The sequence below is a fragment of the Chelonia mydas genome, chromosome 23, assembly GCF_015237465.2.
Source record: "Chelonia mydas isolate rCheMyd1 chromosome 23, rCheMyd1.pri.v2, whole genome shotgun sequence".
NCBI classification, from domain to species: Eukaryota; Metazoa; Chordata; order Testudines; family Cheloniidae; genus Chelonia; species Chelonia mydas.
This window is the reverse complement of record NC_051263.2, coordinates 1,688,053-1,809,948: the sequence shown is the minus strand read 5'-3', so window position 1 is coordinate 1,809,948 and position 121,896 is coordinate 1,688,053. Positions and strand designations below refer to the sequence as shown.

The following is a 121,896-nucleotide window of genomic DNA, read 5'->3' as shown; positions in this document are numbered from 1 at the left end:
CACTAAGCCTGGGTAATGAAAACAGATGCATCAATTTCACATTAGTTTATAAAAAAGCCAAGGAGATAGAGCTAATCAATTTCTCGCTCTTTGGGAAACACAGCCAGAGAACGTGCCTTCTTGAAAAACAAACTTTCTTTGAAAAAGCTTTTTTCTGAAACTCTCTCTGGATATACCTCTGAGTGACATTAAGGTTTTGTGAAAAGCTGTTTTTAAAAGACACTTCTCATGCATAAGTCAGCTGAAGTGTTCCTCTGATTGAAGTTTAGACGGTTTAAGCAGCAGCTAGTATGCAAGAACTGTGGCAGACAGATAATGGGATCCATTACTAATAATCTGCCTGCTATTTTCCATGAAGTAGAGGCTTCGGATGGCACTTGTTAATCAGATTTTTTTTTTTAAACCCCAGGGGATTTATGAAAGGGGGGAAAAGAAAAACACCAAGACATTAAAGTTCAATATTCACTCTTTCTCCAAATACAAAAAGCTGTTACAATTCAACTCAAAACAAAGCATGTGCAAAGTTACAGAAACTTAGACATTGTATAAAAAGTTACACATTTAAGATGGTTTCTTTTATTTCTCACCCGGATTGAGCAAAGAAATTGTTATCTTGATGAAATATTAACAGCTGCTGACCCACGGTAAAAAGTTACATAAAATCTAAAAAAAAAGCATAATTACCATAAAACAGCCATCTCCCCTCCCTCTTTTTTTTTTATTTTAAAAACGTTTTGCAGAATAGATGAATAAAACACCTCCAGGAAAGACTGACACTGAACTGCAGTAAAGTCTTGAAAGCTTGGAAGTTCTCACTAGCACAATTGTGTAGCGTAGGGGAGAAGGGAGAAGGCTATCAGGGGCCACAGCTGGCCCTTTGCTACTGGAGATTTTAGACAAGGAGAGTCCTGGCCTGGGAGTACAGTACCTGGAACAGGGGAGCTGGTTAAGATCCTACCATTTTCAGAGTCAAAAAAATAGAAAGGAGATGGTATTAAACACATGGAAAGAAATAATGCAACTTTCTTAGGGGTAGGAAGAAGGGAGCATGCCATTGTCTGTCGAGAGTGTACAAGGAAACGCATTCATCGTCAAAACTACAGAGAGAAAACAAGGGGCGGGGGTTCCACTTCCCTTGCCTGTTTCCAAAGCTGACCAGGAACCGCTCTGATGGAGCCACGGCGGTTTCCCGAGTGGTTGCAGGCTGCTCCCAGAGAAAGACGCAGGGGTGTGATCTCCTTAGCTCCTGCTGGCCTTCACTGAGCACTGGAGCCTCCCTGGGAGCTGCCCGAATAGCTCCCGTAGTCATAGCTGCCGTAATACGGAGGCCATTGGCTCTGGTTCTGATAGTACTGGTTCCACTGCTGGGCGTACTGGGGGAGACGACAGAGTTAGCCCTGGGCAGCGTGCTGGCGAGGCAGGCAGCCCCTAGAATCACCAGACCCCTTTAACACCAGGCCGCGTTTGTTCTGGGGATTTACCCATTTCAGACACCCGGGCAAACCCGCAAGACCAGGGTTTTCACGACTCTACCTAGTCAGGGCGTGGCCCAGCGGTCAAGAGACTTGCCACTGGCCTGTTGGGTGACCGTCGGCAACTTCTTACCTCTGCTAGCCATGGGGACAGCCATGCTAGCCAGACTGACTTCCTTCGGCCAGTGCTCTGAGATCTGCTATGTGCTGGAGGAGAGCTGTTCTTATTCTCCTGCTGCGCGCACTACGCAACGTGACTGACTCCCCAGGGGCAAGCGGGTAGTGGAGCGTTTTGAAAGGGACTTTCTACATATCTGAGTTGCTGTCTTTATATGGGAGAGGCAGGTTGGAGACGTGTGCCCGGCACTGGGAGGGGAAGGTTTGATCCTTGGTCCTGGGGGAGTTTGTTCCCCAGGCTGGGAACGCACCAAGAACACTCTGTCTTCTGCACCGAAGGGCTCACCCTGATGGCAGAGCCCCGCACTGCGCCCGAGGAGGGGGTGTCGCTGACCGACCTCTTCATCCTGGAGCTTCAGGCTCTGAGATGCCCTGTGCCCAGGAGAGGTGCTGCTGCACATCTGGCACCCGCAGCACCGGACCACTGGCCTTTTGGACTGGCATTCCCCTGGGGCACGCATATGGCTCTAAGCACCTAGCACAATGGGGCCCAGATGGCCCTGGCCTGCAACACTCAATTTCACAGCAATTAACACTTCGTGCAGACTGGCCATACTGCTGTAAGGTGGGATTTGTAGGGGTGCTGCTTAACCCTGCCTAGGAGTGGGGTAAATTCCCTTGAGCCTACAGCGAGCATTGGCCGCGGTACAAGTGAAGACAAGGCCTCAGGACTAAGCCCTCTGGGGCAGAGACCCTTGGGTTTGGATTATCTTCTGTAAAGTACCATTACGCACGCTCTCTAAACGACTAGCCAGAGCATCAGGGCATCTCACATGGATCCTCAGGCACCAGGAAGGAGTGTGGGAAGCCAACAGATCAGTATTCAAACTGATTTCTATAATCAGCATCAAAGACTGAATTCAAGCCGAGGACAACTACAGCTGGAAGTCACCTGCCTGATCTCTCCCAGGGACACCGCAAACATTTCACTAACCCTCAGCTCCTCCGCTAACAGCAAGGAGGCAAAGGGGAGTTCTGCGACTGGCCCAAGCTCACAGCAAATCAGCCAGAGCCAGGGTGAAGCATGGAAACTTCCTTCCCCCAGTCCTATGCACGGGCCCCTCCTCCATCCCTACAAGCATCAATTCATCCTGCGGCCAGATACACCCTTAGCTTACCCTCCGGCCAGGTGACCGCTTGCCCGAGAGCCTGTCTCCCGCCTACCTGTTGGTATTGGTTGTAGTTCTGCTGATTGTAGGTCTGGGGTGTTGGCGGTGGAGGCTGGGTGTAGCTTTGGCTATAACCACTGTAGCTTCCATAGCTGTAGCTGGGAGTGTACCCTCCTCCTTGGGTGTAGCTTGCCTGGGTGTAGGGCTGGGGGTAACTTGGCTGTAAATGAAAGGGACAGGACTGTTACTGTGCTGCGTGGTTCACTGGCAACCATTCCCAGGTGCTCTCCATGCGGCCCAACAGCCGCACCCTGCAGGGAACGGGTCAACGGCGGAGCTGCCCTGGGGTGAACAGGCATGAAACATTCCCCCCGGGTGGGGTCGGACAGACCTTGATGGGTTCTCTGACCTGCTGCTGTTGACTGTAGCTGCTGGGGGTGCTGCTGGTGGTGGGGGGCGTGCTGCTGGGAGGCTTGTAGCTACTTTGGTTGCGAGCGGGGCTGTAGCTGCTCTGTGGCTGGGTGTTCCGGCTGTAGCTGCCCCGGGGGCTGGAGTTGTTGTCTCTGGTGCCGCTTGTCCAGCGATTCTGGGTGTAGCTGCCCCGGTTGAAGCCTAGCAGAGAAAGCAAGGGCTGTCATCAGGCATCACCCCTACACCCAAGAGGAACAAATCTCATTGATAAACCCTTGTGGCTGTTTATGCGACTGGGCCCAGCACCTGAAAACCACCCTGCACGGCAGCTCTTCAAAGACAGCGCAGCCCACTCTCCCCAAGAAGTGAGGATTAGCCCCCCTCGCACCTACTGGCTTTGATAAGGACCCCTGCCATTGGGCTGGGGGCTGCACAGACACCCACTGAGACTGTCCCCCCTGCATTGTACTGGGGGTTGCAAAGATCCTGGCCGAGCCTGCCTCCCCCTCCATGGGGCCAGGGGCTGCACAGACAGACATTCCCTGCGCCAAAGAGTTCACAGTCTCACTAGACAAGGGGTGGGTGGAAGGATCAGCACCCCTCACTGCACAGATGGGGCATGAGCCCCGCAGGCACCTGGGAGACCCCACCCTCCGAGAGTAGCCTGGGGGCGCGCAGGCACTCTGCGGCAGGGGTGGGAACCAAACTCAGCTCTGCAGCCCTGCGCTGATAGCCCAGGACCAGCCTCAGACCGCAGCATTGGCCCAGATCCGTGCTCAGATCCCCCCCCCCCGCCAACAGCTCGGACCCTGGGCTCTGAAACAGCTGAGACTCTACCTCCTCCTCCTCCTCCGCCACTTCCTCCGCTGCCCCCTCCCCCGCTGCCCCGGAAGCCGCCTCCGCTGCCCCCTCGGTTCTGGAAGCCGCCGCGACTGCCTCCCTGTGGGCCGCCCCCGCTGCCTCCGCGGCTGTCGAAGCGCTGGAAGCCGCCGCGGCCCCGGAAGCCGCCCCCGCCGCCCCGGCTGTCGAAGCGTTTCTCCGGCGGGGGCCCAGCTTTCTTGCCCTCCTCGTTGTACTGCTTCACCAGCGTGTCTGCCTCCCCCCGCTGCAGCTCGATGTAGATCACCGCATCCAGGAAGTCGCCAGCCTCCGGCAGCGTGAAGTTGGCTGGATGGCGGGCCCGGCGAGAGGGCAAAGGGGAGAAAACAAGAGACGTGAGCAAGCTGGCAGCAGCCTGGCAGGGGGACAAAGGCTGCTGCGCACGGGAGCCCAGCCTTGTGCCACAGCGTCGGACCACCACAAAGGAGGCAAGAGATCGGAAGGCAAAAGTGAACAGGAAGGAAAGAGACACCAGAAACCACACAAAAAAAAATGTATGCATGATGTCATCCCCTCCCCAGCCAATGGCGGGGGGACGGGGGACCACACACTCCAGTCTCCACTGCATCCAAGTACCAGTCACCTCTCCTGCCCCCTGGTGTCCAGCTGCGAGAAATGCAGCCACAGAGGAACCAGGCGGTCACTTTCATCTGGACAGAATCATGATCTCGCTGTGAAAAAGCAGCCAACAATGCAGAGGGAAAGGGTTTCCTGTTGCTGGGGGGAAGAGGAAAGAAACAACCCCTCAGCCCTGCTCTGATTATTGGTTTCCGGGAGGATAACGTGAAAGATACGTAACATTTTCCCCCCTGGAAAAAAGGCAGCGTGGGTTTATAGCATCTCTTGTTAAGGGCAGCGGAGAAGCACAGGGGAGAACAGATGGAAGACGACCACAGTGAGACGAAAGGAAGGGAGGACAAAAGATCAATCTCAGGGTCAGCATTTGAAACCAAAAATAAATCTTTCCAGCTCTTAAAGAACACAACAGGGTTTTGGCCGCGTGTGGTTTGTGGGTCGGTTGGTTTGTTTCTAGGATCCTACCTTTCATTTCTAACACTGCATGATCTGGGACATCCTTCCCCTCCTCATCAGTGCGCTTTATTGTTCGATCTTTTAAATCCTCATCCGTGGGACAAATTACAATAGCCTTGCGTTGAAAACCTTCAAAAGGACGCATTTTTCGTCTCTGGGCAGATCCATAAACATTTGTCTAGCAATGGTGACAAAGAAGAGGCAAAAACCGTTCATTATTTGGCGTTCTCTTTTTCAACAGAGCATTGTGGCCTGCAATGGTGAAAGAAGACATGGTGCCCCCGCCCCGTGCGTTTTAGATGGTTGTGAAGAACCCTGGACGGCTAACCTACCTTTTAAAGCGAAGAAGCCGGGGGAGGGGGGAGATGGACCTAGAACGCCCATATTTGGTACTTTTTGCAATTCAAATGAGATCTTTCATTGCTTTCTCCCCCCAAGAAAGACTGATGAAGACGAGGGTATGTCTTTGCTTTCTTTACAAATAAGCGAGTGATTAAGTGGGAAGCTGGACAGGCTGAATGCAGACCTGCACGCTGAAAGGAATGTTTGTGTGTGACTACTGGGAATTCAGTGTTAATGTTCAAGCACCTGAGAGGCATGGTTGCTAACGCAGGATTGAAAGCTGCATCCGAGATCTAGGTGTGACTTTGACATCAACAAATTAAGCAAGTCGCGGCCCTTGTGTGCCTCAGTTTCTCCATCTAAACTGGGGTTAACCTCTGTATCACAAGGCTGGCTCGGAGTATTCAACTGATTTTAAATCTTTTTAGGGATTAAAAATCTTATTTTAGGGCAGGAGGAGCTGGCAAGGCCTCAGCTGGGGGACTGTCCAGTACTTTTGAGCAGCTTTAAGAAAGACGTGGACGATCTGGAGAAAGTCCAGGGGAGAACAAAAATAAGAGGTTTAGAAAATATGACTTAGGAGGAAAGGCTGAAAGAATTGGGCATGTTTTGTCTAAAGAGAAGGCAGGGCCGGGGGGGGGGGGGGGGGGGGGGGGGGGGGGCGCAGAGGGGGTATGGGACATGACAGTCTTCAAACAGGTCACAGGTTGTTATAAAGACGACATCGGCGATCATTCATACTCCATGCCCATCGAGGATGGGACAAGAGGTGTAATTGGCTTAATTTGTAGCAAGGGAGATTCAGGTTAGATATTAGGGAAGACTTTCTAACTCGAAGGATAATTTAGTCCTGGAATAGCTGACCCAGGGAGGTTGTGGAATCCCCATCACGGGAGGTGTTTTAAAGAAGCGGTTAGACAAACATCTGTCAAGGATGGTCTAGGTTTGCTTAATCCTACATCAGCCCAGGAGGGCCAGGGGGAGGAGATGGACCCCTGAGGTCCTTTCCAGCCCAATGTTTCTTTTATTCTAACCTGTAACAGTGCAGATTAGATGCTAGAGACACCCCTTCCCCCGGCTTATTTTCACCAACTGTATTCTCTGCAATGACTGCCAAGGAGTGGTAAAAATTCATGCTCCTGCAGGCTGGCTGTTTTAAGAATGACCAAGAAAGTGAAGGGGAGAAGAGAAGCAGGCGTGATACACAGGAATCAGAGGCTGGTGATGGAGGGAGCTTTGAGCCATCTAAACCAGCACTCACACGGCTAGACTGCACAGCTGCTAGTGTTCTTCCAACTGCATGAGGGTTTCCCAGATGACTCCGATGTTACCACTGTCTTGTGTCGCAGTGGGGTAGATTCATCAAATACCGTCTCTTACATATGCTATTTTAAGGAAGGCTCCTAACCGATGCTCTCTTCACTGGGAGGATGGCCATGACAGCGGGGTTACCACTGGGTATAGGGGCATCTTGAATTCAAAGATGGGATCTAATAACAAACAGGGAAACTGAAGAGGCATGTTTTAACTTTATTCCTATTAAAAACTGACATTTAGGTGGACTTCAATCTATGGGTTTGTTAAGGCAAAATCACGTCACTCTCATTGGTTTAATGAGACTATTCCTTATATGTCTGTCACGAAGCACATTTCCCACCACAACATCTGGATTTGCTTTGAGCCTCAGTTTTATTTCTAATATAAAATGGGATTAACCACCTCCTCTCCTTGGGAATTTCACACACTACATTCACACTCTGGTTGAGGGATGCAATGGTTTTCAACAGACAGATGCCAGCTGTGGTTCCTGCAATGCAAGTATCTATTCAGCTAAAATTCCTCAGGTGATTAAGATCTTCACGACAGGCCAGTGAAACCCAGATATGTGCGTTGCTGAAACACTGATGCTTCCGTTTCCTTCAGCATCTATTGTACATGCTCAACGGTGGTTATGAGCTGGAAATAAAATTTCACGCAAGCGCCAGTCCCACACCGGGCCAAACTGCTCCCAAAGCAGGAGAGAATATCCACAGCTGGAAAAACCACGGCAGCTACTGCCACAGCAGAGAGACAAGGACACAGAACGCTGCTGCAAAAAGGCATTCGCTCACTGCCAGACCAGCATGCGGTCACCAGGCACTCCACAGTAACCACTGCCCAAGCCGAGCATCCAGCAAACCCGTGCACAACCGCTGGCTGCTCAGGCTTCGCCCAGCACGGCCGCCTCCCGCCCTCGGCGGACTAACAGAACTGGGTCCAGCAGCAGCCTAGGCTGCATGTATTAAACAAGGACCAAGTTCTTGGCATCCTTTCAAGGCAGAGTGGCACCTAAAGCTAAGCTCTCACCCCCTGCTGTCAGTTACAGGCAGCTACGTTACTATTCAGCACGCCAGAGGAGGTTCATTCCAGCAAGAGCTTTGGGCCTACTTGATGGCCCAGCAGAAGGGGCAAAGCCTGCCCCTCGATCGAGGGAGGGGCCACAGGACTGGGGATCCAACAAAGGAGTGAGGTCTGAGGTTCCAAAGGGGACCCTGAGCTGCTCTCCCCAGTCCCCAGGAAACGGGCCGATGCCAACAGCGCGGCACGCAGCACTTCCCTCGAACACAACACGGGCTGGGACGATACTGAGCACCTGAGAACCCAGATACCCGGCTTCACTTCCTACCTGGGGATTTGCCCCCGCTGCCCCACGCTCTGCCGGTTACCTTGCAGGCAGGAAGGTGACAGCTGGGAATGGCCCAAGGCCACTCACAAGCACACCATTTTTAAGCCAATCACAGAGACCTATATGCCCTTAAATACGAGCAATGCAGACAAGAATCTCAGTTCTCTGAGGACACAGCTCTGTCCATTAACTGGTTACCTTTCAGGGCCCAGGGCTTCAGGTCTCACTCATGCTTTTGGACAGGGGTCTCAAACACGCAGCCCGCAGTTATTTGCTGCGGCCGCCAAGCTCCCCTCACCCCACCCCACCAAGTTATTTCCTGCGGCTGCCAAGCTCCCCTCCCCTGCCGCCTCCCCTCCCCGCCAGCGCGCCGCGTCCCCGCTCCTCTGCCTACCTCCAGGCGCTTCCCACCAAACAGCTGTTTGGCAGTGTTTAGCGCTTTCCAGGAGGGAGTGGGGAGGAGCGGGGACCCGCGCGCTCAGGGGAGGAGGCAGAGAAGAGGCGGGGATTTGGGGAAGGGGTTGGAATAAGGGCAGGGAGGGGGCGGAGTTCAGGTGGGGAAGAGGCGGGGAAGGAGCGTCAGTGATGCGGCCCTCAGGCCAATGCACTCGTCCTCAATGTGGCCCTCGTGGTGATTTGAGTTTGAGATCCCTGCTTTTGGAGCAGGGTTTTCCAAATGGTCTGGGGATCCTATTCTTCCCACAATGCACCAGATCAAGCCAGGGAACTTGGGTTTCAATGATTTGGGCCAGATCCTCACTTGGTGTAAATCAGCGTAACTCCATCAGCGTCTGTTTTACAGCAGCTGAGGACCTGCCCCTGAATCTTTTACATGGCTACTGCACCGCTCACTGGAATTCCAATGAAATAAACATCAGCAATGCATTCGTCCTCAGAGCGCTAACGCTCCCTTCCCTTAGCTATACCACTGCCCCCCAGCAGGGGACGCACTACGCCAGCACGGCCCAAAGGAGGGCTAGCTCACACTCAAAGCAAAGACGAGGCTTGCATAAGCCAGCCTGTTGGCTTGGCCAGCCAGATTTCTGGCAATCTTTTGGCTGGCTGCAGCTTGTACTGTGCTTCCACCGGCTCTCCTAAGTCGGCACACAGCTGGACGTCTCCCCTAACTTCCACAAGAAGCATGATAATTCAATGGGCCACGTTATTTTCTCAGAGCCAGTCTGGAGCCACACGTAACGGGGCCCTGTGCTAAGCAAGGCAAGGAGCCAACCCACATATATGCAGTGAGGAGCCCACGACACTTTCAGCAAAATACATAACGCCCTTTGGGACTGAAAAGCACAAAATGTCCCAAAACAACATTGCAATTTTGTGGGGGGACCTTTATCAGTTTCAGATCATTGTGGTTGTCGTATATGGCAAACTGATGCAACTCACAGCCATTTAACAAGTATGGAACCTTCAAAAGTTAACAGCCAAGACTTCTCAGCTACAGCTGACATCACGGAAGTTTTACAGAGAGAACACATAGTAAATAGAGATCAGGACAGCTTTCCTGAATCCTCGGTCATTAAAGGTTTTAAAAAAAATATTAAACTCATCTACATGACAGATACACAGTCTGTTTGTAAACGCACTTCTGCAAAGGAGTTTGCCTTAAAGCACAGCAGCTTACAAAAACCCACAGCATCCGCGCATCAACGCATAGCAACAAACTGAAAGACGTTCACATGGACAATCTTTTTGGCTTTCTTCTTCAGATACAAGAAGGTCAGAAACCACCTCTTCAGTTTTACAGTTAAAATAGAACAGTCACTAACACTTCATCTTATTTAAACCTTACAAAAAGCTACAACTCAAGAAAACCCGTAAGAAAACAGACGGACAAGGCCTGAGAAGCATACGTGAAATGCAGAGTTGCCTAAAAAGAGTAAAAGATCTCAGTCCACATCAGAGTTCACAGACTACATTGCTTTAGACTAAACTCCGTGCTGAGATGCCTAAATGTTTTAGAATCAATAGCAGCTGTGGAAAAATATTTTCTCTCTTCATCAAGAAAGCAGCCAGCTGTCTTGGAAACATGCTTAAACCTCTAACACGACATCAACCCCTCGCTGCATTCACCTCTCTATCATGTAAACTGAAATCTCATACTAAAACCAGCAGGAGCTAAATCCAAACCTTCCAGACACCCACACACTCACAACTCTCCAGCCCCAAGAGGGGAAGACACTTCCTCACTCCACATACGATCTATAGTTTGCTTGGCACCCAGATCTCACTTGCAGGCTCAAGGCAAATTTAATCAATATTGTACAAGGAAAGATTACCAGGATTCAGAATTTTAGACGGATGAAGCAAAGAAAGATCTCATTCGTGCACCTTTTAGGCCAAATTGGGTTTCATTAGTTTTTTAAAATCCTCAGACACTTATTCTACATTTCAGGGTTCAGGTTTCAATATACAGAATTGACCAATGAGTGCGGGTCAGTTACACGTATGCCCTAGTTAACAGGGACAGACTAAACCGAGTGCTGCCATCCAATATGGCTAGCGCCGTCTGAATAAAGTGTCTTAATAAAGGGAAGACGCTAAATGCTGTCCACATCTCTGAGACAACCGCATCAGCAGTATGATTAGAGAACAGTGGCGGCCGTAGGAAGACCTGCCTTTAAGCCTTAACCCAAAGCAAGGGTTTGCATTAAGTGTGCTGACAAGGAACCCCAGATGGGCACATAATGAACTTTATGGATCGCTGGGAAAGCTACCAGCTAGATGATAAAGATCCAGAGCTGCTGGACTCTTCAGAACAGGGTTCTTTTGTGAGTTTTTTCAAAGCCTCCTAAGGGAATGAGATGCTCCATTCCCATTAAAGTTAATGGGCTTTGAAAATGCAGCCATGAGGTTTAAGTCTGCATGTGTAACGGGAGGGAAACCTGGTTTCCTATAACCCTGAGCAATGCCAGCCTGGCTGCTACTCACCTGGGCTTACCTGTTCTTCTCAGGACACTGATCCCAACAAAAGACAACAAACTACTCACCGGCGGTACTTACGGATCCCCTGGGCACTCTAGGAAACGTCCAGAGACCAGCACTTACCTTAGCCTATCTTCCTGGACCTGAAAAGCCACTATTTAGTTGCACGGCCACTTACCTGGATACACTTTAAACAGAACAATTTAGTTCCAAAAGCACTCTTAATATTTTGAGCTGTCTGTGGTTAAGCTAAGGGGGCGCTTCCTATTACTCACCACGGAATGTTTTAAACCTCATTTCTCTGGTATGCTCTTTACAGTGGGAGTTTTCCTTCAGTCCCAGACATACAACAGGTGTATATGTATGTGTACATGGATAACACTTCTGCAGAGCACCAGGTACGTTTACAAGGGCCGGCTCCGACAGGTCACGCACACAGGCGGACGCCAGGAGGCGGCTGGGCGAAGGACTCTGTACCTGATCCAGGATGTAGTTGCGTTTCTTCCGGGCGGCGATCTGGATCAGGCGGTTCAGGCACTGTGTCGCTTGCTGGATGAGGACGTCCCAGCGGCCCGCATAGTTGCGCTGGCGGCGAAGTCCCATCACCTTGAAGGAAAAAACGGTACAGATTACAGTGCGGGGTCTGCGTGCTGCAGCAGGTATGGGATCCTCAGCACCTCATGTGGTAGTATGGGAGTGGGGGCTAGTGGTTACAGAAGAGGACTGGACGTCAGGACTCCTGGGTTCCATTCTCTGCTCTGGGAGGGGAGTGCGGTTTACTGGTTAGAGCAGGGGACTGAAGTCAGGACTCCGGGGTTCCATCCCCAGCTCCAGGCGGGGAATAGGGTCTAGCAGTTGAAGCAGGGGGCTGGGAGTCAGGATTTCTTGGGATTATTTTCTGAGTTGTGGCAACAACGCCAGAGAAAGCCAATTACCTTCTGTACATCATTTCCCTCATTTACGTAATGTGGACAATACCCATTTCACTGTGCAGGGCGTATGAGGTCAATTCACGTGTATGAACCACTTAAAGGGTTTGGAATGAAAGGAGCGAATGATCTGCTCTAAGAAAAGGTTGATTTGGGACCAGGAGTAAGAGAGGTGCAGCGCTCCCCTGTCACGTCTAATACAGGAGCGACTGCTTTCCAACTCAGCGACCCCTCTGATCACTGGAGGAGGAGCAACGCACAGAAGTGGGTGACTTTTAGCTACTGACGAGGGCTCATCTCTTACCCTCATCTTATCCATGATGGCGTTTGTTCCCAGAATGTTGTATTTCTTCGCTGGATTGGCAGCCGCATGTTTTATGGCCCATGTGGTCTTGCCAGCAGCAGGTAACCCCACCATCATGAGGATCTGAAACACACACACACACACACAGCATCAGCTATTGCAACAACACTGAGCGCTTCACCCTTTCCACGCATTAATTCCAAGACTTCCTCTGACAGACACTCCCTCTTACATGGGGCAAACAGAGGCAGGGGAGTGACTTTACTCAAGGTCATGCAGGGAGCCGAACCAATGACTTCTGATTCCCAGTTTGGCACCATAACCACAAGGCTACACAACTTTACCCTCCTCCTCTCTGTCCATCCAATTATTTAGTGCGTGCCCATCACCATGGTATCTGAGCTCATCCCCACTTCACAGCTAGGAAAACCCACGCACCAAGAGAGCTGGTCTGGATCAGAACCCCGCGTGCTCAGATACCTACACCACGCTGGAGAATCGTCATTCCTCCAGCTGACCAGAGCTGCGGTGCCTTTAAAACATGGCAATGTTTACTAAAAACCAATATACCTGCTTCTCTCCCTTCTAGCGATGCCACAGAGTTACTCCTGGACGAGACGCACGCTAGCCTGAGGAACTCACTGCCACAAGGGGCCACTGAGTCCAAGGGCTTAGCAGAATTGAGAGCAGGAGTGGAGACTGATATGAAGAATGAGAACAGCAATTTAGACCAGACAGGTGGAAGGAATCCAAAGCCCCCTGCCAGTGGCAAGCTATTCCATAATGGCAGAGTTTCCTGCCCCGAGTTCTGATCTCGCAGATCCTGGCCACTGGAGGCAGGATACTGGGGGTGATGGACCCCCGCTCAGATCTTTGGCCACAGGAAGTGACGGCAGTAAAAAGCCACCGCACGGTGTCCTCCTTCAAACACCCTCTAATCTTCCCCTCTGCCCGGATGCCTACGAGTCACTCAGTGGTTAGGCAGCCGGCGTGCTGTTTGGTGCTGCTTTCATGCTGATGGGAACGGTTTCATTGTTAGCCCCAGGCGCCCCTAGCCTTATGCTCTGACTGTAAGCGCCTCACGGCAGGAAGTGCATGGCTACACAGCACCGAGCGCAATGCAAAACACCCACCTCACACTCTGCTTTACTCTTTGGTCCTATGGTCCCACGGATGCGCTCGGCCAGCGGAACGTGCTGAATGAAGGTGAAGCCTGGGGGGACGGGGAAGTAGGTGTCATCCCGCTGCCCAAAGTTGAACTCGATAGCACAGTTCTTCACCAGAACGTGGGGGAAGAGCGCCTGGCCGCCCAGAGCTTCCTTTCGTGCCCGATAGGCCACGCCCAGCCACTTCCCGTTCTTCATGAAGGACATTTCCACCTCCTCCCCACACTCAAAGTCCTAGTTACAGGGGAAGAGAGTCCGTGTAAATGCAGGGCCAGGGAGGTGGTAAACACACACTAGCGGCACTACCCAAATGTGTGTTAACGTCACAGTCACCCATTGAGACAGCACCCCCAGCGTCACGGGAAAGACCCTGCCGCTGCTGGCTCCACCAAAGCAGCCCCTTCCCCTGGCTCTGAGCCATTTGCAAGCACAGCTCTGGCAAGGTAATTCTCTGGAGGCCCTGCTCCGAGGTCAGCCAGCACAGAGTGAGCAACCGACAGCTCCAGCGTGGAAGCCCAGTGCCCCGGGAGAGGTCGTTACCATACCATGGTCTGAGTAACTGCCACAGGTGCTTTCTGACTCTGCCCCGAACTGAACTAGTCGGTGACCGGACACTCAGGAGGGGAGGAAGATGGGCGTGCGGAGATGTGGATTCCCAGCACTACTTTGCAAGGAAGCCCGACCTATAGCAGGGGGCTCTCCCCTATCACCACCTACGCTAACACCCCTGGGGGTGAAAGCAGCACCTGGCTCAGTGTCATATCTGTCAGGGTCTTGGGGTTTTAAGCTGTTTCTCTTCCCATGGGGCACTTGCAGAGGGGACCGAGGAAGTGGGCTGACTTCACAGTGAAAGTGACTAGACAGAGCGCAGTCAAACGCACAAAGCAAGCAGCCTGGAAGCGGAACGCGAAGCTCCTCCCTCAGCTGCAGCCTCCGGCGTCACAGGTAAGAGGAGCGGACAAAACGCGGCAGACAGAAGCGATGGTTTAAGTTGCGGGTGCCCCTTTGAGCCCACAGAACAAACCAGCACACTGGGTGGTACCAGAAAACGGCACGGCCTTGAGAGGACGGGTTCCTTGTCTAGATGTAACCCACACTGACAGCGTGACTCTAGCTCCCTCTAGCGTCTGGACCACGGGCAGACGTGCAGTAGCAAACTCCTAGAGACCCAGTTCCTTCACTGGTTTTAGCTCCCGAGGGTGTGGAGTCAACCCAGCCACAGCCATGGTTACACAGACATGGTCAGGGAGCCACCCCTTAAGAGTGGCAGCGGCTGAATGACCTGGCTATATCTGGAGCAAACCAAGAGCTGAAGAAAATACCTTTGTGAGCAGTCAGTGAGGTGCTGGCAGAGTACAGCAGAGTACATTATATTTAATAACGCAACTGTAGAGGAGGGAATGGGGTGGGGTAGCTGCGGCTGCTCCAAAAGATTTAACAGAGACTATGGAAATGAAGTGACTGAACACACTTTAAAGAGTGGCACCAATAACTCCGCAGCTCCAACAGGTCACCCAGGGCTGCGGCTGGTGGAATGTATGGCCAGGTCAGTTTCCACGCCAGGACGTGCTGGAAGTGGTGCCTACAGGGGTGGATGGGGGGGCACTGGCAGCACAAGGGGGCATCCCCTGGAAGCAGCGAAAACCGATACTCACAACAAGGCAAGCGATGACGTCATTCTCCGAGAATGTTTCGCCGTAGTTCTCGAATTTGCAGCTGCTGGATTTCTTCCCGGTGCCTCCATAACCATAGGAAAAGGGCTCTTCCCCTGAAGAGAGAGTCCAAGGGGCTCGCTTGGTCATGGCCAATTCAAACATAGAGTTGCACATGCCACTTCCTTAACCGAGGGCTAACAGAAAGGCTACAGGCCCTGCTCTGCCCTCTCACGGTTACTGCCAGCCCTGGCTAGCTGCACATGGCTACAACGTTCCCAGCTTCACAGCCCTGTTTCAGAAGAGAGAGAAGAGTCTCTGGGGCTAGGGCATTTTCAGTGGACAGCCCTCTTGATAAAGGGCTGAGCAAGCCACCCCCTAACAGTGGCAGAATGACCTGGCTACGTCTGGAGCAAACCAAGAGCTGAAGAAAATACCCTCATACGCAGTTAGTGAGGTGTTGGCAGAGTACACCTCCCACCCCATACAGGGACACGAGCACCTGGGTGCAATGGTGATTAGTGACATCAAAGACTTTACATACATTTCAGTGCACCACAGAAGTAACGTGATGTGTCTATTTGGCATCGCACATGAAAAGCCGCGGCAGCTCTTACCTAACTGAGTGCTGCAAGAATCCAGGGACCAGCCAATGCGCACGACGTGAGGATCGGGTTCTGTGGAAGGGAGGTGTTTTACAGAGATTTCTTCATTGATCTGGGGACAGAAAACAAGGTTGAAATGACCTTCACGCTCAGGACAACTGGAGGGTTCACAAAAAACCTTTAAAATGTAAAAGTCAATGCCTGGAGTGGTCTATTCAAGAACCAGGGACAGACACTTCAGAGAAATAAATTACCAGCCTAACAATCCTGTCTCATCTAGAGCCATGAAAGCAAAGGGACACGCAGTAAAATGTGGTCCCAAATTCAGGGTCTGTAAAATTCAGTGTTTCCACAAAGGTTTAAAGACTTCTCAGGGTAACAACTTTTAAGCTATGGGGTCACAGAACCGTTGTGCTAGTAACTCTGTTTTTCCACCCGTGGGTTGCGACCCCCAAGGCACTGAATGTTTTATTACAACCCAAATCTCACCCACACCCTGCACCATGACTTTTCAAGTCAGTGTGTTCTGGGTCACCCCCTTGAAACACACTAAAACATGGAGCTGGAAGGGACCTCAAGAGGACATCTAGTCCAGCCCCACGCCAGTATAACTAGAATCATGGTCACATACGCTTTTATGGTAAATGTAAGGGGGGGCTGTGTGCGAAAACTGACTTAGAATAAAGGGCTGTGGACGTGAAAAGGCTGACAAACACGGTACTAGCACACCAGAGCTGACCAGCAGAACGGAAATGAATGAGAAACTGACAAGGCTATTTGCACAGCCCAAGCTGGGAGAAGCACAAGATGAAATGCTGAATGCTTTTTAAAAACCATGGGCTTGTTACATAACATTGGTGAGGCAATCCGAATCCACCGTAGTGACGCAGTAAGTAACATTTTGCAATTGAATAGGACTGTACTTTTAAAAAAGCTTTATAACCCTCTCAGCACTGGGAGATAGGTTCCTATTAGCCTCATCTGTAAGATGAGGAAAGGGACGCACAAACAGGTGAAGCAACACTCAGTGAGATTAGAACCCAGGTGTCCTAGCTCCTTGTATTCATGATCTCTTCCCCAGATTTCTGTTCAGAAGCTTTAACAGACCACAGCTGAGAGGCGCCGGCAGCCTGGATTACTGGAATAATTCTCTGTGTTACATGAAGCAGCAGTAAGGAACTGGCTAAAGGCATGACTTGAGTTAAGCCGACGTTTGTAAGTTTCCACTTTACTAATTGGAAATTTTCTGCCCAGCTCCAGACTGTGTGACAAACGGGGGGGGGGGGGGGGGGGAACGGAAAACACCACAACAGGACTGTGCTGTGTGTTACTGCTAAGGCTCATGAAATCAGCTACGGAGGGTGACAGGAAATGAGACCTCCCTGTAGGTAACTGGGTGAGGTGTTTTCCTACTGTTTCAATTCACGAATCCCAATGCAGATGCTCTGGCCTGACAGATCGCACACCACAGTCCTGAGTGAGCGTGGTGAGGTATGGGTGCCCTCACAGCTCTTCTGGGGAAGATTCCTGTTTCCTGCTCCAACCAGTTTTAAAGGTTTTTGCTTCCAGCTGTGTGGAGTGGAACTACACAGTGCCCGGAAATGAACAGAGAGCTCTGCTACAGAAGTGGCCTCGTAGCCCGATCAACCAGGGGTCAGACTGGAAAGAGCGCCAAAGCTTTCCCATGTTACAACCACAATCCAAAGGCTGTCCACTTATGACTCAAAACAAGAGGCCAGACCGGACAGGTCTTCAGCCGGCCATCCCTCCCCATGCACCCATGCTATGATCTGCAGTGAAATAGTCAGCACTGACATTCAATGCATCATCACTAGGCATCAGAGTTAACACCAAACCGAAATGAATGAAGACAGTCATCTCTTTAAAGCTAGTTTCAGGCTCTCTGCCCACGCCTGAAGACTGCCCTGCACCGATTTACATTTTAGGCCTGTGAAGTGCTAAGCAACTTACACTTCACACTTTTTTTTGTAACTTTAGAAAAATGAAGCTATAGACTCAGGAGGACAAGATACAGCCACCAGGGAAAGAATCCCAGGTCACCAAGCCATGCAAGCTGACCCAATTGACCTCTGCCTGAGGGATAAGACTAGACTGAAGTTACCAGCCCCACAACAGGAGTGGAGGGATTTCAGTCTGACCATCTTAAAAAGGAAGCCAACTTTGCTGATTATGCCACTTGTAAGGAAAAAAGAGGGCTTGCTGCTTCAGATGAGGAAAAAAAGAGGATTTAATGATCACCATCAGTTAATTGGGCACCTCCATGGAAAAAGGAGACGTGGGTTAAAGGACAGACATTCCTCTCTAGCCGGAAAGAGATGAATGAAATCTGCGTTGTTACTCTACAGTCCCTATCTCTGCTCAGAGGGAAGCTGCGTTCTACGTCTACTACGTAGGCTGCAATGAAAACAGGCATGAAGTGCACACGTGGAGATTACGATTTCATCTTACTCCTTCCCCTTGGTGAAGCTGGATATTCAGACGAGTCGTTAGGAACCTATTTGCTGTTAGTCCTATTCATGGCTAAGCCCTGTTTCCTGCTGGAAATGCTCCCACATCCAGCTCTCTTTCCCCACTGGAAGATCTCTAGCACATGAAATTTGAAAAAAGAAAAGGAGTACTTGTGGCACCTTAGAGACTAACCAATTTATTTGAGCATAAGCTTTCGTGAGCTACAGCTCACTTCATCGGATGCATCCTGTGGAAAATACAGAAGATGTTCTTATACATACAAACCATGAAAAAATGGGTGTTTACCACTACAAAAGGTTTTCTCTCCCCCCACCCTACTCTCCTGCTGGTATGGAAAATACAGAAGATATTCTTATACATACAAACTCTAAGGTGCCACAAGTACTCCTTTTCTTTTTGCGAATACAGACTAACACGGCTGTTACTCTGAAACCTGAAATTTGAAGTTACCATTCACGGTGACTTACACGTTGCTAGTGGCAGCATGCTGCTCTTACCTTCATCTCGTAGCAGACTCGCCCTTGCCTCACTCCGTAGGTAGCTCGGGCGCCTGACCACAAATAAGCAAATCCTTCTATGGTCAGCGGGTAGCCGCTGTATCGGTCCCTGGCTACTTTGAAATGCAGGTCGCAATTATCTAGAGGACAAGGAGGTCTGGTTGTTAACTGGAATCATACGGAGGTGATCAGTGCACTGGATTGGTTAAGAACCGCACACCACCTTCTATGGCTACAGCCTCTCGCACAATGAGGTTTTAGGCCTTACCATAATACAGTAAAAGCCCTATTCTTGGCGTTCCCCCACCCTGACGTGCTTGTCTATCTCATCCACCTGTTACACGTTGTCTTAGCACAAGGAGGAACTTGGGTTATAAATTGTCTCTCCACCTCAGATCCCGTCCGTAAGACAAGGATAACGGAAGGGCCTATCCCTATGTTGCACCCCCTGCCTCACTGGAGTGGTGGGGGGATCAACACACTGCAGAAAGCGAGGCGCTCAGGTACTACCGTGATAGGGGCCAGATAAGGACATGAGAGATGACGACATCTCAAGGGTCCGAAAAATAAACAAGGGAACAGGAAAGATCTTTAGTCAGACTTAAAACCTGTGTTCATTAACACTTTTTAATTAAAACAGGAAAGAATTTAGGGAAGTCCTCAGACTACATGATCACAGTTGTCCCTTCTGGCCTTGGACTCTGAATTCCAATATGTAAGCACTAGAGAGAAAGGCAGTCTGTGTTAAAGGCACAATAGCCCTGCCCCCCAGTGATCGAAAGAGAAAGCTGCCAGTATATCTCTGGGATCCCTTAAGAGTCCTCCAGTCGAACCAGAGAAATCTAGTCTTGCTATCCTGGATAATTTTCAAGCTGAGAAGAGGCAGGAAGGAGACCATCATGTAAAGGTATTTGGGGTGCAGGATGCCACCATTCTTTGCCCCCCGCACTCACATGTATCAATGGCCACTAGTGTCTCATCAAACTCTTCTTCGTCGTCTTCTGCAGGAGGCTGAGGCGATCGGCCCCTAGAGCAAAAGCACAAAGGCACAAACGTTACTCATGTCAACCAGCAGGGCAGAGCTTTGGGGGCAAAGAGCAGCAAGTAAGGTGGGAAGAAAGCCTGGAGGGATTTAAAAACCGTCAGGCTTTCACTGGGACAGATTATGTATGGATTTGCAACCAGAGACTCCTACTAGAAAAGCAAAGGTGAAGAGGCTCTCCAGGAAGGTTTGACAGTAACCCTTCTCCCCACCATTGAAAGCTTCCAGGATTTCATCACAGGATGTTACATTAGGCCCTGCATCTGGTAGAGTTATTGACCCTGTACAAACTGCTTGTAACACACCACCAGATCAGACTGGTGAAACTGACACACCATTGTCAATAACCACACAAGGTGTGGGGAACACAGAACCAGACTTGTTCTTAAAACAAACATGAACTCTGACTAAGACTAGACGGAAAAAATGTCACCGACAATCACTTTGTTAAATACAAGCAGGCGTGGCAGAACTGGATTTTTATTGTTTATCATTTTGACACATAATATATTTGCTTTTAACTTTATTTAAATGTTCACAGTTGAGGGAAATTCTGGAGGGTTAGACAACAGGGGCAGCCGTCAATGATTTTTTAATAACAGCAGACTCTGAGATGCAAAAAATTAAAGCTTTATAAAGTTATACCTTTATTGTCAAAATATACCAAATAAACAACCTGAAATCAAACGAATAAATTCTCAAGCAGCATTTTTCTCACTTTGCCCATCTTGATTATCAATGGACTTTTTTTTTGCTCATTTGTGTGTTTGATGAAATCAATCTTTACCAACTTTGACTGATAAAAATCTAATCCTTCCAAGCCTAAATACAAGGGAGAACCTGCCACAAACAGGAAGAACCAAAAGTTCTAACAGGAGATACCACTTTATAATTCTTATTTCAAGTTAGGTGAGCACTCACTCACATGCAGCATGTGTTATTTTCCCCCTCTCTAGCACTTCCTTTGAGGATGATCTCAAAGCTCTTTAGGGAAGAGATTTCTGAAAAGTTCCTAAGGGATTTAGGAACACAAGCCCCACTGAAAGGCATGGGGAGCTGGGTGCCTAAGTCTCTGGCACTTTTGAAAGTTCTCCCTGTTAAGCATTAATGAAGTTCCATAACACCCGCATGAAGCTATGCCGGATTACAGTTTTATGCATGGGAAACAAAGTTAAGTGACTTGCCCTTGGTTATACAGGAAGTCAGTGGAAGGGTCCTCTCTAAACACCCCATCTCCTGACTCCCAGTTCTGAGATTTAAACATGAGACAATTCTTCCTCTCTGCTACTGCGCAAGATTAAAAGCAACATTTAAAAATAGTCAATTGGAGTGAGGTCCCGGAGCCAGATTACCTTCTGCCATTAACACCCTGCTTAGTGTGGGACATTAGATACCGTGAGACCCACAATCTTTGTGATAACGGCCATGCCAGGTCGCTCACTGTGCTGGAGTATTCATAAGCAATAAAGCCCAAACCCCACTGCAGCAATCCTTAGATCTCATTAGAACACTTTTCATCCCTAGGCCTCAAAGCGCCTTACAGAGGACATCACTATCATTATCCCCATTCTACAAATGAGGAAACTGAGGCACAGGGAGGCACGACTCACCCAAGGACACCCCAGCTCTGCCACTGGATGTCTGGAATAGAACCTAGGTCCCTTGAGTCCCAGTCCAGTGCTCTACCTACTAGGTCAAGCATGAAAGAAGTGAAAGTGAATGCCTGGCCTTTGGCAAAATCCTCGACAGACCCAACAAGCTATGCTCCCAGCTCTTTCTAAACTCAGCTTCTAGGACCCTCCTTAGCCCCTGGCCCAGGAATAAACGTCTTTAACCGCAATAAGCCAGAGACTCATCCAGGTTTCCCTTCGCAAGCTCACCTCTTATCTTCCCGGTGTTCGTAATACCCTCGCCCTCGCTGCTCTTCATAAGGTCTCTTGCGGCCCTGTGGCTGCTGCTGCTGTCTGGGCTGAGATGGATCAGGCGCATTGTAGCCAGAGGGGGACGCATTGTAGCCAGGAGCGGGGGCGTTGTAGCCAGAGCTGGGGGCACCGTAACTAGACGTGTTGTAGCCGGAGGAGGGTGCATTGTAGCTAGGGGCGTTGTAGCCAGAAGCCGGCATGTTATAGCCAGGAGCTGGCATGTTATAGCCAGGAGCTGGTTCTTCTTGCTTCACTTCGGTCTTCATCTCTGCATTCAAAACAGGGAGTGAGATTAAAATATTCCAGTCACCCATGACAAGATAGAGACTCTTCTGCCTTTACCGAGAGCGGCTCAATGTTAACAACCCCCCCACCACTCCCCAGGCTAGTTTTGCTATGATCATTCATCCCTTTCCCCCCCAGTGTGATTAAAAGACATTATAGGACTCCATTTTTTCCCCCTATTCCTAATCGCATGTTCAGGACCAGTCCTTGGCAGCATACTGGTCCCAAATTATTTCTAGCCCTATTAGGCTGCAAAATACTGCAAACTTGGGGGATGGCAGCAAGTAAGCTGGGGGTCAGAGAGATGTCATTTTAAGGGCTGATGTTTTGTGATCTTTTTGGCAGCAATACATTCAGCTGCTGTACCCCGGTGGGAATCAAAATCCCAGCTTCCCCAGGGGAGGCAGAAATTGTTTCTAGCCTTGAACAACCACAAAACGCTGGACCATAAATGCACCACTGATCTATAGCTGAGGGTTTCGGAGAGCTGTCTAAGAACAGGCTATTTCAAGTCTCAGACGCCAGATCAGTGTAGCTTCCATCCCTTGATGCTGCCTTTTTAGTGCTTGTCAGACTGAAACCAGTTCTTTAGTCACACCACACAATGGGGCAATACAACTGCAAACCTGTATCAAAGCCTTACATAGCATGGGGAATGGAGGGGAGGGGAAGAGGACCAAAGAAAGCTTCTTTCTTCTGGTAGGGACCGATCCACCAGCAAAGGAGAGCTCCGGGCACCACAGTGACTTAAAGCAGTAATTACATGCCCATTCGTTATAATCTTAATTTTCAAAGAGTTTTGCTGATAAGGCCGACTTTAAAATGAATGCTACCTGAATGTAAGACCGGACGCTCGTGGTCTAGAGATCTCCTCTCGTACTTGGATTCGTTCTCCTGTTTAATATTGCAGTGCTCAAAGGACTGATAACCCTGGGGGTCACTCTGATGAGTATTGTTGTCGACAGCATCTTCAAATAGAAACAGGCATGCATTAAGGCCGGTACTTACAACATACTGTAACTAGCATATGCAGAGGAAAAGTGAGCTTCAGCACTTTATCAACAGGGAACTGGTCCCTGCAACTTTTGGGAACCTATGCACAGAAGACTAACAGGTCTGGCTCCCAGCACGCTCAGAAAGCTATCATGAAGGCAAAGAAGCCAATCACTTGTTCACTGCAAAAAAGTCATGTGTTTCAGTCACAAAACTTTTCCAGTGGAAACAACCCAGTTTGTACTAAAAACAACAAAACCCTGAAATCCCAGAGTAAGGCGAGTCTCCGAACCAACACTCCAGCAAACAATGACAGACACAACACTTCCCACATGTGCAGTATTGACTTGTGACCCTCATGACAGCGATGTAAGGAGCAGGACTGATAACTTGCTATTTACTTTCCAAGAGCCACAAAATGTGAAAGTGAAAGTGGCAAGGGAGGGAACACCCGCTTCCAGGGGAAATGCAAATCAGCCAATTTTGGTGATCTGCTCAGAGGCCCTCAAACAAATTCAGCAATGATATAGCAAGAGCATCTCGGTGCAGAACCTAAGCAAATCAGTGTCTTCTAGTGAAATATTGCCTGGTGGCTCATTCCCTTTCACAGCATGATGAGGTATCTTAGCAAGTTACATGGAAATACCACATGCCAGCGACCTGTACAAGATGCACCATTATTAAGGATAAAGGTATGCTTCAAAGGGACATTATCAAGCAAACAAGCTGCCCAGGGACACATGCTTCCCAGCACCAGAGATTTAGGGAGCATTCCTGCACATGATTTGAAGTGTCATATAATTAAACGGTAAGACGACTAGCAAGTCCAGACCCATATATACTCCCAATGCAGAATCCCTGAGGGGCAGTTCAGTTTCTGTCTTTTAAACTCAGTCTGTATATTACCCAGACATCTCCACACGTGAACATGTAGCTCCTCCAGCCGTACATTCGCACCATGTAGGAATATTAGGCCAGCAAAAAAGGAGAACGGACTAGACATTATTCTACAGCACCTGCCAACACCAATTCTACAACTGAAGCAGACCCTGACCACCTGGCGAATGGGGGGACGCTGACAGAAGTCTAGAGGAGGTGTCCTCAGGGCGGGCAGGATTCCCATCTGCCAAAATCCATCAACAAGAAAACAAAACGAGGAACTACTCTGGCAAGGAGCTGACCCAGCTGTGGACCAAAACCATGTGCTGCAACAAATAAGCATCCGCAAGTGGCAGAAGGATGCAATATTTCCTCATTAGGGGCGTGGAGGTCTATCGGGTGTATATCTACACACACTTTCTATGCCTCCACCTCAGTACAAGATGGGGAGGGGGGCGGGAAAGATGTGTTAGTTGCATCAGAGCTGGGACTGGTACCCAGGAGTCCTGACTCCTGTCGCCATGGCCCTTGATCTAACCACTAGCCCCACACGCCCTGGGGCTGGGGCCGCACACACACCTGCCCCCCCTCACGACAAGGGGAGCCCGGGGAGAACCTGCGGGTCCCCAACAGCCGCGGTGGAGTTGCCTGGCCCATTGCGGAGCCCGAGCCATGGCCCCGGGCAGCTCTCCGGGCTGCGACCTCAGACAACGTCTCACCAGTGGCCTTGGGGCGCTGATGGTGACGCCCCCCGGCCTGGTCCCCTGGGGACCTTGGTAACCGGCCCCCCGCGTTCCCCCCAGGGCTCCCCACATTCCCCCCCCCGCCCCCCGCATTCCCCCCCCCAGGGCTCCCCGCGTTCCCCCCCCAGCCCCCCGAGTTCCCCCCCCCGGCCCCCCGCGTTCCCCCCCCCCGGCCCCCCGCGTTCCCCCCAGGGCTCCCCGCATTGCCCCCCCGGCCCCCCGCGTTCCCCCCAGGGCTCCCCGCATTGCCCCCCCTGAGCCCCCATGTTACCCCCAGGGCTCCCCGCATTGCCCCCCTGGCCCCCCGCGTTCCCCCCCGGGAGCGGCGCCCCCCACAAGCGGGCCGGGGGGGGGCCGCTGACGCTCGGGCAGCGATGGGGGGGGGGGAAGGGGCGCGACGCTCGGGGGGGGCGGGGCCCGCGAGCCGGGCCGGGCCGGGCCGCGCCAGAGCAGGGCCGGGGGCGCGGCCCCCCTCCCCCCGCGGGGCCCCGCCCCTCACAGTGTCCGTCGGGCGCCGGCTCCCCGCCGCCGCCGCCGGGCCCCCGCCGGGCCCCCTCGGCCTCCAGCGCCGCCTGCAGCCGCTCGGCCAGCTCGGCCTTCAGCCCGCGCGTGTCCAGGCCGCGGCGGCCCAGCTCCTCCTTCAGCTCGTTCACCCGCAGCCGCCGCACGTCCATGGCGCCGCCCGGGCCCCGGCCGCGCTCAGACCCCCGCGCTGGGCCGCGGCTGCCCGGCCGTCGGCTCGGCCCGCTCAAAATGGCCGCCATCGCCCGCCTCCCGGCCCCGCGCCGCGCCGCCGTGCCACGGGGGCGCCGATTGGCCGAGCGCCCCGCGCCGGGATGCAAGGCCGCTGCTGATTGGGCCGCAGCCTCCGCGCGCCCCTGGCCGCCCGTCTCCCGCGCCCGCTGAGCTTGTGAGGGGAGCTCCCATTGGCCAGAGGTGGAGAGGGCGGCGTAACGGGCCTTGCCATTGGCGGGAGGCCGCTTCCCTGGTGAGTCAATCAAACCGAGCCCCGAGGGCGTGAAGGATGGGCTTGATGGACAGCTGACGGGGGAGGGAGACAGACCGCCTGCGGACCAATCACAGTGGCCTCCCCATAATTTCCTGTTGAGCCTCTCGCGGGCTGAGCCCTGGGTTTGTTTGTTTTCTGTGCATTTCCCATTGGCTGAGCCTGAGGGAGAGGGCGTGAGCTTGTCTGCCATTGGCTGAGCCTGGAGGATGTTCTGTCTGCTTGTGCAAGGGATTCTTTTGTTAATGCATTTCCCATTGGCTGAGCCCGGGGTGGGGATGTTGTGGGTGCGTTCCTATTGGCCGAGCCCTGGGGGATTTATTCTTGGTGCATTTGCCATTGGCTGAGCCCTGGGGGATTTATTGTTAGTGCATTTCCCATTGGCTGAGCCCCGGGGGGATTTATTCTTGGTGCATTTCCCATTGGCTGAGCCCCGGGGGGATTTATTGTTAGTGTGTTTCCAATTGGCTGAGCCCTGGGGGATTTATTCTTAGTGTATTTCTCATTGGCTGAGCCCTGGGGGATTAATTCTTGGTGCATTTCCCATTGGCTGAGCCCTGGGGGATTTATTGTTAGTGCATTTCCCATTGGCTGAGCCCCGGGGGGATTTATTGTTAGTGCGTTTCCCATTGGCCGATCAAGGGTGTGTTTGCGTTTGCTCAGGCAACGCAGCCCTGCACGAATCAATGCACCACTCGCCCAGTGGCAGGGCGGCCGGTGGCTTTAACGCTGGGCAGGCGAGGGGCAGGGACCATCCCCCTGTTTCTATCCCTGCCCCGGCCCCGGGCGGGTCGATCGGTTACTGGTCTGAGTGACACCAACAAACGCGGCGACAGACACGGGGGCTGAAGTCAGATGATCACGTTTATTCACTACTGGGAAGTTCTAGGCAAAATCAGGCTCCCATGGGGCCTCAGAAAACTCGAGAGAAATGGAGTCACTAACCCCCAAATCCCGGAGCCGACCTGGTCCTGGCTGTAACGCCAGTGAGGCAATGGGATGAATGTAAAGCCAAGAGAACAAATGACCCGGAAACCCCAAAGCTCTGGTTGTCCGTTCTGGTCCCTTTACCCCAATCCAGCCGCGGGCAGGGGATTTAGGGTAAAGGGGAATCGGGAGCCGAGATCGCAACCCCACCCGCGCTTGCATTGCATGGGGTGGCAGAAACCCGATCGGGGAAGGAGGCAGAGCCCAGGAGCTGGGAGGGGGAATCTCCCTCTCGGCCCTTGAGCAGACTTAGATATAGCCAGGAGGATAAAGAGACAAAAATCACGTTGGCTTTGTTTAGTGACGCAGCGGGAGGTGGGCGAGGAGGAAGCGGGGCAGCGGCTGGGGAAGAGGGCAGGAAGGAGCGAAAGGATCCGGGGAGCAAGGGGCAGGGAAGGGGGGGAAGGCGGTAGGGGGGAAAGGGAAGGGGTGGAGGGGAGCTTGCGGGCGAACGGAACGGGGGGGGAAGGAGGTGGAGGGGGACGGCGGGAACGGAGAGGGCGGGAGGCCCCCTGCGCTGGGCGCTGGCCCTACGGCCGGGCGCTAGGGCCGGAAGAGGACGTTGTACCGAAGCAGGTAGCCATCGCTGTACATGTAGAACTTGTGGTCGCCGGGGTTGTAGCTCAGCGACTGCACGACGTCCGTCACCTTCTCCAGCGGCAGGCTGAGGCGTCTCTCCCTGCCCGTGCGGGTGTCGTAGGCGTAGAAGATCTCCTCGCGGCGGGTGCTGACCGCCCGGGTGGCGTACATCACCCCGCACACCATGAAGGTGTTGGTGGCCGCCGGCTTGTACTGGGAGGTCTGCCAGGTCCTCTCCAGGGCCAGCGAGCCGGGGCCGAGGCGGCCGATGACGATGTCGCCTTCGCTGCGCTCGGTGGTATACAGCACCCAGAGCCCGCTCTCGTCCGCGGCCAGGTCGAGGCCCTGCCAGCTGGTGCCCGCGTAGGAGAAGCGGTTGCTGAAGGTGGCGTCGGGCACCGCCCTGCGGTCCACGGCCCCGCTCTCCAGGTCCAGGCGGCAGAGGTCCCGCGCGTTGTAGCAGTTGTAGTAGAAGGAGCCGTTGTAGAGCACCAGCCCGGCCCCCTGCCCGAAGCCCGGGATGAGCTGGTCCGTGGGGCTCCGGGACAGCAGCAGGTCCTGGTAGGAGCGGTAGAGACGCACCGAGTCCAGCCGCCGGCCGTCCAGGTTCAGGGGGGCCACCCAGTAGCGCTTCTTCCGCCAGGCGCGCAGGGAGGACTCCTTGCCCCAGGCCCCGGCCTTGTAGCTCGCACCCCGCCAGTTCAGCTGCACCACCGAGGGCTTGCTGAGGCGCCAGATCCCCTGGTGGGTGCACGTGCCTGGGGGGTTAGATGGGGATGGGGGGGGTCCAGTGGTTAGAGCAGAGCGGGGCTGGGAGCCAGGACTCCTGGGTTCCGTACTTGGCTCTGGGAGGGCAGTGAGATCTTGTGGCTAGAGTGGGGCTGGGAGCCAGGACTCCTGGGTTCTCTCCCCAGCTGGGGGGGGGGTGGTCTAGTGGTTAGAGCAGAGTGGGGCTGGGAGCCAGGACTCCTGGGTTCTCTCCCCAGCTCTGACAGGAGTGGGATTCAGGCCAACCAGTGGGTGAAAAGATTCAGAGGAAACCAGCCTCCCCCGCTGCCCCGAGCCGTGTCAGAAAGCCCTGGATTCACTGACTTTTTCCCCTGCCTCCCTTTGTCTTCGGCCGCCTGTTTCCGTCTGGCCCCCGGCCCCACAGCGTCTGAGCCCCTCCCAGCCTTCCCTGGACCTACCCTCCCACCCTCCCCGGTGGGCTGGCCAGGGCTGCAAGCCCCACTTCCCAGATGGGAATCTGAGGCAGGGAGCGACGCGGTGCCTTGTAGGTCACACGGGGGGCTCTGGGGCAGCGCCGGGACAGGAGCGAAGTCTCCCTTTAGAGCCCTAACCACAGGGCAACGCTTCCCCTCGAGGGCCCCGGAACCCGCTCCAACGCCAGCCCACGAGAGCCCCCAGAGGGACTCACCGATCGGCGGCTGCCGTCCCACCAGCGGCTTGCCCTTCTGACAGTCCTCCAGGCGCTGCTTGAGCGTGGCCAGCTCCCGCCTCATGGCCACCACCTGGTTCTTGTCGTAGGATTCCAGGGCGCTCACGGTCACCGACATGTTCTGGAGCTGCAAGGAACAGGGCAAGCGTCAGGCCTTCCCCACGGGGCCTGGGCGCCCCTTTCCGGGGGACTCCCTGCACCCCCTCGCTGGATCCCCCGCGAGCCCAAACTCCAGCCCTGCCTGCTGCTGAAGTAGGGAGTCTGCACCCTTATCATCCGGCTCCGGCGGACACCCCCGCTCGAGAGCAACGTCCTCTGGCTGCGGCCGAGCTCGGGGCATGTTTTCCACATGGCCCAAATCCCCACTTGAGCTGGGGGGGAGGGGGAGGGAAATTTTTCTAGGGAAAAAATGCAGATTTGGCAAAACACCAAAATGTTTCGTGAATTTGCACCACTTTCACCAAATTGTTTCGGTCGGAAACCCCCCCCCCCCAACCTTGAAACAATTCCGAGCAAACCGGACTCGTGCTAGTTTGGGGGTCTCAATGGGGCTCTTTGTTTAGAAACATCCTTCGATCTCACGTACCCCACGCCCCATGGCAGAGGTTTAAAAAGGCTCCAAAGCAAAACGAAAGGTTTTCAAACAAAATGTTTCATTGGGCCCCAGATAAATCCCCCCCCCCCCACACACTTTTCGATGCACCAAGCAGCACAAAACCGTTCGTTTTCGGTTCGACGCAAAACAAGTGTTCTTCAGCGAACCCAAATATCCGTTATTTGCACAGCTCAGCCCCCCGGTGCCGTCCCCGGTGCTGTGGTGGCCGGCGTTCCCATCTGGCCCGGGGTTCCCAGGACCGTCCCTTTTCGGAGGTCGCTGTCCCGGGAAATCTGCCCGGGTGCTCAGCCCACGCTGGCCGGTGTGGCGGGCTCCGGGGAGTCCCCGGTTTTCGTACCTGGCCTTGCCGGGATTCCGCACGGGTTTTGGTGTCGCTGCCCTGGCAGCTGAAATATTTTCCCGCCTGAGCCTCGGAAATGAACTCGACCAGCGGGACCACGGGGGAGGGTTGAGCAGAAACGTTTTTATTGCAGTTCGGCTTTTTAGCAGCGAATAACGGGACACTGGGACGGCGCCAGGGGACATGCAGGCAGGGCGGGGGGCGAGGTGGGGCAGAGCTTGCGGGGAAATACAAGGGAGCAGGGGCCGTTTCACTGGGAAGGACGGCTTGGGGCCGCGTTTATCCTTGGCGGAAGGAGGCCAGGCCCCGGCTGGGTGTAGCCCGCGAGAGGCAAGAACTTGGGGCCGGATCGTCCAGCGCGTGGGACTCCTGGGTGAGTTTAGGATTTCAGGGGCACGTTTCCCCGCCCTGCGCCCAGCTTGTGTGCACGATTGCTGCAGTCACGCTGGGCGTGCAAGGGTGCCTGAGAGTCACCAGAGCCGGCCAAGCCTTGGGGCGTGGCCAAAAGATAGGCCACGCCCACCGGGGGGTGGGGCAAAGGGAGAGGCAACTGTCAATCACTGGCACTGATTAACCCTTCATTGACTTCCGGAGCGGGTGTCACAGCCAGACTGGGCGAGCAGGTGACGATGAAGCGTTCCGGGCGCGTCCCAGCCCTTGTGCGGGTGACCACTGGCCTCCAGGTGGGCAATGGGCAGCCTCTGGGTGAGCGAGGATCCCAGTCCCCCTGCCCCATCCGCACCCTTCCGCCCCGGCGGGCGGCTCACTGCAGCTTCCAGCAGGCGAAGGCCCTCCTGTGAGACCTCCTGTCCCAGCGCCGGGGAGCCAGGATGACGTAGTCCTCCTTGGGCTCGCCTCGCCGCTGCGGGGCATCCAGGAGCTCGCACATCCGGGCCTTCTGGGTCCTGCGCAGGAGGTAGATGAGAGGGCAGTTCCAGCGCCGGTCGATCAGGGACTTGCCCCGGACGTTGACGAAGGGCAGGATGTAGTTGGTCGGGCGGCAGAAAGTCACAAACAGCTGAAAGACCAAGATATGGGGCAGGAGTCAAGGTGCCCGGGGCCCCAAAGCCTCCTGGCGAGGGGGCTGCAGGGCGCGGGATTCACCGGCGTCTGGCTGGGCTGCGGGTACGAGAGACGTCTGCGGGTAGGGGGCAGAGCTGGGTCAAAGCAGCGCAGGCCCCAGGGGGCCACGGAGAAGTCTGTGGCCGAGAACCGGAGCCGGGGAGGCTGTCGAAAGGGCGGGAATTGTTTACGAGAATCCTGCCGGCTCCCAAGGGTCCCCCGCCTTCGGACGCAAGGCTCCGGCAAACGGCACCACAAATGCGTTTCTCGTTATCGTTAGCAGCAAGACCTTGTGTGGCCCCTCGCCGGAGAAACGGGACTTCTCCTTCCAAGTGCCGCGGAGTGAACTACGGCCCGTCCTGGTCCCGGCAAAGGTTCCCCACCGCGCTCGAACACGAGAGACTCGCCACAAAGCAGACAGGTGTTTGGAAACGGGCTCGTCCTGTCTGGCGTCCTCCGCGGAGGGGGGCTCCCCAGCTGGCAAGCCCAAATCGTCAGCCAGGCTCTCTGGGCCTGGAGCTGAGCCCGGGTGAGGAATGAATCAGGTATGCCGGAGGTTAACCCTTTATTGTAACTTTGCCTGACTAGAATGTGGGGGTGGAGGGGGAGGAAATTACATTTCTAGCCCTTGCGCTTGCGAGGAAAAGCTTGAAAATGTGACTTGAGCAGAACCAACGTAGGAACGCTGCCTGGGTCTGCCGAGAGCCTGCGCCCGTTGCTGCGGGGAAGCTGCCCCAGCGTGAGTGACGCAGTGACGCTGCCTGGGTCTGCAGAGAGTCTGTGCCCGTCGCTGGGGGGCAGCTGCCCCGAGTGTGAGTGACGCAGCGACGCTTCCTGGGTCTGCTGAGAGCCTGCGCCCGTCGCTGGGGGGAGGGCTGCCCCAAGCGTGAGTGACGCAGCGACCCTGCCTGGGTTAGCCGAGAGCCTGCGCCCATCGCTGGTGGAGGGCTGCCCCGAGTGTGAGTGACGCAGCGACGCTTCCTGGGTCTGCCGAGAGCCTGCGCCCGTCGCTGGGGGGGGGGCTGCCCCAAGCGTGAGTGACGCAGCGACCCTGCCTGGGTTAGCCGAGAGCCTGCGCCCATCGCTGGTGGAGGGCTGCCCCGAGTGTGAGTGACGCAGCGACGCTGCCTGGGTCTGCCGAGAGCCTGCGCCCGTCGCTGCGGGGGCGGCTGCCCCGAGCGTGAGTGACGCAGTGACACTGCCTGGGTCTGCCGAGAGCCTGCGCCCATCGCTGGTGGAGGGCTGCCCCGAGCGTGAGTGACGCAGTGACACTGCCTGGGTCTGCCGAGAGCCTGCGCCCGTCGCTGGTGGAGGGCTGCCCCGAGTGTGAGTGATGCAGCGACGCTGCCTGGGTCTGCCGAGAGCCTGCGCCCGTCGCTGGGGGGGCGGCTGCCCCGAGCGTGAGTGACGCAGTGACACTGCCTGGGTCTGCCGAGAGCCTGCGCCCGTCGCTGGGAGCAGGTGTTGACCCATGTGTGTGCAGGGGACCTCATGGCTCTGTGGGGGCAGGTGGGGGCCCCACACATGGAGGGACAGGCAGGGGCTGAGTCCTCCCTCCTGCGGGCTGGACCCAAACCCAGCTGAAGCCCAGGGAAGGCCGGCCTGGCAGTGAGCCCCATGCCAGCCCCAAGGAGGGTGGGAGTCGGTGTCGAGGGCACTTCATAGTGTCAGCCCCACCCTGCCAGGGGCTGCTCCGGAGTGGGACGGCCCAGGACCCTCTTCTGGGGGTGGGGCTTAGATGGATTATCCCCTGTGGGCGTGGCCTGTGTCGGGAAGGGAAGCAATTGGACGCAGAAGAGGCGTGAGAGTGACACGCGGCCTTCCCAGCTTGCAATTGGCTGGTTCTCCATGCTGCAGGGAACCCCCCCCATGGCCAGCCGGGGGTCTGAGCGCAGGTGGGAATTGGGGGTCGCCCCAAACACCCCCCACAGTCTGTGTCTGATCCAGACGGGATCTGAGCCCCGCCCCGCCGGGGGGCCCTGGCCCTTCCCATCGGGCCCGGGGGTCAGACCCCGGCACCGCGTGACGCTCACCTCCCGGTGCACCACCTCCACCGTGGTGTCGCTCCCGTTGAGGGAGGAGCGGAGGTGGCCCACGAAGGACTCCATCTCGCCGATCTCCTTCCGCAGCTCCTGGAAGGCCAGCTCGGTGGGGGTCCGGTCGCCCACCTCCAGCAGCTGCAGCCGGCGGCTGGCGTTCTGCAGCTTGGCCTCGTACCACGCCAGGCGCTGCCCGTATTCCTGGAGCTGCCGGGGGGAGGAAGCAAAGACCCCGAAGTGGGGAGAGGGTGTCAGACCTCATTTGGTGTAAACCCGTGTTGCTCCCCTGGGTCAGAACCAGCCCTGACCCCATTGCAGTCAGGGGTGACTCCGGATTGACACTGGAGCAGCTGAGATCAGAACCTGGCCCTGACCCCACTGCAGTTGGGGGTGACTCTGGATTCACACCCGTGTTACTCAGCCCAGAAGCCATCCCCATATGTGCAGACCCTGCCCCCCTGAGGCTGGATGTGGGGGGAGCTCCCCACCCATCTCGGTCACACCCAGCAGCTGGGCAGCAGACATCCCTTTTCCTGAAAATTTCACAGTTTGGGGAACAAAGAAACAAACCCCAAATTCCTCTCGAGCTGGGACAGAGTCAGAGGCGAGATTCCCCGGGGAGGGAGTTCGGGGGGAGGGTCCGTTCCCACGCCTGGGTCAGTTTCATTAGCCACATGGACGAAAACCATCCAGCTGCCTCCCCCCAACAGGGCTCCTGGAGCTGTGGGGGGTGGAGGCCTGAGACTGACCAGGGCAGGGACTGAGTCGCGCCCACTGCGGCTGAGTCCGGGCCCCGGCGAGTCCCGGGATGACGTCGTTCGTGGTTCCCTTGGGCTCGGGCCTTGGCGCTGGGAGCCGAGGGCCCCGGGGAGCGGGGAGAGCGGGGACAGGGGTCGCTCAAGGAACATTGGCCTCGTGTTGCGAGTGATTTGCTCGTGGCAAACAGTGGGCTAAAATTGGCCCTCGGGGTGGCCAGGGCCGGGGGCGTCCCCCCACGACGGTGCCGAGAGCCAGGCCAGCAGAGGGCAGCCGTGGCACACGCAGCCTGCGGGCTCCAGCCCAGCCCAGGGGAGCCCCGCCCAGGGCTGAGTGCCCAGCAGCTCCCAGAGGCTGATCGGCCGCTCCCGGGCTCCAGGGCGGCTCCGTGGGGCCCCAGCCTGCCAACCCCCCTTGCGTAGCCTGCCCTGACCAGGGACGGTGGGAACCAGCCCCAGGGCCGGCGCTGCCCTCGCCCAGGGTGGGGAAGGAATTCACAGTCCCCTGATCCCCCCAGCACCCCTCATCCCGCCCCGTCCCCTCCCCGGCCTCACCTTCTTCATCTCCCAGTGCACGCGGAAGGTCAAGTTGCGGGCCGACGTCTCCAGCAGCTCGATCCGCTGCAGGGGGAAGGTGTCGTCGGGCAGGATGACGGTGCAGACGCAGTGACCGCTGGCGTCCATCACGCTGCTCAGATTCTGGACGGCCTGGAAGGGGGGCGAGGGGGGAGCAGGCGGGACCCGTTACGGGAGCGTCACATCTCACGTCCCCCGCAAAGCGCCCCAGGAATGCAGCCACCTCTGGGGAGGAGCGCGTCAGAGGGCGCAGTGGCCAGGGCAGAGGGGCTCGGGGCAGGGGGAGGGGAAACCCAGGGGACGTTTCGTGGCCACGCAGCACTGACAGGGATGGAATCGCCAGCCATCCCGGCAGGATTTCACCCGTGTCCAGGGCGGGCAGGTGATTTCAACCCTGCGGCTGTTCCCCTCCGGGCCGCCCTGGCGAAGTGGCACGTGGGCCGAGGTACTCACGGAGGCAGCCGTCCAGCGCAGGAGCGGGCAGCCCGCCAGGAACAGGGCGAGCGCGATGGTGGCCATGGCCCGGCTGTGTCAGCCCCCGGCGCCCCCAGGCCCTTTATATAGGCAGCGGAAGGTGCCGCGGGCCGGCGCATGACGGAGGGACGGTCCGATAATAGCCGCTCACTAGCCAGGTGACGTGACACTGATCCCTAAATTGGCTGGTTTCAGGTTTGCTCATTCAGCTCGGTGATTGACGGGCTGCCTGTGCCAGCGAGATAGCGGGGCAGGGGGATTAACGGGGGGGGTCTCGTGCCCAAGAAAGAGAGGCCTGAGGCCTGGGTGTGACCTGATGGGAACCTGGGGCGGGGGGGGGGGGCGCTGCAGGGGGTGCTAAGGAGCCAAGGCTGGAGCGGGCGAGCAGGACCTGTGGGTCAGGATTGAGGGGCACCAGTGGAGTTGGGGGGGTGGGGAGCCCCATGCTGGGCTAGCAGGGGCTGCTGGTCGGGAGTGAGGGGCACCGGCAGATCTGGTGGGGGGGAGCAGATCTGGCTGGGGGGAGCCCAGGGCTGGGCTAGCAGGGGCTGCGGGTCGGGAGCGAGGGGCACCAAACCCAGTGCTGATGATGCGGAGGGTGATGGGGGGAATTGCTGTAAATCCCGTTGCGTAACTGGGCCCTGATTAGGGGCCTGGTGCCGGACACCCAGCAGGAACTTGGCACGTTCCCGCCACCCCCGTATCAGTTTGCGGAACAGCCCCCGGAGCGGGGGGGGGGGGGTGTTTGTCCTTCTCTGATGGGCCCCCACCCTCCCAATTGCAAAATGGCTTAATCCCCCCGATAAGGGGAGCGCTGAGCGTGGCACTGGGGAGCCTTTGTTCTCGGCTGGGCCCTGCTCCGTGGCAAACGGAAACCAGCCCCCGCCAGATCAGGGCTCCAGAGCCGGGGGCTCAGCTCCCTGGGGCAAGACAGGCCACGAGCCCCCGGCTCCGAGAGACCTGGCGCTCGGAGACACAGGCTTAGCAGGGGGCTGCGGGTCGGGAGCGAGGGGCACCGGCAGGGCTGGGGGGAGGAACGCCCCCGGGGGGCTGCGGTCGGGAGCGAGGGGCACCGGCAGGGCTGGGGGGAGGAACGCCCCCGGGGGGCTGCGGTCGGGAGCGAGGGGCACCGGCAGGGCTGGGGGGAGGAACGCCCCCGGGGGGCTGCGGGCGGGAGCGAGGGGCACCGGCAGGGCTGGGGGGAGGAACGCCCTGGGGGGCTGCGGTCGGGAGCGAGGGGCACCGGCAGGGCTGGGGGGAGGAACGCCCCTGGGGGGCTGCGGTCGGGAGTGAGGGGCACCACTCAACTGACACCAGAACCACCCCACTTTGCACCAGCCGTGGGCCCGACCCACGCGGCAGAACCGAACCAGCTGTGCTGAGCCCCTCCCCCCTGCTCCCGTGGGGCTGCTGGCACCAGACCCCACAGAGCCCCCAAGTGCTCCCCTCACACTGAAGCTAGGCAGGGGTGGGAGGGGCCTGTGTTTTATAGCCCCAGAAGCTCCTCCCACTCCCAGCATGCTTTGCTAAGAGGATACTCACAGCAGGGCTCCCCCCCTCCCCAGACAGACGGACGGACACACTGGAGCCTGCTCTAGCTCCCCCACCTCGCCCCCCCCCCCCCGTTCGCCCTGGGGGACCAGCCCCCCCATCCTGGGCCCCGTTCGCCCTGCGGGACCAGCCCCCCCGTCCTGGGCCCCGTTCGCCCTGGGGGACCAGCCCCCCCGTCTTGGGCCCCGTTCGTGCTGGGGGACCAGCCCCCCCGTCTTGGGCCCCGTTCGTGCTGGGGGACCAGCCTCCCGTCCTGGGCCCCGTTCGCCCTGGGGGACCAGCCCCCCCATCCTGGGCCCCGTTCGCCCTGCGGGACCAGCCCCCCCGTCCTGGGCCCCGTTCGCCCTGCGGGACCAGCCCCCCCGTCCTGGGCCCCGTTCGCCCTGGGGGACCAGCCCCCTCGCTCTGCGGGGTCGGCTCAGGCTGCAGCCTCTGGCCACTTGCCCAGCGCCGGACGGGCCCGTTAATCCCCCCGCCTGCCGCGTGCAAGGCTGGGGCGGCCCCGACACAGGGGCACAGAGAGACGGGACCTGCCTGGCTCCGGGTGGCAAGTCAGTGACAGAGCCAGACCCCCGCCCCCGCGCTGGGATAGAACCCAGGCGTCCTGGCTCCCAGCCCCCTGCTCTCACCACTAGCCCCCGCTCCCCTGCTGAAGGTCTGAAGCGGAAATGAAAGCCGCTCACTGGGCCGTCTCTTGGAGGAAGCGTTTATTTATAAGCAGGGCTGTGGCCGAACGCTCTCGCCCGGCTCGCGCCCCGACAGGGCAGCGGGTGCGTTACACACCGGAGCAGCCGGTCCATATACAGCGTGTAAACAAAGTATGTACATTTCCGTAAACGTCCCCGGGAACGGCTCCGCTCCGCAGACGGGCCGCGTCCCTCGCCCCGGACCCCGGCCGGGCCGGGTTTGCTGCCGGGCGCTTGGGGGCAGCGCTGGGGCCGACGGTGCCAGGGGTGCACAGGCCGGATGGGCCGGCACACGCGGCGTTTGCATCCGGGGGGCTAACAAAGGCCGAATTCCCTGCAGCCCCCAAGCCGGAGCCGGGCGCCCCGTGGGAGCTGATGGCGGGCGCGGCCCCGGGAAGCTCTTGGCCTCGGTGGGTTTCACGCCAGCCTGACAGCTGATGGTGGGCGCAGGCCGGGCCCGGTATCTGCCATGTCCACACTGCGCCCCTTTTCCGTGGGGAGCCCCACGGCACTCGTGGACCCACAGCAGCACTGACGTGAGCCCCTGGAGGCCCCCCAGCCGGACGGAGCTCACAGGCCGCCCTGGGCCAGCTGGAGCTGCCGGCTGCATCGAGTCCGGGCGGCTCCACGGCACGAGGGATTCGAACCCGGAGCCGGTCGGCAGCGGCTCAGCCTGGAGCGCGCCCGGCCCAGCACGGACAATAGTGCAAAAGTGGCTTTGTCTCGAACCCGGGCCGGGGGGAGATAATTCTCCTGCATCAGCCCCGTGTCCCTGGCCCCGCGCGGGGGTGGCCCGGCCTCGCCCAGGGCTTTGGCCACGGCAAACCCGCCCCGGCCCCGCGGCCCTTCGCTGAGCTCGCCGGCAGGGTTCGCTGCGACCCTGGGCGCCGGCCGGGGTGGGGGCCGTGTCTGCAGAGCTGCCAGCTGGGTCCGAAGCTCCGGAGCGACACAGGACCTGACAGGGGCCCCACGCGAGGCCCCGCCCGGAGGGGAGCCGGGCTCCAGACGCCAGCAGCATCCAGGGGGCGGCTCGGCCCCAGGGCGCTGGGAGCCGGCCCCGCGCCGTGACTCTCTTCCCGCAACGCTCTGCGCACGGCGCCGGCTCCGTCGGACCAGCCCGGGGGAGTCGGTGGCCGGGTTCCCGGTGGCTCCTGCGAGCTCCCGCTGGTGCGGCCGGCGCCGTGGGGCACCCCCTGCTCCATTCCCCGGCGCGGGGTGACCTCAGTCCGGCCCCGAGGGCCTGGTCCTGTCCCAGCGTTGCCCTCTTCCTGGTTGTCCCGGCCTGGTGAGGGGCAGGGGCCCTGCCCCGCCCTATGGCAGTGAAACAGCTGGAGGGGAAATGGGGGGGTTGGGCCGGGGGGGGGGGGGGGGCAGTGGCCCAGCCAGTCCCTTTTCCTGCCCTGCCCAGGCCTGGCAGGCCCCTGCTCACCCCAAGTGTCTCTGTCCCAGCAGGCTGGGGGGCGGGGGGCAATCGGCGCCCCTCTCATGGGGGGCAGCCAGGCCTGGGCTCGGCAGGGAGACTGGCCACGCTCCAGCCCCACCGCATGGCAAAGGGGGCTGGGAGGGAAGGTCTCGCTGTGGGTGGGGAGGAGCTGGGGGACTGGAGTTGGGGAGTGGGGGGGCTGGGTGCAGGTGGGGAGGGGTGGGAGGGATTCGGGAAGATGGTTTGGGGGGCCGGGTTCCCCTGCTGGGGGTGGAAGGGGCGGTGGGAACAGGCGATGTTGGGGGAGGAACTGTTGGGGAATGGAGTTGGGTGGGGGGTCGCGGGCCCAAGATTGGGGGGGTCAGACAGGAGGTGAGGGGTGGGGGCCCATGATCAGTGCGGGGGTCAGACAGGAGATGGGGGGCGGAGGCTCAGGATCAGGGGGTGGGTCAGACAGGAGATGGGGTATGGGGGTCCAGGGTTGGGGGGATCAGACAGGAGATGGGGGCAGCTGTAGAGGGAGGGTCTCCTGCCCACCACCGTAGGCTGTCCAGCCCTGCCAGAGAGACGGGGATCGGGGCCCCCTGGGGATCAGCCCCCCCTCAGGCCCCCTCCTCGGAGGCAGCGCAGGGCGCGGGGGAGGCGGGGGGGTCGCCCGGCCGCCGGCCGCTCTCGGGGGGGGCGGGACACAGCACATAGCGTCCCGCCCCCTCGGCCCGGTGCACCTGGGCCGCCACGGCCCCCTTTGGAAGCAGCTGCCCCTTGGCCGGCTGCTGGGGGCCCAGCCCCCCCACGGCGCCCCGCTCCGCACCCCCGTCCTCCATGTTGACGTAGAGGATCTCCTCGGGGCCCTGGGTGGGGGGGAGACTCAGCAGGGTCTTCTCCAGCTCCCCGTGCAGCTCCTTGAAGCTGGGGCGCTCCTTGGGGTGCAGGGCCCAGCAGCTGCTCATCAGCTGGTACCTGGGGAGAGGGGCAGTGATGAACGGGGGGCTGCCTTCGCCCCACAGCCTATGGGGATGTGCCCCTCTGGGTGGGGCACGGGGGGGCTGGCTATACGGGGGTCCCCTTGCCCGGCACAGAGACGCAGCCACCTGTGGGGTGGGGCACGGGGGGGGCTGGCTATACGGGGGTCCCCTTGCTTGGTGCAGAGATGCAGCCACCTCTGGGGTGGGGCACGGGAGGGGCTGGCTATACGGGGGTCCCCTTGCCCGGCACAGAGACGCAGCCACCTCTGGGGTGAGGCACGGGGGGGGGGGGGGGGGGCTGGTTATACGGGGGTTCCCTCGCCCGGCACAGAGACGCAGCCACCTCTGGGGTGGGGCATGGGGGGGGGTGGACTGGCTATACGGGGGTCCCCTCACCCGGCACAGAGATAGAGCCATCTCTGGGGTGGGGCGCGGGTGGGGGTTATACAGCGATCCCTCGGGGGGGGCTGAGATGCAGCATGCTGGGAACGCCTGGAGGCAAGTCCCTGGGTTGGGGGTGGCCCCGTGGCATGCTGGGAGGTCCTGGGGCACTGGGAGGGTCCCGGGAGACCGCAGGGGGTGGCCCCGTGGCATGCTGGGAGGTCCTGGGGCACTGGGAGGGTCCCGGGGGACTGCAGGGGTGGCCCCGTGGCATGCTGGGAGGTCCTGGGGCACTGGGAGGGTCCCGGGGGGGCCTCAGAGGGTGGCCCCATTGCATGCTGGGAGGTCCTGGGGGGAGCCAGGGGGTTCCGGGGGGCGGGTGCCCTTACAGCGCGTCCAGGCAGTCGAGGGGCTGCTTGAGGCGATGCCCCTGGCGCAGGTAGTCGTAGATCTCGCTGTTCTCCACGCCCGGGTACGGCGTCTGCCCCCGCGTGGCGATCTCCCACATGGTGACCCCGAACGACCACTGCGGGAGGAGAGCATGAGCGCTGGCATGGGCTGCGGCAGGAGGGGTCGGTGGCCGGGCAGGAGGGGTCCGTAGCCACGCCAGGAGGGGTCTGTAGCCACGCCAGGAGGGGTCGGTGGCCGGGCAGGAGGGGTTGGTGGCCGGGCAGGAGGGGTCCGTAGCCACGCCAGGAGGGGTCGGTGGCCTGGTCAGGAGGGGTCGGTGGCCGGGCCAGGAGGGGTCCGTAGCCACGCCAGGAGGGGTCGGTGGCCGGGCAGGAGGGGTTGGTGGCCGGGCAGGAGGGGTTGGTGGCCGGGCAGGAGGGGTCCGTAGCCACGCCAGGAGGGGTCGGTGGCCGGGCAGGAGGGGTCGGTGGCCTGGTCAGGAGGGGTCGGTGGCCTGGTCAGGAGGGGTCCGTAGCCACGCCAGGAGGGGTCGGTGGCCGGGCAGGAGGGGTCGGTGGCCGGGCAGGAGGGGTTGGTGGCCGGGCAGGAGGGGTCGGTGGCTGGGCCAGGAGGGGTCCGTAGCCACGCCAGGAGGGGTCGGTGGCTGGGCGGGTGGGGTTGGTGGCCGGGCAGGAGGGGTCCGTAGCCACGCCAGGAGGGGTCGGTGGCTGGGCAGGAGGGGTTGGTGGCTGGGCAGGAGGGGTCCGTAGCCACGCCAGGAGGAGTCGGTGGCCAGGCAGGAGGGGTCGGTGGCCGGGCAGGAGGGGTCCGTGGCCGGGCAGGAGGGGTCCGTGGCCGGGCAGGAGGGGTCCGTGGCCGGGCCAGGAGGGGTCTGTAGCCACGCCAGGAGGGGTAGGTAGCCGGGCAGGAGGGGTAGGTGGCCGGGCAGGAGGGGTCGGTGCCCGGGCCAGGAGGGGTCGGTGGCCGGGAAGGAGGGGTCGGTGGCCGGGCAGGAGGGGTCGGTGGCCAGGCAGGAGGGGTCGGTGCCCAGGCCAGGAGGGGTCGGTGGCCGGGCAGGAGGGGTCCGTGGCCGGGCCAGGAGGGGTCGGTGGCCGGGCAGGAGGGGTCGGTGGCCGGGCAGGAGGGGTCGGTGGCCAGGCAGGAGGGGTCGGTGCCCAGGCCAGGAGGGGTCGGTGGCCGGGCAGGAGGGGTCCGTGGCCGGGCCAGGAGCGGTAGGTGGCCGGGCAGGAGGGGTCCGTAGCCACGCCAGGAGTGGTCGGTGGCCGGGCAGGAGGGGTCGGTGGCCGGGCAGGAGGGGTCCGTGGCCGGGCCAGGAGGGGTCCGTGGCCGGGCCAGGAGGGGTCGGTGGCCGGGCAGGAGGGGTCGGTGGCCAGGCAGGAGGGGTCGGTGCCCAGGCCAGGAGGCGTCGGTGGCCGGGCAGGAGGGGTCCGTGGCCGGGCCAGGAGCGGTAGGTGGCCGGGCAGGAGGGGTCCGTAGCCACGCCAGGAGGGGTCGGTGGCCGGGCAGGAGGGGTCGGTGGCCGGGCAGGAGGGGTCGGTGGCCAGGCAGGAGGGGTCGGTGCCCAGGGCAGGAGGGGTCGGTGGCCGGGCAGGAGGGGTCCGTGGCCGGGCCAGGAGGGGTCGGTGGCCGGGCAGGAGGGGTCGGTGGCCGGGCAGGAGGGGTCGGTGCCCAGGCCAGGAGGGGTCCGTGGCCGGGCAGGAGGGGTCCGTGGCCGCGCCCCCCCCGGCTCACCACGTCGCTCCTGGTGGTGTAGACGCGGTCGGCCAGGCTCTCGATGGCGATCCACTTGACGGGCATCTTGGCGATGCGGCCCTGGCGGTAATAGTCCCCGCTGTAGATCTTCTTGGACAGGCCGAAGTCGGCCACGCAGACGTTCATGTTCTCGTTCAGCCTGCGGGGAGCACGGGGCCCGGTGAGGGGGGTGCTTGGGGGCCGGGGGAGAAGGGGCTGGCCGGGGGCGGGTGGGAGGGGGAATGGGACCCTGGGGCTGACGGGGTATGAGGGGCAGGCCTGAGGGGGGCTGGGACCCTGAGGGGGCCAGGTCATGAGGGGCAGGCCTGGGGGGGCAGAAGGGGGAAATGGGACCCTGGGGGGGCCGGGGCAGGAGGGGCAGGCCTGGGGGGAGGTAGCAGGGGTGAAATGGGACCCCGGGGGGGGCCGGGGAGGAGGGGCAGGCCTGGGGGAGGTAGGAGGGGTGAAATGGGACCCCGGGGGGGGCTGGGGAGGAGGGGCAGGCCTGGGGGGCAGGAGGGGGAATGGGACCCTGGGGGGGCCGGGGAGGAGGGGCAGGCCTGGGGGGAGGTAGGAGGGGGGAAATGGGACCCTGGGGGGGCCGGGGGAGGAGGGGCAGGCCTGGGGGGAGGTAGCAGGGGTGAAATGGGACCCCGGGGGGGGGCCGGGGAGGAGGGGCAGGCCTGGGGGGAGGTAGGAGGGGGGAAATGGGACCCTGGGGGGGCCGGGGAGGAGTGAGCAGCACTGGGGGGGTGGGGGCGGGCCAGGCTCCCCATGGGGTGCCCCGAGTGCGGAGCCGTCCCTGGGGCGCAGGCCGGGGGGGGGACCCCCCGCGTCTCTCACATGCAGTTGCGGGCGGCCAGGTCCCGGTGGATGAAGTTCCGGCTGCTGAGATAGTCCATCCCGCTGGCGATGTCGGCCATGAACCGCACCAGCGTCTGGGTGGGCAGGTACTGGGGGAGACGAGCCGGTCAGTGCCCGGGCCGGGGGCTCTCCCCGAGCTGGGCCCCTGCCGCATCCCCCCACATGGCCCATGGCGCGGGGGGCTGGGGCGGCGCGTGGGGCTGGGGAGGTGGCGCGTGGGACAGGGAGGCAGCGTGTGGGGCAGGGAGGCCATGCGTGGGGCCGGGGAGGTGGCGCATGGGGCCGGGGCGGCAGCTGGGGCTGGGGATGGGGAGGTGGCTGGGGCCAGGGAGGCGGCACATGGGGCCGGGCGGCGCGTGGGGCCGGGAGGCGGCGCGTGGGGCCGGGCGGCGCATGGGGCGGGGCGGCAGCGCGTGGGCCCGGGGAGGCGTCGCGTGGGGCCGGGAGGCGGCGCGTGGGGCCGGGCAGCGCGTGGGGCGGGGCGGCAGCGCGTGGGCCCGGGGAGGCGTCGCGTGGGGCCGGGAGGTGGCGCGTGGGGCCGGGAGGTGGCGCGTGGGGCCGGGGCAGCGACGCGTGGGGCCGGGGCAGCGACGCGTGGGGCCAGGAGGCATCACGTGGGGCTGGGAGCCATCACGTGGGGCCGGGAGCCATCACGTGGGGCCGGGGAGGTGGCGCGTGGGACAGGGAGGCGGCGCGTGGGACAGGGAGGCCGCGTGTGGGGCAGGGAGGCCATGCGTGGGGCCGGGGAGGTGGTGCGTGGGGCCGGGGTGGCAGCTGGGGATGGGGATGGGGAGGTGGCTGGGGCCAGGGAGGGGGCACATGGGGCCGGGCGGTGCGTGGGGCCGGGAGGTGGCGCATGGGGCCGGGCAGCGCGTGGGGCGGGGCGGCAGCGCGTGGGGCCGGGAGGCGTCTCGTGGGGCTGGGGAGGCGGCGCGTGGGGCCGGGGAGGCGGCGCGTGGGGCCGGGAGGCGGCACATGGGGCCGGGGTGGCGGCGCGTGGCGCCGGGCAGTGCGTGGGGCGGGGCGGCAGCGTGCAGGGCCGGGAGGCGTCGCGTGGGGCCGGGCAGCGCGTGGGGCTGGGAGGCGGCACGTGGGGCCGGGGCGGTGGCGCGTGGGGCCGGGAGGCGTCGTGTGGGGCCGGGCAGCGCGTGAGGCCGGGAGGCGTCGCGTGGGGCCGGGCAGCGCGTGGGGCTAGGAGGCATTGCGTGGGGCCGGGAGGCAGCGCGTGGGGCCGGGCGGTGCGTGGGGCCGGGGCGGCGGCGCGTGGGGCCGGGGCGGCGGCGCGTGGGGCCGGGAGGCGGCGCGTGGGGCCGGGAGGCGGCACATGGGGCCGGGGCGGTGGCGCGTGGGGCTGGGCGGCGCGTGGGGCTGGGCAGCGCGTGGGGCCGGGAGGCGTCGCGTGGGGCCGGGGCGGCGGCGCGTGGGGCCGGGAGGCGTCGCGTGGGGCCGGGAGGCGGCGCGTGGGGCCGGGAGGCGGCGCGTGGGGCCGGGCAGCACGTGGGGCCGGGGCGGCGGCGCGTGGGGCCGGGGCGGCGGCGCGTGGGGCCGGGGGCCCACACTCACCACGGGGCTCTCCCCGAGCCGGGAGTAGAGCAGGAAGCTGTGCAGGTCGCCGTGTTTCATGAAGGGCAGGATGACCACGGGCCAGGGGCAGCTCTCGCTCTCCGTGCTCTGCAGACACACCCCTGCCGAGAGGGAGCGGAGCGGCCGTGAGACCCGCCCCCGGGGGTCCCAGCCCCCCCAGATCCCAGCCCCCTCAAATACCTGCCCCCCTGGATCCCAGACCCCCTGGATCCCAGCTCTCCCGGGATCTCCACCCCCAGACTCCCCCTAGATCCCAGCCCCCGAGATGGGACAGGGCCACCAGGACAGGGTTAGATACCAATCGAAAAGGAAGGAGTGGGGTCTAGTGGTTCCAGCGGGGGAGGGGGCTAGGAGCCAGGACTCCTGGGTTCCGTCCCCAGCTTGGGGAGGGGAGTGGGGTGTAGGGGTTAGAGCCGGACTCCTGGGTTCTGGGAGGTGGGTGAGTCCCTCCCCCGGTTCGGTGGTCCGTTGCTCCGTGTGGCCAGGGGAGCCCCGGCCGAGCTGGGCACCGCATGGGCCCTGAGGGACGAGGGGCAGGCTCTGCTCTGGGGGGCGGCCCGGGGAGACGGGGGACCAGCCTGGGTTGCCCGGGGGGCAGCGGTGGAGGCAGGGCGTGAACCCGGGCCCTGTGCAGCCAAGGCGTGACGCGGCGAGGGAGGGAATCCAGGGCCCAATTCCCCGGGCGCCTGCCCCGAGTTCCCGTCTCTCCCTCCCACATCTGCTTTCCCAGGGAAACCTCCCGCCCCCAGCCCAGCCTGCGCCCCGGGGCCCCAGCCCCCCAGCTTCCTCTCTGCTTTCCCAGGCCATCCGTCCCGCCAGGGCCAGGCTGCAGCCGCTCACCACCCCGGCCTGGCGTATGGGGCACCCCCGTGATGGGCTGGGGGCTGCCAGTGCCATGGGCTCTGCTGTGCCCCCCCCAGGAAGCCCTGCCCCGTTACCCCTGTGGGTGCCATGCCCAGGCGGGGGGCTCTCACCCAGCAGCTTCATGACGTTGGGGTGGTCGAACTCCTTCATGCAGACGGCCTCGCTCAGGAAATCCTCCATCTCGCTGCGGGTGCAGATGGCGACTGCAGGGGACACGGGATGGGGGGTGACGCCAGAGCCGCGGGCACCAGGGCAGAGCCGCAGGGGAGGGGAGGGGACCCTGGGGAGGTGGCGGGGGCAGGAGGGCCCATTAGGGGTGCAACAAGAGGGGGGTTCCGGGGGGAAGGGTCCCAGGGACTCGCCAGACGCCCAGGCGCCTGCCGGACACTTACTCTTCATGGTCTTGACGGCCACCTTGAGGACGCTGTCGTCCTGGTTGAGCTGCCCTTCCATGACGGAGCCGAACTCGCCTGGGGAAGCCGGAGGCAGACGGGCTGTGAGATCCCCGGCAGTGCGGGGGCTGGGACACACAGCACGGCCATTCCCCTGGCAGCCAGCAGGGGGCAGCAGCATGTGCACAGAGACGCACCCCGCAGTGCACACACCCAGCAGTGCACCCCCCCATTCAGCACAACAGGGGGTTGTTACCCCGCAGGTTGTTGAGCTCCCAGGGCCCCCATTGCTCGCAGCGCCCCCTGCTGCAGCAGGGACTAAAATCCCACCACCCCGCAGGCTGCTGACTCTGGGGCCTGAGTCTCAGCGATGCGCGGGCCCCTCCTGAGAATCCCCCCCGCCCCGAGTAGGGGCCACCCGGCTGGTGCAGAGCTGGAAATAAGGGCCCCACTCCAAGCCAGGGGCAAATAGGGGCGTAGCCAGAGCGCACTGTGCTGGGGCTATTCCCTGCCCCCCAGGGCCCATGGGGTGGAGTGCGAGTTAGAGGAGCCCAGAGGCTGCTGTAAGTGACACCGGAGGCCCAGCACATGGGGGTGTCCTGCGGGCTTAGAGCCCCTCGACCCCCAGTGCGGGGCTGGATGCGGAAGCTGGGAGCCAGGCCCGGGGGGGCAGGACAGAACTCGAGGTGCGTGGGCGTCGGCTTGGCTGGGGATGGCGGGTGGCAGGCTCCCAAGGGGACAGGAAGCCGGGGGGGCGGGATGGGAATGGCTTTCCCAGCTGCCTGGCACGACGCCATCAGCCTGGCACGGCCCCTGCACACATGGACGCAGCCTTCCCGTGGCTGATCCTGGCTGCGCCGGGCGGGGCGGCGGGCACCCCTGAACGTGGTGGGACAGGGACCAGCTACATGCCCGCCTGGGGGCCGCAGGGGCCCTGCCTTGGGGGGGGCCTGCACCTCAGTGGGGAAATTGACAGGCAGACCCCCACTTCCACCAGCCCCAGCTGCCCCCCAGATCTCAGTGCCAAGAGCAGGAGGGAAATGTGCCCGGAAAGGGTTAAATCCGCTCCGTGGGGAGGGAGCAGCTTGGGGAAAATCTCCCTGCCAAGCCGGGAGCTGGACGGGGCTGTGGAATCGGGCCGGGGCGGGGACTGGAAACACCGGCAGCGCTGGGCCGCGAGCCAGGGGCTTTTCCAGCCGGGCCCTCGACTTTCCAAAGCCGGAGCTCCCTGGCCACGTCGGCGGCGCGTGGGGAACCTGGCCTGGCCACGGCCCCGCGGCTCCCCGCGCTGGGAACACGCAGCCCCCAGCACCCCGCTGGCCTGGCACCCTGGGCCGCGTGGGGAGGAACCCGCCAACCCCATCAGGGGGTAGCAGATCCCACAATGCATTGCTGCCCTCCAGCATTGGGTGCAAGCCACCTACCTTCACCCAGGGTCTTCCCCAGAGCCACTTTGTGCCGATCCACCATCACGTCCCGCAGCTTCTCCTTCAGGTCCTCACTGATCCCCAGGCTGTTCACTGCGGCGCAAGGGCGGGGACAAGGGGTCAGACTCTGGGGCAGTAAGAGCAGGGCCCAGACCCCGGCCGAGATCAGGCCCCGTCAGGCCGGGCGCTGCCCAGACCCCAGCCGAGATCAGGCCCCGTCGTGCCAGGCGCTGCACAGACCCTGGCCGAGATCAGGCCCCGTCAGGCCGGGCGCTGCCCAGACCCCGGCCGAGATCAGGCCCCGTCAGGCCGGGCGCTGCCCAGACCCCGGCCGAGATCAGGGCCCGTCAGGCCGGGCGCTGCCCAGACCCCGGCTGAGATCAGGCCCCGTCAGGCTGGGCGCTGCCCAGACCCTGGCCGAGATCAGGCCCCGTCGTGCCAGGCGCTGCCCAGACCCCAGCCAAGATCAGGGCCCTGTCACGCCAGGCGCTGCCCAGACCCCAGCCGAGATCAGGCCCCGTCAGGCCGGGCGCTGCCCAGACCCCAGCCGAGATCAGGCCCCGTCACGCCGGGCGCTGCCCAGACCCCAGCCGAGATCAGGGCCCCGTCACGCCGGGCGCTGCCCAGACCCCGACCAAGATCAGGGCCCCGTCACGCCGGGCGCTGCCCAGACCCCAGCCGAGATCAGGGCCCCGTCACGCCGGGCGCTGCCCAGACCCCGACTGAGATCAGGCCCCGTCGCGCCGGCCATTGCCCAGACCCCAGCCGAGATCAGGGCCCCGTCATGCCGGGCGCTGCCCAGACCCCGACCAAGATCAGGGCCCTGCCGTGCCAGGCGCTGCCCAGACCCTGACCGAGATCAGGGCCCTGCCGTGCCAGGCGCTGCCCAGATCCCGACCGAGATCAGGGCCCCGTCGCGCTGGGCGCTGCCCAGACCCCAGCCAAGATCAGGCTCTCAGTCTGATACCGGGGCCGGGAGGGAAAGGAGGCCTGGAGGGGGCCAGGGACTGGCCCAGGGGCAGCGTGCCAGCCAGCAGCAAAACCAGGATGGGAACCCAGGTGTCGGGAGCCGCGTGGGGCCCAGTCTCTGGCCCATGCTCTCTCGGGAGATGTCCTGAGGAGGATGGGGGCAGCTGGGACCAGCCTGGCCGGGGGGCTGGCCATAGGTTGACTGTGAGGTCCTGGAGTTTGGGGGGAGCCGTGGGCGGGGCGGGGCGTGGCGGGCAGGGTACTCACGCGTGGCCTCGGTGGTCCTGCGGCTGTACGACTTGCGGACACGGTAATGTACCACCAGCTCGCCCCGCTCCACGTGGGGCTCAAAGGCCTCCCTGCGTGAGGGGCGACAGCCGGTGAGAGAGACCCCCCAGCCGGCAACATCCGGACACCCAAGCCAGCCAGTCCCTGCGCTGGGGCCAGATTGGGGCCAGCACCCCCTAGAGGGGAAAGGCCCCGTGCCCTATTCCCCACCACCCTGAGCCAGCCAGTCCCCACCCTAGGACTGGATCGGGACCAGCGCCCCTGTGACCAAGCGGGACTGTTCTTAATGTTTCCTCTGAATAGTGTGGGGGTGCCTCAGTTTCCCCTAGGCAGTTCTTAAGTATCTAGGTGGTGGGGTAAGGGTGTATGATCATTGCAGAGCCCTAGAGGGCGGGTGTGTGCAGGGGTCTGGACACAGAGAATGGCCGACACCCTGTTTCCTGGCCACTGATGGCCTGGGCCCTTCCCCCCTGCAAGGTGAGAGCTAAAGGACTGGAGAACAAAGGGATCCGGTGACCTCCTGGCCCGGGAAAGGGACAAAGCCCAGAGGAGGAGGGTGAGTCAGTTTGGGGCTGGCTGGGGACGAGGAGTGAAGGGCAGACGGGGTTGTCTGGCTCCCTGCCCCCCAAAATAAACCCGGCTGAGGGGTCTTGTTCTCTGCACCTACAAGCTCTGTGTTAGACCATGTTCCTGTCGTCTAATAAACCTTCTGTTTCCCTGGCTGGCTGAGAGTCCCGTCTGACTGTGAAGTTGGGGGGCAGGACCCTCTGCCCCCCCGCAGGATCCCGCCTGGGTGGACTCGCTGTGGGAAGCGCAGGGAGGGGCAGAGGAGGCTGAAGGCTCCGAGGTCAGACCCAGGAAGGTGGAGCTGGGGGAGCTGTGTGTCCTGCAGACAGGCTGCTCCCGGAGAGGAGACTCCCCCAGAGTCCTGCCTGGCTTCGTGGGGAGCAGTTCCAGAGCATTGCCTGGGGACCCCGTGACAGCCCCATAGAGGGGAAAGGCCCCCTGCCCCCTTCCCCAGCCACCCACTCCCAGCCCCCGTTCTGCCCCCCGCTCACCCGAACCGCGTCTCTTTCTTGCGCAGCCGGGCCAGGATGAGGACGAAGAAGACGGCGAAGGCCACGGCCAGGCCCACGGCCAGGATCACGGCCCACCAGTGCCACGAGAAGGCGGGGGTCGCGTTCTCCCTCACTGCAGGGCCAAGGGGGAGGGTTAGCTGGGTGGGGGGCGGGCAGCACGGTGCCCCCCGTGGATCTGCCCCAGCCTTGGCCACAGACCCGCCCGGGAACCAGGCTCTCTCTGGGCTCCCCACCCCCCCAGCTCCACCAGACTGAACACCCCCTCCCTGCAGGGGGTGGGGCCGAGTCACTTGAGGGGCTGCCCCCCAGGTGGGGAGAATTGGCCCCTTTCAGGTGCCTCCCCCCAGCGCTGGATCCTCACAGATCCCTGTGAGATCTGACCCCAACGTCCTGCAGGACTGGGGGGGCAGTGCTGTAGAGGGGGCAGAGGGGGCAGGGCAGAGTGGGGGGGGTGGGCAGAGGGGAGGGGGGTTAGGGGGCAGGGCAGAGTGAGGGGGTGGGGGCGGGTAGAGGTTTGGGGGGCTCCTCACCTCGCTGGGTCTGTGGGGCGAGCAGATCTGCAGAGGGGAGAGAGAAGAGAGGCGCTCTTAGCCGTGGGGGGCAGGTTGGGGGGGACAAGTTTAGGGGCTGGTGCAATAAGTCGCCCAACCAGCAGGGCCAGGGGCTTTTGAGCCAGAAATGGGACCTGGATTGGAACCGGCCTTGGTTCTGGGTTTGCGAGAAATCAAAGCCTCTGCTGGTAGCAAGAAACTGCGCCAACACAGAACCACGGGACCCAGATCGGCGCCGGGGGACCCAGTTCAGAACCACGGGATCTGGATCAGAGCCAGGGGACCCAGTTCAGAACCACGGGATCTGGATCAGAGCTGGGGACCCAGTTCAGAACCATGGGACCCGGATCGGTGCCGGGAGACCCAGTTCAGAACCACGGGATCCAGATCGGCGCCGGGGGACCCAGTTCAGAACCACGGGATCTGGATCAGAGCCGGGGGACCCAGTTCAGAACCACGGGATCCAGATCAGAGCCGGGGGACTCAGTTCAGAACCACGGGACCCGGATCGGTGCCAGGAGACCCAGTTCAGAACCATGGGATCCAGATCAGAGCCGGGGGACCCAGTTCAGAACCACGGGATCTGGATCAGAGCCGGGGGACCCAATTCAGAACCACGGGATCCGGATCAGAGCCAGGGGACCCAGTTCAGAACCATGGGACCTGGATTGGTGCCGGGAGACTGAGTTCAGAACCACAGGATCCGGATCAGAGCCGGGGGACCCAGTTCAGAACCACGGGATCCGGATCAGAGCCGGTGGACCCAGTTCAGAACCACGGGATCCGGATCAGAGCCAGGGGACCCAGTTCAGAACCACGGGATCCGGATCAGAGCTGGGGACCCAGTTCAGAACCACGGGATCCAGATCAGAGCCGGGGGACCCAGTTCAGAACCACGGGACCCGGATCGGTGCCGGGAGACCCAGTTCAGAACCACGGGATCTGGATCAGAGCCGGGGGACCCAGTTCAGAACCACGGGATCCAGATCAGAGCCGGGGGACCCAGTTCAGAACCACGGGATCCAGATCAGAGCTGGGGACCCAGTTCAGAACCACGGGATCCGGATCAGAGCCAGGGGACCCAGTTCAGAACCACGGGATCCGGATCAGAGCTGGGGACCCAGTTCAGAACCATGGGACCCAGATCGGCGCCGGGGGACCCAGTTCAGAACCACGGGATCTGGATCAGAGCCGGGGGACCCAGTTCAGAACCATGGGACCGGGATCGGTGCTGTGGGACCCAGTTCAGAACCACGGGACCCAGATCGGCGCCGGGGGACCCAGTTCAGAACCACGGGATCCGGATCAGAGCCAGGGGACCCAGTTCAGAACCATGGGATCTGGATCGGTGCCGGGAGACTGAGTTCAGAACTACAGTACCCGGATTGGACCTGTCCCTGGAAATGGGCTGAGAGCAGGACCTGGACCAGAGCCATCCCTGGGTTCGCGAGCGTCAGCACCACCCCCAGGTTACCCCGTTGGAGAGCCCCACCCCGTGGGCCGGTCCCCCACCCAGCCCAGCCCCCCCGCACTCACAGGACGGGGAGACCATGACGGAGTCGCTCCAGGGCCCGTCCCCGGCGCTGGTGTACGACGCCACCCGCACCGTCAGGTTCTGCACCTCCGAGACCAGCTCCAGGGTCTTCTCGGTGGTCAGCCCCACATCCACCACCACCTGCCAGGGAGCGGGGTTAGCCAGGGCTGGGACACCGGGCTTTCCCCTCTAGAGGGCGCTGGCCCCAGGGATTGGCCGACTTAGGGGGGCAGGGAATGGGGCAGGGGGCCTGTCCCCTCTAGGGGGTGCTGGCTCCCATCTGGCCCCAGGGCAGGGACTGGCTGGCTCGGGGGGCAGGGCATGGGGCCTGTCCCATCTAGGGGGCTCCAGCCCCAATTTGGCCCCAGGGCAGGGACTGGCTGGCTAAAGGGGGCAGGGCATGGGGCAGGGGGCCTGTCCTCTCTAGGGGGCTCCAGCCCAAATCTGGCCCCAGCGTGGGGTTCTGGCTGCGGCAAGGGGGCCGGGATTGTGGTAGGGGCCTAGCTTAGGGGGCGGTGGTGAGCTGGTGGGTTCTCCAACGCTGCATGGCCCTAGCAGGCAGGTCAAGGGCTGGGGGAGCCCCCTGTGCCCCACAGCTGGGGTCCCGGGCCAGGGGCGAGCTCACCTCGGGTGAATCGGGGCTCTGATAGGCCAGCTTGTACCCACGCAGGATCCCGCCCAACGGCCCGTGGGGCTCCAGCCACTGCACTGTGGCGCGGGTGCCGTTCTGGAAGGCCGTGACGTTCTCCGGGGGGCCGTGGGGCGCTGCCGGGGGGCACAGACTCGTCACTCGGAGGCTGCCCCTCTCCAGGCCTATCCCCTGGCGGGGGCAGGGCCCTGCCCTGGAGCAGAACTCCCCCATGCAGCACTGGGCACATGCCGATTCCCCTCCCCCTCATGGGAACAGAGCCCCCCCGGCCCTGCCCCCGTGTCTGTCTTGGCACCGCGCAAAGCCCCGTATCGGAGCAAAACATTCCTCAGCCCAGCCCGCCTCCGCCCCGAGCGTGGAGCGGCCTTGGGGGGCCAGGAGAGCCCCCTGCTCCATCCTGCCCCAGGGGGGACCCAGGAATCCAGGCCACCGGGGAACCGGGCACTTAGTCATGGTGATGCCATGTAATGAGTCAGCGAATGCCCAGCTGGCACCAGGGAGTGGGCACTGGGCAGGGTGGTTCAAAATGCACTAACCACTAGACCCCACTCCCCTCCCAGAGCCGGGGACAGAACCCAGGAGTCCTGGCTCTCAGCCCCCCTGCTCTAACCACTAGACCCCACTCCCCGCTCAGAGCTGGGAGAGAACCCAGGAGTCCTGGCACCCAGCCCCCCTGCTCTAACCACTAGACCCCAATCCCCTCCCCGCTCAGCCCCCCCCGGGCCCGTTGACACTCCTCACCCCCTTCCAGGGTCTCCATGGGCACCCAGTGGGTCCAGCGGGAGGCGCCAGCCCCGCTGCGGCAGGCCACACGGACGTGGTAGGAGGCGAAGGGCGCCAGCCCCTGGATGAGGTGGCGGAAGGGCGGCACGTTGAGGTTCTGGTTGTACATGGCCTCGGCGGGGACGGTGCTGAGGTCCGGGTCTGTGCGCACGGCCTGGGGGAGACAGCAGGGGCATTAGTGGGGGCGGGGCCCTGTCTGGGGTGCCCCCACCCCTGCCTGCAGGAGTCCGGATTCCTCTTCAATCCCCCTTGCAAGCCACGGGGCGCCCCCGGGCCCCTGACCCCCATTCTTGGGGGAGCAGAGCTAGGCAGCTCCAGGCTGCAGAGGACGAGGCTCTCGCACCAGTGGGGTGGCCAAGAGCCCCCCACCCCTCCCCAGAACTGGGCCCCTATCTGCATTCGCTGCTGGGCCAGTCCTAACCCCCGCCCCCAGCCCCAGGGCAGGGGGGGCAGAAGGTTTCTCAGCCCCATCCCCATCACACGTGGGCCGAAGGGCAGCAGGGTGGGGCAACCACCCCCCATGGAAACTCCCTTCCCCTCCTGAGTTTCATTTTCCCAGGGTGCCGGGCTGGGCAGCAGACACAGTGTGGGGGGGGCCAGTGGTCACAGAGGGGGGGCAGCGGTCACTGCCCGCCACGGGAGGTGGGGGGGGAACGGGACGTCCGGGCTCTGGAGAAAGCAGAAGTGGGAGGCCGACTTCTTTCATAAACCCCAAATCCGGGCGCTCAGCAACTTGCACTTCCCCTTTCTCAGCTGTGGGTCACAGGAAATGGGGGGCTGCTGCCCCCCCGTGTCACCTTCCCCCCCACCTGCTTAACCCCCTGTGTGACCGCCCCTCTCCCCACCGGGGATGTTCACCCCCATAACATCCCCCCAACCCCGGAGCTGGCCCGTGTACTCAGCCCCCTCAGGGCCCTGATCCCCACGGACCAGCCCCCCGTGTGCTCAGCCCCCCCAGGGCCCCGATCCCCGCGGACCAGCCCCCCGTGTGCTCAGCCCCCCAGGGCCCCGATCCCCACAGACCAGCCCCCCCTGTGCTCAGCCCCCCAGGGCCCCGATCCCCGAGGACCAGCCCCCGGCCGAGCGTACCTGGACGGTGCAGACGCTGAGGGGCGACGCCCCGCTGGCCCCCGGCTCCCAGCCCACCTCCAGGGCGTTCTCGCTCCGCGTCACCAGCACCAGGCTCCTGGGCCGCTGGGGGACCACTGCCGGCGGCAAATGGGGGAGGGCTCAGGGGCTGCCCCAGCCTGTGCCCCATGTCACCCCACCTCTGTGCTCCAGGTCGTGGGGAGCTGGGCAGGGAGGTGCTATCCTGAGGGACCCTCTGTGGGCTCATGGGGGGGTCGGGGCAGGGGCCTGCCCCCTGCAAGCAACCTGGGGCGCGCCCTCCCCCCGGTACAGTGGGGAGCCCAGCAGCTGCCAATCAGCCACGGGGCCTGAGCCTGGGCTCCCGGGGCCCGATCCACAGCATGGGGCAGGGCCCGGCCCCCTCACCTGTCACAGCCGCGGTCCGGGAGGTGGCCACGCCCTTGGCATTGTGGGCTTCGCAGGAGAAGGAGGCACTTCTGTTCAGGCCTGGAAGGGGTAAAGCGGGGGGGGGGGGGATGATAGCATGGGGCAAGGGGACCAGGCTGCCCCCCGGTGCCCCGCACTCCAAACCCACAGCCCGCCCTACCCCCCCCCCCGGTGCCCCTCACTCCCGATTGGCAGCCTCCTGCCATCCCAGCCCTGCCCCCCCAGTGCCCCTCACTCCTGCCCAGCAGCGCCCGCCTGCTGACCCCCGCCCCGCTTCCCAGGCCCTGCCCCTTCCCTGGCCGGGTCTGTCCGGGCGAGGGGGCGTCCATGCCAAGTGTTCCCATCCCTCCCTGTTCCCAGCGCCAGCTCCTGCAGCCTCCCGTCCCCCAAGGTCATGGCGCCTCCAGCTTATCGGGGCGTCCCCCGCAGGGACTGGGAGAAGGGGCACTGGGCGCGGGGGGCGGGGTGCTGGCTCTTCGGCCCAAGGCCAAATTGCTCAGGACGCCGGGACGGGCGACTGGCAGGGAGCGGCTGTGGTGCAAATTCCTAGGCCCCCCCAGTGCCCCACATTCCCAGCGCCCCCAAATCCCTGGCACCTCCCCACTCCCTGCCCCTCTGCCTAGCCTGGGGCCCCCCCGACTGCAGTGATGGGAGGGGGTCCCCAGCCGCCCGCAGCCCAGGGCACCAGGCCTGACAGGGGGCAGAGGGGGCGGGGCGGGGGGCAGGGCAGCAAGGCGTGTGTTTGTCCACACTGTGCTCCATGAACCCATCCGGCGCCTGCCTGGGGAGTCAGACCCACCATCCCCAGCCTGGCAGTGCCCCCCTCCCCCCGCACATCTGGGGCCCAGACTCCCTCCCCCCCGCCAGGCCGGTCCCCAGCTCCCGCCGTGTGCTCGGCATTTCCGGGGCTGGCTCCCCGGCCGCAGCCAGTCTCGCTGCTCAGCGCAGGGACCACAAACGGGGCTAGGGGCTGGACTGGGGGGGTTGGGAGACAGGACTCCTGGGTTCCACCCCCAGCTTTGGGAGGGGAGTGGGGTCTAGTGGTTAGAGCAGGGGGCTGGGAGCCAGGACTCCTGGGTTCTCTCCTGGCTGATAAGCGGGTACAGATCAGGAGAGACACAGCCAATGGAAGGCCTGAGGTGTTGCTCAAGCACCATGAGACCTGACACCTGGGTGAGGGGCTGTGCTGCCCCCCCCCCAGCACTCCTGCTGCTGCCTGGATCCCAGCCCAGGGGATCTGGCGGGGCTGTGGGGATCTGGGCAGCAGCCCCAGAACCACTGCCCAGGGGCAGCGGGGCAAAGCAATTTCCAGGGATTTGCACCCCCTGTGGCCCCCCTGTGCCAACTGTGCCATAGCCCCCCATGTCCTGCACACACCGCTTGCTCTGCACCCCCTGCCCCCACCTTCCCTGTTCGCCACAGTCCCCCTGCCCCCAGCACCCCTTGCCCTGCACCCCCTGCCCACACCCCTGTTCCCCTGCCCCTCCCACCGCTGCCTCCATTCCCAGCCCCCAACGCTGCTGCTCCAGAGCCCCCATCACCCATCTCAGCCCCTCTCCAGTCCCTCCTCCCCCCAGCCTGGCTGGGATGGGCGCCTGACTCACTCCCTGGTCACCTCCTGCATCTGCCGCGCGTGCCCCCGGCCTGAGTCAGCACAGCCGGGCCGGCCACGTCCGCAGGGGCTGGGGCAGGGGGAGGGGGGTCGGGCGCTGTCACAGCCCGGGACGGCCAGGTACAGGGGTAGGGGCCCTGCTCCTTCTGGCTTCGGGGCCCTGCACACGGTGCATAGGGCCAGTGGGACACCCTCCCTGGTCCTGATCCGGGGGGACAGACCCTTCCCCACACGCAAGACGAGACCCTCCCCATGCAGATCGACCAGCACGGATGGGGCAACCGCCGACATCTCCCAGCTCCCCGCGGTCCCACGGACACCGGAACCAGCCAAATGGTTCACAAGGAAAAATTCCCGTTTTTGGGTCAAAATGCCTTTTGTTTCAACATTCGGGTAATTAGACTGGGTTCCACCCCTGCCTAGTGGTTAGAGCAGGGTGGGGGAGGCTGGGAGCCAGGACTCCTGGGTTCTCTCCCTGGCTGAGGGCGGCGGAACTGGGAAGCAGGACTCCTGGGTCTATCATGGACTCCCTATGTGACCATGGGGATGCTGCTTCAGTGCTCTGCGCCTCAGTTTCCCCTGTAATGAGCGACATCCTGTATAAAGATTTCAGAGGGGCAGCCGTATTAGTCTGTATCAGCAAAAACAACGAGGAGTCCTTGTGGCACCTTAGAGACTAACACATTGGTTTGGGCCTAAGCTTTCTTGGGCTAGAACCCACTTCATCAGATGCATGGAGTGGAAAATACAGAGGCAGGTAGAAATTCACAGCACATGAAAAGATGGGAGTTGCCTTGCCAGGTGGGGGGCAGGGCTAACGAGCCAATTCAGTGAAGGTGGAGGTGGGCTATTCTCAACAGCTGACAAGAGGGGTGAATACCAAGGGAGGGGAAATCACCTTTGTAGCGCTAACGAGGCCATGGCAATCAAGGTGGCCCATTTCAAACAGTTGACAAGAAGGTGTGAGTAGTTTCTGTAGTGACCCCCACTGCCCCCCCTTGGTAAGGCAACTCCCAGCTTTTCAGGCGCTGTGTATTTCTACCTGCCTCTGTACTTTCCCCCCATGCAGCTGGTGAAGTGGGGTCCAGCCCGCGAAAGCTGTCGCCCGAATCAGTGTGCTCGCCTCCACGGATCCGCGGTGGTTTCACCCTGCATCGAGCGCCGGGCAAGCTGCGGGCGGGAGGGACAAGTCCTGCTGACCCAGCAGGCACGAGCGGCCGACTCTGCAATAAACACCCTGCCCAGCAGCAACCCTACAATAACAGAGCTCCGGGCTGAGCCTCCCGCCCCGGGGGCTGGCAGAAGCCATTCCCACGCCCGGAGAGTGGCCCCCTGCCCCAGCCTCAGCCCTGGAGAACCAGCCGCCGCCAGTGACCGATGCCCCCTTCCAGACAGGTGACAAACGGGGCCGCGGGCTGGAGACAAGCGGCCTATTGAGAGCGGGGCCGGTGGGGGGGGCAGCGAGGCCCCCCCACTGAATGGCAATGGAGGCCAGTGCACGCCTCTGCTGGCTGCTCCCCCCACTCCTGCCTCTGCCTCCTTCCCTATCCCCCGCTCCCAAGGACTCCTCCGCTCTACAGAGCCCACAGATGGGGTGCTCTGGCCCCCCACCCCCTGCCCCCAAGGGGTCACCTCCCCCACACTCACCGCTCACTGCCAGCATGGAGGGCGCCTGAGCCATGGGGTCCACCAGGGAGTTGAGAGGGGCCCCGTCTTGCAGCCAGATGACCCGCACCGGCTCAGGGGGGCCCTGGGCGCTGCAGCTCAGGTTAAAGGGGGTGTCAGCTGCCACCTCCAGGTCCTGGGGCTCCTCGGAGAAGAAGGGCAGACCTGGGGGATGGCAGAGTTGCATTCAGGCTAGTCCATCCTCCTGGGCTCTGCCCATGCAAAGTGTCACCCCCACTTGGACGGGCACTGGGGGGCCCCCAGGAGCTGGGGCATCTCTAGCTGCCCTCTCCCCACACTGCCCTACACAGCATCCCCAGAGCAGTGGGGTTGGGTGTTAGCACCCCACCAAGACACCGGGGCAGCTCCCCAACGACGGGCGCAGGCTCTCGGCAGACCCAGGCAGCGTCCCTGCGTCACTCACGCTCGGGGCAGCCGCCAGCCCAGCGACGGGCGCAGGCTCTCGGCAGACCCAGGCAGCATCACTGCGTCACTCACGCTTGGGGCATCCCTCCCCAGCGACGGGCGCAGGCTCTCGGCAGACCCAGGCAGTGTCGCTGCGTCATTCACGCTCGGGGCAGCTGCCCCCCCCAGCGACGGGCGCAGGCTCTCGGCAGACCCAGGCAGCGTCGCTGCGTCACTCACGCTTGGGGCATCCCTCCCCAGCGACGGGCGCAGGCTCTCGGCAGACCCAGGCAGCGTCGCTGCATCATTCACGCTCGGGGCAGCCCTCCCCAGCGACGGGCGCAGGCTCTCGGCAGACCCAGGCAGCGTCGCTGCATCACTCACGCTCGGGGCAGCCCCCGCTCAGCGACGGGCGCAGGCTCTCGGCAGACCCATTCAGCGTTGCTGCAATTCCCTTTATTCAGACACCGCCTTGACTCCATGGGCATCTATGCTGGGCCCCCCGGTGCGGTGCCCGTGGCAGGATCAGGGCTATGCATGGCCCACCCTGAGCTGGCCCAGGGACACTCACCTTCCAGCCCCAGGTGGGCTGTGTCGGACAGCACCTCCTCCCCGTTCACCCACATGGCGCACTGGTAGCTGCCCGCGTCTGAGAGCTGCACGGATGGGATGCTGCAGGGTGGAGAGGGAGCGTGAGCAGGGCGGGCACCCCCCTGGCACAGCAAGGTTTCGCCGCTCGCCCCCGGACAGGGACATGGCCATAGGCAGGGGTGGGGGACAGGTGGGTCGTTTGGGGGCTGCCCACCCAAGGCAAATCATTATTAATGAGGGGATATAATGGGCTCCATGGTGCGGGTGGTCCCCCAATATCACCTCCCCCCAACCCTTCCTCTGCCCCTCTCCCAGTCCACCCGCCTCTCCCCAATGGGGCCAACACAGGGGCCTCCGCGGGCAGCCAGATCAGAGCAACGGGCCACCAGCCCCGTGTCCCCGTCCTTCCCACCCCAGGTGAGACCAAGGGGCCCATCTGGCCCAGGATCCTGGCTCCTCCCCTACCGGGCCACGCAGCTGCCCCGTGTGCCGACACCAGGAGGCGGCAGGGGGGACCCTGCCTGGTCCCCAGGAGCTGTTGTGCCCCCCAGGACCCTCCCCCCAGGCCCCCGCTCACCTGAGCTCACTGATGGCCAGCCAGACCGTGTCGTTTATGGGCATCTGCATCTGGTTGCTGTCGGCCAGCTCCAGCGCCTGCCCATCCCGCCGCCAGCTGATCTCGGGCAGCTCCTGGCTCAGCTGCACGGCACAGCGCAGCCGCACGTCCTTGCCCAGGGATGAGGTCTGGTTCGAGGGGCTCTCCAGGAAGTGCAGGTCTGCGGGGGGGGGACGGGGATGAGATGAAGGGGTCCAGAGCCAGAGGCTGCCCCCCTGGGTATGGAAACAGCTGCACCTCAGAGCCAGGCGCGGGATCCCTGGATAAACAGCCGCCGCGCCCCACCCCAGAGGTGGCTGCATCTCAGCTCTGGGTGAGGGGTCCCTGGATAAACAGCCCCCGCGCCCCACCCCAGAGGTGGCTGCATCTCAGCTCTGGGTGAGGGGTCCCTGGATAAACAGCCCCCGCGCCCCACCCCAGAGGTGGCTGCATCTCAGCTCTGGGTGAGGGGTCCCTGGATAAACAGCCCCCGCGCCCCACCCCAGAAGCAGCTGCATCTCTGCTGGGCAAGGGATCCCTGTGTATGCCTACATCCCAGGGACATAAATCATCATGAGCCCCTGGGACAGCCTCAATCCCGAAGTCCTAGAGACAGTCAGAGGCTGGTTTTCACCCAGAGCCGGCCCGTGGGCTGGGGTTTGAGGAGACGTCCCTCCTGACCCCTGGGGCTCTGGCCCTGAAGCATGTGACTCACTGCACCTGCTGGGAGGGGGCCCAGGGGGGCTCATCCCGAGGGCCCGGCTCTCTGGTGTGTTGGGTAAGGTGGGGCAGGGTTCGGAGCCCGTCCCGGGTTGACAGACCCCCCTGCACAGTGACGCCCTGCGGCCTAGGCTGGGGGGCAGGGGGACCCCCAGGACAGAGGCCCCTTGTCCCCCCCCCCCCCCGGGAGGCGCTTGGCTGGCACAGCGCCGAGGGAATGCACGAGCTGACATTACGTGGGAGCGGCCAGCGGTGCCTGGGGTGGGCACGGCCGCCCCCATGCTGGTATCGTATCACCAGAGGGCTGGGAATCAGGACACCTGGGTTCCATCCCTGGCTTGGCCACTGACTCTCTGCATTGCCTTGGACAGTCCCTGCCTGCCCCTCCGTGCCTCGGTTTCCCCAGCGGCCAACTGACAGATGATTATTCTGCAGCCCCCTTGAGCAGGGATCTTCCCAGATTCCCCCCCCCCCCGCCCGCCACCCTTGGGCGTGGGAAGCAGAAGCAACTTGGCAAGGGCCCCGCTCCTCACTCTGGGAGCTTGTGGGTCACAGCAGCAGCCTGAGAGCTCTGTACAGCCCCTGCCCCCAACTCCCCCGCCCCCCCAGCTGTGTGTATCAGCCACAGGCACCCGGGCTGGAGCATGACACCCCCCCCCTTCCCCCTCCCCCTGTTGTGGTTCAAAACTATTTATTTCCTCTTTCATTTCTCCCCTCCGAGCTTCCGGCAGAGGGGCCGGGGCCAGGGCCCCCCCGGGCGGCGGTTCCCAGCATGTCCCGGCCCGCTGCAGAGATCTCAGGCCCTGGGACTCACCCCTGAGAGCCCAGCTGGGCTCAGAGATGGGGGGCTGGGCAGAGGCTCCCGGGGAGGGCTGGGTTAGTGGTGAAAGGGCTGTGGAAACCTGCATTCAAATCTCAGCTCTGCCACTGCCACCCCGGGGGGCCTGGGGTCAGTCCCTGTCCCTGCATCGCTCTGGGAAATGAGGAGAATCATCTTCCTCCGGGGGGGTCAACTGGGAGCTCGTCGGGGCAGGGCCTGTGTCTCTGGGCAGCGCCCGGCCCGACGGGGCCTGATCTCGGCCGGGGTCTGGGCAGCGCCCGGCCCGACGGGGCCTGATCTCGCCCGGGGTCTGGGCAGCGCCCGGCCCGACGGGGCCCTGATCTCGGTCGGGGTCTGGGCAGCACCCGGCCCGACGGGGCCCTGATCTCGGTCGGGGTCTGGGCAGCACCCGGCCCGACGGGGCCCTGATCTCGGTCGGGGTCTGGGCAGCGCCCGGCAAGGGGGGGCTTGATCTCGCCCGGGGTCTGGGCAGCACCCGGCAAGGGGGGGCTTGATCTCAGTTGGGCTCTCGGGCCAGTTGGAAGGCCCCCGGACGCCTGGCTTCAGGGCGGGGGCTGTACAGGCCGGCCTGGCTGTAACCAGTCCCAGATGTCTGGCCCCGATCAGCAGGGCGGGCTCCTCAGCTGTTCTGGGTCCCTTCGGGGTTGGGGGGGCTGGTCTGAGCAGCGACCCACCAGCCCGGCCCTGGGCGTGCTGGTCCCCGAGCCGCTGGCTGAGGGGAGCTGCAGGTGCAAAACTCTCCCAGCCAGGAGACGTCATGTGTGACATGCACAGCCCTGCCCCCCAGCTCTGCTGGAGCCCCGACCCGCAGCCCCCTGGGTCCCAGCCCTGCCCCCCCAGCTCTGCCAGTGCCCCTCAGCCCCGACCCGCAGCCCCCTGGGTCCCAGCCCTGCCCCCCCAGCTCTGCCGGTTCCCCTCAGCCCCGACCCGCAGCCCCCTGGATCTCAGCCCTGCCCCCCCCAGCTCTGCCAGTGCCCCTCAGCCCTGACCCGCAGTCCCCTGGGTCCCAGCCCTGTCCCCCAGCTCTGCCGGTGCCCTGGTGCCCTTCACTCCCGACTCGCAGCCCCCTGCTAGCCCAGCCCTGGGCCCTGAGTCCACCAGCCCCGCTGGGCTCTGACCAGGCCCCTTGCCCGCAGCATACTTTGTGGTGAAGCCATTTTTAGCATCCACCTATTTAGGCACCTCTACAACCCTCCTCATTGTGGGCTCTGGGTGCCTCCCCAACAGCGCAGGGAGTCTGACCTCCTCTCTGTCCCAGCCCACCCCTAAACCCAACGGAGATTTACCCTTCCCGTGCCCCTGAGATTGGTCAAGATCCTGATCCCAAATGGGGAAACCGAGGCACAGTGGGGGGTGAAGGGACTTGGCCAGGGTCACATGGGGAGTCTGTGGCAGAGGCAGGATTTGAACCCAGGTCTCCCATAGGCCCAGCCCTTTGCCCTACCCTCTAGGACCCAGCTGCCTCTGCAGGCAGTGGGGCACAGGGGAAGATGGCCCCGATCCTGTGGGTTGGCTCTGCCCTACTTGCTGCAGGAGGCCCAGGGAGGCAGTGGAAGAGCCAGGGGTTGGACCCAGGTGTCCTGACCTCCAGCCCAGGCCCTTCCAGAAGGATTGCAAAGGCTTTCACCACCAATCTGTCCAGCCCTGGCGGAGCAGCGCTGTGAGGGAGGGTCACACTTGCCAGGGTGACTTGCCTGGGGGGCCCAACTGCCTTAAAAGGGCGAGATTTCCACAGCGCCTGGCCCAGCCTGGGAACCAGGCCTCTGCGGAGGGGCTCAGGGTGGGTCACTCTGCAGCCTCGCCGTACTCACCCGCCGGGGTGCCCGAGCCCATCCAGCAGGCCACCAGCACGCACAGGAGGGAGCTGCGGGCCTTGCCCATGTTCTGCAAACCAAAACAAGCCGTCGGCTCCGATTTCCCCCCAAGTCGCCAGCTCCCGGAATTGATCTGGGGGGCCGGGGCGGCGGGCCAGAGCCCGGAAAGAAACACCCAGGGGTTGGGAACTGTCCCACAGCCGGAATTGGTCCAGGCGGGTCCCGAAGCAGCGCTGGCTCCACACGGCGGATCCGTGCCTCGAAGACTGGTTTGCCGGGGCTTGGGGGAAAGAAATTCCTCCCGGCCAAGTCCCTCCTGCGAAGGGCCAGAACAGCGCAAGCCCCCCGAAACAGAGCTGGTTCCAGTTCTCCTTCCTCGGCCGACCCGTGGGTTTCACTCCCAGCTGCGTCCCCCTTCGCGGTGTCCGCACCTGACTCCCCACTTCTCTCAGCCGCCGGCACCTGGGTGTCAGAAAAGTTCCCAAAGCAAGATTGAAACACACACCCCAACCCCAGCGAGTGCCTGGCCCCTTCCCAGCCCTCTGGCTTCTCTCCTTCCAGAGCCAGAGCCAGGGCCAGGGCCAGAGCCAGCGCTGCTGACGCTTCCCTCCCCGCCTGGCTCCCCACCCACCCACGCTGCCTGGGCTGAAACTTGGCTGGGCCCGAATGGAGAAGGGGGCAGGGAGCTGCTGTCCCCAGCGCCGGGGTGAATGGCTGGGAAATTCCAGCCGGCAGCCGAGGGGTTAATGGGAGGAGAGCAGAAGAAAGCCTGAAAGAAAGTTTTCTGTCTGTTAAAGTTACAGGCGCTGGGAAAGGAGCAGGCGAGGCCCGGGGCAGGCGGGCGCGGGGCTGGGGCGCTGAGGGGGGCGGGACGCTGCTGCCCACGTCCAGGGCACACCAGGGCCGAGTAAAAATTCAACCTTTTCTATTCTTATTAACATGATAATAGTGAGCAGTGGAGATCAGGGCCCCGTCGTGCCGGGCGCTGCCCAGACCCCGACCAAGATCAGGGCCCCGTCGTGCCGGGCGCTGCCCAGACCCCGACCAAGATCAGGGCCCCGTCGTGCCGGGCGCTGCCCAGATCCCAGCTGAGATCAGGGCCCTGTCGCGCCGGGCGCTGCCCAGACCCCAACCGAGATCAGGGCCCCGTCGTGCCGGGCGCTGCCCAGACCCCGGCCGAGATCAGGGCCCCGTTGGGCCGGGCGCTGCCCAGACCCCAACCGAGATCAGGGCCCCCTCGTGCCGGGCGCTGCCCAGACCCCGGCCGAGATCAGGGCCCCGTCGGGCCGGGCGCTGCCCAGACCCCAACCGAGATCAGGGCCCCATCGGGACAGGCGCTGCCCAGACCCCAACCGAGATCAGGGCCCCGTCGCGCCGGGCGCTGCCCAGACCCCAGCCGAGATCAGGGCCCCGTTGGGCTGGGCGCTGCCCAGACCCCGACCGAGATCAGGGCCCCGTCGGGCCGGGCGCTGCCCAGACCCCAACCGAGATCAGGGCCCCGTCGCGCCGGGCGCTGCCCAGACCCCGACCGAGATCAGGGCCCCGTCGGGCCGGGCGCTGCCCAGACCCCGACCGAGATTAGGGCCCCGTCGCGCCGGGCGCTGCCCAGACCCCAGCCAAGATCAGGGCCCCGTTGGGCCGGGCGCTGCCCAGACCCCGACCGAGATCAGGGCCCCGTCGGGCCGGGCGCTGCCCAGACCCAGGTGTCCTGACTGCAGCCCAGCCCCCAACTGCCAGATGATGCTGCCTTGGCCCGTGGCTGGCACAGAGCTAATAGTGAAACAGGAAGGGGCAATTGGGAGCCGGTTCCTCACTCGTTTACGGCAGCTTTACCCCAGGCTCTCCCCACTGCCTTCCCTGCAGCTATTCCTGATTTACACCAGCTGTGACCGGCATGCTTCCCTTTACACCCACGGCCGTGGGGACTTTCTGTCAGTTTATTTTTGCCCCACCAAGTTCCTGGTTTTGTCCTGTCTTAGAGCAGGACGGGCTGTTTCCTCTGCGTCTCCCTGTGCTGGGGCTGGGGTGTCAGAGAGAAGCCAGGCTCGCTCATGTCAGTGGAAGACACACACCACAAACAGCCCTGATCTCGGCCGGGGTCTGGGCAGCGCCTGGCACGATGGGGCCCTGATCCCGGCCGGGGTCTGGGCAGCGCCCGGCCCGACGGGGCCCTGATCTCGGTCGGGGTCTGGGCAGCGCCCGGCCCGACGGGGCCCTGATTTCGGTCGGGGTCTGGGCAGCGCCCGGCACGACGGGGCCCTGATCTCGGTCGGGGTCTGGGCAGCGCCCGGCACGACAGGGGCCCTGATTTCGGTTGGGGTCTGGGCAGCGCCCGGCGCGACGGGGCCCTGATCTCGGTCGGGGTCTGGGCAGCGCCTGGCACGACGGGGCCCTGATCTTGGTCAGGGTCTGGGCAGCGCCTGGCACGACGGGGCCCTGATGTCAGTCAAGGCTTTTGAGTGCCACGGTAATTTGAATAATAATTCATCCACAGGCCCAGTCCTGACAAGCTACTCTGCAATAAACAAACCAGCACACAACAGGGTTCCCCATGAGTAAAAGAGCTCTAGGGAAAGACAATACATCTGATAAAGGCCAGGGGATCTTATCTGGTGTTTGTGTGAGGGTCCCACCTACAGCAATGAGACCCTGGGTGGCTGCAGCTGCACAGACACTGAGTGAGAGACAGTCCCTGCCCCCACCAGCTCAGTCTCCACAGACACAAAGAGGAATCTTATCCCTATTTTACAAATGTGGAAACTGAGGCACAGAGAGAGGACAAGACTTGCCTGAGGTCACTGGCAGAGTGGGGATAGAGCCCAGGAGTCCTGGCTCTAGCCCTCCGCTCTAACTACTAGACCTGGCTCCCAGCCCCCTCCTGCAGCTGGGGCTGGAACCCAGGTGTCCTGGCTCCTAGGTGGGCGACTCCCATCCCAGGACTCCTCCCCAGTAAAGCCTGGGGTGTATTTGCCCAGATTAAGTGCCCAATAAAAGCTGCAATGTTTGTGCTGGGGGGCGGGAGCCTATTACAAGCCTGGGACTTTTTGGTTTAAACATTAACCCCCAGAAGAGCTGCCAGGTGGGACTGTGGTCCTGGGCAGCTGCTTCCAGCAGGAGGATCACCCCCCAGGCCAAGCTGGAGGAACAATTGCCACTGGAAGGGAGAGGGGAGCCACCCCACTTCCACCCTTGGGGCATATGGGTCTCCCTTGTGACCATAGCTGGGACTGGGGAGGGGAGCTGGTCGCAGGACCCTAAATGAATCAGGAGACTCCACCCTCTTTGGCCCTAGATCTGAGAGCTGGGTCAGTGGCACGGTCCCCATTTTATAAATGGGGAAACCGAGGCATGGAGATGGGAAGGACCCCACGGTGACCCAGAAATAGACCCTGGAATCCTGCCTTCCAGCTCCCCTGCTCTAACCACTAAACCCCACTCCCCTCTCAGATCCAGGGAGAGAACCCAGGAGTCCTGGCCCCCAGCCCCTCCTGCTCTAACCACTAGCCCCTGCTCTCTGCCGCAGGTCGCGAGGGTGTCCCAGATCCGTCCGCTCTGTCTGTCCGCAGGGGTTAAAGCAGCAGCGATGAGCGGACGGCTCCGGAGGGCAGCGCTCGCCAGGCTCAGGTTTCCACGCCATGGAGCGCCAGGCTGGGGGCTTTGTGCCCAGGGGTCTGCTGGGCGGATGCGTCATGCCTCAGGCTGGGGCAGAGAAGCCACCGGCCAGGCAGCCTGAGCCATCCACCCCCACCCCCTGCCGTGCCCCATGCCAGCTGGGATCATTGGGCTCTGGGGTGCCTGGCACCGAGGGCAGGCAGGGGTTGAGGGGCTATATCCCATGTGGCTCCAGTACACAGGCACCTGAGACGGCCCCCCCAGCTCTGCCGGTGCCAGCCCTGGGCTCCCCCCCCGAGCTCTGCCGGTGCCCCTCACTCCCGACCCACAGCCCCTGCCAGCCCAGCCCTGGGCTCCCCACCAGCTCTGCCGGTGCCCCTCACTCCCGACCCGCAGTCCCCAGGGTCAGTCTCTTTCATGTCTCTAATCTCTCAGCCCGGGAAGGCTGGCACAGCTCCGAGGGGTGCTCAGCTGGACCCCTAAGGCAGCCTGACGTTGCACCCCACACCCTGGGGCAGGACACAAAGCAGGGGCTCCTCCAGCAAACCCCGGAACGTGGCCTTGTGGGCACTGACCCCGCTGAGTGGCTGGGCTGAGAGGATCCAGGTGCCGGACTCCCCTCCCAAAGGGAGTCAATATAGACAGGAGGAGGGGGTGGGAAGGAGGAGCATCCCCCCCCCCCCCCGCAGCCTGCTCCTGCCCACCCCCAGCTGGAGATCAGGGTGTGAAAAGGGTTAATGCAAAGGCTGCCAATTTGGGGACTTTGGGTGTGGGTTCCCCCCCAGGACCTGCCAGGAGTGGGGTGTTCTCCCCATCAGGGGACCAAACTTGGCTGCCTCATAGAGGTGTGGGCCGGATCCTGACCTCTGCTCCCCCTGGGGTCAATCCGGAGTCACCCCTGACAGCAGTGGGGTCGGGGCTGGATCCTGATCTCAGCTCCCCTGGGGTCAATCCGGAGTGACCCCTGACTGCGGTGGGCGGGGCCGGATCCTGATCTCAGCTCCCCGGGGTCAATCCGGAGTGACGCTAACTGGAGCACCGAACCCTGGCCCCGCAATCTGCTGTGCACATCCCAGCTGACCTGCAGCCCCGCCCAGTCCCGGCCTGGCCGACTTGGCAGAGCTCAGGGAGTTGTTTTATGGCTGTTTCTTTGGCCGATTCAAACCCTGGATCTCAAAGAGCCCAGCCCAAGGCTGCTCCCTCCCCAGGCTGCTGGAGGAGAAGCTGGACCGCTGCGTAGCAAAGACTCAGTCTGGTGGGATGGGGGTCTGACCATCCACGGGGACAGGCTGTGGGGTATCAAGGGCTGTGTGTGTGTGTGGGGGGGGGGTCTCATTCCTGATCCTGCCTGCAGGCTCGGAGGCTCTGTGGAGAGCTCCTCAGTTTCCAGCCAGCCCAGCCTAGGGTGGGGGGAGCTGTGCTCACTGCGCTAGGGAGCAGCCTGCTTCGTCTCTCCCTGGTTTGGGGTCCATGTGTGCTGGGAAAGGAGCCTCACGCTGCTGTCTGCCAGCAGGAGCATTTCCTGTGGGTCTGGGCTCTCCCCCAGTGTGCTGGGCACGTAACACCGGTTATCCCAGCACTGTCCACTGTGGGGCGTCGTGTCTCTCCCCGGCGACGGGCCACCAGACTCTGGGTAGGTGGACCACTGGACTGCTGCATTGTGGGGATGCGCATGAGCCCTGCCAGCACAGATAACGCCCCCCCCCGCTGGCGCCCCCTGGTGTCTGCCCCACACACCTGCCTCCTCCCCTGATTGTTCCATCATCCCTTCCTTATCTACTGAAAGCCTTGCTAATCACATCGCTCAGCTGCCCTGGGAGAAGGGGGCTTCACAAAGCAAAGGATACCCACTCCCAGCCCCTCGGGGCTAAAGGAATTTAATATTGTGGCGGGGGGCTGGGAGCCAGGACTCCTGAATTCTATCCCCAGCTCTGGGAGGGGAGTGGGGTCTAGTGGTGAGAGCAGGGGGGGCGGGGAGCCAGGACTCCTGGGTTCTATCCCCAGCTCTGGGAAGAGAATTGAGGGCTAGTGGTTAGAGCAGGGGGGGCTGGGAGCCAGGACTCCTGAGTTCTATCCCCAGCTCTGGGAGGGGAGTGGGGTCTAGTGGTTAGAGCAGGGGGGGCTGGGAGCCAGGATGCCTGGGTTCCATTCCCAGCGGAAGCAGCAGTGAAGTGCCTTGGTGTAACTGAGGATGGAGCGCTGGCTGGGAGGCACCTGGAGGCACCTGCGGGCAATTCCCTCTCCGTCACTGATCTCCACCTGGCGGGTAAAGGTAATCTAGTGATTGAGGGGAAAGTCCAGATCCCCGGCAGTATAAAGGGGGTCACTCCCCTGGAGTCAGCGGGGCCAGATCCCCGGCAGGTGTAAATCAGCACAGTTGCACTGGTGTCCATGCAGCTCCTTGGCTTTCCTCCAGTGGCTGATCTGGCCCTAAGGCTCCCTGTGGTCTGGCCCCGTTTGCTGACTGTCATAAATAAATATTCAGGTCAGAACAGCACAGAGCTGAGCAGATGATGAGGCCAGTTTGGGGATGTGAAACTCCCCCGGTGAGCTGTAACCTCCCCCTCCCACAGCCGGGACCGGGGGGTGGGGGGGTTACCTCAGTGCATTGGGGAACCAGAGCTATCGCTGGTGTAAACAGATTGCAGTGGATCTCCACTGGAGCCACGGCCCATTCACACCCGCTGGGGATCTGGCCCCATTGACTCCAACGGACCTAGGGCTGATTGACACCAGCCAGGGTTTGGCCTTTTCCCTTCCGTGGGGCTGGGCCAGCTAAGCCAGACAGGGACAAGCCCCTCACCGCCTTCCCGCTGCCTGGGGGCTCTGCACAGCTGATGACATCGGCACCAGATGTTTTTCGGGACAGCAGCTGCATCAAACCCTTCGCCCCCGGGCAGCTCCTCACGCAGACGCCCATCCCAGCTGGGCTTGCGTGCGGTGCTGCGGGCCTGGGCCCGGGCAGGGCAGGGTTCCCCCTGGAGCCGGCACGCGCCCAGTGGGGGATCACGGCAGCAGCAGCCGCGCCCGGCTGATTACCCCCAGTCCTGGCTCTCTCCTGCTTTGACCCGGTTCCAGCCAGCTCTGGATCACAGGGGAGTTCATGGCTTTGGATCGATAGCGCCCACCATTTACAAGTGCCCTGGGTGGCAGCGTGGCCTATTGACCAGGGCCCTAGACAAGGACTCAAAACGCCTAGGTTCTGTTCTCAGCCCAGCACTGACCTTGGGCAAGTTCCTTCCCTGATCTGTGCCTCAGTTTCCCTTCCCACCCTTTGACTGTTTAGACTGGAAGCTTTTCAGCGCAGGGACTCTCTCCCACTCTGTGTGCAGCGCCCGGCACAATGGGGCCCTGATCTTGGTCGGGGTCTGGGCAGCGCCTGGCACAACAGGGCCCTGATCTCGGTTGGGGTCTGGGCAGTGCCCGGCCCGACAGGGCCCTGATCTCGGTTGGGCTCTGGGCAGCGCTTGGCATGATGGGGGCTCTGATCTCAGTTGGGTCAGGGCAGCGCCCGGCCCGATGCGTCCCCAATCCCAGCTGGAGCCTATCGTTGCAACCATTATAATGAAGCTGGTTTAGATGAACACAGCTGAACCGATTTCAGTGGTGGCTGATAGATGCCAGTTGGGGATCTGAAAGTGACCCATCAGAGCGAGCAGGTGGCAATGAGCAGAGATTTCTCCCCTTTCAGGGTGTAATGAGTTTGCAGGGTCTTGACTCAGTTCTTAGTGGGATGGCCCTCTTCATTGCAAAACCCCTCTTGCTGGCAGCCTCTGAATGGGGTGGGAAGACCAAGCTCCCAGCTGCCCCCTATGTGGCGGGGGTGTGAGTGGTCACTGCCCCCCTCTGGGGGGAGAGTGGTTACAGGCTGGGGCCCGTGGGTGCAGTTGATGGAGCTGTGCCGGGTCACACCGGCCGGGGATCTGGCCCCTGAAGAGGTTCGTCAGCGGAGGCAGAGGGTGAATGATTCCCCATGGCTACTGTCCATCCCCCCAGTCCTGGGATGGTCTCCCCACCCCTTAGCGGGGCTTGTCTCCGGGCCCTGGTTCCGTGCTAAGCAGCCCCAGGCCGGGTGTGCACTGCAAGGAGAGACCTGACGAAATGGGACTGTTCTTAATGTTTCCTCTGAATAGTGTGGGGGTGCCTCAGTTTCCCCTAGGCAGTTCTTAAGTATCTAGGGGGTGGGATAAGGGTGTGTGATCATTGCAGAGCCCTAGAGGGCAGGTGTGTGCAGGGGTCTGGACACAGAGAATGGCCGACACCCTGTTTCCTGGCCACTGATGGCCTGGGCCCTTCCCCCCTGCAAGGTGAGAGCTAAAGGGTTGGAGAACAAAGGAATCCGGTGCCCTCCTGGCCCGGGAAAGGAACAAAGCCCAGAGGAGGAGGGGCTGGAGGGAGTTTCAGTTTGGGGCTGGCTGGGGACATGGAGTGAAGGGCAGATGTGGTTGTCTGGCTCACTGCCCCCCAAAATGGACCTGGCTGAGGGGTCCTGTTCTCTGCACCTACAAGCTCTGTGTTAGACCATGTTCCTGTCGTCTAATAAACCTCTGTTTCCCTGGCTGGCTGAGAGTCCCGTCTGACTGCGGAGTTGGGGGGCAGGACCCTCTGGCTTCCTTAAGACCCCGCCTGGGCGGACTCGCTGTGGGAAGCGCACGGAAGGGCAGAGGAGGCTGAATGCTCCGAGGTCAGACGCAGGAAGGTGGAAGCTGCATGAGCTGTGTGTCCTGTAGACAGGCTGCTCACAGAAAGGACACTTCCCCAGAGTCCTGACTGGCTTCATGGGGAGCAGTTCCAGAGCATCGCCCGGGGACTCCGTGAAATCTCCCCACCCCTTAGCGGGGCTGGACTCCGGGCCCTGGTTCCGTGCTAAGCAGCCCCAGGCCGGGTGTGCACTGCAAGGAGAGACCTGAGGCACTGGAGGCCACTGGCTTTGGGGTGTCAATTCCCCTCTAAGTGATAGGAGCTGGGGGCTCCGCAGGGGTGGGTCACCCCCTAACTGCCCACAAGGGTGGCTTCTGGCTTCTGACCCACTAGCCCCAGCCCCTCCCAACCTCATGAGTCGTGGTTGTGCCCTGCCGTCCCCATGCAGCCGGAACAGACTCAGCCCCTGTCGCCTCGCTATGGGGCTGTGAAGGGCTGAAATCTTGGCCGGACCCGCTGGTTTGTGTCAGATGGAAAAAACCCACCCGCGGCTCAGTTGCATTCCCCAGCCGTGAGGCTGTTGTCTTAGCAGGAAGGAATTTCCTGCCTCTCGACTTCGGTTATTTATTTTTTGGTCCTATTAATACGATCGCTATTTGCTTCCCCCGGTCTGTGGATTTCCAAGTTGTTTAGTGTTTCGCGAAGACGACTGGGCCGTTCCAGCGGTGGCCTGGGACAGGAGAGAGCTGAGTTCAGCTGCTGGCTCTGGCCAGTGGTCTGGGGTGAGTCACTCCATGGCTGCATGCGTCAGGCTCTGCTCCCTGGGGCCGGACCCTTGGCCGTTCCAATCAGCCCAGCTCCACCCGTTTGCACCAGCTAGGAGCCGCGCTCAGGAGTGCTCTCCCCAGAGGAGGGGCAGCTGCAGGGGGAGCGCTCGCTCTTTTGCCTGCGCATGCTCTGCAGGGACCCCTCTAAGGGGTGGGGGGCAGAGGGGGGCTTTCTCACTGTGTGGCACGCTCGGTCTTCGGCCTCTGGTGCTACCAGTTAATGCGGGTGTTTCTGCAATGGAGCGGACTGGATCCTGAGAACTGGGCTGAGACCCTGCAAACTCATTCCTCCCGCCAGAGAGGGGGAATCTCTGCTCTCTCCTATAGGTCAGGTTCAGAGCCGCCCAATCAGCTGGAAGTCAATGGAGTTGAGTGCAGCTGTGGCTCTGACCCCTCCTTATTAGAATAGCAGCTGACGGCTGCAAATGACATCAGGCCTTGTGCTGCGGATAGTAACCCTTCCCTTCTCTGTTTAAACGATCAGATCTGGGGGGCAGGAATTGTCTCTCGCTATGTGTCTCTGCAACACCTGACGCGACGGGGCCCTGATCTCGGTGGTGGTCTGGGCAGCACCCGGCGTGACAGGGCCCTGATCTTGGCTGGGGTCTGGGCAGCGCCCGGTGCGACAGGGCCCCAATCTCGGTCTGGGCCTCCAGGTGCTATAATAATAAAAAAACATTTTTTGTACCTGTGTCATGCTGCACCGGGCAATCTGGGGAAGTGGGTGTGAAAAGCAGAGACCAGGAGGTTTATCTAAGCGGCAGCACTGGGGAAAGAGGATGTCGGAGAGATTCAACATGTTTGCAATGAAATTAACAGCTCCCAAAAAGCAGAGGTTTTTCATCTCTGCTACAGGCTTTTTTCACCTTCCTCCTAAGTGACCTGTACTGGGCATTGCCAGAGAGGAGATCCTGAGGCGAAAGGATTCCTGATGGATCCCCGTCATTCCTAGGTTTCATTTATAGTTTGTTAACAATGGCCTGGTTTCCTGGGAATCCTGGGAGATGTTTTGCATTCCCTCCACCAGCTGTGCAGTAAATAACAATATTTATCTTTGGCTTTTTTTTAGCAAACACCTTGAATTTCACAATTTCCTTCCAGTAAAGAACAATTTTAGCAGTGACGTAATTTTCACAGAGAAACTGAGCACCCAGAGCTGAGCCCACAGAAGGCAGGACCCTCTGCAGCGCCAGGGCACTGGGTGCCGGGGCTGGGACACTGTCCCTCTCTGGGCGGTGCTGGTCACAGTCTGTCTGGACCTGGCGGCTTCTCTCCCTGTGGCCTCACACCGCGTCGCCTTGACCGGCCTGCCCGTCGGGATCTCTGATTGGTGATGTCATGGCGAGCGGTGCCCAGCCAGGGCAGGGCTGGTTTGGGGGCCCTTTTCCCCCCAGGGGGAATAGCGTTTTGTAGCAGCGCTAACAACCCAGGGACTGGCTGCAGCCTCGGGGGGCTAAAGGCCCTAGAGCCAGGTGAATAGGATGCGTCGACTGGGGCCAGATCCCCTGATGGTGTGAACCACCTTTGCTCCAGTTCCCCACTGACTCCAGTGGTGCTGTGACCTATTTACACCCACTGTGGATCTGGCCCATGATACGCTCCCCCACCCCCCCCAGCTGGGGGGCTGGGGGAGCGGCTGTCTGCGTGAGCTGTGATTGGCCAGCAGGGATGAGATCCCTGGCGTTCCCCCAGCTGCTTTAGGGATTAGATTTGGCCTCTGATCAAGGCTCTTGGCAGCTGGCCCCCCCGGGCTCTTTCCTGGCTCGCCGGTCTGATGGATGGTTTGGTCCAGCATGAGCTCCTCCAGAATTCATCAGGGTTACCTAAGGAAATACGGTGAGCGCCCCCTCCCTTCCGCGCCTCCAGCACCCACCTCACCGCCGGCCCAGGGGGTCGGTCTGTCCCCACTCCTGGTAGCTGCCTTGATTCCTGTTGCGATTTGTCTTCCCGTATCAAAAGCCTGGAATGAGAAGAAGCATCCGGACCGCAGTGAAACTGCTCTGGGATTCTGGGGGTGACTCTGGATTGACCCCGGGGGGGAGCTGAGCTCACAATCTGGCCCTGAGCCCATTGCAGTCAGGGGGTGACTCCGGATTTACCCTGGGGGAACAGATCAGGATCTGGCAGTTGCTGTGCTGTGTGAATAGCACCCCAGGAGCAGCACCAATTCTGCAGTCCCAGCCCAGGGACTCTGGAGCTGTTGGTCATTAATTAGGCACCATTTGGGGAAGGAAGGAGAATCTCCAACCTAACCCATTAGTGCCAGTGGGTATCCCGGCAAAATGTCACCCCTTGTTTGAATGGCCGGGTACCCTCAGGTCCGGTTCTACCCCCTTCCCCTCAGCTGCCCCCTGATTCTAATCCCAGGCAGCCCAGAAGGGATTTCAGCTCCCAGCTTTCCCCCAATCCTCCCTTCGTTCAAACACCCCTGGCAGCTGGGCTAAGGCGCTGGTCCAAAGCCTGTGGGTTCCAATGGGGCTTTGGACCTGGCCCGAAAGCCTTTGGGAGCGGAGCCAGCTGGGGAACCCCCAGGATTTGTTCTCTGGACGTTGGAAAATGTTTTTTCTTTTTCTCAGTGGTGACTTTGTGAAATCCAAACCCCTAAACGTTTTGAACATGAAAACCGCACTGGAAAAACGAACGTTTTCACAGAGTCTCGACCGTTTATATCAAAACTGACTTTTTTGCAACAAACCAAAACCTGAATTTTTAACTGAAAGCTATTTTTTAACCAAAAGCTTCTTTTTTTAAAACAAAAACCTATTTTCCCCCCAAATCCAAGCACTCTAACTGAATATTTTTTATTTTTCTTTGAAATGTCAATTCACTTTGTCCTCTGCCTGAGAAAGCCATTTGTGATCAAAAAATATTTTGATGAAAAACATTTTGACCAGCTCTAACTGGTAGGGATCACAGTTGTGGCAAACTTTGCAGGGTAAATTGCTTTGGCCTTTGGAAATTGAAATCAGTTTTTAATGAAATCAGGAGCCCAGTGAGTGGGCGAATGAATACTTCAGCAGCGCACGGAGGCATTCGCTCCCAACTGGCTCTGTCCACTGGCGAACCGGGGAGTTATTTTTTTTTCTACCAATCTCACCTGCCCCCAAAGGGTTACATTTTCTTCCGATGGCCTCAGCAATCCCCACTTGCTTCCCTTGTCCGAGTTGACCACAGGGATTTAGCATTGTCCCTCTGCTACCTGTGTCTGTGCGTCCCCCCATGTGGGCTGGGATTAGAGCCGCCAACCCTTGATTGAATTCTAATCCCAAAATGGCCAACCAAATTTAATCAGGGCTTTAACTCTGCCTGGTGCCCAGCTCTGGGAAGCTGCGGCCCGTGACTCCATCCCCGCCAGGCTCCCGTGGGTTAAGGCACCGCAGGAGAGTCTCGGGGGCAGGTGGCACCAAGGGCCCGGTGTTCAGAAAGCCGTCGGAACTTGTGGCAGGGTCCCCTAATGCCGCCTGCAGCGCTAAGTCTCCCCTCGGTGACCCCTAACTCTCCCTTCAGCAGACAGGGGAACGGCAGCTCTTTAGAGGGGTGGGACCCAGGCCTGGATCAAAGACTCCTGTCAAGATCCATCAGCCTCCTTCAAAGGCGGCTCCTGCACCGAAAGCCTGGACGCTGGCTAGGCAGCGGTTTGTGGGCAGGCCGGTCTCAGTGTCCCCTTCCGCTCCACCAGCCGTGCTACAAAATCCCCCCGCGTTTCCCGCAGCGAGTTTTCCCAGCCGTCGGCTCTTGCTCTGCTTACGTAGGCGTCGCCGTCCCCGTGTATGTACCCACAGGCTGGGACGGAGTCCATAAGCCAAGCAGATGGTTTCTGGGTGTTTCACAGACCTCGACTCAGCCTCGCACGGCTCTGAACCCCGTCCAATCTCCCAGCAAGCTTGCAGAAGTGCGTGCACCAGCAATGGGCTCACCAGCACTAATTACACCAGCGCTTGCACGATTGCTCTCGGCAGGGCCCCCAGCTGCTTTGTTATTGTAGGGTTGCTGATGAGCCCCATGGAGATTATACACTGATGCGTCATTGGTCTGAGCACTGGGGATGTTTACACTGGTTTGTTATTGTAGGACTTTTAAAAAATGTTGCCCCAGCACAGTGCGCCCCAGCCACGCCCCTGATCCGCCCGCCGTGGGCCCTGGGGAGCAGGGACTAGCCCCAGCGCCGTGCGCCCCAGCCACGCCCCTGATCCGCCCGCCGTGGGCCCTGGGGAGCAGGGACTAGCCCCAGCCATGCCCCCGATCCGCCCCCCATGGGCCCTGGGGAGCAGGGACTAGCCCCAGCGCCGTGCGCCCCAGCCACGCCCCCGATCCGCCCCCTATGCCCGGGGTTGGGAGCAGGATGGGTGCCAGGCCCTTACGCCAGCTCCACTCTGGCCAGGGAGGCTCCTGTGTGGGGTGGGAGGGCTCTCAGGGGGACGATCCTGCGCACTGTCTGGGGCTGGAGCAGCACAGAGGGGCCTGAGCATGACTGAGAGTCAGGCCCTGGGAGTCTCTCCCAGCTCCCTGCGGGTGGGGCTGGCTCTCCCGCCCAGGCTGAGCAGCTGGTGGGCCCAGGTTCACCCCCCGGAGACTACTGTGCAGCGAGACGCTGGTGCCAGAGGAAGAGCAGTGGAGGGTCTAGTAGTGGGGTGCCAGCTGGGGGCACAGGTTGGTTCCTGGCTCTGCCACAGACTCTCTACGTGGCCTTGGACAAGTCACTGAATCTCTGCCCCGTGGGAAGAGAGTGGGGTCTGGTGGATTAGAGCAGGAGGGCTGGGTGCCAGGACTCCTGGGTTCTATTCCTGGCTCTGGGAGGGGAGTGGGGTCTGGTGGATTAGAGCAGGGGGGGCTGAGAGCCAGGACTCATGGGTTCTTCCCCAGCTGTGAGATGGGGCTAATCCTTCCCTCGCAGCTGCCAGGCAGGATGATGAGCAGTTGGGACGTGGACTCACATGGCCCCTCTCTGCTTTGCAGGGGGCTTTCTCTTTAAGCAATGGAAGGAGAAGTTCCTCTTCCTCTCCGTGGACGGGAGCCTCCAGATCTGCCGTGATGCCCAGTCCCCGGCCGAGCTGGGCATCTCGCTCAGCACCAGCTGCCGGGCCATCCTGGAGGGCAGCGAGATCTGCGGCCTGCCCCGCCTGCCCCTGGGCGCCCAGCGGGGCAGCTGCTTAGGCCTCAGCCTCAGTGACGGGAAGTTCCTTCTGCTGCTGGCCCCGGACAACCAGGAATGCAGGTGAAGCCAGAGCTGCCCCAAGGGGGGCGTGCAGGGGGCCAGGGCACGGGCTGGGCTGGGGGCAGTGAGGGTGCATGGGGAGAGCTGAAATCCGCACAGCTGCTGGGGGTGGCGCCCCAGGGGGAGCGGCGCTGGATGGCTCCCCGATCGGCTTGCCTCCTGCCTGGCTAGACCAGCTTTGCTGCTTGCTCCCTGGGAGAGAGTTCTGCCCATGGCCCGGAGACGTAGTGGCATGTCCCAGGAGGAGGCCGCAGGCAGGGGAAATGAGCCCTGCTCTCCTGGGCCCCAGACAGCAGGACATGTGGAGCTGGCGAGGAGTGACCGGCGTGTTAGGCTGTCGGGGCTAATCAGGCTTTTCCCTTCTCTCCCTCCCCACCGCTGCAGGCAGTGGCTCAACATCCTCCGCAAAGTCAAAGAAGTAAGTGGAATCAAAGTACGAAATACAGGGCCGGGGCCCCGGCTGCCATCAGTCACCATAGCCAGGCTGCCCGCCATGCCAGCTCGCAGCAGCTAAGCATGTCGGCATCGCCCTCCCAGGGGCCGTTGGGAAAGGAGGCAAAGGCACCAATGGGCTTTCCGGCCCTGGCAGTTTCTCGGTGCCTTAGTGAACGGACTGAGGAGTGCCGGGAGGGCCAGGAAGCCGCTCCGTCGTTGCAATTCACCAGTGCCCCATCCTCCTCTTCTGCTCCGAGAGCAATTCCGGTTTGGACCTGGGGCTGTTCTCGGTCTGATTCTCAGTCACAGCCAGGTCCTTCTGTGCCGCTCTGGGGTGGGACCAGTTCCCTGTGACTCTCCCTCCCACCCCATGCAGGGATGGGGAGCTGAAAATGGGGCCCATTGTTTCCTTTTGCCCTGTGGCCTCGGGCCGCTGCATTTTCACATTTTTTCTCTTGCTGCCAGCTTGAGATGCCTGGGGCCTGATTTCCAGGGTCAGGGGGGATCATGGGTGCTCAGCACCTCTTGAGTAATTGGGCCCTTGGGTGAAACCCTGGCAGTCAATGGAAGTTTTGCACTTGACATCAGCCGGGCTAGGATGTCATCCACGGGTCCCGCCTCTGCCTTGGGTTGATCTCCCCACTTCGGATGGTCTATCCCGTTGTCCCCACAGTGATGGTGTTTCCTCCCTCTGCACAGAGCTTCTCCCAAGGGTCCCCGGCGAGATGCAAGCTCCACATTGACTCTCCGTTTAGGAAATGCTGCTGGAAAGAAGGGGGAGGAGGTTCTCCTGGCACACAGAGCAGAGAAGGTACTGGGACCCGGTTCGGAGGGCCTCTGGCTTTCTTGGCTATTTGTCTTGGTGCCAGAGACCTACCGTAATAGGCTTGTTCCCAGAGTCCCTGTAACTGGATCTGGGGCACTCCCACCAGGACCCTGCTCCAGGTCCTGGAGGCAGGGTCTCCTGCTACAGTCTATTCCCCAGGACACTGCCCAGAAGAGATGAGACACTCGATCAGAGACGGCCCAATGCGTGACTGTCCTCTACAGTCTGTCTCCCCGGAGCCTGCCCAAGGTCATTTGAATGCGCCGGCGAACTGGGCTTCCACCCTCATCACAGGGCGGCGGATTCACAGCCTGCCACATCTCACTGCCAGGCAGTGCCCCTTGACACTCAGCTTCACCCTGCTGGCTCCTCCTTGGGGTTCATACCCCGCTAATGCCTCTCGATGGCGCTCATGCCCTCCTTCGTCACCGAGCTAGAGTTCCTGGGCAAATTCCCTCCTGGGTTTAGCTCTGATCAGTGGGCCTAGGTGGGGTTCTCTGGGCTGGATTACGCAGGAGCTCAGACCAGGTGAACACAGCGGTCCCCTCTGGCCTTGACATCTAGGAAGCTCCGAACTCCACGGTAGTTAAAAGCAGGAATGGATGTGGGTTCTTGCCACCTCATGAGCTTTGGGGCCTGGTTCTGATCCCACTCAGGCCTTGTCTACACACAAACTTGTGCTGGTTGAGTTAAACTGGTTCAGCCCTCAGTGTAGATGCTCTGATTTTGGCGTAGCTTAGTCCTGTTTCTAATCAATTCAAAGTAAACCAAATTAAGCCTAGTGTAAAGGTGCACAGTGAGAGCCTTTTGCTCCAGAGTAATTTCACTGCTGTGTAGACACAATCCAGTGCAAATCAGGAGTTGCTGCACGATTGTTAGTATTACAGTAGGCCCTAAAGACTCCAACGGAGGCTTGGTCTACACATAAAACAGGTTGACCTATCTACCTTGGTCAGGGGGGTGAAAAAATCCCACCCTTGGTTGATACAATTACACCCACCCAGTCCCTAGTGTAGACACAGCAAGGTTACAGAAGAATGCTTGCATTGACTTAGCATGCAGGAACGTGGTGTTCCTACACTGACAGAAAACCCCTTCCGCCGGCAAAGGCTGCATCTGCGCTATGGGGTTATGCCACGATGGCTACAGCCTCCGGAGCGTACACGTACCCTCAGACCTGGGCCCCACTGTGTTGGGTGCTGCGCACGTACGGAGACAGCCTCCACCCAAAGAGCTCACAGTCCCATCAGACAAAGGAAGGCTCATTCTTCCCAGGGTACATAGATGGGGAAACCGAGGCACACAGAGATGTGGAAGTGACTGGGTCACTGGCAGAGCTGGGAATTGAACCAGGATCTCCTGAATCCCCATTCAGTGCATTAGAGCTGACAGCGAACCGGGCCCAGGGTTTGGCTCTGGGCGACTGACCCTCCTTCTCCCCCCACTTCTGCCCCAGCCACCAGGAGCAGCCTGTGCAAGGAGAACTGCTCGCCCCGGTGCCTGCGCCACGGCTCCCAGATGCATGCGGGGGTGAAGGCCGCCTGCCTGCTGATGGGGGGAGCAGCAGCTGGCCCCACTATGGGCTACATGGTGACCTCGGCCACGGCCAGCCGGCCTGGGGAGATGCACCCCCCCGACTTCAAAGAACTGGGCTATCACCCGTCCGCCTGCGATTCTGAGGCCTCTCAGTATGAGACGCTGGATTACGAAGGGCTGGACCAGGACTTCGACGCGCTGGATTTCGGGGGGTTTGCCTTCTAGACACACACGATCCTCCCCCCCTGCCCCCAGATTTAAAGGGCTAAACAGAGACTGGGAGGGGATCTTGCTGCTGGCTTCTTTTCCTCAGAAACCAGCCACCTCCCAGGGCTCCCCAAGCCTTGCCCCTCACACCGCCCCCTTCCCGGCCAGAGGGTCAGGGTTTGAATCACGCCCTTCAGAGCCAGCAGCAGTTTTAGGCTGTTATCCTTTATGTGGAGCAGCCACGCGAGGCTTTGCAAGGCTGTTACACAAAAGGATCTGCCCCCGGGGGGGCGGGTAGATCGGGGCTGGGGCTGGAGTGCAGCGTGCTGTGGCTGTTCTCCATGTCCCAGGGCCTGTAAGGGGTTGGAGCATGAGGTAGAGCAGCCCAGAGGCTGCTGTAACTGACACCAAGGGCTAGTCGAGGCTCGTAATACAGGGAGTGCGAAGAGGGTTGTAAAGCCTCTTTAATCCCAAAGGCGGAGCTGGGGTAAGTGAGAACCAGGCCCTTGGAGAGCAAAGCGAGGGTGAGAGGCTCCCATAACCCCCTGGTCAGTGCGTGCCCAACTCACAGAGGACGTAAGTCTTTCCCAGGCCCCCCTGCAGAGGCTGGCGGTGCGCTCACGCTGTCAGCAGGTGTTCTCAAGGTCCCCGCGCACACCGAGCTGCCGGCTCAGAGAGGCAGCGCATTACGCAGCCTTACACTGGTGTCCCAGGGGAGGGCAGGGAGGGGGGTGGGGTTGGTTTTTAACAGGGGTATTTTCTCTTCTCCCAAGATGGGGGTTTGTTTGTTTGTTCGTCCATTTGTTGTTTTTTTAATCTCTCCCTCCACCGTGTCCGACTGTCCTCAACACTCAGGTTTCCCGTGTGCCCCTGCTGCCGTGGTGACTCGGGCATGACTCCTGCCCTTGGTTATGTCCCCTCCCCCCACTTGGGGTAACCCATGGCAGGATCAGGCCCCCCGGAGTGTTCATTCTGCCATTTTTTTGCATTAAACTGTAGAAATCTCCTCCCGTCTCCCTGTGGTCTCTGCTCGGCCGGTCGGTCTGTCGGGGAGGGATGCAAACAGCAGCCCTGACAGGACCTTCTTACTGAGGAAGCTCTTTACAGGCGTGTGCTAATTAATCTTCAGCTCTCTAATGTGGGTCAACTCCCTGATTTTAAAGAGAGGGAAACTGAGGCATGGAAAGTCCCAAGTGATTTAGCAGCCGAAGGCCCTGGCACAATAGAAAGGGTCATGAAAGCTGCACAGCCCCTTAGTAGTGAGCGTGCCGCTGGTCAGTATCACGGGGCTGTATAGGGATAGTTGTTCCCATATGGGGTGTATAAGGTACCACTCTATGGTATAACTGTGTCCACACTGGGGCTTTTACTGGTGTAAGTATCTGGGTAAAAATCACTCCCCTAAAAGACAGTTATACCAGTGCAACGTTCACCCGTAAGCCCAAGCGTAGACCCAATTTCAGATGGGCCCGAGACAGTTAGGAGCCGAGGTCTCATTGACTTTCAGTGCTGTTTAGACTCCCAAGTCACCATGGAAAGTTGTACCTGGATTGACCTGCACCAGGTCACACAGCAGGTCAGTAGCCGAACTGGGACTAGAAGCCAGGTTTCCTGGCTGCCAGTCCGGGGCCTTAACAACTAGCCCACACAGCCTGCTGGGGCCCAGCTCCTGTGAGCTGGGTGAAGTGCAGGCTACGAACCGATAGAAATCCATGACAGGTCGGCACTAGCTGGCTTCAAACACTACACCTGCCACTTTTCACTGGCCCTGCCATAGTGGTTCGGAACATGGCTCCATCTGGATTGGGATCCTGCTTCTAGCAGGGGACAAGACATGGTCTTTCAGAGAGACCACTACTGTTCAAATGTGTACAAATCCAGGGGGACTCAGATAGAAATAGATGGGTTTGTCTGGGGACGGAGGAATGGATGGATGGTGTGACAGGGTCGGGCCGGATGGCTACAGGAGAATAACAGAAGGCAGATTATTAGCCCCAGGTTAAGTAGGTCCCCTTTCCCTGGGAAAGGTAACAGGGAATGTTCCAGAACAATCAGGAACCTTCTGAGACAATTAAGAGAGACAGGCTGATTAGAACACCTGCAGCCAATCAAGAAGCTGCTAGAATCAATTAAGGCAGGCTAATCAGGGCACCTGTGTTTAAAAAGGAGCTCACTTCAGTTTGTGGCACATGTGAGGAGCTGGGAGCAAGAGGCGCTAGGAGCTGAGAATGAGAACGCGGACTGTTGGAGGACCGAGGAGTACAAGCATTATCAGACACCAGGAGAAAAGTCCTAGGGTGAGGATAAAGAAGGGGGAGGAGGCCATGGGGAAGTAGCCCAGGGAGTTGTAGCTGTCGCCCAGCTGTTCCAGGAGGCACTCTAGACAGCTGCATTCCACAGGGCCCTGGGCTGGAACCCGGAGTAGAGGGCGGGCCCGGGTTCCCCCCAAATCCTCCACTCCTGGTCAGACACAAGAGGAGTCGACCTGGACTGTGGGTTCAGAAAAACGGCCAAGCTGAGGGCTGCCATGAAGCTCCAAGGCGAGCAAATCTGCCAATAAGCGCAAGACCCACCAAGGTAGAGGAGGAACTTTGTCACAACCAGATAGATGGGTGTGTCTGGGGATGGAGGAATGGATGGACTGATAGATGGGTGTGTCTGGGGACAGAGGAATGGATGGACGGATAGATGGGTGTGTCTGGGAATGGAGGAATGGATGGACGGATAGATGGGTGTGTCTGGGAATGGAGGAATGGATGGACGGATAGATGAGTGTGTCTGGGGACAGAGGAATGGATGGACCGATAGATGGGTGTGTCTGAGGACAGAGGAAGGGATGGACAGATAGATGGGTGCGTCTGAGGATGGAGGAATGGATGGACCGATAGATGGGTGCGTCTGGGAATGGAGGAATGGATGGACAGATAGATGGGTGTGTCTGGGGACAGAGGAATGGATGGACAGATAGATGGGTGTGTCTGAGGACGGAGGAATGGATGGACGGATAGATGGGTGTGTCTGGGGATGGAGGAATGGATGGACAGAATCTATCCCTGCTTCCCTGCCCACATATAACCAGACTATATACCCCCCCATATATACCCATTAATGAAGCCATTTAAATCCATACCCATCTGTCTAATCTTGCATTCATGTGTAGGGACCGTGCACACTCGGTGACCAAACAGTGTCTACACAGGGAAGAGTTACCTGTGATACCAATACAGTTATCCAGGTCTAGCTATACCTGTATAAGGGCCTGTGTGGACGCTCTTATTCCAGTATCAGAGTAGCTTTTTTATGATTTGGCTTAAACACCTTCCCATGCAACATAAACTAAACCAAAACCAGGCACTCTTATAACTGAATAACCATATCGGTTTAACTCCACCCCTTCATTACACCTTAAAAGTTCTCCCGTGTAGACTACTAGGCTTTAGGAACCAGTTTTGCTGGTTACATTTGTCTGAGCCTTCCTCCTGCTCTCCCTCCCGGAAACACCAGACGTTGTCCATGGCTCGAGGCAGGACCTCAATCCGGAGGGAGCAGGCCTAGTGAGAAGTTGTCGGTGTCCTGTTTTCTGGAACCATGTCAGGACTAGTGGGGGGCATAGCCCACGAGGAAGGAGCTGTTTACAAACCAGCCATGCTGCTGCTGACATCACACTTGTACGGGAGCCAGAAGAGCCAGGAAACGAGGACACCACCCTCCTCTGTGCTAATGCCTGAGACCTTAGCCCTGCCTTTTGGCTTAGCTCCATTGCTCACCCAAGAACATGAACACGCAGAGTGCCTCAGAGAAGGCTGAAAGCCCTGGGCAGTGGGGTGTTTGGATTGTGCCCATGGTTAGCTAACCTGTCTTTCTGTCACCATAGGGACGTGTATCTATTGCCACGAGTGTATGCGTCTGTCCGTTGCCAAATACGTGCCTACATCTATCTAGTGCCATGTACGTGTACGCATGCCTCGATTGCCGTATGTATGCACATCAAGCCACCTGCCGTTGTCGGGTGCACGTCCGTCTATCGACTCTACGGTTCTTCTGCATTGCCTATCCCCTGCCTATCAAAAACGCCACTTGCCTCACAACCTACAGTTCCTTCATGGTCCCAGAAGGTGCCCACGGTGCAGGCCAACAGGCCGTGCCCACCCGCCTTAAGCGTCAAGCGCCGAGCTGCAAACGGTGTCGCCAGATTTGAATGCAGCCTCTTGCCAAGGTTAGGTGTGTGCAGATAAAGGGGTTTTCTTGATGTTCAGAGCTCTCTCTGGTGTGAAGGGGACACTGCATCACTCGCTCCCTTGTTCAAAAGCTGGCAGACTAAACAGACACCAGGCGGGGGAACATTCTCCAGTGGTTTTAGGTCAGAACATACATTGTCAACTGAGTTTCAGGTTTTAATCCCCTGATGTGAGTAGTCCTGGGCTAATCCCTCAGGATTACACTGCAGCAAGGGAGTGTTGTAAAAAAACGGTGCGTGTTTCACCCTCGCTTCTTCTGGAGTGAGATCAATAAGGAAAAGAGAGAGACTAGGAGAGTGAAGTGGGAAAAGAGAGTTCTGGAGCGATATTACTATTCAGGTCACACCTTCTCTGCCGCTGGTCGGCTGGCTGACCCTGGGGCCAGTCACGGCGCTGTCCTGCACCTCAGTTCCCCATCTATAAAATGGGGATAATGCTACTTATCTCGTTTGTGATGTGCTTTGAGATCTACCGAGGAAAAATGCGTATAAGAGTTAGGTTTTATTATTACTGAGCTTGCCAGCCTAGTGCCGGATGATCTGGATAATGCTACAGCACTGGGTGGGAGTCAGGACTCCTGGCTTCTGTTCTTGGCTCTGGGAGGGAACTAGGTGTCAGGGTTCCTGGAGTCTATCTCTTGTGGCTCATCTGACCTGCAAGTTCCCACTGTGTCCCTGAGAATAACAATCTTTGTTACCACCAGTTGTCACGGAGTCCCCGGGCAATGCTCTGGAACTGCTCCCCATGAAGCCAGTCAGGACTTTGGGGAAGTCTCCTCTCCGGGAGCAGCCTGTCTGCAGGACACACAGCTCACCCGGCTTCCACCTTCCTGGGTCTGACCTCGGAGCATTCAGCATCCTCTGCCCCTCCGTGTGCTTCCCACAGCGAGTCCGCCCAGGCGGGATCCTGGGGAAGCCAGAGGGTCCTGCCCCCCAACTCCGCAGTCAGACGGGACTCTCAGCCAGCCAGGGAAACAGAAGGTTTATTAGACGCCAGGAACATGGTCTAACACAGAGCTTGTAGGTGCAGAGAACAGGACCCCTCAGCTGGGTCCATTTTGGGGGGCAGGGAGCCAGACAACCACGTCTGCCCTTCACTTCATGTCTCCAGCCAGCCCCAAACTGAAACTCCCTCCAGCCCCTCCTCCCCTGGGCTTTGTCCCTTTCCCGGGCTCAGGAGGTCACCGGATTCCTTTGTTTTCCAGCCCTTTAGCTCTCACCTTGCAGGGGGGAAGGGCCAGGCCATCAGTTGCCAGGAAACAGGGTGTCGGCCATTCTCTGTGTCCAGACCCCTGCACACACCTGCCCTCTAGGGCTCTGCAATGATCACACACCCTTATCCCACCGCCTAGATACTTAAGAACTGCCTAGGGGAAACTGAGGCACCCCCACACTATTCAGAGGAAACATTAAGAACAGTCCCGCTTCGTCACATCTCTCCTCCCTTCGAGATCGAACTGAGCGGGGTCACTTTAGCCGGTGCCTTGGGGAAGTTCGAAGCCACCAACGTTCCCATGGATGCCCCAGCGTCTCTCCTGTTCCTTGGTGGGAGTTACACCAGGCCCTTCCAGTTTCACGCCCTCCCTTAGGTTGGGGGTGGTCGATAGCACTTGCATGCCGTATGTGGGAAGGTTTATGCGGCCTGTGCCTTTTGCCACCCCAAAACCCCAGGGGGTCAAACTGGGATCGGGTCTTCTCCCAGTGCTCCAGTCTGGAGGGCTGCAATTCGGGCTCTCTTGGTTAAGAGCCCCCATCTTGACCTGGGCCACATACTGTTCACTTACAGAACTAGCATGGAGACAGTCCTTTCTCAACAACCTTGTCTCCCCAACAAGCTGGCCAAACACAGCCACTTGGTTAGAGGACTGTTTAACTTTCTTTTAACAGCTTTCACTTCATCTGAGACCTTCTCAAAGCTATCCACACTGGATCTTTCAACAGGGAAGTCAGTGGCTTTATTCACAACAGAAAATTTCTGGCTGTTTTAGGAACTGAAACTTTCTTGATTAAATCACTTTCACACCCTTCAGTAGCAGTAAACTGCTTGCAAAGACTCCATGAGGATTCCTTTCCCTCGGGGCTTTTCTATGCAACAATTGACCCTTCACAGAAATTCTGCTCTTACCCTCTTCTCCGAGGGCTTGCTCTAGAGGAACACTTTCCTGAGCAACAACAGACGCTTTCTGGATCTCACTTACCTCCAGAATCACCTCTGGCCCATCCGGCGGATTCCTACACAATCCCCTTTCAGGCAAACTTACAGACTTCCTAGATAAAAGGTTAGAAGCATTCTCCTTCCCTTTGCCACACACAAGTTCAGGAATCTTTTCCTTCTTGCTACAGGTTTCCACATCCTCAGTACGTAACACAATCACATCACCTTCATGCTCTCCTTGTGCCCTGGCTAGAATCTCACCCTGATCAGACAGAGTTGCTCCACCCATTCCAACAACACACTAGTAACAGGCAAAATACAAGCACCAGAATTGTCTGGTCTCTGGGATTTTACATAGACACTAACTGGATGCGACCTAGTTACAGGGCCATTCTCCCGAGCAGACACAAACTTAGGACCCTTCCCTTCCTGGGCTTTAGCTGAATCCAGAACCAACTCTGAGACAACTGCACTACCCTCAACCGTCACAGGCTGAAAGGCCCCTTCGGTCTGCTCCACAGACAAAGAAGAGCCGGACACACTTTCTCCTTTCCCAGACACCCAGCTTGGGATCTCATTCCCCTTGTCCCAGCACACAAGGCTGGTCACAGACAACTGCTTGGAGGTCAGGGTAGCTCCCTCCCTAGGCAAGTCAATACCCCTGACAGACACAGGCTCGTTTCCTTCCCTGTCACACTTCTCCACCCATCTAACAGGTAAGGTCCAGGGACACTCCTCTTCCACTCTCCTCGCCTTCCCACCCTGCTGACTAGACACAGCCATCGGCTCACAAGGCTGCCTAGGCTCATCCAGACTTTCCTTACCAAGCACCTTGCCACTCCCAACAGATCCCCTGCCCTGCCTGTGTCTCCCCCCACTCAGCTGGGGTCTCAGCTCCCGCTGTGCTCAGCGCCGCCCTTGCTGTCCCAGTGAGGGCAGGCAGCGAGCTCCCTGCTTTCCTCACTGCATCAGAGCCAGCGTGAGCCCCCTGAGCCCCCCTCTCCGGTGTGCAAGGGGGCGGGGAGCATCTCTCTGTCCCACCCAGCCCCAGGGGTCTGGTTACAGGCAGGCAGGTAGCCTGAGCCTAGCAGCTCCTCCCTGGTGCCAGCCACGTCATCTGCATTTTCACTGACCATTTCCCACTCCGCCGATCAGTTCCCTGGATTCAAATTCAAACCCTTGGGAGTTACAGGAACAGGGCCTGGATCCTGCCCCAAAGAGACACAAAAAGAAAAGGAGTACTTGTGGCACCTTAGAGACTAACCAGTTTATTTGAGCATGAGCTTTCGTGAGAGACACAGTCACTCCCCAACAGGGTCTCGCAGCTGGTATCCTGGAGAACCACAATGGCCAGCCAGCCCTACCCCTCCTGGGTCTGCACAGGGATCTGGGCCATAGGCAGGGCGAGGGGCTTCATCCCTGGGACCCTCACCCAGCCCCTCAGCATCTGAGGCTGCACCACCCAGGGCCTGACAACAGTTCGCTCTGTCCCAGGATCTCGCCACCCCAGGAATGTCTCCCCATTGACCATCACCTTCTGCTCCCACTGGGGGCCCAAGGGGCCTGACCCCAGGAAACTCCACACAGACATATAGGTTGGGACCAGGAGTGGGAGCCCGTCCACCTCCCCACCCATCTGGCTGACGGAGTCTATGGCCTTGGGACCCAGCAAGGGAGCTAGACACTGGGGCTTTTCCGCAGGGTCCCCCTGGTTCAAATCGCCAGCCTGCTCAAAGGCAGTGAGGTGGGCATCCACATCCCCCCCTTCCTTAACCAGGGGCAGCAATTTAGTCTCGAGGTTCCCTGTGGAACTGGCCCCCCGGGGTCTATCCCCACTCACCCCTCTCCGCTCCCCCACCGCCAGTTCATGCTGCTGCTGCTTCTGCAGCTTTCTTGGGCTCTCGCTGTCACTCACGGTCCTCTTGCTCTCTCGGACTCAGCTCCAATCCCGTCCGTCTCCGATCCCCCGATGGGGAACCCGATCGTGAAGACCCTCGTCTGGTGGGGGACAGGAGTCTTGGGGATGCCTGGCTACCACTCCAGCTGCTTCCAGATCCTGCTATAGCCCCATTTGGGTCAGGAATCTGTTCCTTAGAGCGGTCGTCCTCCTCCAGCTGCACGATGAACTGTGCCTTGGTGAACTTCCCAATGCTCAACTCTCTCTTTCTGCACAGGGTTACAATGTCCTTCTGAAGGAGACGATGACAGGCCATCACTCCGCTCTTCCCAAGTTGTTGTGGACTCACAGGCCTGTGTGCTCTTAGCTCCCCACGGTTTCCAGGGAGAACCCCTAGTGTGCCAGCCCTACTCAAGGTCACCACCTCTCTGCCAGGGTCAAGCTGCAGACTCCTCTGCCCCTGAGACTGCTCACCGCAGTCCCCAGGGGGACCCCATTACTGCACAGTCCTTCTCGCTGGTCACACACTCCCACGGGTTAACCGCCCCCCGAAACCGCTCCTCTCTGAGCCTTCAGCATGCCTGGTCCTCATCAATCCCCCTTCGTTTTACTGCTCCCCAGTCACTTACTGCAGGAAGCGCCATCCATGGGGTGCAGTACATCCCACTGCTGCCACCAGTTGTCACGGAGTCCCCAGGCGATGCTCTGGAACTGCTCCCCATGAAGCCAGTCAGGACTCTGGGGAAGTCTCCTCTCTGGGAGCAGCCTGTCTGCAGGACACACAGCTCACCCGGCTTCCACCTTCCTGGGTCTGACCTCGGAGCCTTCAGCCTCCTCTGCCCCTCCGTGCGCTTCCCACAGCGAGTCCGCCCAGGCAGGGTCCTGGGGAAGCCAGAGGGTCCTGCCCCCCAACTCCGCAGTCAGACGGGACTCTCAGCCAGCCAGGGAAACAGAGGTTTATTCGATGACAGGAACATGGTCTAACACAGAGCTTGTAGGTGCAGAAAACAGGACCCCTCAGCTGGGTCCATTTTGGGGGCAGTGAGCCAGACAACCCCGTCTGCACTTCACTCCATGTCCCCAGCCAGCCCCCAACTGAAACTCCCTCCAGCCCCTCCTCCTCTGGGCTTTGTCCCTTTCCCGGGCCAGGAGGTCACCGGATTCCTTTGTTCTCCAACCCTTTAGCTCTCACCTTGCAGGGGGGAAGGGCCAGGCCATCAGTTGCCAGGAAACAGGGTGTCGGCCATTCTCTGTGTCCAGACCCCTGCACACACCTGCCCTCTAGGGCTCTGCAAAGAACAAACACCCTTACCCCACCCCCTAGATACTTAAGAACTGCCTAGGGGAAACTGAGGCACCCCCACACTATTCAGAGGAAACATTAAGAACAGTCCCGCTTCGTCAGACCATCCTTTGTAAAGCTCCTGATGCACGAAGCTAGATATTGTTACAGCTGCCATCTCTCTGCTGTGCCAGCAAAGCTAATTTGTTCTTGCTCCTCACTTTGGGCAGCGACTGGTGGACCCAAGAGACACTGACCTCATCCCAGAATGCCCCTTGATTCTATTTTCTGAAAGCTGTCTGCCAATGATCCAAGTGGTGGATAGATGCTGAGTTTCAGAAGGGAGCATTAGATCACCTAGTCTGACTCCTGTCTAACCCTGGCCAGAGAACTTCGCCCAGGGATTCTTTCATTGAGCACAATCGTTTATGGGTGAGCTAGTGTTTCTCAATGACTGGTCCGTGGACCAGCGCTGAGATCTCCCTGATACAGTTTAGGAAGGCAGCAAGCCAGTTTCTGGTATCAAGAAGGTTGAGAAAACTGAGCTAGAGGGTATCTTCTAAGAAGAGACGTCCAGTCTCCATAGCAAGATGCCAAGAGGCCGAGAATCCAACACATTCCTTGGTAAGTGGTTTCAATGGTTATTTACCCTCACCGTTAAATTTTTTTACCTTATTTCCAATCTGAAACTTGGCCAACTTCAACTTCCAGCCTTTGTCTCTTGTTCTGGCTTGGTCTGGTAGATTAAAGAACCCTCTAGTATTAGATTATCTTCTCTCTGTGTAGGTAATCAGAGACTGTGATCAAGTCATCTTGTAACCTTCTCCATGATAAACTAAATCGTCTGAGGGTAACGTTTTTAAGTGTGCCTAAGGCCCAGATTTTTAAAAGTGATTTGAAAGTCAATGGGACATAGGTCCTAGCGTCACTTAGACTCCTGACAGATTCAGAGATTAAAAAGTCAGAAAGTATCTAGTCTGATCTGAGGATTTTTAAATTTTGATTTGAATATTTTACCCAGAGCTCCTTCAAAGGCAGGTTTTTCCGACCACGAATCGTTTCTTCAGCTTTCTCTGAACACTTCTCAATTTTTCAACATCCTTTTTGTAGTGTGTGACCAGAACTGGACACGGTATTTCAGCATTGGTCACAACACTGCTATATATCGTGGTGCTATTCAAATACAACTATTAATATTGGGAATGAGAATCCCAAGAAAGTACTTGAATCTCTGCTTATTTATAGCAAAGATAGTTTGGGGTCATTATCTGCATATCTGGGGTTTAATGTGTGAGCAGAAACCTTGCCTATGAATCTGAATTGCCTGGCAGTTTTGACTTAAGCTGGTGTTTTCAGGAAGTGACTGTCTAACTCCTACAGCTGGTTGAAATTATTTGTCCAAAAAGTTTTCACAAGGGAAAATGTAGTTTTGTCAAAATATAAATTTTCCATGAGAAAATGTCAATTTTGGAAAAATCAAAACCCAACTTTTCCTTTCCAAGTGTTGATTCAGAATGAAGATTTTCACTTAGAAATGAAATGGGAAATGTCAAACCAAATGCAATTTTTCATTTCAAATAGACATTTCAAAGCAAAAGGTTTTGTTTCAACGCTTCAAAATCAATTTTGAAACATTTTTCATTCTGCAAATATTTTCAGTATTTCATCATGTCATCACATTTCAGGACAAAAACAAATATCAAAATATCAGAATTTCACATGGGACAGGAATTCCATTTTCTAACCAGTACGACCCAATTCCACGCAGGCATTATCTCATAGATTCAAAACCAAGTGCCATAGCTTGTTGCTAGCATATCAAGCTTGACTGACAACTTTAGTTAAACAATCTGAATTAAATATCCATAGTTTTCATTAATACTAAACTTAACTTTCTAGAATAGGTTAGGAAGAAACTACCCTGTGGGCAGGTTATTCCATAACTGTCCCTTAAGGGATCTCTTGTACTTTCCTCTGAAACGTCTACCACTGGCCACTGTAGGAGATGGGCTACTGGGATAGATGACTGACTGCTCTGATCCACTCGGTCTGGTGCTATAGGTGAGGATCTGGATTTCAGAGGAGCAGACAAGGATCTCAGGGTCCATGCTGGGTGAAAACCCAGATACACTGTTAGTAATATGATAAATTTGAGCATGTGGACAAGCATGCGGACAAAGGAGATGCAGTGGATATAAAAAGAAAAGGAGGACCAGTGGCACCTTAGAGACTCACAAATGTATTTGAGCATAAGCTTTCGTGAGCTACCGCTCACTTCATCAGATATAGTGTACTTAGATTTTCAGAACGCCTTTAACAAGGTCCCTGACCAAAGGCTCTTAAGCAAAATAAGCAGTCATAGGATAAGAGGGAATGTGCTCTCATGGATTGGTACCTGGTTAAAAGATAGGAAACAAAGGGTAGGAATAAATGGTCAGTTTTCAGAATGGAGAGAGGTAAATAGTGGTGTTCCCCAGGGATCTGTCCTGCGCCCAGTCTTATTTAACATATTCATAAACAATCTGGAAGAACGGGTAAACAGTGAGGTGACAAAATTTGCAGATGATACAAAACTACTCAAGATAGTTAAGTCCCAGGCAGGCTGTGAAGAGCTACAAAAGGATCTCACAAAACTGTGTAACTTGGCAACAAAATGGCAGATGAAATTTAATGCTGATAAATACATAGTAATGCCCATTGGAAAACATAATCCTAACTATACATATAAAATGATGGGGTCTAAATTAGCTGTTACCACTCCAGAAAGAGATCTTGGAGTTATTTCAGAGTGGTAGCCGTGTTAGTCTGTATCAGCAGAAAGAATGAGAAGTACTTGTGGCACCTTAGAGACTAACAAAATTATCTGAGCATAATCTTTCGTGGGCTAAAGCCCACTTCATCAGATGCATGCAGTGGAAAATACAGTCAGAAGATATATATATATACAGAGAACATGAAAATATGGGGGTTGCCATACCAACTCTTAACGAGACCAATCAATTAAGGTGAGCTATCATCAGCAGGAGGAAAAAAAAAACTTTTGTGGTGATAATCGGGATGGCCCATTTCAAACAGTTGACAAGAAGATGTGAGTAACAGTAGGGGGAAAAATTAGCACGGGGAAATAGATTTTAGTTAGTGTAATGACTCATCCACTCCCAGTCTTTAGTCAAGCCTAATTTAATGGTGTCCAGTTTGCAGATTAATTCCAATTCTGCTGTTTCTTGTTGAAGTCTGTTTTTGAAGTTTTTTTGTTGAATAATTGCAACTTTTAGATCTGAGATAGAGTGTCCAGGGAGGTTGAAGTGTTCTCCGACTGGTTTTTGAATGTTATAATTCTTGACGTCTGATTTGTGTCTATTTAATCTTTTGTGTAGAGACTGTCCAGTTTGACCAATGTACATGGCAGAGGGGCATTGCTGGCACATGATGGCACATATCACATTGGTTGATGTGCAGGTGAACGAGTCTTTGATAGTGTGGCTGATGTTATTAGGCCCTATGATGGTGTCCCTGGAATAGATATGTGGACAGAGTTGGCAACTGGCTTTGTTACAAGGATAGGTTCCTGAGTTAGTGTTTTTGTTGTGTGGTGTGTGGTGGCTGGTGAGTATTTGCTTCAGGTTGGGGGGCTGTCTGTGAGCAAGGACTGGCCTGTCTCCCAAGATCTGTGAGAGTGAGGGATTGTCTTTCAGGATAGGTTGTTGATATTTGTTAGTCTCTAAGGTGCCACAAGTACTCCTCGTTCTTGGAGTTATTGTGGCTAGTTCTCTGAAATCATCCACTCAGTATCCGGCGGCAGTCAAAAAAGCAAACAGGATGTTGGGAATCATCAAGAAAGGGATAGATAAGAAGACCGAAAATATCATGTTGCCTCTATATAAATCCATGGTACGCCCACGTCTTGAATACTGCGTGCAGATGTGGTCACCCCATCTCAAAAAATATAGATTGGAATTGGAAAAGGTTCAGAAAAGTTCAACAAAAATGATTAGGGGTAGGGAACGGCTTCCATATGAGGAGAGATTAATAAGACTGGGACTTTTCAGCTTGAAAAGAGGCGACTAAGGGGGGATATGATTGAGGTCTATAAAATCATGACTGGTGTGGAGAAAGTAAATAAGGAAGTGTTATATACTCCTTCTCATAATACAAGAACAAGGGGCCACCAAATGAAATTAATAGGTAGCAGGTTTAAAACAAACAAAAGAAAGTATTTTTTCACGCAAAGCACTATTAACCTCTGGAACTCCTTGCCAGAGGATGTTGTGAAGGCCAATACTATAATGGGGTTCAAAAGGGAGCTAGATAGATTCATGGAGGATAGGTCCATCAATGGCTATTAGCCCTGATGGGCAGGAATGGTTTCCCTAGCCTCTGTTTGCCAGAAGCTGGGATTGGGTGACAGGGCATGGATCACTTGATGGTAACCTCTCTGTTCTTTCCCTTTGGGGCACCTGCCATTGGTCACTGTTGGAAGACAGGATACTGGGCTTGATGGACCTTTGGTCTGACCCAGTCTGGCTGTTCTTGTGTTCTTAAATGCAGCAACGCTGATGTTCTGTCCACTGAGCCCTGAAGGGGTCAATACTGGACCTGAGGCTTTCTGATCCACACAGGTACGGGTTCTCGTACCTGAGGAAAATTGCAAAAGGCATCGTCCTTCTTACAGCTGTTTTCTCATCCAAGAAATTACCAGGTTTGAAGCTTTGTGGCTTGTTGAAGTTTTCTGGGTCTAGTGAGCAGAGCCCAGAGCAGTGTAAACAACTGTGCCCTGGATACGGGAGGTGGGGACCCACCAGTAATGGGAGATTTCAGAGTAACAGCCGTGTTAGTCTGTATTCGCAAAAAGAAAAGGAGGACTTGTGGCACCTTAGAGACTAACCAATTTATTTGAGCATGAGTTTCGTGAGCTACATCCGATGAAGTGAGCAGTAATGGGAGAGTTAAACCCTTTACAGCTGGGTTTTCTCCTAGCAAACAAACCCCACGGCTGCTGTGAATTATGGAGAAATCACGCCACTTAGTGGCCAGAGGAATGCCAACAGCCCAGCCTGGCAAGACCCTAATTCTCGCACTAATTGAAATGATTTCAAATGACTTTATGGGAAGGAATACCATGAGTGTTCACCTCCTCTGATGCCCCACAGCTCCCTACACCCTTATCCAAAGCCCTTTGGAGATAGCTCAGCCCCAGTGTCTCTTGGCCAAGTGACTGCATCTCTCTGGGCCTCCCCTCCCACTTGGTGGGCAGCAGGCATGGAGAGAGGAAACTTTGCTCTGCCCAGGACAGGAGAATTTGTCTGTGGGGTAGGGCTGATTGTGTTCTCCCCCGTTCCTGCGAAAACCCTCTCAGATAGTGTGATAAATGAAAGGGGTGGGGAAGGACACCCAGCCTGCCAGTTAGCTATAAAATCCCTGTTAGTAGCTGTTCTCTACTTGCTTTACCTGTAAAGGTTTAAAAAAGTCCACAGGTAAAGAAAAGGAGTGGGCACCTGACCAAAATGGGAGAGCTAGAACTTTTTCAAATTGGGAAAAATTTCCCTTTATCTGTCTATTGTTGTTCTCCGGAGACAGGGGACAGAGCAGAGACAGAGCTGGGACTATGCTGTAAAAAGCTTTTTGTCAGGTATGGAAATCATTAGATCATACCTAAAAACTACTCCTTTGAAACCCCAGATATGTAAGTTGATCAGAAAATGTCTGGAAAGATGCAATTAGGTTTATCTCTGTTTCTTTCTTATTGGCTTGTGGACTCCTCTATGATAACCCCAAATGCTTTTGTTTTGCTTGTAACCTTTAAGCTGGACCTGCAGAAAGTTATTTCGTTGCTTAATCCGGATAAGTGGCTCTATTTAAATCTAGCAAAAAGCCTAAGTTCCAAATGTATTTTCTTCTTTTTTGTTTTTAATAAAATTTACCTTTTTTAAGATCAGGATTCGATTTTTGGTGTCCTAGGAGGTCTGTGCCCAGGTTGTTTCAGTAGCTGGTGGCAACAGCTGATTTCCTTTGTTTTCTTTCTCAACTCTTCGCCGGAGGGGGGGTGAAAGGTCTTCAGGGTGCTCCGCAGGGAGCACTTCCCAAGTGCGCCTTCCTGGGTTCAAAGGGTTTTTTTGCATTTGGGTGGTGGCAGCATCTACCCATCCAAGTTCGGAGAGAAGCTGTAACCTTGGGAGTTTAATACAAGGCTAGAGTGGCCAGTATTAATTTTTAGAACCCCTGCAGGCCCCACCTTCTGCACTCGAAGTGCCAGAGAGGGGAATCAGCCTTGACAGATAGGTTGGCTGTTGCGACCCTGCAGCCCTCAATGAGCCCTCGCTCTTCCTGGGGCCCGTGCCCTGGCCTGAATTGCAAAGATCCTGCCACTAAGTAAATTAACAAAGGACAACTTTATTGTTGTCCTTTATCGAACTGTAGAGGTAAATGCATGGTTACACGGGCGATGTCGGAGACAGGGCTTTGGATTCTTCGACCATGGGATGTTGTTCCGGGAAGAAGGATTGCTTGGACGATATGAGATGCATGAATGGATAGATGGGTATGTCTGGGAATGGAGGAATGGATGGACAGAATCTATCCCTACTTCCCTGCCCACACATAACCAGGCTACCAACCCTCCCTCCCCCGCCCCCACACCTCTATACATACCCATTTATGAAGCCATTTAAATCCATACCCATCTGTCTAATCTTGCATTCATGTGTAGGGACCGCACACAGTAGGTGACCAAACAGTGTCTACACAGGGAAGGGTTACATGTGATACCAATACAGTTATCCAGGTCTAGCTATACCTGTATACGGCCCTGTGTGGACACTCTTATTCCAGTATCAGAGTACTTTTTTTATGGGTTGGCTTAAACACCTCCCCAAGCAACATAAACTAAACCAAAACCAGGCACTCTTATAACTGAATAACCATATCGGTTTAACCCACCTTAAAAGTTCTCCCGTGTAGACTACTAGGCTTTAGGAACCAGTTTTGCTGGTTACATTTGTCTGAGCCTTCCTTCCCGCCCGGAAAACCAGATGGTGTGCATGGCTAGAGGCAGGATCCCAATCCTGAGGGATTTCAGGATCCCAATCTGGAAGATCTGGATTTCAGAGAAGCAAACAAGGACCTCAGGGTCCATGCTGGGTGAAAACCCAGATACACAGCTAGTAATATGATAAATGCAGCAACGCTGATGCTCTGTTCACTGAGGCCTGAATGGGTTGATACTGGACCTGAGGCTTTCTGATCCACACAGGTACGGGTTCTCATACCTGAGGAAAATTGCAAAAGGCATCGTCCTCCTTACAGCCGTTTTCTCATCCAAGAAATTACGAGGGTTGAAGCTTTGTGGGGTTGTGAGCGGGATCCTAGTGGGGAACCAGCTGTGGTCACTCAAGTAGGGTGAACTGCTAAGAATGGGGCAGACAATCCCCAGAAAGCTGGTGATTTACCAAGCCAGCATAAAACAGCTTCTTTATTACCTTACTGGTTACTCAGAAGTCCAAACAACACAGTTTCCTTAAAGTGATCCAGTCTCAGGCCTCCCTCCTGGTACCCATGTCAAATATGATGAAAATCTCTGTAAATCTTATTTCATCATATAAAAGAACAGGTTCTACCAATCCCAAAGGATTGGACACATCACCTCCCAGGTTAATGAATGTTTCAGATCTTACTCAAATACACGCTACAGCCAGTTCTTATTAACTACAATCTAAAGGTTTATTTATAGAAAAAGAAAGAAAGAAAGAAAGAAAGAAAGAAAGAAAGAAAGAAAGAAAGAAAGAAAGAAAGAAAGAAAGGTGATAGTTAAAATTGGTTAAATGGAATCAATGGCAAACAGTGATGGCAAAGTTCTTGGTTCAGGCTTGCAGCAGTGATGGAATAAACTGCTGGTTTAAGTCAAGGCTCTGGGGTACATCCACAGCTGGGAGGGGTCATTCAGTCCATTGTTCAGAGCTTCAGTTTGTAGCAAAGCTCCTCCAGAGGTAAGAAGCAGGATTGAAGACAAAATGGAGAAGATGCAGCTGCCTTTTATAGTCTCTTGCCATGCAGCCTGTGCTTCCTTTGTTTCCAACACAAGCTGCCCAGCACATGGCTTGGAAGCCTTAGAGTTCTGTCCATAGGCATGTCCCTGCATACCTTCCTAAGTCATAAGGTGTAACTGCCTTCTCTCAGTGGGTCAATTGTATTGTATAGCTGATGGTTCTTAATGGGCCATCAAGCAGGCTAGGACGTGCTGATGCCAAACTTCGTCCAGGGGTGTCACCCAGAAGCATGGCACAAGTTTGAAATACAGACATACATACATATCTATAACTCATAATACAAAGGAGATACAAACATATCAACAAGACTGTCATATCTGGCAAATTATGACATTTTTGCAGATATCATATCTGGCTGATTGCTTTGTGGGAGTTACCCCAGGAGCAAACATTTGAAATCCAGGTATAGAGCCAATACTAATAACTTTAAATGCAAAAATGATACATGCACACAGATAGTATAACATAACTAGCAAATCATAACCTTTTCATAGACATCTTACTTGACAACCTTTATATAATACAGTATTTGCTGCAAATATATAACAGTGGTTGCAAAATTATCTATATGGTCACATTTTAATCAGACAACGTCACAGGGTTGTTGAAGTGTTCTGGGTGTGTGAGCAAAGCCCAGAGCAGTGTAAACACCTGTGCCTCGATAAGGGAGGTGGCGACACACCAGCAATGGGAAGTTAAACCCTTTACAGCTGGGTTTTCTTCTAGCAAACAACCCCCACCACCATGGTAGCATTCTCTGAGATGCCCCCAGTTCCGCATGCAGGGCCAGTTAGACAGGCAGAGCTGCAGAGTCTCAATGCGTGGATGAGACGATGGTGTAGGGAGGAGGGGTTTAGATTTATTAGGAACTGGGGAAACTTTTGGGAAAGGGAGAGCCTATACAGGAAGGATGGGCTCCATCTAAACCAAAATGGAACCAGATTGCTGGCACTTAACATTAAAAAGGTCATAGAGCAGTTTTTAAACGAAGGGCTAGGGGAAAGCCAACAGGTGCGGAGGAGGACGTGGTTCGGACATCCCTTGGGGAGGATCTATTAATGGAGATTCTCTATGTCCTAGTGTGACAGTATGAGTATAATATAATATCTCATTGGAAGGTGACAGGGCCAGAAAGAGTTAATTAACTCACAGACTGACCTGACCCATGGCCAAACTTTAAAGGCTGGTTAGGAAGAGATGGAAATGAATAGAGCTTTGAAATGCAAGCCTGCATTGTTAGAGATAGAAGAGTAGATGTTTGCTCAGGTCTTGTGATGTCAGCAAACAAGTCTTGTCTATGGCTATAGCTTGGATTCAAAGATCAAAAAGGGAATGTTAACATTTAGGAAGACACTTGAGTGACATAGTATTATTGTCTATATGTCTCTTTGAAGGTTGTGGTAACCTGTATCTGAACTGCTTAATGGATAAATTACCTTGTGCTAATTGCCATGATGTTTGGGAGAAGGAAAGTTAAGCCTATTGTTTTCTCAGGCCAAAAGGCTGCTGGAAATGTATAAAAACCTTGGGACGCAATCCTTCTTCATCTCAGATCTGCTTTGGGTTTCAAGAGGGGGAAACCTTAAGCCATAAGGATTGAGATCTCCAGTCACTGACTGGAATCACTCTGAATATGGACATTGGACTATAACCTATGGACTATTTCTAAAGGACTTTTGGCAACTACAAGCTCTGCTCTGCCATGTACCTGTCCCTCAAGAATTGAATTCAAGTCTGTCTGTACATTGATCTTTTAACCAACACTCTCACTCTTTTCTTTTTAAATAAATTTTAGTTTAGTTAATAAGAATTGTCTGTAAGCGTGTATTTTGGGTAAGATCTAAGTTATCATTGGACCTGAGTGTGTGTCCGATCCTTTGGGATTGGAAGAATCTTTTCTTTTATATGATGAAATCAGATTTTCAGGATTTATCATCATATGTTTGACAGGCGTGTCTGGATGGAGGCCTGAGACTGGGCACTTGAAGGGAACTGCATTATTTGGACGTCTGAGTGACCAGGGAAGTGATACAGAAGCTGTTTTGGGCTGGCTGGGCAAATCTAAGTATTGGAATATCTGCCAGCGTTTGGGGTTTGTCTGCCCCGTTTTCTTTGCAGTTCACCCTGATTGAGTGACCTCAGCTGGCTCCCACAGGCAGCACCGTCACACGAGAGGATGGAAAATGATAAAATACAGGCAAGGTCTGATCAGAACCAATCAAATAAAGAAGAGTCCCATTCAATTACATCGTGTAATGGCAGACAGCTAAAAGGAGACAAGTTTTTAACGTGCTTATATACCAGTGCTAGAAGTCTAAATAATAAAATGGGTGAACTAGACTGCCTCGTATTAAATAAGGATATTGATATAATGGGCATCACAGAAACTTGGTGGAATGAGAATAATCAATGGGATAAAGTAATACGAGGGTACAAAACATATTGGAAGGACAGAACAGGTCGTGCTGGTGGGGGAGTGGCTCTATATGTGAAAGAAAGCGTAGAATCAAATGAATTAAACTGTACCATAGAATCTCTATGGATAGAAATTCCATGCTCTAATAATAAGAACATAGCAGTAGGGATATATTACCGACCACCTGACCAGGATGGTGATAGTGACTGTGAAATGCTCAGGGAGATTAGAGAGGCTATTAAAATAAAAAACTCAATAATAATAATGGGGGATTTCAATTATCCACATATTGACTGGGTACATATCACCTCAGGACGGGATGCAGAGATAAAGTTTCTTGACACCTTAAATGACTGTTTCTTGGAGCAGCTGGTCCTGGAACCCACCAGAGGAGAGGCAATTCTTGATTTAGTCCTAGGTGGAGCACAGGATCTGGTCCAAGAGGTGAATATAGCTGGACCGCTATACTTAATATTTGAATAATTTAATAATTTAATAATAATTTAATATCCCTGTGGCAGGAAAAACACCACAGCGGCCCATCACTGTAGCATTTAATTTCAGAAAGGGGAACTACACAGAAATGAAGATGTTAGTTGAACAGAAATTAAAGGGTACAGTGCCAAAAGTGAAATCTCTGCAAGCTGCGTGGAAACTTTTTAAAGACACCATAATAGAGGCTCAACTTAAATGTATACCCCAAATTAAAAAACATGGTAAGAGAACCAAAAAAGAGCCACCATGGCTAAACAACAAAGTAAAAGAAGCAGTGAAAGGCAAAAAGGCATCCTTTAAAAAGTGGAAGTTAAATCCTCGTGAGGAAAATAGAAAGGAGCATAAACTCTAGCAAATGAAGTGTAAAATTATAATTAGGAAGGCCAAAAAAGAATTTGAGGAGCAGTTAGCCAAAGACTCAGAAAGTAATAGCAAATTTCTTTTTAAGTACATCAGAAGCAGGAAGCCTGCTAAACAACCAGTGGGCCCACTGGACGATGGAGGTGCTAAAGGAGCACTCAAAGATGATAAGGCCATGGCGGAGAAACTAAATTAATACTTTGCATCGGTCTTCACGGCTAAGGATGTGAGGGAGATTCCCAAACCTGAGCCATTCTTTTTAGGTGACAGATCTGAGGAACTGTCCCAGATTGAGGTATCATTAGAGGAGGTTTTGGAACAAATTGATAAATTAAACAGCAATAAGTCACCAGGAGCAGATGATATTCACCCAAGAGTTCTGAAGGAACTCAGATGTCAAATTGCAGAACTCCTAACTGTAGTCTGTAACCTATCATTTAAATCAGGTTCAGTACCTGATGAATGGAGGGTAGCTAATGTGACACCAATTTTTAAAAAGGGCTCCAGAGGTGATCCCAGCAATTACAGGCCTGTAAGCCTGACTTCGGTACCAGGCAAACTGGTTGAAGCTATAATAAAGAACAATATTGTCAGACACATAGATGAACATAATTTGTTGAGGAAGAGTCAACATGGTTTTAGTAAAGGAAATCATGCCTCACCAATCTACTAGAATTCTTTGAGGGGGTCAACAAGCATGTGGACCAAGGGGATCCAGTGGAGATAATGTACTTAGATTTTCAGAAAGCCTTTGACAAGGTCCCTCACCAAAGGCTCTTACGCAAAGTAAGCTGCCATGGGATAAGAGGGAAGGTGCTCTCATGGATTGGTAGCTGGTTAAAAATAAGAAACAAAGGGTAAGAATAAATGATTAGTTTTCAGAATGGAGAGAGGTAAATAGTGGTGTCCCCCAGGGGTCTGTTCTGGGACCAGTGCTGTTTAATGTATTCATAAATGATCTGGAAAAAGGGGTAAACAATGAGATAGCAAAATTTGCAGATGATACAAAATTACTAAAGATAGTTAAGACCCAGGCAGACTGAGAAGAGCTACAAAAGGAGTTCTCAAAACTGGGTGACTGAGCAACAAAATGGCAGATGAAATTTAATGCTGATAAATGCAATGTAATGCACATTGGAAAGCATAATCCCAACTATACATATAAAATGATGGGGTCTAAATTAGCTGTTACCACTCAAGAAAGGGATCTTGGAGTCATTGTGGATAGTTCTCTGAAAACATCCACTCAATGTGCAGCGGCAGTCAAAAAAGCGAACAGAATGCTGGGAATCATTAAGAAAGGGACAGATAATGGGACAGAAAATATCATATTGCCTCTATATAAATCCATGGTACGCCCACAGCTTGAATACTGCGTGTGGATGTGGTCGCCCCATCTCAAAAAAGATGTATTGGAATTGGAAAAAGTTCAGAAAAGGTCAACAAAAATGACTAGGGGTATAGAACAGCTTCTGTATGAGGAGAGTTAAAGAAGACTGGGACTTTTCAGCTGGAAAAGAGATGGCTAAGGGGAAATATGATTGAGGTCTATAAAATCATGAGTGGTGGGGAGGAAGTAGATAAGGAAGTGTTGTTTACTACTTCTCATAACACAAGAACTAGAGGTCACCAAATGACATTAATAGGCAGCAGGTTTAAAACAAATAAAAGTATTTCTTCACACAACACACAGTCAATCTGTGGAACTCCTTGCCCCACTGCTCCCTACACCCTTATCCAGAGCCCTTTGGAGACAGCTCAGCCCCAGTGTCTCTTGGCCAAGTGACTGCATCTCTCTGGGCCTCCCCTCCCCCTTGGTGGACAGTGGGCACGGAGAGAGGAAGCTTTGCTCTGCCCGGGACCGGAGAATTTGTCTCTGGGTTAGGGCTGATTGTGTTCTCCCCCGTTCCTGCGAAAACCCTCTCAGATAGGTTGGCTGTTGCGACCCTGCAGCCCTCAATGAGCCCTCGCTCTTCCTGGGGCCCGTTCCCTGGACTGAATTGGAAAGACCCTGCCACTAAGTAAATTAACAAAGGACAACTCGGATCCTCTGCATTTTCTGGGTTTGTCCCCATGGTGAAACACTGACTCGAAAATCCTCCCGAATTTGCCTCGCTGATTATCAAACAATGACAGAAAGCCTCCTCACAGGTCACCCCTGTTCCTCTCTAATGAATGAAGGAGATAGAATCCCCCTCTGGGGGGAGAACTGATGCCCTGAGTCATTACCCTACATTGAGAGACTATAGGGCACTAGTGTGGGTGGCTGGCCTGGGGGGGGGACCATCCCTTTTCTAATTATTTATCGAACAGTGTTCTGCTGTCCTGCCCTATTTCATCTCTTTTTTCCTCTCTCCCTTTTACACTGCAGCAGCTTCCGGCCCCATCTTCCAACCCAACAACTGCCCTTCCCTCATGGCTGCCCCCTGACAACTGCCCGGAACCTTCCGGCCCCATCTCCCAACCCAACAACTGCCCTTTCCTCATGGCTGCCCCCTGACAACTGCCCGGAACCTTCCGGCCCCATCTCCCAACCCAACAACTGCCCTTCCCTCATGGCTGCCCCCTGACAACTGCCCGGAACCTTCCGGCCCCATCTCCCAACCCAACAACTGCCCTTCCCTCATGGCTGCCCCCGCCAACTGCCCGGAACCTTCCGGCCCCATCTGCCAACTGCCCAACCTCCACCCTTCCCTCATTGCCCCCAACTGCCCCAGAGCTGTCCGGCTGCATCCTCCCCGCCCTTCCCCGGGGAAAGCAGGGTCCCCCCCACCCCGATGCCCGTGTCGAAGTGGGGGAGAACAAAGAGCCCCTTTCTCTAATGATTGAACAGATCTAAAATCCCCTCAGATCGGAGCCCCTTTCTGGCTCCCTTTTTAATCTGGGGGGGAAATAGCTGCCCTCAGGTCCCATGTCTTTCCAGCTGCCAGCGTCCAAGAGTGAGCTGCGCTGTGTGACAAGACGCAGCATGTTAATATAAATATCTAATCCCAGGGGGTTTTACCCCCCAAGGGTCAAAGATATAAGCATTTTCATTTTCGCCTCAGATTTTGCCCTTTCTGTCTAAGTCTTGACTATTATAGGGAATCCCCCAGATATTGGCTTTTTCGCTCTCTTGTTATCAAACATTGGTCAAAGCCATCAGATTTTGCCTCGCACTCTTTATATCAAAGAGATTTTGGCATTTTCGTAATGATCTAACATTGATATTTGATTTATTAAAATCCTCTCAGCACTGCGGATTTCCCGCCTTTTTTAACTGTAGCAATTCTCCTTGGGTCCAGTTCGACCTCTGGTTTGCTGGACGGCCATAGACATCTCACTTCACTTCCCTGTGCCTCAGTTTCTCCATCTGTAAATAGAGGGTAAAGACACTGATCTCCTTTGTAAAGCTCTTTGAGGTCTGTGAAAGAAAACTGTTTTATAAGAGCTAGTTATTATTAAATATTATTTATATTATTATTATTATTGGATTAATGATTACCCAGATGATTAAATTAGGATATTAAATCAGCAGAGAATGTGGACAGAGACCAGGAATCTTCCGAAGGGACATTTCTGTAAAGACGTACAGCGGCTGAGAAGGAAGAACGTCTTGCAAAGTTAGCCAAGGAACTTGCAATGAAAGACCCCCCCGGAAACTTTGCAAAAGGCTGCGTCCAGTCGGACAGGAGACCCTGAGAACAGGAGCTTCCGAACAGGGGGTTAATCGGCTGCTAAAACTGTTCAAGCCGGAAAGCAGCTGGAGACTGTGTTCCCAGGCGACTGTGCAGGAAGAATTATGGGCCTCCTCAGGACAGGGGCTGAAGAGAAGGAGATTATGATGTGCGGATAAAACCGCAGCAGGGGATTTACAGAGGTGCAGTGGAATGATGCGAGTTGAGAAGCAGCCAGGCAGTGGGGTAAACACCCCCCCGCAACTCTTGCACATCGTGTTGGGTGGGGGGGTCATTAATGAGAGCAACTGCCTGGGTTTTACAGCGGCTCTGAACGGCAGCTGTCCTATGGCTTTGCTGGGACAAGGGAAGCTGAGGGAAGACCCCCACCCCGACTATCTCTTTAAATGTAGAACCCCTTGTTTCCATATTGATGGAGTCTTTAACTGTCCCGATTGCTCTGAACTGAAGAGCAGGATGAACAGACTGAGCTCTCCCTTTCCCTTTAGCCCAAACACATTAGTCCAGACTAGGTCTGGCTTTTCGGACACCCAGAATGCACCAGTGCATCTCGCTGCAACTTGACAAGCAGTTCCTCTTTCAGTGGCGAGGAGTCAGAGATGGAGGTGTGGGCTAGTCTGGGGCTGGCTCTGTGCCTCAGAGCCTGTATCCTTCTTGGGCTGGGGGAGGCAAAGGGGCTGGTCAGTTCCCCCCAGGACCTCCAGCGCTCCCCATCATAGGGTGAAAAATCTTCCTCCCCTGCCGCCCAGGAAAGATGTTGAGCAAGATATTTTCACTGGCAAACATTCGCTGGGAAATTTTGATGGTTGGTCAGGAAAGTCTGAAGTGAAATGAACATTTGTGTGTCAGTTTTTGATAGCTTGGGGGTTCCCCTCCTTTCCCTCAGTTTTTCCCACTGGAAAAGATAAAATAAAGTAGACAAAGGAGTAAAACTGGGGCAGGGGAAGTTTGTTTTTAAAAAAATCCCCCCCCAACACTTTTTTTGCTTTTGCACCTTTTCCACTGGGAACAAAAAGGAAGATGTTTGAAAAGAGAGAGAAATGGGGTGGGGCCGCCCCTAAAATCTCAAACCGCTCAGATATCAGAAATGAAAAAGCCAGTTTGGAACAACAACTATTCATTCTGAATTTCCCAGTCGAGCAAGTTTAGTCCGAACTGACATTTGCCTGTTTTGATTGAATAATTCCAACCAGCTTTCATTTTGACCCACCGGAGGGGTCAGGAGGGATTTGAATTCCTGGGGACAGGCCAAGGCACCTTCTGGCCCCACGCTGCTTGCTGGATCGTTTTGGGAACTAGGGAACTAGGCAGTGGATCCTGCCAACACTTCTGCCCGTGTTTAACTTTAGCCAGAGTCAACACACCCTTTCGTTCTGATAAAAGGACGGCGGTTGGAGGGGGGCGGTTACTGAAACAGTTGTGCCCTTGTGTGCCCATGGTTGTGTACAGTGGTGCTGTGTGGATTTGAGGCTGTGAAGGAAGCGCTGGTGGACTGAGGGGAAGAGTTCAGTGGCAGAGGGGAGACGCCGCTAAATCCAGGCGATAACAACGGGGTTCGGTAAGGCCTGCTTTGTTCAAGGCGTTTCTCCACGCTACCAGCGCTGGAGCTGGTTGGACAACAAATCCCAATTTTGTCACTAGGGGGAAATTTCCATTTTTAAATTAATTCATTTGTTTTGGCCCCGAAAGTTGGAAACAAAGCTGTTCGTCGTGTTTCCAGTTGAAATCCTCCTTTTGTTTGTCCCAAAAATAACCCCAAGATTTTTTCCCCCTCTTACCTTTTCTCTATTTTACTCCCCTTTCCTTGCTTTATTCCACTGGAAAAAATGGGGGGACAAAGAGAGGAATAAAAAGCGGGGATCCCGCCTCCAAAAGAACCCAGGAGTCCTGGCTACCGGGCCACCCACTCTAACCACTAGACCCCACTCCCTCCCTTGGCCGTTGGTCTGACCCGTGCTCACAGTCTCAGGGTTCTCATGTCCATCACAGGCTATTTTCAGATAAAAGGCACCAGGAGCTCGAGCAGGTGGTCGGAAGGAACCAGGCTCCGCGGACAGAGGATCGGCTCCAGCTGCCATGCACCAACGCTGTGATCCACAAAATCCAGCGCTTCACAGACCAACGCACCGCACATGGTGGCTAGGGACACGGCTTTCTGTGGACACGCCCTGCCCCAGGTGAGGGGCGAATGGGCTTTGCTGACCGTTGAGCCCCGGCACAGTAGAGACTGAACACCCAGCCCCTCTTCGTCCCTTGCCCTTGGGGCACTTTGGCCTCATGCCCAGGGTTCAGGGGACTCGGGGGGCACCTGCTTGCCTCCAGTGGCACAATGACAGAACTAGGAATAGATCTCAGGTATCCTGAGTCTCAGCGCCCTGCTCTAACCACTCCATCACACTCTCTTCCCACCCTGGGCGTAGCCCCCAAGTGCCCCAACTCCCAAACTCCTGCATCTCTCTACTCAGCAAGCCTGGGGGTCCGGAGTGTCCTGTGCCAGAGCAGGCTCCAGATCAGCTGGCACTGCCCCACAACACAAGCTCCCTGCTCGTCCAAGCCCATCGCGAACGGCACCGAATTCCCTTGCTGGGCACCCCGCATCTCTGCTCCGGGCGGCAGGGTAAGGCAGGTCCATATCCCCAGACGCACATGTCTCTTCCCCACCTTGTTTGCCTGTAAGCGGGTGGAAGGAAACATCTCTCCCATCCTGCGTTCTTAGGGTACCTCTGAGTTTCCCGCCTTATCTTTGGTGCTGAGCGATCCAAGCCGCTGGCACCACCTGGAGCTACTTAATCCCGACCCTTTCCTCGAGTGTCAAGAAGAATGAGGCTTTCATGCCCTTTTCTGCAGGTGAAGCCTGGATGTTCTGGGTGCACCCTGGTAGCATTCCCTGTTGTCTCGCAGGACTAGAGATTTCCCGGTAGCTGGGTCTGCTCACCCTCTGGGCTGTGGGTGTAAAGGGAGGTTAATGGGCCGGGGGTTGGTTTATCTGGCTGGCCAGGCAGTTCCAGTTCTAGACGCCACTCCTCTGCCAATGCGCCTTCATTCTTACGTGTGCCCCTCACCCAGCTTCGTCAATGCCTCTCAGCTGTAATCTGCAGCACCCCTTTCTATTCCTCTTCTGGGGAGCCCCTTCCACAGAGCTCTGCCCGTGCAGCTCCAGCCCTGCCCCACAGCACCCCCCAGCCGTTCCAGTCCTAGGGCTCCCCCCACACAAAGTCCTGCTGACGCCCCACAACCCTGACCCGTAGCCTCCTGTTCTGTTCCAGCTTGAGATCAGAACTCCACAGTCTGCCTTGCTAAATGGACGTGGGTGTGCGTAGGGGACCATTAGATACCCGCTGATACTGAAAAGTGCTGGTTAAGTATCAAACCTAAGAGCCACCTGGCTATTTCCTTAGTGTTGGCCTGTGAACAGCAGAGAGAGGGGCGGGGGGGGGGCTTTGGTTGTCTCAGATAAGAAGCAAAACAGGTGTTCTCTGGCCAGGTACCAGAACAGAGTTTACTGATATGCAGGCACCGCGTTTGGAGCAGGAAATACAATAGACAGAGTCAACCCCAAAAGCCCCAGCTATCCATGTGTGTACAAAGACAAGGGAAATAACTGGTGGGGCTCACCAAGCAAAAAAAGGTCCCACACACAGTACATGAGCCAGGAACAGAATCCGGCTGTCCTGCTTCCCTGTCAGCCCTTCTAACCATTAGACCACGCTCCCTCCCCAGGCCTCAGCTTGTGCTTTTCTTAATCCAAGCGGACGCTCATATTTTGTTAGTCTCTAGTCCCTTGCATGTGCGGATCTCAAAGCACATTGCAAGCACTAATCAGTGAAGCCAGGGGGTTACCCTGTTCTTCCCAACCTGAAGAAGCAGGGTTTCCCTTCCCCTCTGGGTGTCACCCCTTTCGGCTTCAATCTGCTGTTCCCACGGCGACATATTTTTCTGACAAAAAAATGTCTTTGACCAAGATACAAATTTAGTGCAAAGTTTTTATTTTGCAGCAAAACATGTCAAAACATTTCACACCATCTTGGTGAGCCCCACTCTCTCCCCCTTTTATTCCCCCTCCCCCACTCACAGCTTTCTGAAATAAAAATATATATTTTCATTTTTTCTCAAAGGACATGTCTGTTTGTTGTGGCCAGCTGTAGCTATCATGGTGAGAGCTCCTGCATCAGTTTCGATCTAATTCAGCCATCGCATGCGTGAGTGATTGCAGGATTGGGACCCACGTATATGGCAGAGAGAGGGAAAGAACCCGGGAGTCCTGACACCTACTCCCCTGCTGTAACTGCTAGACCAGAGGTGTCCAATACGTTCACCGCTAGCCACATGTGATGAATAGGCTATTGAATTGTGGCTAATGCATGTGGCTTTTTTATAATGTGGTGAATAAGAAAAATTCAAAACCACAAGTGTGGCTAGCATCATGGCTAGCATCGAATTTCTATTGGACACCGCTGTGCTAGACCCTCACTCCCTTCCCAGAGCTAGCAATTCTGAGGATTTCTAGCTCTAGGAAAGTGTATGTGGGGGGGTCTAGTGGTTAGAGCAGGGGACTAGGAAACAGGACTCTTGGGTTCTTTTCCTGACTCTGCCATATACTTGGATCCCAATCCTACAGACATTCATGAGCACAACTTCCTCATCCTCTCCTCTAATAAGCCACACTCCCAAGCCCCACCACTTAAGCCAGGAATAGAACCCAGGCATCCTGTGCGTCAACCACAAAACCATGAGCATTCCCCATCTGAGGGCTCTCTCCATTCCAGAACTGTACACAACTTTGGAGATATCTTGGCATTAAAAAGAAAAAACGTGAGTGACGGCCAGCGGTAACTTGTCCAGGAATGTGCAGTGTCAAGACCTACAAATGAGATCGTAGCATGGAAAAACTTCCTCCTTTACACAGGTCCAGCCTTGCTACCTTGGGGCCATCATACGCTTACCCTGTTTGTTTCACGATCAGTGACTGCGCTCCTGGCATGTCTGCTGACGATTCCTCAGCGGGGGAGGGCACAGACCCTGTACTCGGGAGGTATGTTCCAAAATCCACTCGCTTTTGGGGCAAGGTCAATTTCCTGGGGGTCAACGGGTGACTGCAAAGTGAAGTGCTGCAGGACGGAAGTAAAGACCAGGAAGAGCTCCATGCGGGCCAGACCCTCGCCCAGACACACCCGCTTCCCTAGGGGAACAAAGGCAAATAAAGGAATCCTGGCTGACTGTCCCAGAGAGTGAACAAGACACCCCGTCCCTTCCATGCACAGAGCTCAACACTCCGCAGTCACACCCATGCTCCCGCAACTTAGCCTGGAAGGAGTTCATTTGTTAGGAATGAGGCCTGATCTATGGGGGGCTGGGGAAGGGGGAGAAATGCTGGTACCTGAGGAAAAAGCCACAAAAGCATGGTTCTTCTTAAAGCCGCCATTCTCATCCAAAAAATTCCCAGGGTTGAAGCGTTCTGGGTCGCTGAAGTGTCTGGGGTCCCGGAGGGCAGAGCCCAGCATGCAGAAAACATCTGTCCCCTAGTAAGAGAGGTGGTTCTGGTTGTTTGGCCAGCTCTAGCTATCACAGAGAGAGCTTCCTCATTAGTTTCAATCTATTTTAGCCAGGGCACATGTGAGTGTTTGCAGGATTGGGACCCACGTATACAACAGAGGCAGGGAAAGAACCCAGGAGTCCTGACATCTAGTCCCTCGCTGTAACTGGTCTCACACCCTTCCACAAAGCAAACCTGCTTTGCCTTCTCCCCAGGAGCCAGAGTCAGCAGCGCAGCTCCACAGAGCATGTGGGATGCTGGCATGGCTTGTGCAAACCGGCTAGCCAGGCGCGAGGGGCTTGGTTTGAAGTCGGAGCTCTCCTTCGCCTCGGTGCACTGCCTGCCACACCCAGGCGGTCAGGAATTGCACCCCTGGGTGTCCCCATGCCTAGTCCTGGGCCCTCTCCTCTGAGCCACACTGCAGCTGTCAATGATGGAGAAATAGCACCACTTAGTGGATGGGGAAATCCCAACACCCCAGCCTGATTGTCCCACCCAGGGAAACAGAGATTTGTAGTGATCTTTTTAGAGAATAAAACAGAGGCCGATGGAGAGCCAGGGCTGCTAATGCCTGAGAGCACCCCGTAACTGTATTCGACATGTGTGCGCATGCACATATTTCCTCTGGTCCTGTGCAAGCTCAGGTGATGATCATCTTATCCTGGTGTCTGTTCAAAGCCACATTTCAAATGCAGCTGTCTCTGGGGTGCAGAGCGATAGCTAAGCAGAGCACAACGCGAGGAGAGGGAAACAGAAATGTTCACAGACACTAGGGCAGGTTCCCATGAAGGGTGGCTGCCGGGTGTGTGTGTGTGTGTGTTGTATTTTAAAACATAAACGGGGCGTTCGCACTAAGCTCTGGACTCAGCACCTTGGGCAGCATGTACCCCTGGAACTGGGTGTCTCGGATCACTGCATGCGGAATCCCCAGAGGGATGATGTTGCTGAATCGCTGGATCTCGTGCAGCACGGCGTGGGTGTAGGGCATGCGGCTTCGGTCCTCAGCAGCGGGGCTGCGGTTTCGGCCGATGACACCATCAATTTCCTGATGCACCCTTTCTGTTGAGACACCAGTGGAAGGCATGTTATGGACACAGGGAGCATGTGGCACGAAACACCCCAGCCAAGTTGTGGTCTAGGGGCAGGTCATGGGATCTGCCCCGCTGCTGCCTGAACTGTTCTTATTAGTATTTCGGTAGCACCGAGAGGCCCTGTCTGAGACAAGGGTCCCATTGTACGTACCTGTGGTAAGACCGTCGCTGCTGAAAGAGCTTAAAATCTCAGTAGACAAGATACAAAGGAGTACTACCCCTGTTTGACAGGCGGAGAACTAACCAGTATGGAGTTAGTGATTGACAGCAGTTCACACAAGGGGTCGGCAGCTGACCTCCAGCCTAGTGAATTAATCACAAAGTCCACCTCATCCGTTAGAGCTGCGGGGATGTGGGGGGGTTGGGGAGGTGGAGTCCAGATTCTCCAACCCGGCACCCACCCCAGCTCCACCCTTATATACAGTAGAAGAGTTTCTTAGAAGCCAGTGCTTCCATAACAGAGGCGAAAGACACGGAAAGAGGCCAGACAAGGGCTCTGGATTCGCTCTCTGGTCCACGCGGTTGGCTCAGTTACCGATAGTCTCCATCCTGATTGGCACAGCTGGAGTAACAGCTGGTAACAAAACAGTGGGAACCGGAATATCCATTTTGTGGGCAATTTGGTGATTTCAAAATTCGTTTCGATTCCAAAATGGAACCATCACAGCCACAAAAGAATTTAAGAATTTCCTGCCAAAAATAATGTTTAAAAAAATCATTTTGGGTCAAAACCCTTTCTGAACATTTTCATTTCATTTGAGTTGCAATAATATAAAGTTAAGAAAAATCAAGATGAATAATTGGAATGTTTTGCTCCAAAACTGTCGAACTGGGACATGGCTGTTTTCTGAACACTTCCTTCTGATCTTTTCTAAACGCAATGTTGTTGAAATAGAGGGGAAGAAACCCATTCTGTCAGAAACCTTTAAACCAGCCCTACTAATTACCTTGTACCTCTGGGTATTTCATCAGGAGCAGGAACCCGTATCTCAAGGTGGAGCTCACCATCTCCGTCCCACCGAAAAACAAGTGGACTACGCTCAGCACCAGGTTCTTAGTGTGGAATTCACTCAGCGGATTTTGCTTTTCCTTGAAAGAGGAAATAAAAAACCCCCAAAAAACTCATAGCTAATGATGCCCAAACAGCAGGGTGACAAACAGAGGAGAGAAATATTTGCAGCTCCAGAATTCATGGCTGAGGTCTCTGGTTTCACGGCCAGACCAATACACTTGTGAGTTAACCTGAAAAACTAATGAGGACGTTAATTTGATCGTTCAATATTTCTAACGCAGTATTTTGAATCAACAGGCAGCATTAAAGCCTCAGATCAAAACACTCCTATTTCTCTCACAAAATACCATAGGTCAGAGGATGGGGGCTGCTTGGAGGCACACGGCATTGCCTGGGTGTGCACAACTCTCTCAGGTTTCAGAGTAACAGCCGTGTTAGTCTGTATTCGCAAAAAGAAAAGGAGGACTTGTGGCACCTTAGAGACTAACCAATTTATTTGAGCATGAGCTTTCGTGAGCTACAGCTCACTTCATCGGATGCATACTGTGGAAATTGCAGAAGACATTATATACACAGACACCATGAAACAATACCTCCTCCCATCCCACTCTCCTGCTGATAATTAGGAGAGTGGGATGGGAGGAGGTATTGTTTCATGGTGTCTGTGTATATAATGTCTTCTGCAATTTCCACAGTATGCATCCGATGAAGTGAGCTGTAGCTCACGAAAGCTCATGCTCAAATAAATTGGTTAGTCTCTAAGGTGCCACAAGTCCTCCTTTTCTTTTTACAACTCTCTCAGGCGCTGTCTTGTGAGCGTGAAGGGGTTTCAATGCCAGCCGTTGCTTGAGCACGTGGATTATTTGCATGGGAAAGGTAGTTTGGTAACCATGGGCCTGACCTGGTGGGGTCGTTTGCCCCGGAACAAGTCGAGCTGGCCTAAGACGCTACTCACGCCCACTTTGCACTGGGATAAATAATTGCGCTGGGTGCAGGGCAGTGGAGAATCAGGCCCAGTGCATCGAACTCTTGCCCCAGGAAAGCGACACAAGGGAATTATGGACCACCCGTCACTTGCGGTGTTCATCCAGGGAAAGGAAAGCCAGGGCGTGGCCGGGAAGAAGATAAAGGGGATTCTTTCTACAGGCCATTGGTCACAGACAGATGTGGTGATGCTCTCTGGCTCTGTGGTTCCCAGCCTGTGCGAAGGAACATCCCAGAGTCCACTGGAGAACCCCCCTAAAATACCGCCCTGGCCCCCACAGCTCTGTACCTCTTCCATCTTGATGAGGAAGGCGTCAATGTAATCCCGAGGGCAGCCAGGATCCAAGGTCTTCTGGTTCCTCTGCACCCGCTCGGTGACGAAGTTGTGCAGCACGTCAACGTGCTTAAGAATCCGGTTGTGGGGGCCGGGTAAGAAGCGCATGATGCCTGGAAACATCTCGTAGAGCTGCGGGGGGAAGGCGGGAGAGACATGGAAAGCTCCTTTAGCAGCCTGGAGAGGGAGGGGACGGCCACTTGTGAGCCCGCCCCGACTGGACGTCCAGGGGGAACTGGCCACTCAGGCAGCCCGACGACCTCTGTCTCACTGCTCCCGCAGCTGGCTCAGAGCAGCCCAGGAGCAGCCGCAAGCGGCGAGGCCATCCCCAGGCGTTCCAAAATCATGAGTCCGGCCCCCAAAGTCGCAAGAGTGGCTTAAAAATCCTGAGATTTTAAAAGAAGACGAATGATGGCTTTGGAGAGCTGTCCGCGAGCCAGCTGCTCCGCATCATGCTTTCAGGCTCCTCTCTGCACACACGAGGGCAAACTTGCGTTAGAAAAAAGAGGCGGGCTAAGAGTCTGACCCAGAACCCATGACTCCAGGAGCTGGGGCTTTTAGAAAAGACACCAGAGCCCCAGAGGCTGGTGATAAAATCTCCAGCGGGGTCCAGCCCTGGAATCCCCGCCTGCGTCTTTGGTTCTGGGCTGGGAGGAACGCCACTTCTGCCCCTCCCAAGATGTCCCGCCTCCTCGGCTGGGATCCCACAGTCTCATTTTGTGAGCTGCTGAGCCAGGTTTTCCAGGCCGGGCCCAATTTCTGTGCCATGCCTGGATAGAGCTACTCACATGTGTGTGCCCCAGATCCAACAGACTGGCTGCTCCGCACCCCAAAGGCATAGGTATGAAGTGCTGTAGCAATCAGGTGTGCTGGACCACGCCTGCTGCTTTGCCATCCACACCCAGGGTCCCACTGACTTTGGTGGGCATCAGACTGGGCCCAGGGAAGGCACAAGGGACGAGGGATGAGCTCAGTGGGAGACACCAGCAGCTGTGAAGTTAGCTGCCCTCTGTAACAGGTGTCTGGTGACGCACTGGGGCCAGTAGGAGGGATAAGGCCTTGGGATCTTTGCAGGACCGAGCCCCAGGTGATGGCTCTCCATCCAACTGCAGGAGGGTGGGGAGCGGTCAGGGATGAAGGGCCAGATCTACAAAGATGCAGACAGGCTCCCAAGTCACACTTGGGGGTTGGGTGCCCAGCGTACTTAGGTGCATCTTTGGGCACCTAAATATCTTGTAAAATCCAGCCTGGATTCCTAGCTCCCTCCCTGCTCTCCTTCCAAGGATCTGTTCGCTCGCTGCCACTCCAGGACCTGACCTGGGCTGCACAGACCCCCCGTGGCCCCAGCAAGCATCACCCACCTGCGTCCAGGGGCTGGTCAGCTCCAGGAAGAGGCTCTGGATGACGTCGAGTAAGCTCAGGAACGTCTGGTCCTGGTAGTCGAAGCGGTCCCCGAAGGCGATGGAGGAGATCACATTGGCCACGGCGTGGCTGACGGGGAGGCTGGGGTCGAAGGGAGAACCTGGGGTGGCAGAACAGACTGTGCTCAGCTGCCGGGAGATGCCAGGAGCGGCAAGAGGGGGAATATCCCTCGCCCATCAAAGCCGCCTGGGGTTAATGGCTCACCGCGAGGGGCAATGAAGTGTGGGGATGGGCAGCGCCCCCTCCTCCTCGCCAAGCTGGGACCAGGGGGATTTTTCATCCTTTTCCAACTCTTGGGAGGTAGAAACTGAAATCTCTCGATGCATGGACTTGCCCCCCTTTCCGCTCCCCAGTGTGACCCTCTCTGCTCTGGAGCTGAGGAAGCCGATGGCTGGGCAGCTGATGCCCACTGCCCAAGGCACGAAGTGAGGGAGAGGCCGGGAGAGGAACAGGGCCCAGCAGGCCTGGCTCTACGGGCCAGGTTTTCAGAAGAGCTCAACACAGGGAGCCTCCAGCGAGAGCAACAGAGACCCCCTGCCCCTCCTCCGCGTGTGGAGAACTTAGACCCTCCACCGAGGCCCCGCAGCCCTGACGCGACAGACACAAACCTCTGGTTTTCCTGATCTCCTCCACCAGACACCGAGCTTCCTCCGCGATCCTCTCTTCCAGGGTCCTTTTCCCCATCCCCAGACTCCTCAGGGTGGCGACCGAGAACTGGCGGAGCTGTCTCCACCGCTCGCCGTTTGCTAAGATGACCCCTGAGGACGAGAGCGGGAAACAGACGGGGCTGAGGGACAAATGACAACCAGCCAGGGAGAGAAGGGAGGGGTGTCAGCAAGAACATGCTTGTGAACAGAAAATGAAGCGGATCAGTGGGATCGTTAAACTGGGTTGGCTGTCTTGCCTGGAGAAATCCATCGCTCAAAGTCAACGTCCCGTCAAAGTCATTATTCTCAAATGCTGCTGTTGCAAGACAGGCCCAGTTCTGCTAAACGCTGCATCCGGTGAAACCGGTTGAACGTTGCTTAGGAATCCCCCAGGGCATCTCGCTGGCTTTCCTGGCATCAAACATGTTCTTTTAACCCCCAGGGTAAGTTCTCATCAAGCAGTTTGACTCTATCTTTGTATCTTCCCGCTCCTGAATGTTGACCTCCGGTGTTAGGAGACACAGCTAGTCTAGACACGGTGGGTCCAGGCTGGGACATGCTAACTGTGTGGAAGGAGTTATTCCTGAGCCGGGGGGTGTTTGGAGAAGCGATCAGGGTATGGCAGACACCGACACAGGGGAAAGGTTAAAGGAGCTATAGGAAGACTGGTCTTGTAGTTACGGTGCCAGCCTGGTACTCAAGAGGGCTGGCTTTGGGTCCCGACTTTGCCACTCACTCCCCGTCTGTGGTATAATTCCCATTTTCCAGACCAGTGACTGAAGTACTTACAGGGGAAGTGACTCACACATAAACACTTCAGTTTCTCATGTGTAAAGTGCAAATCCAGCTACACACCCACCTCCCGGGGCGCACCGGGGATCAGCTCTCTGAGAAGCTCAGCTACTCTAGGGAGGGGGGCCGAGCGAGGCCTTCCAGAGACTAACCTAGGTGGTGTGGCTCAGGGAAGACGACAGGGATCAGAAGGGTGACAAGCAGCTATCGAGTGTGAAGCCCAAGGGTTCTAACGAGGAGCACGGGGCAGAAATTGTGGGACACTTTATTAGCCAATCACAGGTGAATGCATTTTAGGAAACAACAGAGGATGAACTGGATGGGACTCCATGGCCACTGATTTTGGTTGCCCAGCGTGAGACCCCTGGGGTCTGAATTTAAAGAGGTGCTGAGCACCGGGAGCTTCCATCGCCCCCAGTTGAAGTTGTGGGTACTGCACCTCTGAGCCCCCGAAAACCAAGCCTCCCAATATCAAGGCTCCTTGGGAAGGCGTTGGCCCCTGATTCTGGGTCGCTCTCAGGGGGAAGTTGGATAGTTCCCTAGGGGACCTCGGGAATTCATTATCTGTCACTTCCCCCCAGCCCTGCGACCGCTCAGTCCAATAAGGGAGGACGGGCCAACGTCAAAGAGATCCAGAAGTGAATTCCACGAGCCCAAAATCTCAGTGCTTGTGGCGTAGGGTTGCCAGAACGCCCGGTTGAAAAGGGACGGTGGTGGCTCTGTTAAAAGTCTGGTCGGCAGCGCAGCAGGGGACCGGGGCTAAGGCAGGCTCCCTGCCTGCCCCAGCTCTGCGCGGAAGCGGCTGCCAGGTCCTTGTGGCCCCTAGGCTCATGGGCTGCCAGGGAGGCTCCGCGCGATGCCCCCGCCCCTAGTGCCGGCTCCGCTGCTCCCATTGGCTGGGAACCGCAACCAATGGGAGCTGCAGGGGCGGTGCCTGCGGGCGCAAGAGCAGCAGACAGAGCCTCCCTGGCCGCCCTGCGCCTAGGGCAGCGGTTCTCAAACTGTGGGTCGCGACCCTGTTTTAATGGGGTCACCAGGGCCGGCTTAGACTTGCTGGGGATGAAGCCAAAGCCAGAGCCCCATCACCCAGCACTGAGCTGAAGCCAGAGGGCTTCAGCCCCAGGTGGCAGGGCTCAGGTTACAGGCCCTGGACCTGGGGCTGAAGCCCTTGGGCCTTGGTCCCCCTCCTGGGGTCGTGAAGTAATTTTTGTTGTCAGAAGGGGGTTGTGGAGCAATGAAGTTTGAGAACCCCTGCTCTAGGGGCTACAGGGACCCCGCACCCCAAACGTCCTCCCGCACCCCAACCCTCTGCCCCAGCCCGGAGTCCCCTTCCACACCCAAACTCCTTCCCGGAGCCAACACACAACCCCCTCCCGCACCACAACCTCCTGCCCTGGCCTGGAGTCCCTTCTGCACCCAAACTCCTTCCCGGAGCCTGCACCCAACCTCCTCCCGCACCCCAACCTCCCGCCCCAGCCTGGAGTCCCTTCTGCACCCAAACTCCCTCCCGGAGCCTGCACCCAACCTCCTCCCGCCCCCCAACCTCCCGCCCCAGCCTGGTGAAAGTGAGTGTGGGTGGGGGGAGAGTGAGCGATGGAGGGAGGGGGGATGGAGCAAGCAGGGAGGGCCTCGGAGAAGGGGCAGGGCAGGGGTGGGACCTTGGGGAAGGAGCGGGGCAGGGCGCAGGGCAGGGGTGTTCGGTTTTGTGCCGTTAGAAAGCTGGCCAGCCTAGTTTTGAAATCTGTCTTTGTTCCGAGCCTTTTGGAAACCAGTCACCAAAAAACCCGCCAGCCAGACAAAAAGAAACGTGAGTGAGCGAGTGGCCGTGACCCCCGAGTACCCAGCGGGGGGGTGGGGCGCTCCCCGGGGCTGTGCCAGAGCCAGCTTCTCATCCCTGCTCTGCCTGATTTGGAGCAGCGGGGTGAACCCAGACGAGGGCCCTACTCCCGACCGGTTGGTGAGCTGGGTAGAGGGCGGGGTGATGCTCTGGCAAGGTCCGGCGGCCGGCAGCCGGCCACAAGGAGGAACGCGGTGGCTGCACAGGTTGCAAGCCAGTTGTGCCCTCCCGCTCACCATAACCATGGAAGATCCTGTCCAGCGAGGGCATGCCTCCTCTGCCACTGAACTCCTCCGCGTGATCCACCAGGGCCTCCTTCACCGCCTCGTACCCGCACAGCACCACCACCCGCCGCAGGCCCAGGAGCACCGTGAACACCGGGCCGTACTGATCCCGCAGCTGCAAGGAGAAGGAGCGTCAATGGGAAGAAGGAAAGACCAGATGCTGCACTGACGAGGGAGGAATACGGGCCTAGAGAAAGGATCAGCTGTTGGCCAATATCCCTTGTGAGAACTTCTCCCTGTCCAAGTCCAGAGAGGCCCTTTGGGAATCAGCGAAAGTGACGTCTGAGGATTTGGCCCCTACGTTTTTCCACAGGGGTGACTCAGCGACTCTGCATGAGTCTCTTCTCGTTTCATTTGCATTTCAGCCGTGAGGTACCCCTGGCCCACTTATCATGGGGCTGGGTGTGGTGCGAAAACCTGCCTAGATTACAAAACAATATGATATTGTCTGAGCATTTATCGAATGTATCACACCACCGAGACGCCAATTACTCACCGGGCATTCAGGTGGGAACTGGAATTATGTTTGTTGCTTCATTCTCCAAAGAAGAATATACGCAGAAAAACCTTTTAACGAGGGAATGGCACTCGCTCAGGGGGGGCTAAAAAATCGACAGCTGTTAGACAATAGCTGAGCTCGCCTTGGGCTGAGAAAGGACCGGGAGACTTGGAATCAGGGCAGACTCCCGGCTGCGCACTCGTGGAGAACAATGGGCCCTTTGGAGAGAGGGCCATTCCGTGCGCGTTTTTCTGACGCTCTGACGCATCAGCCTCAGTTGACAAATCGCTGTTCAGTTATGAAAAACAGCAAAAAGTGTCTATTAATCGAATTCCCCCCAAAAAAAGCTCCTTGTAGCACCAGATCTCAGCTGGCTAGGCAGGTGTGGGTAACTGAAGGCCAGGAGGCAGAGGGGAAATCTGATATGCACTCCCTCTGGCTACTTTGCATTTCTCTGGCTCCGGAGCAGGTGAGAGCAGAGAGTGCATGCCAGCAGATCCAACCCTTAAACTTCATTACAAGATTGAAGGTTGATCATTGATGTCTTCCGAAATATCACATGCTAACGTTCACGTTCGGTTTCTTGTTTACTGTCGATGTATGGAATTATTAACTGAAACACACACACGTGGAAATTCCCAGACAACGAGTCCATCAAGATGGAGGTACAGTTGAGAATACATCTCAATAACATACAGTAAAGTACACGATATAAGGGAATTGTAACTAGCCCATAACAGCTCATTATAAACCCAGGAAATTCTGAGTTAAAGTTAATTCTGTCTTGTGACAAAATAAGTGGGAAACATTTCTAATGTGCCTGTAAAAATCGGCTTCATCTTTGCTGAGCTCGCAAACACTGAACTTAATCGCACATGTATTAGGGGTGTCAAAGGACAAAGTTAAGGTTATTTAACATGTTTGAATTTCTTTTAAGTGTAACCTTAATCGGGTTTACAATGTTCGGTTGTAGGAAAATTATTACAGCCCTCTCATATATTTTACCCTAAGGTACAGGTGAGGACCCTCAACCTTAGCTCCGCTTGGCTTTTCCCTGGGAATCTCCAGAGGGTTGATTTTCACATGCCGCCGACTTACCGCCATCAGTGATGTGAACAGGTCCCCCCGGCTCAGCTGCAGCGCGTTGCCCAGAAGCGGCAGAGGAGTCGGTCCAGGGGGAAATTTTCTGCTTTGCTGCTGCTGTTTCCACTCCCAGAGCAAAGCCAGGCACAAAATGCCAGCAGCCAGGACAAGAGTGGCTGATCCCTCGAGCTCCATTGCGCGGGGAGCCGGTGGCCAGGAGCAGCTGGAGGCTCAGATGTGGGTTCCAGGAGCTGAATCTCGTGCTACCTGGGAAGGATGATCCAGGTCACCTGGTGTTTGGATGTGTAGGTATTCCCCAGAGCTGGGCGCAACTCAGAAATTGACAGTCCGTGGGTGACTTTGCCACCAGTCACCGGGGCGCTGGCCTTTTGAATGCCTTTGGAATCACGAGGGGATTGTAAAACATCCCGTGTCAAAGCCCTTCTGGGATCCGAGTCCTTGAGGCTGTTCTGTTTGCTTATTTAAGCCCAGGCCATGTGGCCAAGTCTTATGATCAAGGCAGCAGAGCAATGATCTTCCAAGAAACACCCGTGCAAGATAGCTGGGGATGGGCAGTGACCTGCGAAGAACCCACACAGATATTTCCATGTGTGGGACACGGAGCCGAACGGCGATCTCCCGCACGCTGCCTCCGCACTAACACGTGGAGGTGAGTCTCTGCATGTGGCAGCCGGTGCTAAAAGCGAGAAAGCTGGGCCCTGCCTGGGGAAGGACGCAGCTCCAGAAAAGGACACAGGCACGGACGTCTAGGCACCCCGGAGATCCTCCAACCCCCCTGCTCGCCTGCTGCCTGCAGTCCCCAAGCAAGTGCCGAAGTTTCTAGGAGTACGCAGCCACACATCCTCTGGCTGGGCGTTCCCCGCCTCGCTTACCTGCACGGACGGATGTGGTAGGCGTGCTCCGAGCCCACCTAAACCCACATCAAAGGGCCGAGGAGGAGGCACTCCCCTCGCTGCCTGGAGCCCAGCCGCTCCAGCGCTCTGCTGGGATGTGGGCAGCTCTCCTCCCCACTCTGCTTGGCCTGGGGCTGGAAGGTGAAGTTGGACCCCTCCCCGGAGACCCCGGGCTACAGGGTGTTCTGCTGTGGGGCTTTTTCACTCTCTCCGGTGGAAGCTGTCCCCCTGGAGACAGGCAATTCGACATGCCTTGGCCAGGGGGCTGGAGGCTGGTTCCCACACCCCCGGGGAGGTGCTGATCAGTGCAGCCCTGGGGGGCAGGAGGCGATGGCGGGAGGAGGAAGTTCTGATGTGGGGCTGCCACTGGGTGACCAGCACCCACCATTTTCCCTGTGGGTGCTCCGGCTGGGTGCGGGCTCTGCGGTGGGGCCAGGGATGAGGGGCTCAGGGCTGGGGCACAGGGTTGGGGTGCGGGGGGTGATGGCTCCTGCTGGGTGGGGCCGGGGATGAGGGGCGCAGGACTGGGGCAGAAGATTGGAGTGTGTGGGGGGGTGAGGCCTCCAGCTGGGTGCAGGCTCTGGGGTGGGGCCGCGGATGAGGGGCTCAGGTCTGGGGCACAGGGTTGGGCTGCGGGGGTGTCACGGAGTCCCCGGGCGATGCTCTGGAACTGCTCCCTTCGAAGCCAGGCAGGACTCTGGGGAAGTCTCCTCTCTGGGAGCAGCCTGTCTGCAGGACACACAGCTCACCCGGCTCCACCTTCCTGGGTCTGACCTCGGAGCATTCAGCCTCCTCTGCCCCTCCCTGCGCTTCCCACAGCGAGTCCACCCAGGCGGGGTCCTTGGGAAGCCAGAGGGTCCTGCACCCCAACTTCGCAGTCAGACGGGACTCTCAGCCAGCCAGTAACACAGAAGGTTTATTCGACGACAGGAACATGGTCTAACACAGAGCTTGCAGGTGCAGAGAACAGGACCCCTCAGCTGGGTCCCTTTTGGGGGGCAGTGAGCCAGACAACCTCGTCTGCCCTTCACTCTATGTCCCCGCCAGCCCCAAACTGAAACTCCCTCCAGCCCCGCCCTGCTCTGGGCTTTGTCCCTTTCCCGGGCCAGGAGGTCACCGGATTCCTTTGTTCTCCAACCCTTTAGCTCTCACCTTGCAGGGGGGAAGGGCCAGGCCATCAGTGGCCAGGAAACAGGGTGTCGGCCATTCTCTGTGTCCAGACCCCTGCACACTCCTGCCCTCTAGGGCTCTGCAGTGATCATACACCCTCATCCCACCACCTAGATACTTAAGAACTGCCTAGGGGAAACT

At 57.7% G+C, this 121,896-nt stretch overlaps 5 protein-coding genes across 10 annotated transcripts; 1 reads left to right on the top strand and 4 right to left on the bottom strand.

Moving 5' to 3' along the window:
• Window positions 1-448: 448 nt before the first annotated feature.
• On the bottom strand, window positions 449-25,294 carry HNRNPUL1 (heterogeneous nuclear ribonucleoprotein U like 1). Of its 5 annotated transcripts, none has more exons than XM_037884393.2 (15): window positions 25,031-25,294; window positions 22,750-22,884; window positions 21,590-21,899; window positions 19,621-19,694; window positions 18,668-18,807; window positions 15,693-15,792; window positions 15,079-15,191; window positions 13,391-13,657; window positions 12,258-12,380; window positions 11,502-11,630; window positions 5,090-5,258; window positions 4,007-4,336; window positions 3,150-3,370; window positions 2,814-2,978; window positions 449-1,373 (listed from the first exon to the last, which is right to left on the bottom strand). In XM_037884393.2, exons 1-15 carry the CDS (start codon window positions 25,203-25,205, stop codon window positions 1,257-1,259), a joined length of 2,568 nt encoding a protein of 855 aa, XP_037740321.1. In that variant the 5' UTR covers window positions 25,206-25,294; the 3' UTR covers window positions 449-1,256. The 5 variants fall into 5 exon arrangements, with proteins under 5 accessions (XP_037740321.1, XP_037740323.1, XP_043390398.1 ...); XM_037884395.2 differs by having other exon boundaries at window positions 3,168-3,370; window positions 25,031-25,293; XM_043534463.1 differs by lacking the exon at window positions 25,031-25,294 and adding an exon at window positions 23,816-24,160.
• A 1,095-nt stretch (window positions 25,295-26,389) lies between these two features.
• LOC102946818 (olfactomedin) lies at window positions 26,390-34,575 on the bottom strand. The gene is made up of 5 exons (XM_037884425.2): window positions 34,383-34,575; window positions 33,909-34,061; window positions 32,593-32,805; window positions 28,521-28,668; window positions 26,390-27,861 (listed from the first exon to the last, which is right to left on the bottom strand). The coding sequence occupies exons 1-5, from the start codon at window positions 34,446-34,448 to the stop codon at window positions 27,068-27,070; spliced, it is 1,374 nt and encodes a 457-aa protein (XP_037740353.1). The 5' UTR covers window positions 34,449-34,575; the 3' UTR covers window positions 26,390-27,067.
• Window positions 34,576-37,858: 3,283 nt separating this feature from the next.
• On the bottom strand, window positions 37,859-73,376 carry AXL (AXL receptor tyrosine kinase). Its single transcript, XM_037884396.2, has 21 exons — window positions 73,247-73,376; window positions 62,291-62,755; window positions 58,901-59,099; window positions 58,304-58,404; window positions 57,310-57,492; window positions 54,030-54,110; window positions 53,625-53,740; window positions 52,494-52,689; window positions 51,729-51,868; window positions 51,106-51,244; window positions 49,549-49,575; window positions 48,998-49,130; window positions 47,919-48,010; window positions 46,680-46,775; window positions 45,256-45,333; window positions 44,974-45,066; window positions 43,979-44,100; window positions 42,395-42,504; window positions 41,552-41,711; window positions 39,799-39,935; window positions 37,859-39,023 (listed from the first exon to the last, which is right to left on the bottom strand). Exons 2-21 carry the CDS (start codon window positions 62,358-62,360, stop codon window positions 38,666-38,668), a joined length of 2,631 nt encoding a protein of 876 aa, XP_037740324.1. The 5' UTR covers window positions 62,361-62,755; window positions 73,247-73,376; the 3' UTR covers window positions 37,859-38,665.
• On the top strand, window positions 73,073-80,598 carry LOC114022154. The gene is made up of 5 exons (XM_027833069.3): window positions 73,073-73,209; window positions 76,330-76,588; window positions 76,973-77,006; window positions 77,723-77,834; window positions 79,306-80,598. The coding sequence occupies exons 1-5, from the start codon at window positions 73,152-73,154 to the stop codon at window positions 79,608-79,610; spliced, it is 768 nt and encodes a 255-aa protein (XP_027688870.2). The 5' UTR covers window positions 73,073-73,151; the 3' UTR covers window positions 79,611-80,598.
• Window positions 80,599-108,125: 27,527 nt separating this feature from the next.
• On the bottom strand, window positions 108,126-120,557 carry LOC102945757 (cytochrome P450 2G1). 2 transcript variants are annotated; one of them, XM_007070917.4, is made up of 9 exons: window positions 119,687-120,557; window positions 118,042-118,204; window positions 115,138-115,287; window positions 114,469-114,629; window positions 113,063-113,239; window positions 111,725-111,866; window positions 110,558-110,745; window positions 109,531-109,672; window positions 108,126-109,332 (listed from the first exon to the last, which is right to left on the bottom strand). In XM_007070917.4, the coding sequence occupies exons 1-9, from the start codon at window positions 119,864-119,866 to the stop codon at window positions 109,151-109,153; spliced, it is 1,485 nt and encodes a 494-aa protein (XP_007070979.2). In that variant the 5' UTR covers window positions 119,867-120,557; the 3' UTR covers window positions 108,126-109,150. The 2 variants fall into 2 exon arrangements, with proteins under 2 accessions (XP_007070979.2, XP_037740330.1); XM_037884402.2 differs by having other exon boundaries at window positions 108,195-109,332; window positions 118,586-119,830.
• Window positions 120,558-121,896: the final 1,339 nt, after the last annotated feature.

What these genes read in the sequence shown, in the direction of transcription:
- AXL (XM_037884396.2), bottom strand. Translation starts at nt 62,360, where the DNA reads ATGGGCAAGGCCCGCAGCTCCCTCCTGTGCGTGCTGGTGGCCTGCTGG. An exon ending in GGCCGTCAAGACCATGAAGA is followed by an intron (nt 45,067 to 45,255) that starts GTAAGTGTCCGG and finishes TGTCCCCTGCAG; the next exon opens with TCGCCATCTGCACCCGCAGC. An exon ending in CTCGACTGCCTGGACGCGCT is followed by an intron (nt 39,024 to 39,798) that starts GTAAGGGCACCC and finishes CCCTCTCCCCAG; the next exon opens with GTACCAGCTGATGAGCAGCT.
- HNRNPUL1 (XM_043534463.1), bottom strand. Translation starts at nt 24,131, where the DNA reads ATGCTTATTTGTTGCAGCACATGGTTTTGGTCCACAGCTGGGTCAGCT. An exon ending in AGAGTAAAGCAGAGTGTGAG is followed by an intron (nt 12,381 to 13,390) that starts GTGGGTGTTTTG and finishes TGTGTGTTTCAG; the next exon opens with ATCCTCATGATGGTGGGGTT. An exon ending in AGGTCAGAGAACCCATCAAG is followed by an intron (nt 2,979 to 3,149) that starts GTCTGTCCGACC and finishes TTTCATTTACAG; the next exon opens with CCAAGTTACCCCCAGCCCTA.
- LOC102945757 (XM_007070917.4), bottom strand. Translation starts at nt 119,866, where the DNA reads ATGGAGCTCGAGGGATCAGCCACTCTTGTCCTGGCTGCTGGCATTTTG. An exon ending in TGTTCACATCACTGATGGCG is followed by an intron (nt 118,205 to 119,686) that starts GTAAGTCGGCGG and finishes TTCTCCTTGCAG; the next exon opens with CTGCGGGATCAGTACGGCCC. An exon ending in TCCTCATCAAGATGGAAGAG is followed by an intron (nt 111,867 to 113,062) that starts GTACAGAGCTGT and finishes TCCTCTTTCAAG; the next exon opens with GAAAAGCAAAATCCGCTGAG.
- LOC102946818 (XM_037884425.2), bottom strand. Translation starts at nt 34,448, where the DNA reads ATGGCCACCATCGCGCTCGCCCTGTTCCTGGCGGGCTGCCCGCTCCTG. An exon ending in TGCGCTGGACGGCTGCCTCC is followed by an intron (nt 34,062 to 34,382) that starts GTGAGTACCTCG and finishes CCCCCCTTCCAG; the next exon opens with GCCGTCCAGAATCTGAGCAG. An exon ending in GGGACGGCAGCCGCCGATCG is followed by an intron (nt 27,862 to 28,520) that starts GTGAGTCCCTCT and finishes CTAACCCCCCAG; the next exon opens with GCACGTGCACCCACCAGGGG.
- LOC114022154 (XM_027833069.3), top strand. Translation starts at nt 73,152, where the DNA reads ATGGTTTGGTCCAGCATGAGCTCCTCCAGAATTCATCAGGGTTACCTA. An exon ending in GGGTTACCTAAGGAAATACG is followed by an intron (nt 73,210 to 76,329) that starts GTGAGCGCCCCC and finishes TCTGCTTTGCAG; the next exon opens with GGGGCTTTCTCTTTAAGCAA. An exon ending in TCCTCCGCAAAGTCAAAGAA is followed by an intron (nt 77,007 to 77,722) that starts GTAAGTGGAATC and finishes CCCTCTGCACAG; the next exon opens with AGCTTCTCCCAAGGGTCCCC.